Source organism: Oncorhynchus mykiss, chromosome 27, assembly GCF_013265735.2.
Source record: "Oncorhynchus mykiss isolate Arlee chromosome 27, USDA_OmykA_1.1, whole genome shotgun sequence".
NCBI lineage: Eukaryota > Metazoa > Chordata > Actinopteri > Salmoniformes > Salmonidae > Oncorhynchus > Oncorhynchus mykiss.
This window is the reverse complement of record NC_048591.1, coordinates 16,253,635-16,373,106: the sequence shown is the minus strand read 5'-3', so window position 1 is coordinate 16,373,106 and position 119,472 is coordinate 16,253,635. Positions and strand designations below refer to the sequence as shown.

General features: G+C 44.3%; 7 protein-coding genes and 1 non-coding gene across 14 annotated transcripts in view; 5 read left to right on the top strand and 3 right to left on the bottom strand.

The window, feature by feature from the left end:
• Positions 1-4,750: 4,750 nt before the first annotated feature.
• Positions 4,751-18,104, bottom strand: LOC110507634 (60S ribosomal export protein NMD3). Of its 4 annotated transcripts, none has more exons than XM_036965829.1 (17): positions 17,952-18,104; positions 16,928-17,069; positions 14,794-14,866; positions 14,514-14,648; positions 14,241-14,337; positions 14,048-14,128; positions 13,357-13,485; positions 13,166-13,256; positions 12,555-12,633; positions 12,087-12,183; positions 10,057-10,174; positions 7,907-8,052; positions 7,264-7,376; positions 7,039-7,111; positions 5,867-5,973; positions 5,595-5,665; positions 4,751-5,449 (listed from the first exon to the last, which is right to left on the bottom strand). In XM_036965829.1, exons 1-17 carry the CDS (start codon positions 17,952-17,954, stop codon positions 5,316-5,318), a joined length of 1,689 nt encoding a protein of 562 aa, XP_036821724.1. In that variant the 5' UTR covers positions 17,955-18,104; the 3' UTR covers positions 4,751-5,315. The 4 variants fall into 4 exon arrangements, with proteins under 4 accessions (XP_036821724.1, XP_021443422.1, XP_021443421.1 ...); XM_021587747.2 differs by lacking the exon at positions 17,952-18,104 and adding an exon at positions 17,347-17,489 and having other exon boundaries at positions 16,928-17,018; XM_021587746.2 differs by lacking the exon at positions 17,952-18,104 and adding an exon at positions 17,347-17,487.
• A 79-nt stretch (positions 18,105-18,183) lies between these two features.
• On the top strand, positions 18,184-58,816 carry LOC110507635 (protein phosphatase 1L). Its single transcript, XM_021587749.2, has 4 exons — positions 18,184-18,674; positions 42,523-42,718; positions 55,077-55,238; positions 58,223-58,816. The coding sequence occupies exons 1-4, from the start codon at positions 18,276-18,278 to the stop codon at positions 58,570-58,572; spliced, it is 1,107 nt and encodes a 368-aa protein (XP_021443424.1). The 5' UTR covers positions 18,184-18,275; the 3' UTR covers positions 58,573-58,816.
• trnaa-ugc lies at positions 48,714-48,789 on the bottom strand. Its single transcript has one exon. It is a non-coding gene; the product is annotated as a tRNA-Ala (tRNA).
• Positions 58,817-67,739: 8,923 nt separating the features above from the next.
• Positions 67,740-69,021, top strand: LOC110507633 (ADP-ribosylation factor-like protein 14). Its single transcript, XM_021587745.2, has 2 exons — positions 67,740-68,245; positions 68,410-69,021. The coding sequence occupies exons 1-2, from the start codon at positions 67,931-67,933 to the stop codon at positions 68,722-68,724; spliced, it is 630 nt and encodes a 209-aa protein (XP_021443420.1). The 5' UTR covers positions 67,740-67,930; the 3' UTR covers positions 68,725-69,021.
• A 1,024-nt stretch (positions 69,022-70,045) lies between these two features.
• On the top strand, positions 70,046-83,675 carry LOC110507632 (importin subunit alpha-3). Its single transcript, XM_021587744.2, has 17 exons — positions 70,046-70,314; positions 72,542-72,586; positions 72,929-73,018; positions 73,454-73,483; positions 73,568-73,620; positions 73,926-74,021; positions 74,336-74,421; positions 74,609-74,695; positions 74,828-74,997; positions 77,993-78,037; positions 78,214-78,345; positions 79,774-79,902; positions 80,622-80,726; positions 80,835-80,906; positions 81,031-81,193; positions 81,328-81,422; positions 81,530-83,675. Exons 1-17 carry the CDS (start codon positions 70,246-70,248, stop codon positions 81,626-81,628), a joined length of 1,566 nt encoding a protein of 521 aa, XP_021443419.1. The 5' UTR covers positions 70,046-70,245; the 3' UTR covers positions 81,629-83,675.
• Positions 83,676-84,071: 396 nt separating this feature from the next.
• trim59 (tripartite motif containing 59) lies at positions 84,072-89,408 on the top strand. The gene is made up of 5 exons (XM_021587743.2): positions 84,072-84,179; positions 87,724-88,052; positions 88,173-88,394; positions 88,479-88,688; positions 88,773-89,408. Exons 2-5 carry the CDS (start codon positions 87,741-87,743, stop codon positions 89,379-89,381), a joined length of 1,353 nt encoding a protein of 450 aa, XP_021443418.1. The 5' UTR covers positions 84,072-84,179; positions 87,724-87,740; the 3' UTR covers positions 89,382-89,408.
• A 2,306-nt stretch (positions 89,409-91,714) lies between these two features.
• On the bottom strand, positions 91,715-112,938 carry smc4 (structural maintenance of chromosomes 4). 2 transcript variants are annotated; one of them, XM_021587740.2, is made up of 23 exons: positions 112,749-112,938; positions 111,065-111,224; positions 109,917-110,107; positions 109,151-109,342; positions 108,010-108,186; positions 105,945-106,109; positions 103,193-103,320; positions 102,872-103,012; positions 102,485-102,635; positions 101,098-101,262; positions 100,710-100,943; positions 100,369-100,554; positions 99,453-99,614; positions 97,498-97,723; positions 97,317-97,396; positions 97,054-97,206; positions 95,835-95,961; positions 94,308-94,497; positions 93,863-94,181; positions 93,372-93,554; positions 92,761-92,993; positions 92,425-92,608; positions 91,715-92,051 (listed from the first exon to the last, which is right to left on the bottom strand). In XM_021587740.2, exons 2-23 carry the CDS (start codon positions 111,204-111,206, stop codon positions 91,893-91,895), a joined length of 3,888 nt encoding a protein of 1,295 aa, XP_021443415.2. In that variant the 5' UTR covers positions 111,207-111,224; positions 112,749-112,938; the 3' UTR covers positions 91,715-91,892. The 2 variants fall into 2 exon arrangements, with proteins under 2 accessions (XP_021443415.2, XP_021443416.2); XM_021587741.2 differs by lacking the exon at positions 112,749-112,938 and having other exon boundaries at positions 110,815-111,065.
• A 123-nt stretch (positions 112,939-113,061) lies between these two features.
• The window catches only part of ift80 (intraflagellar transport 80 homolog (Chlamydomonas)), a 66,801-nt gene continuing 60,390 nt past the window's right edge, over positions 113,062-119,472 (top strand). Inside the window, exons 1-3 of one of the 3 annotated variants that reach the window (XM_036965870.1) lie at positions 113,062-113,197; positions 114,766-114,849; positions 115,577-115,798. In XM_036965870.1, coding sequence (XP_036821765.1) covers positions 114,813-114,849; positions 115,577-115,798 — 259 coding nt within the window. In that variant the 5' untranslated portion in view covers positions 113,062-113,197; positions 114,766-114,812. The other 2 variants (XM_021587742.2, XM_036965871.1) reach the window with 2 other exon arrangements.

Genomic DNA, 119,472 nt, shown 5'->3' with positions numbered 1-119,472 from the left:
GTCCAGGGTCAATCATAGCCCATGGCCCCTGGGGGACACAGGGGTCTCTGGTGGAGAGGACCTGTAGAAATTAGCTCCTGAGAGCCCCAGACAAGGTAAATTAAATGCACAGTACACACACACACAGTGTCCCACTCAAACAGCACACTTGGCACCTTCCTTTTTATTGTCAATGATGTCAAAAGGGCCCACCACCATACAGATGGTGGAAAGGGACAGACATGTACTCTACTTCCACACAGGGTAGTTGACATTAAGTAGCTAGGGCCACAATAGGAAAGCCTCTGTCTCAGAGTCAGAAACTCACCTGACACCAGTGCACACTTCTTCACCAGAGTAATAGCCTACTCATTAATAAACAGCTATGGACCAAATAGATAAAAACACACACGGTGGCAGGTAAATAAATAAACCTAAAATATAATCCAAGCATGTGTGCTGGTTTTCCAGGTCCTTTCCTGTTACACCTCTCTGATAAATAATTGTGCCTATCTAATGCCCTAGAGAGACATTATGTAACAATTGAATAGGCCGTCTCACATGAATGTAGTCTACATGCCTATACGACACAATAATAATCTGTAACAATCTGTAGGCCAACAAAAAACAACAATAAGGATCATATAAAAGTGAGCTCACCTCTGTCTGATAACTGCTGCTTACCGCGCTCCTTCGGTTCTACTGGCTAAAGTTTATTACAGGACACCAGACAGAATGGCCTGTGTCCCACTACAGTTACGCTGCTTTGTGTAAAAAGCTGCACTACCTCTTCACCAATATAGCCTACATGTAGCAGGTCTTTACACCACACCCACTACTCTCTCTTTAACTGGACTTCGGTTTTTACAGAGCGTTGGGTGCACAGAGCGTTGGGTGCACAGAGCATTGGGTGGACAGAGCGTTGGGTGGACAGAGCGTTGGGTGGACAGAGCGTTGGGTGCACGTGTGTCTTTAAACAAACATCTAAATAAAGCAGGATTCTTCAGAAATAAGGCTAATCCATATTCATTTAGTCAGTGGAATAGTCATCAAAACTCTGTCTTGCATTATTGGATAGGAGAAACATGACGCGCTTGTCCACGCAACTTTTGTATGGCATTCTCATAGAGAAAGATAGCATGGGCAGCACCTTCGAGGATTTTTGATATTTTCAAGGTGTCAACTGAGTGGGACTTCCTATGGGTTAAGGAAGGATCGCATAATGAATTATACTTGTGAGCAAACATTCCATAACTGCAGGTGGCAGTAAATCAACAACCTTGGCTTTATACCTGTTCAAACAAACACATTCCAGGTGGCAATACGCACCCTTTTAGTTTGTTTACCAACTCTTAGAATTAGTAGAAGAAGAAAATGGACTACTTCAAAATGGAGATGGCCTCAATAGCGCTGCCTGTGCGCACACACACTATAATGGGACAGAATCCTCTATAATTCTCTACAGGCATCCATCCCCCTGTTCGCTTTGAACATGACAGTTCTGCTTGCCGGAAGCCAGACTCACAGCAGGAAGGAGCATGTCACTGTTGAACAGTCAGGTAGCCCAAGGTGTTTAGTATTAGTATTTTAGTAATAATAGTATTATTGGAAGGAGAGTGAAAAGTGGACAAACGGGGTCAGAAAAAGGAGGTGATAAAATGAGGTGAGTGGGTGATAAGAACAGGCTTTGATGGAGAGAGCGTATACTGTAGGTGTGTGGAGAGGAGGTGGGTGAGAAAAAGGGGGAGAAAAAGGGGTCAGGGGGAGGGATGGTAGAGAATCCCCTGCTTTACCTTATTGTCCCATCTCAGAGAGACCTAAAGTTACTTTCTCAAAGATCTGGTTACACCTAAAAACCTGTTTAAGTTGCTAAAAACAAGATCCCGCTGACTGAGAAGTGGCACATAACACACCTTTCTCTCTCTCCTAATATTTACTACCATTCAAAAGTTTGGGGTCACTTAAAAATGTCCTTGTGCTTTTCTTTCAAAAACATATTTTGTCCATTAAAATATCAAATTGATCAGAAATACAGTGTAGACATTGTTAATGTTGTAAGTGACTATTGTAGCTGAAAATGGCTGATTTTTAATGGAATATCTACAAAGGTGTACAGCGGCCCATTATCAGCAACCATCACTCCTCCAATGTTCCAATGGCACATTGTGTTAGTTAATCCAAGTTTATCATTTTAAAAAGGCTAATTGATCATTAGAAAACCCTGTTACAATTATGTTAGCACAGCTGAAAACTGATGTTCCTGATTAAAGAAGCAATAAAACTTTAGACTAGTTGAGTATCTGGAGCATCAGCATTTGTGGGTTCGATTACAGGCTCAAAATGGTCAGAAACAAATAACACTTCTGAAACTCGGTCAGTCTATTCTTGTTCTGAGGCTATTCCATGCGAGACATTGAAAAGAAACTGAAGATCTCTTACAATGCTGTATACTACTCCTTTCACAGAACAGCGCAAACTGGCTCTAACCAGAATAGAAAGAGGAGTGGGAGGCCCGGTGCACAACTGAACAAGAGGACAAGTACATTAGTGTGTCTAGTTTAAGAAACAGACGCCTCACAAGTCCTCAACTGGCAGCGTCATTAAAACCTCTCTGGGATATGTGGGACGGTAGTGTCCCAACAGCCAGTGAAATTGCAGGCGCCAAATTCAAAACAACAGAAATCCCATAATTAAAATTCCTCAAACATACAAGTATTTTACACCATTTTAAAGATTAACCTGTTGAAAATCCAGGCACAGTGTCCGATTTCAAAAAGGCTTTACGACAAAGCACACCAAAGGATTATGTTAGGTCAGCACCTAGTCACAGAAAAACACAGCCATTTTTCCAGCCAAAGAGAGGAGTCACAAAAAGCAGAAATAGAGATCAAATGAATCACTAACTTTTGATGATCTTCATCAGATGACACTCATAGGACTTTATGTTACACAATACATGTATGTTTTTTCGATAAAGTTCATATTTATATCCAAAAATCTCAGTTTACATTGGCGCGTTATGTTCAGTAGTTCCAAAACATCCAGTGATTTTGCAGAGAGCCACATCAATTTACAGAAATACTCATAATAAACCTTGCTAAAATATACAAGTGTTATGCATGGAATTTTAGATCCACTTCTCCTTAATGCAACCGCTGTGTCAGATTTCAACTTTATGGAAAAAGTACACCATGCAATAATCTGAGTACAGCGCTCAGACACAAAAACAAGCCATACAGATATCCGCCATGTTGTGGAGTCAACAGAAGTCAGAAATAGCATTATAAATATTCACTTGCCTTTGATGATCATCAGAATGCACTCCCAGGAATCCCAGTTCCACAATAAATGTTTGTTTTGTTCGATAAAGTCCATTTATGTCCAAATACCTCCTTTTTGTTCACGCGTTTAACCCAGTAATCCAAATTCATGAGGCGCGATCACTAGGTCCAGACGAAAAGTCAAAAAGGTCCGTTACAGTCCGTAGAAACATGTCAAACGATGTATAGAGTCAATCTTTAGGATGTTTTTAACATACATCTTCAATAATGTTCCAACCGGAGAATTCCTTCGTCTTCAGAAATGCAATGGAACGGAGGTTGCTCTCACGCGTGTGCTCAGCTCATGCAACTCTGGCAGACCTCTGGTTGAATCAGCTGTCATTCGCCCCCACTTCACAGTAGAAGCCTCAAACAAGGTTCAAAAGACTGAAATATAGTGGAAGCCTTGAAGTGCAATATGTCACCATTGACACTGTATATTTGATAGACAAAGAGTTGAAAAACTACAAACCTCAGATTTCCTGGTTGGATTTTTTTTCCCAGATTTTTGCCTGCCATATGAGTTCTGTTATACTCACAGACATCATTCAAACAGTTTTAGAAACTTCAGTGTTTTCTATCCAAATCTACTAATTATATGCATATTCCAGCTTTTAGGCCTGAGTAGCAGGCAGTTTACTCTGGGCACCTTTTTATCCAAGCTACTCAATACTGCCCCCCAGTCCCAAAGAAGTTAAAATAGTACCCGAAAAACACCAGCCTCAACGTCAAAAGTAAAGAGGTGACTCCGGGATGCTGGCCTTCTAGGCAGAGTTCCTCTGTCCAGTGTCTGTTATTTTGCCCATCTTATCCTCTTTTTAGTGGCCCGTCTGAGATATGGCTTTTTCTTTGCAACTCTGCCTAGAAGGCCAGCATCCCGGAATCGCCTCTTCACTGTTGACGACGTCGAGACTGGTGACCCCAAACTTTTGAACGGTAGTTTATATCTAACATTTCCTCAGAAGCACTCAAGCTCCCCCTGCACCCACCTCTCTCCCCTTCAGCCCCTACTACAATCAGAATTACTACCTGGCAACAATAGAGCTGCTTGTATTGGGGAACAGTCTAATAGTAGGGGACATGTGCCCACTAAGTCCTAGTTCCAAATTAAATCTGGATTGATTAATTTCTGAAGCTTGGCGAACTAATTTTAGCTTAATGATGGGGAACCAATTTCTTAAGCCAGTGGCTCTGCATGCGAGTGGGTTTGGTGTTGTTGGGTAGAGAATCTAGTTGCCAGTCTGCAGCCTATTACAATCATACAGGGCATTCAGAAAGTATTCAGACCCCTTGACTTTTCCACAATTTGTTACGTTACAGCCTTATTCTAAAGATAAATTGTTTTTTCCCCCTCTCATCAATCTACACACAATACTCCATAATGACAAAGCAAAAAGAGGTTTATAGATTTTCATTGCAAATGTTAAAAAAAACAGAAATATCACATTTGCTTAAGTATTCAGGCCTTTTATTAAGTACTTTGTTGAATCACCTTTGGCAGTGATTCTCAACCTTTGATTCTCAACTGGTGCATTCTGCCACGTTCACTATGTGGCCTGTCCCTCCTTTTAAGTCATTGGTACTATACTGAGATCCATGCTCATGGTTCTTCCCCACATCTCCACGTCTTTCTATTGGATGCAGTGTCTCAGAATGACAAAGTCATATTGTAACCAGATTAGACTTTATTTGATTTGGAAATGAAGTGGTTTTTCGAGTACATCACCACAACCCACTGCCTCTAACATGGAGACAGGGTAAAGAAAAGAGAAGGGCAGGTTACCATCAATACCTCAGCAACCTTAGAAGTGACCAGTCTGCAGGACTCTGAGTGGCTGCTGTTGGGTGGAGACTGTAAGCAATGGTAACTGACAACAGGTGGCATTGCCAACTTATTGAATCCCTCATGTTACTAGTAGGATTCCCATTTGTCTAGTCAATCATCATGTTGATGTTTGTAAAAACCTGATTGGTCTGAACAGCCATTATGTGGCTGTAAGCAGGCCGGTGATTGGTCTATTCGGTCAGCATGTCGGCTCCCTCTCCCCCGGTGGCGTCTGCTAGGCTGAGGTCCTCCAGCATCTCCATCAGAGAGATCCGAGGAGCACCCTCGTCATCCGTGTCACTCTCCACTGGGATCTTAGACGCATCTGCAATACGAAACAATACAACTCCATCACGAGGCTACGGCTGAAACTGGATAAATAAAAAGCTATGGGTGACAATTGGGGAAAACTGCCAGGTTCTCGCAAGAGGAACAATAAAGAGAAGTGGGAAAGCTGTGGTCCCACTCACCTCTGAAGATGTTGACGTTCTTTCTCAGGGCTTCGTCTTCCTCCAGGTCCTCTAGGAAGTCCTGGTATTGTCTGAAACAGGAAGAGAGGAGAACAATATATAAAATCGCCACCAATGTTGAAGACAGACACCGTTCACAACTTACAAAGTCATCACCTGGATAAAGAGCATATCCAACCTTCACTCTTTCAGTTCTCTCCTCCCTCACTTTCTCTCTCCTCATCCCTTCCTGCTTCTCCTCCTCTCTCACCAGTTCCTCCTCTCATCCTTACCTCTCGTCTTCAGGCGCCATGCCCTCTCGGTCTTTGTCCATCTCCTTCAGCTTCCAGTTCCTGCGCTTCACCCTCTTGCTGCGGTTGTAGCTCTTCTTAATCAGCACCTGCAAGTCCACAACAAGCATGTTCAAATGGCTTCAATACATGCATTGATTTTGTTTTGTTATTATGTATTCTGCCAAATGCAGTTGGGCTTTCATTTCAAAGTTAAGTGAATAGTATTTGGTCAGGCGGACAATTTTTCCATTAGAGGTTTGACATTTCAACTCAATGCAGCAAACATAAAATCGAACCAACCACCAGGGGGCAATGTGAACTAATACAGACAGTATAGTACATGGTAAAAATGTGTGTTGTTTTGGGACCAGGGTTCTCCAACCTCTTCTAGCATGAGAGTTACTTTTAGAAGAATTCATGTTACGAGCTGCAATTTATTTGATAGCTTTCTAACAGGAACAATGTTCTCCTTTACCTCGTCCCAGGGTTCTTGGTGTACAAGAGATGTGTTTTCTGTCAATATACCTGCTTGATAAACAGGATTTGTCATGACAGGCCCAATAAAATTATATTTTGTATTTTCCAGAATTCTGTTTTATTTTTCCTGGTTTGGATTTCTACAAAAACAATTATACTCTCAATATTACAAATATTCATAGAGAAACAATGAAAATTGATGTTCAGTTCATGGCAATGCTTAAATCACTTGAAAATAAAAGAGAGCCGCACACCCTAGGAGCACAGATGCAAAAAAAATTAATTACCAGCCAAGCTGTCTTCATCAGGGTAAAATCACATCAGAAGACCATATGAGGTCTGGAAAAAGTGTAATTCCCCTTTAATTGCACATCTAGCAAGTTTCTGCTGTTAGGCCTACTGCTGCAGCACGTGTCATGGCAGAGATCACAAAACAATGGGCCCAATAGAAACAAATAATCAGAATGTATCATTCTGTCAGGTAAGCCTACTTTGAGGTTAACATTTAATAGAGAAGGTTTTGGGGGAAAGTCTGTCTACTCAACTGTATTAAAATGTGCACAATGTTGGGTAGAACCTCAAAACACAAACCAATTGAAGAAAAAAAGAACTACTGGTAGCTCGCCATCTACCTGTTGGAGATCTTTGTTTTGGAGGATATAGGTGTGCACACAGTACTATGTACTGGTTCTTACCACGTCAGGAATATGACTAGGGTTCATCTTGTTCAGAAACTCGTCATTAACGTTGGAATTGGCAAAGTCAAAGCTAGAGGGAAACAAAAGTGAAATAAAACACATTTTCTCTAATTTCACAAGCAAAATAGTTAGGTATTGTTTTGATTCTCATATACAGCAAGAAGTTACATGAATAATTAAGAGTTAAGAGTAGCTGTATAGCAGCCCATGACAGTCACCTACCCCTGCACCAGGTCTCCTATGTTGAGCAGGTGGCCCAGATGGGTGCGACAGTGGTACTGCTGAGCCGTGTCCATCTCCGAGGTCTTCTGCACCCACACCTCAGCCAGAGTGTGCTGGAAACACAAATCAGAACACGCACAAGATTGACCCTAGCACCACCATTACTTCTATTCCTTTCCACCAAACGGGTGGAGGGCGTTTAGTGTTTCAACACCCTTAGATGGGTGAGGGGGATCATTATCGTTCCCATAGCGAGCCCATTCCCTGTTCCATTTCACACAAATACTTCCATGTATTGTGGAGGGTTTTTCTCTAATCGGATGTGCTGCTTCAGGGATAATGTAATGCTTCACTATTGATTTTCCTTCCGAGAAAAGAGAAATGTTCCCCATAATTCAATCTGCTCGACACCACTTTCATTAAAGCCACAAACACACCAAAGCCCCGCAGTATCAACCCAAACAATCTGTCTCGCCAACGCACACACACTAGAACATGTTTTTGCACGCATGAACACACATACACACAGCATCTAAAGAAAAAGACTAGCAGCATTTATTTATCTTAAAATTGATGTGTTCTTGCTAATGGGCCACACTTCTGCCCAATTCCAAACACCGCCCATTTCCCTCAGAACTCCTACCTTATTGGACCTTATGCCTGCTCCCGCCCTCAGCTTCTGGTTCCTGATGACGTCAGTATCCATGACGATGAACTCCTCCAGTTGCCGTGGGCTAACGAGGCTGTTGAAGGGGTTGCGCCAGTATGTGCCCCCATCCACCTCAGCGACTGTTGGGTCAGACAGGAGAAATAGAATTAGATGGTTCTCTCTATGGACAGTCCAGAGTTTCAATTTTGACTGCTCAAAACAGCACCAATCGTATCCTACACTCACGCACACAAGATCAAAGGATTAATTTGATCTTCAATCCCCCTGCAGTCTAGTGATTTGGCTAGCATGGATCACTGTTCTGCCCAGAGGCTAGGGTTGAGAAAGGCGGCTCTGGTGCAAAAGTAGCCTTTCTTTGAACACTAATTAAAAACGTGTGCCCTGCCTTTCAAAATATCAGAATGAAACAGAGGGATTTTTTTTTTTTTTTTTACACACACAGCAAGTAATGACAACAAATGAGTGTGTGTGTGTGTGTGTGTGTGCCATGTGTGGAATGCCCTGATTAGACACAGAGGGAAGCTGTTGAGAGGGAGAGGGAGGGTGATGAGCATGTGGTGAACAGACACACTGTAAACGATACTGGGTTCAGTTAGGTACAAAAGACTAAAGTCAAGTGGAATATAATGACATTCCATCAGTCTATCAAAAACTGATGCTAAAAATATGGAGCACATGGTCAACTTTTGATGCTTTATATCAAGACAAGTACAAACTCATCCAGTCACAAATCCAATCACCTTTAAACATTGAACTGGTCAAAACATCAACACTAATCAATCAATGAAGCAGAGCATATCTGTAAAAGCTATTTTTCAGTAGCCAGAATAGCATGTGGTGCATACTGTACTCACTCTGCAGGGTGTTGGGGTCAATGAGGTGGGTGGTGCTGGTGTGTACTGTACTCACTCTGCAGGGTGTTGGGGTTGATGAGGTGGGTGGTGCTGGTGTGTACAGTACTCACTCTGCAGGGTGTTGGGGTCAATGAGGTGGGTGGTGCTGGTGTGTACTGTACTCACTCTGCAGGGTGTTGGGGTCAATGAGGTGGGTGGTGCTGGTGTGTACTGTACTCACTCTGCAGGGTGTTGGGGTTGATGAGGTGGATGGTGCTGGTGTGTACTGTACTCACTCTGCAGGGTGTTGGGGTCAATGAGGTGGGTGGTGCTGGTGTGTACTGTACTCACTCTGCAGGGTGTTGGGGTTGATGAGGTGGGTGGTGCTGGTGTGTACAGTACTCACTCTGCAGGGTGTTGGGGTCAATGAGGTGGGTGGTGCTGGTGTGTACTGTACTCACTCTGCAGGGTGTTGGGGTCAATGAGGTGGGTGGTGCTGGTGTGTACTGTACTCACTCTGCAGGGTGTTGGGGTTGATGAGGTGGATGGTGCTGGTGTGTACTGTACTCACTCTGCAGGGTGTTGGGGTTGATGAGGTGGGTGGTGCTGGTGTGTACTGTACTCACTCTGCAGGGTGTTGGGGTTGATGAGGTGGGTGGTGCTGGTGTGTACTGTACTCACTCTGCAGGGTGTTGGGGGTCAATGAGGTGGGTGGTGCTGGTGTGTACTGTACTCACTCTGCAGGGTGTTGGGGTCAATGAGGTGGGTGGTGCTGGTGTGTACTGTACTCACTCTGCAGGGTGTTGGGGGTCAATGAGGTGGGTGGTGCTGGTGTGTACTGTACTCACTCTGCAGGGTGTTGGGGTTGATGAGGTGGATGGTGCTGGTGTGTACTGTACTCACTCTGCAGGGTGTTGGGGTCAATGAGGTGGGTGGTGCTGGTGTGTACTGTACTCACTCTGCAGGGTGTTGGGGTCAATGAGGTGGGTGGTGCTGGTGTGTACTGTACTCACTCTGCAGGGTGTTGGGGTTGATGAGGTGGGTGGTGCTGGTGTGTACTGTACTCACTCTGCAGGGTGTTGGGGGTCAATGAGGTGGGTGGTGCTGGTGTGTACTGTACTCACTCTGCAGGGTGTTGGGGTCAATGAGGTGGGTGGTGCTGGTGTGTACTGTACTCACTCTGCAGGGTGTTGGGGGTCAATGAGGTGGGTGGTGCTGGTGTGTACTGTACTCACTCTGCAGGGTGTTGGGGTTGATGAGGTGGGTGGTGCTGGTGTGTACTGTACTCACTCTGCAGGGTGTTTGGATCGATCAGGTGGATGGTGCTGGTGACTCGGGCGCATACACACACCTGGCCCATGTTCCCCAGGCTCTGAGCCAGACGCGGCGACAGACACACCACGTTGTCCTGGGCAATGAGACAAAACAAACCAGGGGTCAGACTGATGTCTGGTCAGAGAGAACATTGGAACCTCCCTCCCATGCCAACCTCCCCACCAGATTATTCCCCAGAAAACCCACATCAAGCTGTACTACAGAATAGATTAACATTCGACTCTGGATTAGGCCACACCTTCAAGAGCAATCTCCTCTGAATAACAACAACAGAGGCTGTGCTGTCACTGCTAGTTTGGTTATACAAGGGGTCGGCTAGGTTATCTTTGTTTTATCAGCGTGATTACAATTTGCCTCAGAAACAACCCAAAAGAAAATAAGATTCTGATTAGGAATGCATTTCATTGATCTCGAAAATGTTGAGCCATATCCGTTTACTAAATAAACCAGTGCTGTCATACTTAATTCAGTCATTGGATAGAAATGAACAAAAACACATGCAGATGGAATTGGATATGAACAAAATTCCCTCTTCACATGGATGGTCAGAAGCCAAGCATCGATGCTTGTGTACTCAATCTACATGTAGGAAAAGAATAGTAGATTCATCTATCACATGAATACAACAAAAGAGCATCGACGAGAAACATTCACTCAACAAAAAAGCTTGAGTAAAGAATCCTGACCTAGACACACCAAGATCGAGTCGAATTTAGTTTTTCATTTGACAGTTCAAAAGCATCTTTTAAAACAACACAGTTCTATCCAAGGAAAGCTGTGTCTGTTTTAATAAGAACAGGGAATCTGTAAAGGTCTGCCCTGGCCTGTTTGTACCTGAGCATTTGAGTATAGGTGCGCTCTGTTCACCTATTTAACCACTTCTGCAGGGCTGAGAACTGTTAAGATATACAGTGCCTTCAGAAAGTATTCAGACCCCTTCCCCTTTTCCACATTTTGTTTCGTTACAGCCTTATTCTAAAATGGATTCAATCATTTTTTCCCCCTCATCAAATCTACACACAATACCCCATAATGACACATTTATTCCAAAACAACAAAACAGAAATACCTTATTTACCTAAGTATTCAGACCCTTTGCGATAAGACTTGAAATTGAGCTCAGATGCATCCTGTTTCCATTAATAATCCTTGAGATGTTTCTACAAACTGAGCAATCGGAGGCAAAGGGCCTTGGTCAGGGAGGTGACCAAGAACCCGATGATCACTCTGACACAGCTCCAGAGTTCCTAGGTGGAGATGGGAGAACCTTCCAGAAAGACAACCATCTCTGCAGCACACCACCAATCAGCCCTCTATGGTAGAGTGCAAAAAGGCACCTAAATTACTATTTGGCCTGAATGCTAAGCGTCACGTCTAGAGGAAACCAAGCACCATCCCTACGGTGAAGCATGGTGGTGGCAGCATCATGCTGTGGGGATGTTATTCAGAGGCAGGGACTGGGAGACTAGTCAGGATCGAGGGAAAGATGAACGGAGCAAAGTACAGAGAGATCCTTGATAAAAACCTGCTCCAGAGCTCTCAGGACCTCAGACTAGGGCAAAGGTTCACTTTCCAACAGGAAAACAACCCTAAGCACATAGCCAAGTTACGCAGGAGAGGCTTCGGGATCAAGTTTCTGAATGTCCTTGAGTGGCCCAGCCAGAGCCCAGAGCTGATCAAACATCTCTGGAGAGACCTGAAAATAGCTGTGTAGCGACACTCCACATCCATCTGACAGAGCTTGAGGGGATCTGCAGAGAAGAATGGGAGAAACTCCCCAAATACAGGTGTGCCAAGCTTGTAGCGTCATACCCAAGAAGACCCGAGGCTATAAATCGCTATAAATATATATGACACTAATACATTTCAGAAGAAGGCTGTAACGTAACAAAATGTGGAAAAAGTCAAGGGGTCTGAATACTTTCCGAATGCACAGTGTGTGGAGCATTTCACCTTTAGTATTTTTTGAGGAAGATGCTCCATACCTTGCAAACAGGAACAATCTCAATGGAGTAGGTGCTCTTGTAGTTGAATGTGTTTGAGTGGATGTCATGGGAGATGAGGCGCTGGGAAGTCTTTGACCTAAACATGACAGAGTGACACAAAAAAACAAAGACAACAATATCTTGTCAGAGAAAAAAATAAACATTCTCAATCCTCTCCATGCTAAACTAGAAATAAATATATATATGTCTATAGACATTGAATAATTGTAGCACTAGCCACACAGACCACACTTACTGTGGTTAGTGCGGTCTAAGTCATCACTGTTCAATTCAATGTCAACATATTGTCCCAACATCAAATTAAAATTGCATGGGCATTATGCAATAACCATTAAGGAGCCATCAAGAGTAGGAGGACGTCACCTAGACACTGACCTCAGGTCAGAGAGTTGTCACTACAGGGCAACCTCTACCCATAGTGGAGGGTCTCTGGTGAACTGTTCCTACCTGCAGGGGACTGTGCACTGGAGAAAATCCACCATCTTCTGAGCATGCTGCTTGGTGGCATAGTAGAAATCAATACCCTCTGAGGAGAAAGATTCAAAACAAGTCAGCCCTCAGTCAATAAATCCATCACAGACACACACACACCACACGCGACCTGGGTCATCACCATTCCAACACACTTAATACGACAGCCTCAGTAACACAGACCAGATGGGGACCGGGGGGGATATGGCTGCCACATGTTGAAGCTTCAAGGCTTTTAACTCCGGCTAGAGGGGGGTAATTTATACTGAACTGTCAAAGGACAGCTTCTCCCTTACAATCTGGTCCAACCACACTGGGCGCTGCTTCTGAAATATCTCTCACTACGCAGTGTGTGTGTGACTGAAAATAGGACCTGAGTCAAACAGCATTGTTGGCATGGTAAATAGAATGCTCAGTACTATGATCCTACCACACTGATTATAAACACATGGCCATGCCCTTCTAAAGCCCGGGACAGGAAAGCTTTATTAAGAAAATCATCAATGTCAATGGTAAGCTTGCATGGTCTGGTGTCTCTTCCTGGATGAAACCCCACTTTAGAGCAGTATGTTGTATCCCAAACTCACCATGGATCTCCTTGATGTTGAGTGCGTTCTGATGGAGTTTGTGCTTGAGAATCAGCTGCTCCAGGTAGTAGAAGGTCTTCTTGTGAGAAGTCTAAAAAAGGACCAGCCCAATATTAGGTTAAAAACACATGTTAAAAGACTATTGTTGTGGTGAGAAACATGAATAATGTAATTCTAATCATCAGTGGTACCTTCTGTCTGACTTGCACCACAGAGTTCCAGAAGTCCTTGGCCTCGACACGGTGGCAGTCGTCACACATCTGGCCCTGGATGACAAACTCCACCACAAACACCTGCTGCAGGATGGCTCCGTTCATCACCTGGACAGGAAGAATCACACTACCATCAACCACTATTCTCTTATATGACTGACTCAGAACATAGCTTACGACTGTAATGTGACACACCAGGTAAATAAAACACTCTTTAAAATCCAGAACTGGGCTAGAAAGCTGCAACCCAAAGGGAATTGGCTGTGACCCACCAGTGGATCATTACCCACCCGCCATTTGGGAGACACTGATGTGTAAGACTTTATTCATCAGGGTTTGGTGCTGCTATTTCTGGTGACTAAAGGGCATCTAGATACAAGATCACACAAAACCCCCTACACTCCAGACAAAGCCCTGGGCCCTGAGGAACTGAGACTCCTCTGAAAGGTCATGAAGTTATAACTGCCACTGGCTAACCTTCACCCAATCACTGTGCTCTGAAACTACAGTCAGCCCTTCATCCCTTTAGTGTCACCTGGATTAAATAATGACAACATGGTGGGACACATAGCGGTGGGACATGTCCTCCAGATCAGGTTCCTAATCCACACTAATCCCTTCTATTAAAAATCACACTCTCCTGCCTCCACTCGTCTCCTCTCTCCCTCACCTCTTTCTGTATGGTCACCTTCAACTTGATCCGCTTGGAGTGGGGTTCCGTCCACAGGAATCCAGCATCGATCAGACGCACCTGGATTGAGAGGTCACATGAGTTTCTGAGGTGAATGGCTACAGCCCTGTTATATTTTTTAACAAGTGTATCTTTGAATATAAATAGAGCAGAGTAGGGAAGGGATACTCACTTTGGTCATGTTGCCCTTCAGTTTTTTAAGGCAGAGGGCGAGCAGTTCCCTGGACTCCAGAGCACACTGCACCCAGGAGGCTGGAGGCTGCAAGTACCTGCATGGAAGAGAAAGAGGAGCAATCAATCCTTCTGAACTAATGTAGGAGCCATGGTAAGATCCCAGTTAACTGACTAACGATCCTTTAGTCAAGTAAGAGCAATAGATAGGGATTTAAACATCTTAGCTGTGGCACTAAATTTGAGAGGCGTGTGATGGTGGTCTGGGCAGTACCGTTCACACTGCTTGCAGAAGTGCAGGTTGACTTGCTTGGGGATTCCCTCAGAGATGTCCACTGTGGTCCTGAGGCAAGACACACACATGTTGGCTGGGTTTGGAGGGATGGGGATGCCACAGGTACAGCACAGGCTGGGTAGAGGAGAGAAATAATTTCTTAATTAGTACTGTGTACCAACTGATACCTTTGAAAAAGCTATGAATCTACACCTTCACACTAATGGTAAAGGACAGATTATTTGTAGCATGTAGGAGGCTGATCATAAATTCTACTTACATGTTCCCCTGACTGCTCGTAGCAGGAGCTTGCATGTACTCCATTATAAATGGCTTGGATGTAGCAGTGAGAACTAGACAAGACAAATCAGATTGATGTTATGAACCAGACAAGTGTTTACTTTTAGATTATATACAAAAACGTCATGATATTATCGACAGCTAATGAGTATTGATTATAGTCAATACATGGTAGCCAGCTATCTAGTGTACCAACTTTCCTGTTAACGTTATATAGAGTGGGGCAAAAAATTATTTAGTCAGCCACCAATTGTGCAAGTTCTCCCACTTAAAAAGATGAGGCCTGTAATTGTCATCATAGGTACACTTCAACTATGACAGACAAAATGAGAAAAAAAAATCCAGAAAATCACATTGTAGGATTTTTAATGAATTTATTTGCAAATTATGGTGGAAAACAAGTATTTAGTCACCTACAAACAAGCAAGATTTCTGGCTCTCACAGACCTGTAACTTCTTCTTTAAGAGGCTCCTCTGTCCTCCACTCGTTACCTGTATTAATGGCACCTGTTTGAACTTGTTATCAGTATAAAAGACACCTGTCCACAACCTCAAACAGTCACACTACAAACTCCACTATGGCCAAGACCAAAGAGCTGTCAAAGGACAACAGAAACAAAATTGTAGACCTGCACCAGGCTGGGAAGACTGAATCTGCAATAGGTAAGCAGCTTGGTTTGAAGAAATCAACTGTGGGAGCAATTATTAGGAAATGGAAGACATACAAGACCACTGATAATCTCCCTCGATCTGGGGCTCCACGCAAGATCTCACCCCGTGGTTTCAAAATGATCACTAGAACAGTGAGCAAAAATCCCAGAACCACACGGGGGGACCTAGTGAATGACCTGCAGAGAGCTGGGACCAAAGTAACAAAGCCTACCATCAGTAACACACTACGCCGCCAGGGACTCAAGTCCTGCAGTGCCAGACGTGTCCCCCTGCTTAAGCCAGTACATGTCCAGGCCCGTCTGAAGTTTGCTAGAGAGCATTTGGATGATCCAGAAGAAGATTGGGAGAATGTCATATGGTCAGATGAAACCAAAATATAACTTTTTGGTAAAAACTCAACTCATCGTGTTTGGAGGACAAAGAATGCGGAGTTACATCCAAATAACACCATACCTACTGTGAAGCATGGGGTGGAAACATCATGCTTTGGGGCTGTTTTTTTGCAAAGGGACCAAGACGACTGATCCGTGTAAAGGAAATAATGAATGGGGCCATGTATTGTGAGATTGAGTGAAAACCTCCGTCCATCAGCAAGGGCATTGAAGATGAAACGTGGCTGGGTCTTTCAGCATGACAATGATCCCAAACACACCGCCCGGGTAACGAAGGAGTGGCTTCGTAAGGAGCATTTCAAGGTCCTGGAGTGGCCTAGCCAGTCTCCAGATCTCAACCCCATAGAAAATCTTTGGAGGGAGTTGAAAGTCCGTGTTGCCCAGCAACAGCCCCAAAACATCACTGCTCTAGAGGAGATCTGCATGGAGGAATGGGCCAAAATACCAGCAACAGTGTGTGAAAACCTTGTGAAGACTTACAGAAAACTTTTGACCTCTGTCATTGCCAACAAAGGGTATATAACAAAGTATTGAGATACTTATTTTCCACCATAATTTGCAAATAAATAAATAAATTCTACAATGTGATTTTCTGGATTTTTTTCCCCTCATTTTGTCTGTCATAGTTGAAGTGTACCTATGATAAATTACAGGCCTCATCTTTTTAAGTGGGAGAACTTGCACAATTGGTGGCTGACTAAATACCTTTTTGCCCCACTGTATATGTTTATTATTTTCTGTACACATGACAGACATAATTAGATACTATTCCATGACATCTCTGTCAGTTAACCATTATCACAATGTCACATCTCATCTGACAGACCACGCTCTGCTGGCAGTTCTCGTTAGCTAGGTATACAATTGGATTTACTTTACCAAACGGCAACCAGTAACTGTTAAATAGAATATGTTAAATGGCTGGTACTTGCTAGCCGACTAATTTGCGATGATCGCGACAGTTGTCATTACATAGGAGGCGCCGTGTTAAAATGTTTCGGGGCCCTTAATGCCGTTTCATAAAACAACTAATACACAACACATACTTACAGAATGTTAGTTCATCTACACGTTGCGAACCTCCACGTTTCTCCAACACAAACTGGAAAGGATGAGCAGGATGATGACGACATTGTACTTCCTGGTGGCAAAAGGACCCAGTCCGTTCCTCTCTTTTGCCTGAGTGCAGTTGCTTCATAAACCATTTAAATCCCATACACACAGAAGAAACTGCATTATGTATGGTAGTTATGAAATTACTGAAAAATTGTAATAATCCAATGAATCCTTTTTGTTGCATACATTGGATTGGACAAGAAGGCAATTGTTTAAATCTAAAACAAATGAATGTATCAAAAGAAGATACATTTTATCGTTATCTATATAGTATACCTTCCTCTTTTATCTTTCTCCATTATCATCGTCAACAACAAGAACACAACAAAGCAAAGTAGAATTTTACAATGTACCTTAGAGTTCCCAAACCTTTGCCTCATCTGTTTGATACCCGCTATGGGGTCTAGATGGGATACCGTTTTTTTTTACGTCAAAGGTTTTTTCGTTTTTTTTTTTTTGCATTTTAGCTCACCCTAATCCTTTTCCTAACCTACATTAATTCTCCTAACCTGCTTCGAAAAGTCAATTTTGACAAAAGCTGTATCCCTTCTAGACAAAACATTGGTCTGGACCTCTGGGCTTGCTGTAACGTATAGAAAGTGGGATCCTATTAAAACAATCCTCCGTGGGGAGGACCATGCATCGGTACAGAATTTACGTACGTTAAAAATAAGCGATTTTTCCAAACGCTACATTCAGCAGTATAAAGTTGCAAGTGACATTTAGTTTGTCCCTCAAGAAATATGATGCATGTTGTCCTAAAAAAGCTTGCATGGTGCACACCTCACGTGCTCCCAGTGGTGCGATCCTGCAAACTGAACGCTACAGTTTGAGGGCACTATTTACAGTTCAATCTCGCTGTCAAAGGTTGAGGGAGCATGCAGTTTGTTTTCAGGTTAGCTTTAAACGAGGTACTTCAAAGCGAGGTCTCCAACTGTCTGAGGTTATATATAGCTACCATTCTCCTCCTTGCACGGTTGTGTGAGTCACCGCATCATATGGAGAAGGGACAACCGCTGGTTCACGAGGTTTTATGCTAGAGTGAACAAGCCAAGGCAGAATCCTTCACCCCGAAGTGTCTACGGATTCTCCAAGACGTCAAGCAGCATTTCTACATGTGAGCTATCAGCGTTTCGTTGAATTAATTCAGCCTTTTACGCTGTGCTGTAGGCTACGCTTGCTTAATTTGGTTTAGCCTATTTATTTATTCCCGCATCGATAATAATGGACTGAAAGTCGCGGATAAACAATAACTACCTGCCGTGATTTCGTGTTTGTATAAATGATAGAGGATACGATGACACTGTTGTCTCTTTTGGGTCGGATCATGCGTTATTTTCTGCTCAGACCAGAGACCTTGTTCCTCCTATGCATAAGCCTGGCTCTGTGGAGTTACTTCTTCCACACTGACGAGGTGAAAACCATCGTCAAGTCCAGCCGGGATGCTGTCAAAATGGTCAAGGGGAAAGTGGCGGAGATTATGCAGAATGAAAAATTCGGGGGTCTAGATGTTCTGGACGCAGAGTTCTCCAAAACCTGGGAGTTCAAGAGTAACAATGTGGCGGTGTACTCCATCCAAGGCCGGAGAGATCACATGGAAGACCGTTTCGAGGTCCTGACTGACATCGTGAACAGGAGTCACCCGTCTATATTTGGGATTTTCGATGGCCATGGGGGAGAGGTAAGATAAAGATAAATGGTCTGTTATTTTTTGGGGATTGGTCAACACGTGCACATGCACTTGCTATGCATCAAATCACACGAATCCCTCTCCACAGGGACATGCGGGAAGGCACTTTAGCATTATACTTTGTGAAGTTGTGCCAAAAATAAGAGACAGTCATTCATGGTCTTACAAGTTTAAAAGACTTAGACATAACACGATTGTGTGGTATGCTGCAGATAAAGTCCCTAAACCGATTATAGCAGGCTTGGTGGATAATAGGATTAAACGCATTTAAATGTGTAGGTTGATTGAAGATGTGACAAGTGAGCTGAACATTTCCAACCCCAGTGAGAGATGCTTTCTGAAATTGGTCATATTCTGGTCTGAATTCGGTATGTCACCCGATGCCCATACACCTGTCACCTGTCACCCTCTCCATGTTCTGGTCATTCACTAGTCACAGACAAAGCCCTGGCAGCTGTAGGTCTTTCACTCCATGACAAGCATTCAGTTACACAGATCGAACAGCTCGTCTGACAGAAATACACTTCCTACTCTCATCAACCAGATGTTCCCGTCGAGGGGCAAAGCGTCCATCCATCAGGCACTGTGTGTGTGTGTGTGTGTGTGTGAGAGAGAGAGGTGGGTAGGCAGTCAGTCAATGTAATTATACTCCCTGCACGAGAGAGAAAGTGGGATCCTGGTCTTGTTCCTCCTCAACCTGACCAGAAGAGAATGTGTGTGTTTTGTTAATGTGATGTTGGGGGGTGGCCGGAGGTTATTTCCATAGTTGGCAGGGTAACAACACTGATTGGTCATGATGGCCAGGCCTGCCTGAACAGCGACCTTGTCTCCGTGGGCTGCAGCTGTGGCCACGCGGGCCTGACAGCCCAGTATTGACTGACGCTATGGAGCTACGTGAAGAAACTCAATGCTCCCCCCGCTCACACTGCCTCTCTCCCAGACCCAGTCTACAGGCTGCCAGTGTTTTTATAAGGAGCTCTACTGTTCAGGCCTGATCTAGTATGTCTAATACAGAAGTTGAATATCTGGCTTGATCCAGGCTGAAAGATAACATTCTAAAAATAGACAGCGATGGAGATGAAGGATAGCCATTCTTTTTCAGGGTAGAACTGTGGGTTCTAGTGCAGCAGCTCCCTGCCTCCCTTTGACCAAAACTGGTCATTTGTCTGGTTTTCCCTGCAGCATGTTTGAGTTTGCTCCTTAATTTCTCTTTCCCTGGATTCCTTATAGAGGATGGTAATCTAGGCATTAAAAGCCTTCCTCAGCTCTGTGTGGGAGAGGGTGTTCACTTCAGATTTGCTCATGTAGGCGAGGGGCTTTTTGTTGTTGGTGTGTTTTTATTCCTACACGCTTTATTGAAGTGTGAAACTGATTTCAGACACCAGCTATTCAAATGGCGCTTCTGTTACAGTATGGGATTGTTTTATGTATTCCTGTCCCAGGGGCGGTGGGTAAGCAGTGCGATGCAGTGTAGCCAAGGGCTGGAGGAGGAATCGATTTAGCCCGAGAATGATACATCGCCTCTCAGAGAGGAATAGCAAGCTGGAAACACACAAACTAAATGCTATACCTTGTAAGGTGTGAAGAATGAATGTAGTGATTCATGGCGTCTTCGTCTGTAATATATCCATTCCAGGCTGTTCTGATTCCATGTAAACAACCCGACTAACGTTCATCTCTTGTTGATATGCTGTAGGGAGAGATGCTCTCTCTACATGGGTGATAGTCTGTCTGATGGATAGACCTACTACTAGCTCCACACAATGATGTCTCCACAATAGAATACAAGTGACATTTACAACTCCCCTCTTAACTCCCCATAACATGTTATCTTTTCTCTGAATGGCTTAATGGAGAAAGGGAGTTCTGATAATGAAGTCATCTTTTTCCTTTTTGTGCTGATGTCCCCACCCCCCCTCCACTTGAAGGCTCTGCTGCCAAGTGCAGTTTAGAGGAGAGTGGTGTGTGTGGCTGCGTGTGCGTAGGCAGTTTCTCTACAGGAGAAGATGGAGAGAAGTATTGTGTTAAGAGGGATGAGAGGAACGAACACAAGGCTGACCTTTTTAGTGGGGCTCCTCTTTTTTTCCCCTCACTTGTTCCCTCTCTTGCTTACCTTAGCCCTCATCGGAGTTCACCTTACCTTCACACTAACAATAAAGGCCTCTGTTGGTGGAAAGGGCACCATTTGCATTTTAATCCTGGGGTGGGACAGAGTGTGTGTGCAAGAGAAAAAGGGACGTGGTGTGTGAGTCGAGTGCATGTGTGAGAGGTTATCGCGGAGGGAAGCCCATTGCTTGCAGTTTTCTGAACCTTTGAATATTATAGATGACCTGCTTTCGTCCTCCTCTCTCCCTCCTCTCCTCTCTTTCATCCACTCAGGTTGTCAGTGTGATTACAGCTCAGTGTAACTGCAGTCTGATTACTGGAGCACTCTGAGGTGCTTTCAATTGAACTCCTTTCATTCCCATCTGCATACTGCCATTTCTCCTCATTTCATCTATACTGTAGCTCTGGTGCAGAATGGCTCCAATGTGTGTCTCTCTGCATCAGGCTCACGGTTCCCTCCCCATGGGAATAAACCCTCTTCAGCTGTTATGGAGTGTTGGTGGGCTCAGTTGGCTGATCTGCGGGAGTGTGTTATTCTGCATCTTACTGTGTGGAAATGTATGGTTGTGGACAGCTTTATCTGCGGCGGTGTTTACATGTCTGTCAGGCTCCAGGTGTGTGTGTGTGGTTTGTAGTCTGGTTTAGATATTCAGCAGCCTGGGTCCCTCTTGAACCCACTCACACTGGAGATGAAAGAAGCGGCATGACTAATTGCAGTGTCGGCATTCTAGTGGATTGTTTAGTGTGTTTACCTGTGTGTGTGTGTGTGTGTTCCCTCATGTTTTTGTGTGTAAAATGCAACACTAAAGTAATGGATTTCCAGAGGACGTTAGAGGAAGTAAACAACCAGCAGCGATGGCATGTTAAGCAGTGGAATTTCATGATATCTGGGCACACACCTGTTCCAGACGATGTAATTTCCTGCCAAATGTTCCCCGCAAGCCTCAGGCCTCTGAAGTAAAAAAATAAATAAAATGTATTCCTCCAGGAGCCATAAAAGAATGGAATCGATGAGAATAATAATAATTTTAAAAAACCAAATACACCATTCACTCTGGCAGAGCAAAAAAAATAACGATGCTCCTCTCATGGTTGTTCCACTCTGCATCACTTCATTCTGGAGGCAGATTCCTGGACCCAGCAGATGCTCAATGTTTTTCAGCCCTGCCTTGATGTTGTGTGTTGTGGAAAGACCAGTGACCTAGGAAAGGTAACGTTGTGTAGGAAAAACCCCCGGGAAGAGATGGGCTTGGAGCTTTTCTACAGGTTTCTGACCTTTTTTTTTTGTCATTCTGCACCAGCTGTGTGTGAAAACGTTGGTCTTCAAGCCTAGATCGGGTTTAGAGTTAAGACCAGAATGGTGCAACTGGCCCCAGAAGACTCTCACACTATGTTTGAGGAGTGGAACCCGACAAGTGAAACACTTACACAGAATCCGAGTGTCACAATTCCCCCATTTGCCAAGTCTTTTCCTCCACAGGTAGTTGTATTTCTTGCAGTAGTAAACTCACATTGAGTATAATGTTTTTCCCACCAACATTCTTTTCCATTAAGCAAGTGCTTGTCCCCTAGCCCCTCTAGTCTTGAAATTCTCTAGCTTCGATTGGTTTGTGTGTGTGGTGCACGAGGAGCCCCCAAAAAGGCCCCAGCAGAGCTCCCAGCATGACGTCCCTCCGAGCCGTTCAATAATTCAACACTCCCTCTGCCAGCCAGGCGCTTCTTCCGCTAAAAGACCACTATCTAAAAATACGCCATTCCACTGCCCCCCCCCCCCCTTTCCTGGCCTAGAGGAGCTGGACTACTGGGTGTGGTTAGGGGTTCAAATAAGGTTCTACAGATTTCTAAAAGTTGAGACCACAACATCTCTTATGCTGGCTGTTGTCTCTCTGTGGTGCTGTGCATGAGGCTGGCTGGATGGGCTGAGGGAGATGTAGAATACCTCTCCACATCATACACACACACACACACTCCTGTAGTCCTCCCCATGGCCTCTGATGTTCTATAGAAGCCAGGGGGTATATTCTGTGTTGCCAGGTCTCTGCTCTTTACCTCTTTGGATGGTGGGCTGGAAGCCCCACATCTATTTGTCCTCCTCTCCCTGTTGGGTTTTGGAAGGAAAGGGGGAGGTGTTGTGCTCTGTTTACCCTGTTCTTTCTCTGTGTGTGAATAGGTTATGAATGAATGAACAGGGCTAAATGACCATGTTTCTAGGGGTTATGGTGACTCTAGTCTTGGCTCCTACTGAGTGGACTGACATCAGCTGCCTTTACTAACAGAAAAAAGGTGTGTGTGTTTTAGGCAGTGGAAATGGATGTCTCTGATTGGTGCTGTTTTGGCAGTGGGGAAAGCAGGCAGAGGAATGTTGACACCGGGGAAGGAGAGGGTCACTCACAACTGCTGTGTGTGTGAGTGAGATGCAATGCTCACTGGTCTACGTGTCTTTCCCAGCTGTCACATCTACTTGACTCCTCTTTGGGTGAGCTGCTGACCAGAGGGTTGGCACTGATGGGGCAGGTGTGTTCTTTTGGGGGGGGGGGGGGGCGCCTGTGTGTGTAGTTCACTCTGTACGCTATGGTTTGTGTGTGAGAATACGTGCATGGGTCTGTGTGTAAGCTATAACACAGGAGACTGTCTGCAGGGCCATGTGTGTTGGCTGATCAGACAGGGGGAACGCAGCACATGTGTGGCTGACGTGAGCAGATAGAAACCATCTACTACAGCATGGACCTGCACTCTCCTTAGCACAGATACTAGGCTTCTCAAAGGATATGAATACTCAATGTTCTCTTCTAATCTGTCATATGAGTGCCTAAACTCCTAGTGGGAGGAGTAGTTGTATTCATCTTAAGGTTAAGGAAGGGGTGTGTGGGTGTGGCCCATACTGGTAGACCTGTTGGCACTCTGCCATGCACTTCTGAATACGGCCCTCTGAGATTTATGACCCGTACTGAGGCTTTTTCATTCATCTTTTTTGTTGTTGTGTGTGTGTGTGTGTGAGAGATGGTTTGTGGTGTATGTGACCACTAGTGCACTGAGGCCTGAGCTGTAAAACTCCCTCTTAGTTAGACCAGACTAGGAGTTTAGAGAATAACCATGATACAGTTCTGGCTTGGCTGAGTCGGTTTGTATCCTCATACATACTTCTGAATCCATGCTCACTGAGTCTCCCATAGGCAAGCAAGCATCTCCGTTAAGCTTGACCGACTGACTGACTGGTTATTTTACTCACTGTAGGTCACCTCATATGAGCATCTGCCAGAGAGGAGCTCATTATAAGGTAATATACCTTTTTTTCTTGGAATTTCCCTGGATATTTCCTATGTGGAGACCGGAACGCTAGGTGGAGTGTGGAGCTGAGGGGGATGGATTATGAGTGATGGGCTGGGGTTCAGGGCCGAGCTGCTAAATTGATTAGTGAGGTAGGGGATGGCGTATAGTGACGGGCTAATGGTAACGGCTAAAGACCCAGGGAAATCTGCTTTCCTCCTGACTTGTGACTGTCTCTCTAAACCCATGGCTGAAGGGAGGAGAGAAGACTGAAGGGCAGATTAGAACTACACTAATCCCAGAGAGATGGGAAATATGTTTAGAACCTTACTCCTTCCACCACCACCCCTCCCCCTGGTCTATATCTGTCTCTCAGTGGAGGCTGGTGGGAGGAGCTATAGGAGAACGGGCTCATTGTAATGGCTGGAACGGAATCAGTGGAATGGTATCAAACACATGGAAACCACATGTTTGACTCTGTTCCATTCCAGCCATTACAATGAGCCCATCCTCCTATAGCTCCTCCCACCAGCCTCCACTGGTCTCTGTCGGTCCTTCTTTCTCTCCTCTTCATCTTTCTGACTATCTCTCCATCTCACTGTTGGCTCTGTTCCCTGGAGGAGAGATGTAGAGAAGGCCGCTGGTTATAGGCACATTGCCCTGTGGCTCAGCTGTATGAGCTTAGCCAGCGGCAGAGCTGTCGGCAAGGTTTTAGAGCTGCTCTTAGCAGGCGTTCACCATCCACAGGAGGAGAGGAGAAAGGGGATGAGTAGAAGAGAAATTAAGATGGAGTGGATAAGGGAGTGGAGAGAATCCAGCTTTAAACAGTTTTTAGTGGACTTAACTGCTGCTGGAGGGTAGAGATGGAAGAGCGGAAAGAAGTGAGCGAGGCAGGAAGATTATGTAAGATAAGAAAGGGATGAGAGGTAAGGGGGTAGAGAGGAAGGGACTGAGCTCTGTCTATATTCATATATCTGGATGAGAAGATGCATGGCTGCAGGTGTATCCTGTCTGCAGGGTGTATGTATATGCTGTGTGTAGCAGGCAGGAAGCTGCATTAGCAGCATCAAAGCAGATGTAAAGAGTGAGTGTCAGCGGAACATGCAGCCTGTCAGGTGCTAGTCTAGTCTTTGATCTCCTGCTTGAGTGTGAAGGAGAACATTCCTACCTCATAGAGGCTTAGCAGCCCTGGGACACGGACTAGGGGGGGGACTCACAACATCTAGTGAAGCGTGGCAGCGACAATTTTCTGTGTGTTTGTCTTGTAGTGAGAGATGTGTGTGTGTGTGTGAAGTGGTACTGACGCTTGAACGAGTGCTCATCTCTCTAGTCTGAAACAATATGAACATGGCATTCTCTCTCTCTCCTGCTCTTTACTTTCTTTGTCTTTATATTCTCTCCTTCCTGTTCCTATCTATTTTGACTTTTTGCTCTTACTCTCCTTCTCCGTACCCTACACTATCCTCTGTTCCACCTCTCCCTCCCTCCAAAAATCTAACTTTCGTTCACCTTGAATTTCTCTGAGACCAATGCCAGGGTAAGTGCAAGCTGAGCCTCCTGCCTGCCTGTGCTGTGTGACAGGAAGTAAACTGGGTGAAGGACACCGGTCTCCTCCTGTACTCTGACACCCAACATAGGCCTGTTATCTGCCTCGTTCTGCTTAGAAGTTGCAACTTCTGGGACAATAAATCTGACCTTTTTTATACCAGCATCGTCCCACTCCAATTCGTCTCTCCTCACTGATTGGCTGCCTGGCCCACAGATGTGTGTAATAGGCACTGCAGTTGTTCATCTCTGAGGCTTGGCATATTACATCTACATCCATGTTCTGTTCTGCTCTCCACGGGGGAGGAGAGTAAGTTAATGTTTGTTTGCTAATTAGTTTTCTTATAGCTTTTTGTGTCGTGGCACATCTGCATACTGGGGCTGACGTGTTTTGTTTTCTAACCCCTGTAGGGAAAGAAGAGAGGAGTTTCTCTGTCTCTCTATCTGCAGAGTCACCTTATCTCCCTGCAGCCTGTCTAATTTATTTATCACTGCTCTGCAATATTAAAGAGTCTGCTGCCTACAACCCTGAGGGGAGTCTGTCTGGACACACGTATGCTGCCTGTCTGCTGCCCTCATCTTCTCCTGAAAACACGCTTGCGTATGGGCATCACAGAAACGATGAGTGTGTATGTGTGGCGGCAATGCCAGGACTCTGCTGGTGGCTGTAATTGCTGTGCGTCCATGCCTCAGTGAAGCTAGCCTGGGAGTCCTGACTCATCTCTCCTGGCAACGCTGCCTGGGCCGCCGGCCCGCCGCTTGGATAGACACTCTGCTGTTGCCTGCTTACTGCTATACTTAGAAAGAGCAGGCTTTCCTCTGGTTCTGGGTTAAAACTGGAAACCGTGATCAGGCCAAACTGGTGTCTGACCGGATCAGGCACCTGCTGTGGAAACAGGGCTTCAGATGGCAGTCAGCCTGCCCTGTACTCCTGGGCCCTGGGTGATTACTTCACTAGAGCCTAACTGGGCCAACAGTAATGGGAGTGTTCCTCTTGGACAATCAGTAGAATTGCTTGCCTATCGTTTGAAAGCGAAGGGTGGGCGATGTTTCACTAATATTTAATAGTAAATCAGATGGCCATTTGATTGGACGTTGATGTGATTTGTAGGTTAGTGCTGCTCAGTAATATTTGGACTGTGCCTACCTCAGGCTTTGTTAAGGCTACCGCTTGGAGGCTTCTGAAAGACTTATGGTATGGATTTGAGCCAAAATGGAGTCTCTGTTGGATTGGATCTGTGGAGGACACTGGGCTGCACTGTTGGCGTTTGGCTGTGCTCTCTTTCCTGACTATATCCAATGTGGAGATATATATATATATATATATATATATATATAGACAGACAGACAGACAGACAGACAGACAGACAGACAGACAGACAGACAGACAGACAGACAGACAGACAGACAGACAGACAGACAGACAGACAGACAGACAGACAGACAGACAGACAGACAGACAGACAGACAGACAGACAGACAGACAGACAGACAGACAGACAGACAGACAGACAGACAGACAGACAGACAGACAGACAGACAGACAGACAGACAGACAGACAGACAGACAGACAGACAGACAGACAGACAGACAGACAGACAGACAGACAGACAGACAGACAGACAGACAGACAGACAGACAGACAGACAGACAGACAGACAGACAGACAGACAGACAGACAAGATTAAATCAAGAATAGTCTTATGGGTGGACATATATTAGCCTCTCACTTGTGAATGATGCCCAGCTTTAAGCAAGAAACAGCCTTTTTTTTTGGTGATAAAAAAAAAAAAATTCCTAGTCGCACACCTCATGTAGCCTAGCCCATAGTCCTATATGTTTTAATAAGGTTTGTGTCACACCTCATGTAGCCTAGCCCATAGTCCTATATGTTTTAATAAGGTTAGTATCACACCTCATGTAGCCTAGCCCATAGGCCTATATGTTTTAATAAGGTTTGTGTCACACCTCATGTAGCCTAGCCCATAGTCCTATATGTTTTAATAAGGTTAGTATCACACCTCATGTAGCCTAGCCCATAGGCCTATATGTTTTAATAAGGTTAGTATCACACCTCATGTAACCTAGCCCATAGGCCTATATGTTTTAATAAGGTTAGTATCACACCTCATGTAGCCTAGCCCATAGGCCTATATGTTTTAATAAGGTTAGTGTCACACCTCATGTAGCCTAGCCCATAGTCCTATATGTTTTAATAAGGTTAGTATCACACCTCATGTAGCCTAGCCCATAGTCCTATATGTTTTAATAAGGTTAGTGTCACACCTCATGTAGCCTAGCCCATAGTCCTATATGTTTTAATAAGGTTTGTGTCACACCTCATGTAACCTAGCCCATAGGCCTACATGTTTTAATAAGGTTAGTGTCACAACTAAAGTGGCCAAATAACTTAATAAAATGAAGCACATTAATCCGCTTTACAGCGGGTGTAGAGCCTAACTGGTATACAATACTGTATGCAGCGTGTGAGTTTGGATAGATTTTCACCATAAAAATGCACATTTTTATAATAAAAGCACCACACGCATAATCACATTTGTGGTTACTTTTGAGAATGGTGTTTTTCCATGAATGGGACATTTGCGCTTAAAGTCTACTGCCGTGTGCGCATTGCTGTGCTTATTATGTGAAGAAATTGCCTAATAGTTTATCAACATTTGAAGCAAAATGTTCTGACCAGCATTCAGGGAGAAGGTGCAAAAGGCATGGGATTTTAGGGTGCATTATCACCACAAAGGGGATGCCGCCGGGAAATCCGAAGCATTATCAAGTGTTTCTCAAATTGTGAATGAGAGACTGGCGAAGTGTGTACAGCCTGCTCAAAAACAAAGCCGAGCTCATGCCTTTCAAGCAACTTTTTTGAAATCGCACCATGCAGCCTTACAATGTATTAAACATCTGAACGTATAGCCCACCGTTTTGTAGAACAACCAAAGTTACATGAATAACTCTAAATGAAGCATATAGTGGTACAGTCCCCTAACAGCCGCAGTGGAGGCCTGTGGATGAATATTGATTTGCATGGGGCCTTGCATCTGAATGTTTATCAGCTAATGGTTGAGCTCTGTGTAGCGCGACGCTCACCTGGGCTGCTGCATTGATCGCTGTGTTTTTCCTGCTTATTGATGAATAGGGAATACGGTGCAGTGATCAATATCAGAAGGACCCCGTCTGATCGTAAGCGGGCCAGGTCAGGGGTTAACAGTCTTTGCCACAGTGGGCTGATGAGAGGAAACAGGTTAACATTGTGTCTTTTATAGGAGTAGCAGCAGCATTGTACGTCTCTGATGAGGAAGTACTTGTTGTCTTCTGTCAGTGAGAGGTGAGAGGTGAGAGGGGCCAGTTTCTAATTGATAAATGCTTCATCAATCTCCAGAGAGCGGGAGGAATGGGGGGGGGGTGGAGACGTGGAGAGGAAGAGGGACTAGTAATATTGGTACGAGGAGAGGCGGAAGAAAGGTTATTCTGAGGGAAGATGTGACTTTGTTTTTTAGGGTGGGTGGGGTAAGGTATTATTGAAATGAAAAGCCATCAATTTACTCATCATGTGCATCCCAGGAAAACAAATCACCACGGAAACCAGGCTTGCCTCAGTGGGAGACCCATCTGCACTATAGAATGATGCTTACTCTCTTTCTCCCTCACACTCTCTCTTTAACAGTACCCCTCTTTCTCTCGCTCTCATATGTGCCCTTATTTTGGGGGCGCCTGTTCAACATGCAGCATGTATATGGAAAAGTGTGTGTGTGTGTGTGTTCATTTGCTTTTGTGTGACTTGGGTTGCAAAATTCCGGGATCCTTTAAATTCCCAGGTTTTCCAGAATTCCTGGTTGGAAGATACCTGGAATCAGGAGTGAATAAGCAGGAAATCCAGGATTTCTGGAAAACCAGAGAATTTCCTGAAAGTTCCTAGAATTTTCCAACCTTTATGTGTGACAAGTCCTACCTGTTTTCTAATAACCCATCTTAGCTGTACCCAAATACAGTGTTGAATGTGATCTGAGATCCCATCGGGATGTGGTGCTGGTATCTGGAGCGGGCCAGCTGATTGGAGATGAGAGCCTATGAATTGATGGTTGGTGGAACAACACTGACTTTAGACCAGCGTCTAGGGGCCACTTCATCCTACTCAGATCTCTGGGAATGCTTCCACATCCGACAGGAAGCGAAGCGGAGGAGTAAAGACTCAGGAACAGTGAAGCAGTGTGTTTGACTCAGAAGGCAAACAACTCCTTCCTTTTCTCCTCTCTCCCTCCTGGTACAGGCCCTGCTTTCATTAGCCTGATGGCAGGTGTAAACTCTGCTTTCTTCTCTCAAACTACACAGCTGACAACACAGGCGGTTGGTGGCACCTTATTTGGGGAGGACAGGTATGTGGTAATGTGTGGTGCGAAATTAGTGGAAAGGTATCAACAACATCAAACACATGGTTTGCCATTCCATTTGTGCAGTTCCAGCCATTATGAGCCATCCTCCCCTCAGCAGCCTCCACAGGCTGACAACTGAGGGAATTATTTCATGGTTAAAGATTTCATCCTTTCCATAAACATTATTTTACAGTCCAAATCACTCTTCTAATATCGCTCTGTTGTGATTTTGGGGGCTCACTTTCTCTTTCAGGTGTCCTCCAGTTGGCTTCTCAAAGGAGAGCGATAGAGAAAAACAGGCCTGCATTATTAGTGATGCATATGATCCTTTTATCGGGGGCTGGAGAGGGAACGAAATGGAGGGAGACAAACCGACCGAGAGGAAGAGTGATGGTGGTGTGATGTCGCAGTGTGGCCATGCAGTGAAGTGGAGAAATGTGCAAATTGATATTTCTGATCAAAAGAGCTGTGGGATTGTCTGTGTGCATCTGGGTGATTGCGTTGGATTCTGTGTGTGTCTGAGAGTTGTGTCTTTATGAGCATGTGTGTGTGCGGTACGGGCGTTTTGCTGTGTGATGAGGCAAGAAAAGCATAGTGGGAGAAGGGAGAAGATGAGTTCAGAGCAGCGGGGGTCCTTAGCTCCTCCAGGAGAGGGCTTAACCCGTCCCCTGCCACCCCTACCGCAGGTAAGCCCTTCCCCAGCCTGGATGCAGTGACTCTCAGAGTAGAAACTAAGATGTGTGGTCCCCCATTAGACAGGAGCTCCAACCAGTCTACAAAGTGGAGCAACTGAGGTGAATGAGTCTTGGTCTTTGTTTTGTGACTCTCTCTCACACACACACACACACACACACACACACACACAACAAGATACAGTACCAGTCAAAAGTTTGAACACACCTACTCATTCCACCTACTCATTCCATATTTACTATTTTCTATATTGTAGAATATTAGTGAAGATGTCAAAACTATGAAAAAACAGACATGGAATCCTGTAGTAATAGATAGATATTTGAGATTCTTCAAAGTAGTCACTATTTGCCTTGAAAGCTTTGCACATTCTCTCAACCAGCTTAATGAGGTAGTCACCTGGAATGCATTTCAATTAACAGGTGTGCCTTATTATGTTCATTTGTGAAATTCCTTTCCTTCTTAATGTGTTTACGCCAATCAGTTGTGTTGTGTTAAGGTAGCCCTATTTGGTAAAAGCTCAAGTCCATATTATGTCAAGAACCGCTCAAATAAGCAAAGAGAAACGACAGTCCATCATTACTTTAACACATGAAGGTTAGTCAATACGGAAAATGTCAAGAACTTTGTATGTTTCTTCAAGTGCAGTCGCAAAAACCCTCAAGCAATATGATAAAACTGGCTCTTATGAGGACCACCACAGGAAATGAAGACCTCTCTGCTGCAGAGGATAAATTGCAGCCCAAATTAATGCTTCAGAGTTCAAGTAACAGACACCACTAAACATCAACTGTTCAGAGGAGACTGAGTCAATCAGGCCTTCATGGTCGAATTGCTACAAAGAAACCACTACTAAAGGACACCAATAAGAAGAGACTTGCTTGGGCCAAGAAACATGAGCAATGGACCGGTGAAAATCCTTTGGTCTTAGTCCAAATTTGAGATTTTTGGTTCCAACTGCCATGTCTTTGTGAGATGCATAGTAGTTGAACGGATGATCTCCGCATGTGTTGTTCCCACTGTGAAGCATGGAGGAGGTGTGGGGAGCTTTGCTGGTGACACTGTCAGTGATTTATTTAGAATTCAAGGCACACTAAACCAGCATGGCTACCACAGCATTCTGCACCGATATGCCATCCCATCTGGTTTGCGCTTAGTGGGACTATCGTTTGTTTTTCAACGAGACAATGACCCGACACACCTCCAGACTGTATAAGGGCTATTTGACCAAGAAGGAGTGTGATTGAGGGCTGCTTAAGATGACCTGGCCTCCACAATCACCCGACCTCAACCCAATTCAGTTGGTTTGGGATGAGTTGGATCGCAGAGCGAATGAAAAGCAGCCGACAAGTGCTCAGCATATGTGGGAACTCCTTCAAGACTGTTGGAAAAGTATTCCAGGTGAAGCTGGTTGAGAGAATGCCAAGTGTGCAGAGCTGTCAAGGCAAAGGGCGGCTACTTTGAAGAATCTGAAATATAAAATACATTTGGTTTCTGTTTTAACATCTTTCTTGTTTTTAACTACATGATGTATGTTATTTCATAGTTTCAAGGTTTTCACTGTTATTCTACAATGTAGAAAATAGTAAAAATAAAGAACCCCTTGATTGATTAGGTGTCTAAACTTTTGACTGGTACTATATGTCTAAATGTAGTTCATGATGTGTGTGAGTGTCTTTGCTCGTTTATGGCCAACAAATCCTGTTTTCTTGTCGCTGGTGTGTATTTGTCTGGCCATAGTTTTGTTTGTTCGTGTTTGTTCTTTCAGACAGAATTGAATCAGACATTCAATGCTGTTACTGATCAGCCTCTGCTGATTGGTTTATCCAGCATCTGAGACGGAGCATGTAAGGGTAGGATACTGATGAAGTGCACTGTGCAAGGTCAGTTTTTAGCCTCCTCAGTGAAGCATCTCAGGCTGTCAGACAGACCATATAGAAGCTTGATTAATCAAACAGGAGATCATTCCAGGCCAGATTAATCAAACATGAAATTATTTATCAGTGGCTTGAGAGAGCCATTTATAACTGACAGCCCTTTGGACAATAATTTGTCTGTATGTGTGTGAGAGAGAGAGAGAGACCGTGAATCAGTGGGTGAACAGGTAGATTATCAGCCAGTCATCTCCCAGTTGATGGGGTCAGGTCCAGAGGAAAGCCCAGTCTCCCCTGCTACTGTTGAATCATCTCACTGGGGCTCCTCTCAGGACTCATTCCGCTGTCTAGCAGGAAGTAGGAACATGTTTGTGTAAGCGTTTGTGTCGCGTGTGCAGCCAGCCAGCCAGCAATATGAATATTCAGGCATCTGGCATCAAATCACTGTGTGCCAGAGAACACAGGCCACTGATTGCAGGAATACCAATGAGATGATGAACCACTCTCAAATTCCACTGATGCGTGTGTGAGAGAGACTGTCACTGCTTGCTGACATTTTCCATCCTCTATTCTCCTTATGGCTCTGTGTGCTCCAGGAAAAGGAATCCCAATGACGTGTTGACATGTTTCACTCTCATCCACTACATCATCTGTGGGCTGTGTCTTCATCACACATTCACCAGTGTGAATAAGGTTAGTGGGCCTGAGGAATAGGACCGGAGTAGGACCAGGCTTTACTGTGGCCCAGGGTTGGGTTACCACTACCCAGTAACCCACAGAGCACATACAGGTCCCAACTGGCTTAGGGCATGGGAACAGATAAGGAGGTATGGGGTGTATGACTCACCCCTTTGCCATTCTGTGGAGGCATCCACCAAATGTGTTTTAGGGAACTTCAATGATTTTCCTTCTCCTACTTAAATATGGAGTGCAGGGAGCCAAAGGGAGAGTAGAGGAGAGTAAATGTCAGCTTTTTCACACACACACCTGCCACAGAAGTGTGTGTATAAAAATAGATTGGGGGTCGGGTAAGGGGCGAGAGGACAAGTGAATTTATAATGGAGGGCAGGCCTGTGGAGAGGAGACATCTACTGTATACTCTCATCCATCTATCCTCTCTTTCGCAAACCTCTCTTTCTCAGTCCTCTCCTCTTCTCAGTCCTCTGTCGCAAACCTCTCTTTCTCAGTCCTCTCTTCTTCTCAGTCCTCTGTCGCAAACCTCTTTCTCAGTCCTCTGTCGCAAACCTCTCTCTTTCTGAAGCCTTTCTCTTTCGCAAACCTCTGTTTAATAGGCCAGGTATTGTCTTTAGGGTGCAGGCAGTGACAGAAGCTGGGGGTTTATTGAGTAAGCAGGTTTTTCATGGAGCTGTGCTTACCTGCGTGCATGCAAGTGTGTTTGTTTGTTTGTGTGAGAAGGAGCAGTTTTTTTTATCCCAGGAGTACAACAATGGCTGTGAGGGGTAATGGCAGGATGGTATCAAGATGACTGGCATGGTAAGCTCAGTAGTGCACTGCGCTGTTGGGCGATATTGTACAGTGTTGTTCTTAGCCCAAGGGTGTTTTTGTTGGGTGATGAACCCATCTGTGTTCTAAAAGGAAGTAGTCATAACATTCTTTTACATCTGTTCTTTTAGAAAAATGGCTATTGTGCGTCTGCTTCCTACATAACCCAGTGTGTGTGTGTGTGTGTGTGTGTGTGTATATAAGCATCCAGCTCACATTCTCTCATTGTCTCAGGCTCTGATTCCCTCTACCCCCTTCCCTCTGCCCCCCCCCCCCCCCCCCCCTCTCTGTCTCGCTCGCTCTCTCTTCTGCGCCATCTCTCTTTCATGAGGTTGTTCCCTCCCTCTCTCCCAACCTCCTCTCCTCAGAGGAGTGCACAGCAAAAGTGTTTTTGTGGCCGGTGTTGATTAATGTCAGTAGGAGTATTCTAATTACTACCCCCAGAGCCATAGCATTGAGGTGGTGAGCGCCCATGTGAGAGTAATGGCTGGTTTTTACCTGATCCCTTAACGACAGTGTATCCTGTTATTATACACACACACACACACTGCAGTTCCCAACACCTTATAGATCTCAGAAATTACAGGCCTGCAATACCTAACGACAGGCATTCTATAAAACAGATGCCACGCTTGGCATTTTGGTGTGTGTGTGTGACTTTGAAAGATGGGGGTGTGAATCTTGTTTACATCCTTGCTGTAATGTCTGCATATCAGCACACCTCTGTACATTACAAGCTTTAACTCGCGCTCACACACACTGGAAAGCATGGTGGACATAGCGCAGTGTGCATGTATTTCAGCACTCTTGAGTGAGTCTTGTTTCAAGTCTTAATCCTAATATAATCAGTCTACAAAGATGATTTCCTTCTGTTGTCTGGTTTCTTTAATGTGCCTCACCTTCTGTAATGGCCTCCTCTGTCCTCCACAGGGACATACACGGATCATTCTGAAGGTGTGTGTGAGTGCGCACGCACGCATGCTCGTGCATGTGTTGCTGTCATAATTCCCATCTCTTTATGGGTAAGAGGTGTGTGTGAGTGAATGGGCTCATACTGACAGATGGCTGCTTCCTTTCACTGATTGTGAATCACTTCTCAATTAACATTTTCCTATCTTTATGAGTAAGAAGGGTGTGTGTGCGTTCCTGTCAGAATTCCCATCTCTTTTATGAATAATGGATGTGTGTTTGTTTTTAGAGAAGTTGACTCCCCTGAATGTCATGATTTTCAAGGTGGTGATGGTCACCTTGGCTGTTAAAGACTGTTTATTGGCATTTAAAAGAGCCAACCACCTGTGCCACTGGCCCCTGGGAGGCGGGCTTTTGCATGTCATAGAGCTTAATTGTGCCGAAGGGACATGGAATTACACAGCTGGCAAGGGGGGAAAGAACAGTCAATCGAAGGGGTTGCTTTGATGACGTTTGTGCGTGTGTGTCAACACCGTCCACACACCGTGCAAAATCTTCCGAAACAGTCAATACCGAGGCTTTAATTAACTTCAACACACACACACACACACACACTCCACTCATATGAGGAATAGCATTTCATCTGTGGGCTTCATTCAGTAAGCTTCTTCTGTTGATGATGTTCACCTCCACGATCTCAGGCAGCCAGCGTTTTTACATCTCAAACCTCCATTCACTTTGAACTTCACAGCATTTCACACCCCCAGTCCACTCTGTCACAGAGCACAGTGTAGCCTACCACACCCCCAGTCCACTCTGTCACAGAGCACAGTGTAGCCTACCACAGCCCCAGTCCACTCTGTCACAGAGCACAGTGTAGCCTACCACACCCCCAGTCCACTCTGTCACAGAGCACAGTGTAGCCTACCACACCCCCAGTCCTCCTTTTCTGAAATATGAACATTCCATTAGAATATGAATCTGATTTTCTATTAGAATGGCTGGGGTGGAATGGGCTCTGTCTTATCAGCCCCTGCCCCTGCCAGGAGTTAGGAATACCTTCCATCTCTGGCTCTTCTCACTCTGCCCCTCACCTTCCTTTCACCCCCTCACCCTCCTCAGCTTTCTACTCTCACTCTTCTCCTCCCTTGCCTCCTTTCCCACTTCACTCTCATATTAAAGGGGCATTCCAGCTCATTTCTACAACACAAACGGCAACTGAACGTAAACCTTAAAGGGGCGTGTTTCAGTTAGGACCGAGGCTTTGACAGGCAGAGACAATGATCTCCAACAACCCTAATTTTAAAAACTGAATGGAGATTCCCCTTTAGGGACACGCACGCACAATATACACACACACACACACACACACACGGTGGTGGTGTTAATCACAAAGGAGAGATCAGAGGTTAGTGGTAATCCCCAGGTCCTACTGACAGATGGGTCTAGTAGAAGCACTGGAGAATTCCAGGCCTGAGGCCTTGTTCCCTGGCTCCCTCAGAAGTTGGTCTGGATCAAAGATCCGGGATGAGGAGAATTATTCTCAGAAGGTCAGACATAGCCAGCTGTTGCAGCTGATCAACACCTATTGACTACCAGTAACAGACACTGAAGCTGGGATGGCCTATAGGACCGCAGCTGCTGTGGTTCACTGGCTAAGCACTGGACCATGACCGCCCTGACCGAAATGTTGTGGTTAGGGTTCAGTCTGTGGCTTATCTGTGGTCAGTCTCTCTACGGGGGTGCTTGGAGTGTGAGGGTGAACAGTACCTTTTCGAAGTCAACAGAGCAGTTCCACCCTGATTTAAAACCTCAAACAGCAGCACATTCTTTTATAGATAAGCTATCGTAGGTGGTCAGCAGTTTGCTGTGACGATGTGTTGAGAACTTTCAGACAATGCACTTTAATTTTATTCTTTGTAAACTGCAGCTGTGTGTGTGTGGACCAATAAACTCCTGCATGGTGTTCATGCTCATGCCCCTCTAAGGGTGCAGGGAAGAAAAGGGGGTAAGTGTAGGGCACTTATTACATTGCCACGGATATTGGTTTTGAATGGCTTCTAAATTCAGCAAAAAAAGAAACATCCTCTCACTGTCAACTGCATTTATTTTCAGCAAACTTAATGTGTGTAAATATTTGTATGAACGTAAGATTTAACAACTGAGACATAAGCTGAACAAGTTCCACAGACGTGACTAACAGAAATGGAATAATGTGTCCCTGAACCAAGGGGGGGTCAAAATCTAAAGTAACAGTCTGTATCTGGTGTGGCCACCAGCTGCATTAAGTACTGCACCGCATCTCCTCATGGACTGCACCAGATTTGCCAGTTCTTGCTGTGAGATGTTACCCCACTCTTCCACCAAGGCACCTGCAAGTTCCCAGACATTTCTGGGGGGGAATGGCCCTAGCCCTCACCCTCCGATCCAATAGGTCCCAGACGTGCTCAATGGGAATGAGATCCGGGCTCTTCGCTGGCCATGGCAGAACACTGACATTGCTGTCTTGCAGGAAATCACGCACAGAACGAGCAGTATGGCTGGTGGCACCTCCTAATTGATCCCGCACCAGAGTACAGGCCTCAGTGTAACGCTCATTCCTTCGACGATAAACGCAAATCCGACCATTCCCCCCCCCCCCCCCCCCCCCCCCCCCCCCCTCAGTGAAGAGCACTTTTTGCCAGTCCTCTCTGGTCCAGCGACGGTGGCTTTGTGCCCATAAGCGACGTTGTTGCCGGTGATGTCTGGTGAGGACCTGCTGTACAACAGGCCTACAAGCCCTCAGTCCAGCCTATTGCGTACAGTCTGAGCACTGACGGAGGGATTGTGCATTCCTGGTGTAACTCAAAGTTGTTGTTGCCATCCTGTACCTGTCCCGCAGGTGTGATGTTCAGATGTAAAGATCCTGTGCAGGTGTTACACATGGACTGCAACTGCGAGGATGATCAGCTGTCCGTCCTGTAGTGCTGTCTTAGGCGTCTCACAGTACGGACATTGCAATTTATTGCCCTGGCCACATCTACAGTCCTCATGTCTCCTGCAGCATGCCTAAGGCACATTCACACAGATGAGCAGGGACCCTGGGCATCTTTCTGTTGGTGTTTTTCAGAGTTAGTAGAAAGGCCTCTTTAGTTTCCTATGTTTTCATAACTGTGACCTTAATTGCCTACCGTCTGTAAGCTGTTAGTGTCTTAACGACCGTTCCACAGGTGCATGTTACTTAATTGTTAATGGTTCATTGAACAAGCATGGGAAACGGTGTTTAAACCCTTTACAATGAAGATCTGTAAAGTTATTTGGATTTTTACGAATGATCTTTGAAAGACAGGGTCCTGAAAAAGGGACATTTCTTTTTTTTTTGCTGAGTTTATATTTGGCACAATGACCCCCCCCCCCCCCCCCCCTCTCTCTCACTCCCTTTCTCATATATATATATATATATATATATATATATATATATATATACATACATACATACACACACTCTCTCACCCACTTAAGACCTGTACTTGACAGAGCTTTGACACATCGCAAACATGATGCTAGCCTAACGGAATTAGCTTTCACCGCTAGGCTAGCACTCTCCACTGCTAAGGACAGACCTCTGCAATGTCACTGTAAGGATATAGTTACAGTAGGCTACGCTACACCTCTGCAGCAAACCAACCTATAGAGTTGCAGTACATTCTGTCATAGCACCAGATAAATGTACGTGAGGAGTGGTTGCAGTATATTCTGTCATAGCACCAGATAAATGTACGTGAGGAGTGGTTGCAGTACATTCTGTCATAGCACCAGATAAATGTACGTGAGGAGTGGTTGCAGTACATTCTGTCATAGCACCAGATAAATGTACGTGAGGAGTGGTTGCAGACATGGGCCTTTTGAGGTTAAACATCATGGCTTTTCCAGCCAAGATGTTTCCATCCAAAATCGATGATTCAAGATGAGAAATGTAAAAAAAAATATATATATAACTTGTTTTGCCAAGTTTGACAGTAGTTTACAACAAAGTGCAGCTGCCTTTCTGTGTTCCACTCCTTCATGTTGGACGACAGTGGTACTGGGTAGCTTAGAGGTGAGCTGAGACGAGTAGCCCCACATCAGTCAAAGATGGACACTGGCTCTTCCTCTGTAGCGTTCTATCCTCTGTCAGCGCTCTCTCTCTCTGTCAGCGCTCTCTCTCTCTGTCTCTCTCTTTCTGTCTCTCTCTCTCTCGGTCACACTCTGCGTCTCTCTGTACAAATGGAGAATATATTTTAATGAAATACTTCAGTAAAGCTAGTCCACTGCCCTCATCTCGCTTTCTACTCCTCTCGCTCTCTGTTTGGAGAGGGGGGGTGTGTGTGTGTATTTTTAATGATGTACCCCCCCCCCCCCACACACACACACACACACACACTTTCTGTTGGAGAAACAGCAGTTAAAATCAGGCAGACCCTTCCCCATCCCTTAAACATCACTAAACCTGGCAGTAAGAGCAACTGTTCAGTCCCCTCTCCCTCACTGTCATTCTGTTCAGTCCCCTCTCCCTCACTGTCATTCTGTTCAGTCCCCTCTCCCTCACTGTCATTCTGTTCAGTCCCCTCTCCCTCCCTGTCATTCTGTTCAGTCCCCTCTCCCTCCGTCATTCTGTTCAGTCCCCTCTCCCTCACTGTCATTCTGTTCAGTCCCCTCTCCCTCACTGTCATTCTGTTCAGTCCCCTCTCCCTCACTGTCATTCTGTTCAGTCCCCTTTCCCTCACTGTCATTCTGTTCAGTCCCCTCTCCCTCACTGTCATTCTGTTCAGTCCCCTCTCCCTCACTGTCATTCTGTTCAGTCCCCTCTCCCTCACTGTCATTCTGTTCAGTCCCCTCTCCCTCACTGTCATTCTGTTCAGTCCCCTCTCCCTCACTGTCATTCTGTTCAGTCCCCTCTCCCTCCGTCATTCTGTTCAGTCCCCTCTCCCTCCTTGTCATTCTGTTCAGTCCCCTGTCCCTCCCTCAGTCAGCCTAATGAGACCTACAGTACATAACTCTCCCTGGATCTAATAACCTCACTGTCTGACGGACGTCTATGGTAAAGAGATATGGCTGTTGTCATTGGATGAGGGTGGAGGGGTTATTCGTTTGGGTTGGGCGAGGCATATGGTGTGGGAGGGGATTTGGAAAGTGTTCAGTTGAGGGGAGATGGTCTTCAGGGTGGGCGGTTATATAAGGGGTGTGTGTAAGGAGGGGGAATCTGCTGGTAGAGCAAAGCTGTGACATTCCTCACACTCGCTGCTGAAGAACACTGGGAAAACTCCAGTGTGTGGACAGTGTGCATCTCAATAGAGTAAATGCACAAAGTATCTCATCAGGAGAGCATATTTGCTGCCTTTCTGTCGCTCTGCTGACAGATGCCTCTCATGTGATGGGATCTGCTGCTTTGTTGTCTTGGTGAAGCACCGTCGCAAGGCCAACTCCCACGACATGGTAATTCTGCTCATTAGGGTAGGCTGTTATTAAGAGCCTTCTGCGACTGCTGTCCACATTTTTCTTTTTCCTTTTTTTTACGTTTGAAAAACACATTTATACATAAGAAGCTAACAAAAAGTTACAGACACACACAATGGCTACATCTCATCTGCCCCGACCCGCATGCTGCATTATGCTTTGCCACTTCAATTGTACCAATTTAGTTTTTCTCAGGTGCCCATGCTATTTCAATAATAAATCATGAGATTTTTTCCACTGTGTCAACGGTTTTTAGTGTACGTTTTCTAAAGATGAGTGGTAGGAAAAGGGTCTTTCTAACTGACGTTTATGTAGAATGTTAGGCACAAAATATTTTTAAGCATAATTGAGAATACATAAAGTCTGAAACCCAACTCCCAGTGGACGGTCTGGTAGAAGGATGTCGTTTGTGGCTATCAAACCCCCCCCAGTCAGCACACACTAGTTAGCCACTGTGATGATTAAGGCAGCAGCAGAACTGTCGGCCGTGCACACGCAGCAGATAAGAGTTCTCAGAGCAGTGTTATCTCTCTCTCTCACACACACACTCTCCGTCATTCTTCTCTCCATACTTCTGTCATCCTTTTGTTCTTCTCTCCCCAGTCCTCCGTTCCTCTCCCCTTCACGACACACAGCAAATAACACAGCCCAGATAAGTCACACACACTTCTACCATCCCCTCTCTGTGTCTGTCTCTCACTCTCGGTGTATAAACCATGACTGCTACTGTTTCGTCCTTTTTCTCAGGCGACTGATAATATCTGGGTAATAGTAGACATGTTGGTGTCCCGGTAGGTGTAAAGTAGTTGAGTAGGGTGGTGCTGATCACAGTTGATCAGTGGGACTAGGACGGGTCAGAGTAGAGCAGGGCTGAGCTCTTTACAGGTGTCCGATCATCCACCCTGTCCCTTAACAGGATAACTAAGACTTGTTATCCTGTTTTCTTTGCTTATCCAGGGTTAATGACTGTGTGTTCACTCACATATAAACACACACACACACACACACACACACACACACACACACACACATATCTGCTCTTTGGATGTCTGAAAGGATACATCGCCATTGTTAACCCAGACAGGCCTTGTACTTCACAATAAGCAGCAATTAATGTGGTCACTACTGTCCCATGTAGTTCCTCCAGACAAAAGACCTCTGACCTCCTTATGATCCCTGCGGTTACTATGGTAACCACAGGAGAGAAGGAATGTCTGAGATGCGTCCCCACGCAAGCTCAGAGAGAGAGGCCAGAGAAAGAGGCCTAGACGGATATTCCACCCGTAGGCCTCGCTCCCAAAGCGAGCACAGAGGGGTTGTGGGAACCGCAGGCAGAGGGGAAGGGGTCGGATACAGAGAGCAAGGGACAGTCACAGAGCGAGCGGAAGCGAGAGAGCCAGAGAAATATTGTGAGGGAGAGTCAGAAAGTGAAGCGAATTGAAATGTTAGGCAGAAACCGTTTCTGAGTGATAAGGCAGAAGATCATGCTCTGTCTGGGGCATATAAGCGCTAAGCCCCCTGTTAGTCAAAAGCGTCTAATTATTTTACACTAATATCTTTCTCTTTTGGCTCAGCTTGGCTAGGCTTGAATCTCTGGCCATGATTCAGTGAAGGAGGAGAACAACGAGCCGTTCTCTTTGTTGTGAAGCGTTGCATATCTGTCTGTCAAAGGGTGTGCCGTTATCGCATGCCTGAAATGAACAGCCAAGGATAGACTTTCTCTTGCTCAGCTGTATTCCACAGCACGGCGGGAGGGGAAGCGTGTTTAGCTAGTGGTGCAGTTTCTCCCCCTCCTTACCTATGGCTATTTATCTCCTGCTTTATCTGGGTTTCAGCAAGGAACTGAGGATGGCTAGGTCACCGCTACTGTAGCCTGTCTTCTCCCCCGTGTGTGTGTGTGTGTGTGTGTGTGTGAGACTACAGTGCGGGCGCACCCACATGGTTTTATTCTGTGTGGCAGGGCAGAGCTGTGAACATCACTTAGTTTACAATTTCTTACAGTTTACACCATGTATAACTCTTGACTTCAGTATAGCCAGCTCACTGTAGCTCTCTCTCCCTCCTCCTTCTTGTCCCAGGCGGCGGCTGACTTTGCCAAGGCCCATCTGTCGGAGGCGTTGCGTCAGCAGCTCCTGAGCTACGACCGGGAGAAGGAGAAGGAGAAGAATGAGAGCAGCAGTGGTGGTCTGTCCTATTCCTCCATTCTGGAGCAGCAGATCCTGGCTCTGGACAGGGACATGCTGGACAAGCTGTCAGCCGTCTACAACGAAGCAGGTCAGAGGGCAGGGCAGCCAGGGGTTAAAGGTCACAGCCACAACTCTGTGGGCAGACATGTTCCACTAATCTAACAACAGTTTATACCTTAATCCTGAATTTAACATTAGAGGGAAAATATGTACCATTGCCTACAAAAAAAACTGAATAGGCTATAATGTGTAGTGCTGACTTCACTGTTAGTTGGATGCCCCAATCTTGTGATCCGTGTTGTACCGTGACCACAATTCTTTGTTTTGGATTGATTGCACTAATTTCTGCATGCTCAAACACTGTTGTCTGAGAAATTCTCAAATGATGGCTATAGTTTGTTTGGGGACAGAGCGAAGAGTTTGTTGAAATAGCTGTGGTGTTTTTGATAGCGAGAGCTAGGGGAAATGAAGCTTGTAAAAATAGCTGTGGTTGAGGGGGGTGTATGAGCTTGTTTTGTGTACATGAGTGGGGTTGGCTAGGGGCAGACATGCACTTCTCCTGGACTCTTATAAGGAAGGAGCCCATTACTATTATGATGTTTGCTCACATTGGTTTGCGCATTCCTACACTTGTTTTTCTAGGAGCCCTAAATTGCTGCTCGCAAAGTATTTCTGACTTTGGGCTTAGGCTCCGGCCGTGCTGCGTATTCAGCTGTTGAAATATAGCTTTATCTTCATCAGACATAGACACAGACGTAGCAGTAACAAGGGAGAAGGAGGGAGAGAAAGTGCCAAAGCCCTCTCCTCAGCTGCCTCTCCTCAGGGTGGCTTGACAGATGGTGCTTTCAGAAAGTGTTCATACCCCTTGACTTATTCCACATTGTGTTGTTACAGCCTGAATTCAAAATTGATTACATAGATTTTTTATCTCACCCATCTATACACAATACGCCATAATGACAAAGTGAACACATGTTTTTAGACATTTTTGCATATTTATTGGAAATGAAATGCAGAAATATGTCATTTACACAAGTATTCACAATCTTGATTCATTACTTTGTAGGAGCACATTGACAGCAATTACAGCTGTGTGTCTTTTTGGGTACATCTCAAAGTTTTCCACACCTGGATTGTGCAACAATTGCCCATTTATTGTTTTCAAAATTCTTCAACTCTGTCAAATTGGTGGTTGATTGTTGCTACACAAACATTTTCAGGTCTTGCCATACATTTTCAAATTGATTTAAGTCAAAAGTATAACTCAGCCACTCAGCAACATTCACTGTCTTCTTGGTAAGCAACTCCAGTGTAGATTTGGACTTGTTTTATGTTATTGTCCTGCTGAAAGGTGAATTCATCACCCAGTGTCTGGTGGAAAGCAGACTGAAGCAGGTTTTCCTCTAGGATTTTGCCACTGCTTAGCTCCATTCTTTCTGTTTTATCCTGAAAAACTCCCCAGTCCTTAATGATTACAAATATACCCAAACTATTACAGACTACAAAGGGAAGTGCAGCTGCAAGCTGCCCGGTGACCCAAGCCTACCAGATGAGCTAAATTACTTCTATGCTCGCTTCGAGGCAAGCAACACTGAAGCATGCATGTGGGAACCAACAGTTCTGGTGAAATAACGCTCTCTGTAGCTGATATAAGAACTTTAAACAGGTCAACATTCACAAGGCCGCAGATGGATTACCAGGACATGTACTCTGAGCATGCGCTGACCAACTGGCCAAGTGTCTTCACTGACATTTTCAACCTGTCCCTGACTGAGTCGGTAATACCAACATGTTTCAAGCAGACCACAATGGTCCCTGTGACCAAGAACACCAAGGTAACCTGCCTAAATGACTACTGACCCGTAGCACTCACGTCTGTAGCCACGAAGTGCTTTGAAAGGCTGGTCATGGCTCACAACACCATTATCCCAGAAACCCTAGACCCACTCCAATTTGCATACCGCCGCAACAGGTCCACAGATGATGCAATCTCTATTGCACTCCACACTGCCCTTTCACACCTGGACAAAAGGAACACCTATGTGAGAATGCTATTCATTGACTACAGCTCAGCGTTCAACATCATAGTACCCTCAAAGCTCATCACTAAGCTAAGGACCCTGGGACTAAACACCTCTCTCTGCAACTGGATCCTGGACTTCCTGACGGGCCGACCCCAGGTGGTAAGGGTAGGTACCCACACATCCGCCACGCTGATCCTCAACACGGGGGCCCCTCAGGGGTGCGTGCTCAGTCCCCTCCTGTACTCATGACTGCATGGCCAAGCACGACTCCAACACCATCATTAAGTTTGCCAATGACACAACAGTGGTAGGCCTAATCACTGACAACGATGATACAGCCTATAGGGAGGAGGTCAGTGACCTGGCAGTGTGGTGCCAGGATAACAACCTGTCCCTCAATGTGATCAAGACGACAGGAGATGATCGTGGACTACAGGAAAAGGTGGGCCGAGCACTCCCCCATTCTCATTGACAGGGCTGTAAGTGGAGTAGGTTGAGAGCTTCAAGTTCCTTGGTGTCAACATCACCAACGAACTATCATGGTCCAAACACACAGTCGTCCAAACAGACAGTCGGGCACGACAAAACTATTCCCCCTCAGGAGACTGAAAATATTTGGCATGGGTCCTCAGATCCTCAAAGTTATACAGCTGCACCATTGAGAGCATCCTGACTGGTTGCATCACTGCCTGGTATGGCAACAGCTCGGCCTCCGACCGCAAGGTACTACATAGGGTAGTGCGTACGGCCTGGTACATCACTGGAGTCAAGCTTCCTGCAATCCAGGACCTCTATACCAGGCAGTGTCAGAGGAAGGCCCTAAAAATTGTCAAAGGCTCCAGCCACCCTAGTCATAGACTGTTCTCTCTGCTACCACATGGCAAGCGGTACCGAAGCGCCAACTCTAGGTCCGAAAGGCTTCTTCACACAGCTTCCTCCCCCAAGCCATAAGACTCCTGAACAGCTAATCAAATGGCTACCCGGGCTATTTGCATTTTACGCTGCTGCTACTTTCTGTTTTATTATCTATGCATAGCCACTTTACCTCTGTGCCCCCGCACATTGACTCTGTACCGGTACCCCTTGTATATAGCCTCGCTATTGTTATTTTATTGTTAATCTTTCATTTTGTTATTTTTCAAAAAAAGGTTCTTATGTATTTATTTTTTACTTCAGTTTATTTTAGTAAATACTTTCTTAACACTTATTTTTCTTAACTGAATTGTTGGTTAAGGGCTTGTAAGTAAGCATTTCACGAAGTTCTACACCTGTGACATGCGCCGAATACAACAAGTAAAATGTGATTTGATAACATGATGCAGCCACCACTATACTTGAAAATATGGAGTGGTACTCAGTAATATGTTGTATTCAGGACAAAAAGTGAATTGCTTTGCCACAGATTTTTTTTTTGCAGTTTTACTTTAGTGTGTTTTTGCAAACAAGATGCATGTTTTAGAATATTATTCTGTACAGACTTCCTTCTTTTCACTCTGTCAATTAGCTTAGTATTGTGGAGTAACTACAATGTTGTTGATCCATCACAGCCATTTAAATCTAACTGTATTAAAGTCACTGTTGGCCTCATGGTGAAATCCCCTGAGCGGTTTCCTTCCTCACAGGCGTCCTTCCTAACTCAGTTGCCGGAATCTTTGTAGTGACTGGGTGTATTGATGCACCATCCGAAGTGTAATTAATAACTTCACCATGCTTAAAGGGATACTCTGCTTTTTAAATATCTACCAATAGGTGCCCTTTTTTTGCGAGGCATTGGAAAACCTCCCTCATCTTTGTTGAATCTGTTTGAAATTCACTGCTCTACTGCGGGACCGTACAATTATCTGTATGTGTGGGGTACAGAGATGAGGTAGTCGATCAAAAATCATATTAAACACTATTGCTCACAGAGTGAGTCCATGCAACTTATTAAGCAAATTTGTATTCCTGGACTTATTTAGGCTTTTCATTTTAAAATCATTTGTAAAAATGTCTAAACACATATTTCCACTTTGATATTATGGGTATTGTGTGTAGGCCAGTGAGACACACTCTCAATTTCATCGATTTTATATTCATGCTGTAACACAACAAAATGCGGAAAAAGTCTAGGGGTGTCAATCATTTCTGAAGGCACTGTACAGAGCATTCGGAAAGTATTCTACTTTCTCCATATTTTGTTACAGCCTTATTCTAAAGTGGATTAAATAAATCCCTACCCCATCAATCTACACACAATATGCCATAATGACAAAGTTAAAACAGGTTTTTAGAAATGTTTGCACATTTATTACAACAAAAAAAAAAACATACCTTATAAAGTAGAACCTTTGCTATGAGACTCAATTCAGCTCAGTTTCATCCTGTTTCCGTTGATCATCCTTGATGTTTCAACAACTTGATTGGAGTCCACCTATGGTAAATTTAAACGGATTGGACATGATTTGGAAAGGCATACACCTGTTCTTATATAAGGTCCCACAGTTGACAGTGCATGTAAGAGCAAAAACCAAGCCATGAGGTTCAAGGAATTGTCCATAGAGCTCAGAGACAGGATTGTGTCGAGGCACAGATCTGGGGAAGGGTACCAAACTTTTTTTGCAGGGACTGGGAGACTAGTCAGGATTTAGGGAAGGATGAACAGAGCAAAGTACAGAGATCCTTGATGAAACTTCCTCCAGAGTGCTCTGAACATCTTGGAGAGACCTGAAAATAGCTGTGCAGTGACGTTCCCCAACCACCCTGACAGAGCTTGACAGGATCTGCAGAGAAGAATGGGAGAAACTCCCCAAATACAGGTGTGCCAAGCTTGTATAGTCAATACCCAAGAAGACTCAGTGCTGTAATCGCTTTCAACAAAGTACTGAGTAAAGGTTGTGGTTACTTATGTAAAAGTGATATTTCCGTCTTTTTAAAAGTTTTAATAAATTAGCAAAAAAACATCTTAACCTGTTTTTGCTTTTTCATTATGGGGTATTTTGTGTAGATTGATGAGGGACAAACTATTTAATCAGTTTTAGACGTGAAAAGGTCTGAATACTTTCTGAATGCCCTGTGTGGAGGGCCAGAGGGTATAGAGTTACATGGTAAGGGGAATAGAAAGAACGGGGAAGGAGGACAAAAGAGAGAGAAAAGGGTTGGACAGAGACAAAGGGCCAGTGTATGGAACAGAGGGAAAGAGAGTAAGCCAAGGGACAAAAATAGGGTTGGTGATATGATAAAGATGACAGAAGGTGATACTGAAAGGGGAAGAGTGTCGTCCTGAACTCATAGAGCGAGGGAGATGGAGCGCCATCCATCTTCACCGCCACCCGTACTCGTATAGCACCCACAGGACCAGAGGGGGGGGGGGGGGGGGGAGAGGGGGAGCGAAGTTGTCACAACAGATCCAATGATGGTATATTCAGAATGTAGGGAAGAGGGAGCTAAAATATTAATGATGAGCTGGTGGTAAAGACTCGCTTCACACACTGCGATTTTAGGAATGCAGCACACGCAATGTCTCTGCCTCTCTCCGGGGATTCGGGATCCTGACATAACTTAATGTTCGGAGTGGGAGGTGGAGAAAGAGGGAGAGCGTCCGAGAGGAAGAGAACGAACTAGTGAGAATTCCAGAGGGTGTTCTACGGAATATAATTCTTTGCATGTAACTTTATTATTCTGAGTGGGAGTTGGGGGAGAGAGAGTGATGGAGTGTATTATCCTATAGAGTGTACAGTTCACTATAGTAGTTTATTCACAGCACAGAACCTCGTGACTCGGATGAGTGTGTAATTGAATGCGTGGCTGGTATTAAAGGCCTTTCAAGCGGTCAGGCTGTGTCAGTCACATTCTACTGGAGGTCATGTGACACCATGATTGTAAAAGTAGAACCCGTGTTGTACCCGAGACCATAACAAGCTAACTCCCGGGCTGGGCGTGACAGTTGACTTTTGGGTTTCTCCTCCTGCGACGTGCCCACTTAGTGAAGGCACTACCTCTGTTTGTCATTTACATGTTAGTCATTTAGCAGACTCTCTTCTCCAGAGCCACTTACAGTAGTGACTACATACATTATCATATTGGTCCCCTGTGGGAATCAAACCCACAACCTTGGCATTGCAAGCGCCATGCTCTACCAACTGAGCCACACGGGACCACTCACCTCCCTTTTGACCTCCTCTCTGCAGAAATCCCAGATGCTGATAGAAATCGATTGTGTGATCTGCGTCACTCAGTCTAGTGGAAAAGGCTAAACTAGCCTACTCACAAGTCCCATCTTCCTTCTCTCCCACCCCTCCACCCCTTCCTCTCTCCCACCCCTCCACCCCTTCCTCTCTCCCACCCCTCTCCCATCCATTCCTCCCTCTCTCCCATCCCTTCCACCCCTCCATCCCTTCCTCTCTCCCATCCATTCCTCCCTCTCTCCCATCCCTTCCACCCCTCCATCCCTTCCTCTCTCCCACCCCTCTCTCATCCATTCCTCCCTCTCTCCCATCCCTTCCACCCCTCCACCCCTTCCTCTCTCCCTCCCTCCCATCCCTCCTTTCCCTCCAAAGAAAGATGCCCTGTTGATTCCCAGACTGAGGTTTCAACCGTCCCCCTCTTAGCCCCATTATGTTCATTATCCTCCTGTATTTCACTCATCCCTTTGTTTGGACGACAGGAAGAATGATTTAAGTTTGAGCCCAAAGATAATCTTACCATAAAGATACGCTACATTTAAAAAAAAGTCATGCTTTTGTGTTGCAAGGCATTAGTCAGCCATGTATTGAAATTGCTCTGAGTTTTCAGCCCAACTGCCTCCCTGAGCCTTTTTTTGGGGGGGGGTCAGTTGGACTGGTAATTGTTTTTGATTGTTGTCCTTATATCTGATTGAGCGGGTAGCTCATTTAGGGACTAAAGCGTTGAGCTTTTGTTGTTATCAGGGCGAACAGAGTCCCCAGGGCAACCTATCAGATGTATCCCTCGCTTCTTTCATCCAGCCATCCATTGTTTATCTGGGAACAATAGAAGGAAAAAGAGAAAAGTGAGTGAGAGGCCCCTGATGAAATGGCCAAGAGCTAAGTCTATTCAAACCGTCTTTTATTACAGTGCGTTATTTATTTAACATTTCTTTGGCCTGGTATGTCTAAGAGGACCACTACTCTCTTTATAGTCAGGACCTGGGGTTAATAGGGAAAAGCTGATATCTAGACCAGCACAGGATATATGAGGAAGCCATTTATTTTGGACTGGGTAGTAGATGTTCGTTCTATTTTTTAATTTTTAGAAAGTGGGTAGACAATGGCATGGACATAGTTATGTGCACACACTAAAGTAGGCTAATTGGAGAATTTGACATGCCCAGGCCATGTCTAATGCTCAGAAAAAAGAGAGCGGAACAGGGTAGAGCCTAGCTAATTGAAGAAGAGAGTTAGCCTAGGTACATTATGTTACGTTAATTAAAAATGTGAACTAACGTAGATATCCTAGGCTAATTGGAGAAATCAATCTGTAGGTATCCTTGGCTAATTGAAGGAGTGAACTAGCTCAGGTATGCTAGGGTAATTTGGAGAAGTCAGTCTATGTAGGTATGCTAGATTTAATTGGGTTTGTGGATGTGCACGGGGCAACGTTGAGCTAATCATGTTTGTGCTAGGATGATGGTTTAATTGGAAAAGGAGAGGTACAGTGCCTTGCGAAAGTATTCGGCCCCCTTGAACTTTGCGACCTTTTGCCACATTTCAGGCGTCAAACATAAAGATATAAAACTGTATTTTTTTGTGAAGAATCAACAACAAGTGGAACACAAACATGAAGTGGAACGACATTTATTGGATATTTCAAACTTTTTTAACAAATCAAAAACTGAAAAATTGGGCGTGTAAAATTATTCAGCCCCTTTACTTTCAGTGCAGCAAACTCTCTCCAGAAGTTCAGTGAGGATCTCTGAATGATCCAATGTTGACCTAAATGACTAATGATGATAAATACAATCCACCTGTGTGTAATCAAGTCTCCGTATAAATGCACCTGCACTGTGATAGTCTCAGAGGTCCGTCAAAAGCGCAGAGAGCATCATGAAGAACAAGGAACACACCAGGCAGGTCCGAGATACTGCTGTGAAGAAGTTTAAAGCCGGATTTGGATACAAAAAGATTTCCCAAGCTTTAAACATCCCAAGGAGCACTGTGAAAGCGATAATATTGAAATGGAAGGAGTATCAGACCACTGCAAATCTACCAAGACCTGGCCGTCCCTCTAAACTTTCAGCTCATACAAGGAGAAGACTGATCAGAGATGCAGCCAAAAGGCCCATGATCACTCTGGATGAACTGCAGAGATCTACAGCTGAGGTGGGAGACTCTGTCCATAGGACAACAATCAGTTGTATATTGCCCAAATCTGGCCTTTATGGAAGAGTGGCAAGAAGAAAGCCATTTCTTAAAGATATCCATAAAAAGTGTCGTTTAAAGTTTGCCACAAGCCACCTGGGAGACACACCAAACATGTGGAAGAAGGTGCTCTGGTCAGATGAAACCAAAATTGAACTTTTTGGCAACAATGCAAAACGTTATGTTTGGCGTAAAAGCAACACAGCTGAACACACCATCCCCACTGTCAAACATGGTGGTGGCAGCATCATGGTTTGGGCCTGCTTTTCTTCAGCAGGGACAGGGAAGATGGTTAAAATTGATGGGAAGATGGATGGAGCCAAATACAGGACCATTCTGGAAGAAAACCTGATGGAGTCTGCAAAAGACCTGAGACTGGGACGGAGATTTGTCTTCCAACAAGATCCAAAACATAAAGCAAAATCTACAATGGAATGGTTAAAAAATAAACATATCCAGGTGTTAGCTTGGCCAAGTCAAAGTCCAGACCTGAATCCAATCGAGAATCTGTGGAAAGAACTGAAAACTGCTGTTCACAAATGCTCTCCATCCAACCTCACTGAGCTCGAGCTGTTTTGCAAGGAGGAATGGGAAAAAATGTCAGTCTCTCGATGTGCAAAACTGATAGAGACATACCCCAAGCGACTTACAGCTGTAATCGCAGCAAAAGGTGGCGCTACAAATTATTAACTTAAGGGGGCTGAATAATTTTGCACGCCCAATTTTTCAGTTTTTGATTTGTTAAAAAAGTTTGAAATATCCAATAAATGTCGTTCCACTTCATGATTGTGTCCCACTTGTTGTTGATTCTTCACAAAAAAATACAGTTTTATATCTTTATGTTTGAAGCCTGAAATGTGGCAAAAGGTCGCAAAGTTCAAGGGGGCCGAATACTTTCGCAAGGCACTGTATGTGTGTGTGCGGCTCTGTGAAACTAATTGGGGAAGGGTGCGCTTGCAGGGCAGTACAGCCCATTTTCTCCATCACAACGGGAGCCCGATTAAGAAATAATTAGCTAAACGGCATGGTACAGAGGTGCCAGTTGTCGACCGGAGCAGGAGAGGATTAGACACACACAGAGAGATGAAAAGATAGAATGGCCAACTTTTGTGTTCACTCTCCTATCTCCCACCTTGTTTCCACTTTCTCTCTACCCCCACTTTCCTGCTGTCTGCCCAATCCTCTCTTTCTCTACCCCCACTTTCCTGCTGTCTGCCCCATTCTCTCTTTCTCTACCCCCACTTTCCTGCTGTCTGCCCCATCCTCTTTCTCTACCTCCACTTTCCTGCTGTCTGCCCCATCCTCTCTTTCTCTACCCCCACTTTCCTGCTGTCTGCCCCATCCTCTTTCTCTACCCCACTTTCCTGCTGTCTGCCCCATCCTCTCTTTCTCTACCCCCACTTTCCTGCTGTCTGCCCCATCCTCTCTTTCTCTACCCCCACTTTCCTGCTGTCTGCCCCATCCTTTCTTTCTCTACCCCCACTTTCCCGTTGTCTGCCCCATCCTCTCTTTCTCTCTACCCCCACTTTCCCGTTGTCTGCCCCATCCTCTCTTTCTCTACCCCCACTTTCCCGTTGTCTGCCCAATCCTCTCTCTCTCTACCCCCACTTTCCCGCTGGCTGCCTCATCCTCTCTTTCTCTCTACCCCCACTTTCCCGCTGGCTGCCTCATCCTCTCTTTCTCTCTACCCCCACTTACCCGCTGTCTGCCCCATCCTCTTTCTCTCTACCCCCACTTACCCGCTGTCTGCCCCATCCTCTCTTTCTCTTTACCCCCCACTTTCCTGCTGTCTGCCCCATCCTCTTTCTCTCTACACCCACTTTCCTGCTGTCTGCCCCATCATCTCTTTCTCTTTACCCCCCACTTTCCTGCTGTCTGCCCCATCCTCTCTTTCGCTCTACCCCCACTTTCCCGCTGTCTGCACATCCTCTCTTTCTCTCTACCCCCACTTTCCCGTTGTCTGCCCCATCCTCTTTCTCTTTACCCCCCACTTTCCCGCTGTCTGCGCCATCCTTTCTTTCTCTTTACCCCCCACTTTCCTGCTGTCTGCCCCATCCTCTTTCTCTTTACCCCCCACTTTCCCGCTGTCTGCCCCATCCTCTTTCTCTCTACCCCACTTACCCGCTGTCTGCCCCATCCTCTCTTTCTCTTTACCCCCCACTTTCCTGCTGTCTGCCCCATCCTCTCTTTCTCTCTACCCCCACTTTCCCGTTGTCTGCCCCATCCTCTCTTTCTCTCTACCCCCCACTTTCCTGCTGTCTGCGCCATCCTTTCTTTCTCTTTACCCCCCACTTTCCCGCTGTCTGCCCCATCCTCTCTTTCTCTTTACCCCCCACTTTCCTGCTGTCTGCCCCATCCTCTTTCTCTCTACCCCCACTTTCCTGCTGGCTGCCTCTTCCTCTCTTTCTCTCTACCCCCACTTTCCCGCTGTCTGCCCCATCCTCTTTCTCTCTACCCCCACTTACCCGCTGTCTGCCCCATCCTTTCTTTCTCTTTACCCCCCACTTTCCTGCTGTCTGCCCCATCCTCTTTCTCTCTACACCCACTTTCCTGCTGTCTGCCCCATCCTCTCTTTCTCTTTACCCCCCACTTTCCTGCTGTCTGCCCCATCCTCTCTTTCGCTCTACCCCCACTTTCCCGCTGTCTGCACAACCTCTCTTTCTCTCTACCCCCACTTTCCCGTTGTCTGCCCCATCCTCTTTCTCTTTTCCCCCCACTTTCCCGCTGTCTGCGCCATCCTTTCTTTCTCTTTACCCCCCACTTTCCCGCTGTCTGCCCCATCCTCTCTTTCTCTTTACCCCCCACTTTCCTGCTGTCTGCCCCATCTTCTTTCTCTCTACCCCCACTTTCCCGCTGTCTGCGCCATCCTTTCTTTCTCTTTACCCCCCACTTTCCTGCTGTCTGCCCCATCTTCTTTCTCTCTACCCCCACTTTCCCGCTGTCTGCCCCATCCTCTCTTTCTTTTTACCCCCCACTTTCCCGCTGTCTGCCCCATCCTCTCTTTCTCTTTACCCCCAACTTTCCCGCTGTCTGCCTCATCCTCCCTTTCTCTCTACCCCCACTTTCTTGCTGTCTGCCCCATCCTCTCCTTCTCCCCTCTTTCATTCTGGCTCCGTTTTCTGTTTGTTTTGTCATTTTTTCCCTCATCCAAAGCTATAAATGGGAATAATAAAATCACAGTCCTGCTGAGAAGTAATCTAATTTTCCCTTCACTCGCCTTCGACTTCTCTCCTCCTCTTTCCCCTTTTTATTCACAATCTCGTGTTCTGCATCTCACTCCCCCCATTTTTCTCTCTTCCTACATTATTTCTTGATCAGTTTCAGGCGGCTCGGAGGGTCTTTGCCTCTAAATGATTGAAGCGAATGGAAAAACACATCACCAGGGAGCTGGACCTGTTTAATTTCTCACTAAGCCCTGAAACGGCAGAGTATAACCCAATTCCTGCAATGGAAAATCACAATCACATCACAAGTGTAGACATGCAATGTAGGCGCAGGGTTGAAACTGAAGGCAGGTTCATTCAATGAAATGGACCTCCCCTCACTCCCTCTACCTGCCAGTCCCAAAGCATCTCTCCTCCTTGGGGTGGTCAGATGTTCCCATACCCCTATGCCCTGTTCTGGGTTGTGTGGTGTGCAAACAGACAGATGGTCAAACAGACTGGTATGTTCTCACTGCAGGGCTTTGGATCTCAAACAATGGGCTTCAGTCTCAGCCCAGAGACTGGGAAACCAAACAAAGAAGGGAAAGGGAGAAGAAAACAACCCAAAGAGGACAACTTTTTTAAGTGCTGTTTTCAAAGGGCTGTGGCTGTGTATTGTTGGAGAGGGTTTGTTTGTGCAATCTCACGCTATAGCGCATGTGTCAAAGTCATTCCACGGAGGGCTAAGTGTCTGCGAGTTTTCGCTCCTCCCTTGTATTTGATTGTGATTTCAGTGACCAAAGTCACTGATTAGAGCAGAACTACCTCCCCTACTATACAGTGACTTTGGCAATAGGATGTTCACGTTCTCTTCAAGACTAACATGATTCTATTCATCTTTGTCCTCCCCGTCCTCCCTCTCTCAGGTACCACATGTCTGGTGGCCCTGCTGTCTGATAAAGAGTTGACGGTGGCGAATGTTGGCGACTCGCGCGGAGTCCTCTGTGACAAAGATGGCAATGCCATCGCCCTGTCACATGATCACAAGCCCTACCAGCTCAAAGAACGCAAGAGGATCAAGAAGGCTGGTGAGCAAAAGGATATGCCTTAATAACTGGTTTAGGATCAGTTCTCTCCACCACTAGCTCTAATCTTAAACATTTATACAGTTGAAGTTGGAAGTTTACATACACCTTTAGCCAAATACATTTAAACTCAGTTTCTCACAATTCCTGACATTTAGTCTTAGTAAAAATTCCCTGTCTTAGGTCAGGTAGGATCACCACTTTATTTTAAGAATGTGAAATGTCAGAATAGAAGAGAGAATGATTTGATTTATTTCAGCTTTTATTTCTTTCATCACATTCCCACTGGGTCAGAAGTTTACATACACTCAATTAGTATTTGGGAACATTGCATTTAAATTGTTTAACTTGGATCAAATGTTTCGGGTAGCCTTCCAAAAGCTTCCCACAATAAGTTGGGTGAATTTTGGCCCATTCCTCCTGACAGCTGGTGTAACTGAGTCAGGGTTGTGGGCCTCCTTGCTCGCACATGCTTTTTCAGTTCTGCCCACACATTTTCTATAGGATGGAGGTCAGGGCTTTGTGATGGGATGGAGGTCAGGGCTTTGTGATGGCCACTCTAATACCTTGACTTTGTCCTTAAGCCATTTTGCAACAACTTTGGAAGTATGCTTGGGGTAATTGTCCATTTGGAAGGCCCATTTGCGACCAAGGTTTAACTTTAACTGATGTCTTGAGATGTTGCTTCAATATATCCACATAATTGTCTTCCCTCATGATGCCATCTATTTTCTGAAGTGCACCAGTCCCTCCTGCAGCAAAGCACCCAACATGATGCTGCCACTCCCGTGCTTCACGGTTGAGATGGTGTTCTTCGGCTTGCAAGCATCCCCCTTTTTCCTCCAAACATAACGATGGTCATTAGGGCCAAACAGTTCTATTTTTGTTTCATCAGACCAGAGGACATTTCTCCAAAAAGGACGATCTTTGTCCCCATGTGCAGTTGTAAACCGCAGTTTGGCTTTTTTTATGGCGGTTTTGGAGCAGTGGCTTCTTTCCTTGCTGAGTGGCCTTTCAGGTTATAGAGATATAGGACTCATTTTACTGTGGATATAGATACTTTTGTGCCTGTTTCCTCCAGCATCTTCACAAGGTCCTTTGCTGATGTTCTGGGATTGATTTGCACTTTTCGCACCAAAGTACGTTCATCTCTAGGAGACAGAACGCATCTCCTTCCTAAGCGGTATGACAGCTGTGTGGTCCCATGGTGTTTATACTTGCGTACTATTGTTTGTACAGATGAACGTGGTACCTTCATCCTTCATTGCTCCCAAGGATGAATCAGACTTGTGGAGGTCTACCATTTTTTTTCTGAGGTCTTGGCTGATTTCTTTTGATTTTCCCGTGATGTCAAGCAAAGAGGCACTGAGACTGAAGGTAGGCCTTGAAATACATCCACAGGTACACCAACAATTGACTCAAATTATGTCAATTAGCCAATCAGAAGTTTCTAAAGCCATGACATCATTGTCTGGAATTTTCCAAGCTGTTTAAAGGCACAGTCAACTTAGTGTATGTAAACTTCTGACCCACTGAAATTGTGATACAGTGAATTATATGTGAAATAATCTGTCTGTAAACAATTGTTGGAAAAATTACTTGTCATGCACAAAGTAGGTGTCCTAACCGACTTACCAAAACTATAGTTTGTTAACAAGAAATTTGAGTGTTTGAAAAACGAGTTTTAACTGTAGAGGAAACTACACAACTATCCCTGGTTCAGCTGTTATAGTGTAGCTATACTGAGGGGTAAACCATGCCTCTGCCAAATGAAATTACAAATATATATATCAGGAGCAGTATCCATGACTACTCCCACCACCTTGATCTCCGATTATTATCTTAACGTTTCCTTGATGACATCATAGCTTTATATAGATCAGGGGGGCCAGTAAGTGAGGAATGGAATGCACTCCTCAAGAGAACCCCAAAAAACATCTACAGAGCCCATTAGCCTGTGATGTAATTATAATTTTATACTGTTTCATGTTCTCCTTCATGTGAAAGTGATTTTAATGGAATTGAGCCTTTAGTCAAATGAGTAACAAATCAAGGACACACTATTGTTATTTGTGGCTGTCCATAGCTCACCATCGCCATCTACAGGTTGGTAGTGGAGCTGCAAAAAGTAATGACCGCAAATGACACACAAACTGGGTAAGCTAGTTGGCTAGCAGTTTCCAGTAACTGACCTAAGTAACTATGTGTAAGTACGTGTAAAATCAGTGGTCATAAGTTCACACCAGCTTCCATGACTGTTTACAACATCTGCTCTGTCATTATTATTACTTGGGTCTCCCATGTGGTGCAGCGGTCTAAGTCACTGCATCTCAGTGCTACAGGCGTCATTGTAGACCCTGGTTCGATTCCAGGCTGTATCACAACCAGCCGTGATTGGGAGTCCCATAGGGCAGCGCACAATTGACCCAGCGTCATTGTAAATACGAATTTGTTCTTAACTGACTTGCCTAGTTAAATAAAGATCAAATAAAATATTATGACGGTTTTTATATAGCTATTATGATGCAGGGTTCAAGTTAAGGGTGTTTCCCTCCCGTTGAGTATGGCTTCCAAGTAAAGCCTTTCATCCAGTGTGTTACTCTTCATGGGTAATTCTCTAGTAACCTGGCTCGGGGCTCTGGCAGTGGGAGAGAATGCAAACATACAGGGCAGAGCAGACCTCTCCTGAATACTGTTTATTTTTCTGCTTTACCTTTGAACTTCAGTACTGTATGTGAACTGTGTCCGATATAAACCATTGTGTCAGTGAAAAGATGTGAAACCAAAGAAAATACATTTTGTGCGCTGATCCGTTTATTCCCCCCTTCACTTGAATGGCTTCATACTGTAGTTGATAAAGATTGGATGGATCTGCTCATGGTCTTAGGAACACAAAAAATGTGTTTTATCTCTTCATCTGCTGTAACTAAAAGCCATTGTTTTCTCCTCTCTGTCCTCCCTTTCTCTCCCCATCCTCCCCCCTCCAGGTGGCTTCATCAGTTTCAATGGTTCATGGCGTGTTCAGGGCGTCCTGGCAATGTCTCGTTCGCTGGGCGACTACCCTCTGAAGAACCTGAATGTTGTCATCCCCAACCCCGACATCATGACCTTTGACCTAGATAAGCTGCAGCCAGAGTTTATGATCCTGGCGTCGGACGGGCTGTGGGACGCGTTCAGCAACGAGGAGGCCGTACGCTTCATCAAAGAGCGCCTCGACGAACCCCACTTTGGCGCCAAGAGCATCGTCCTGCAGTCTTTCTACCGCGGGTGCCCGGACAACATAACCGTCATGGTGGTCAAGTTCAAAGGTGCCGGTGGCAAGGCCGCAGAGCAGTAGACCTACTGATACATCCAAAGGAGAGATCTATATTATATATGAATATATATGTATGTGTGTGCATAGGTTTAAAAGAAAAGAGAAAACAAGCCGGCAGTTTTTGGAGTGAGAACTGTTTGTATTGAAGATATTTACAGAAATGAGCCATTCGCCACCATGATGCAAACACTAAAATGTACACATACAAATTCACTCACACTCTCGAACAGTCACTTGTTTCGTTTTTTTCTTCAATCCACATAACGTATCATTAATGTTTTTTAGTTGTTTTCTAAGCAGTCATCCTCCAGGCCCTACACTGTGTTACTATTTTGCAGAAGAGGTACACCAAGATATCAACATCATTTGAAGTCGAGACCAAGTTGCAGTGATTTGTACATCTCTGAGAGAACCTTTATCAGCAGATGTCACCTGATTTGGTGCTTACATCAGAGCACCTGTAACTCAACACCTGTTTGGTTAGCCGGAGGGGCTAAATAGTTTCTGTTTAAAGACAGCTCAGACTAGACAAACGTAACTGTTCTCTTCTGTTTTGTCTGGCATGGCCTATTTGTTTGGGGGGGGGGGCAATCAAACAGACAGTGACTGATTTGATTAAGATGGCATTAGGAGATGCATGCTCTGCGGTCCTCAACAACGGACTGTTGCCTGCATGAGTGTATCATGTCAAATCACATTCAGTTTGATTCTTCACTGTCACCCCTTGATTTCTAACGTTGATCTGTCGTTCTAAACATTGGCCATCTTGTCTGTCGGCTCCATAGACATTTAAACCTGTCAGCTCCCTAGCGCCATGTTGATTTTTGACCTGCAGTTGAGTACCCCCAAATGACTGCACTGAGAATTGCAACTGTATTTTGAAGTTCTGTAGTTTATTGGTACTAAATATAATAGATATCGTTCCTCATTCATGCAGACTACTAATGATGTCATCTATGCCTGTCTGTCGACAACGATCTGTGGTCATCCGTCTGCCCAGAATACATTTCTTTAACTCTAATCCCATGTTAACCCTGATCTAGGAATCACTTTGACACTAGTTACACAAATGTTTGCACCATGCTGTTATTATTGTTATGCCAGTCTTTTTTCATTAATTATACAAATTACACTTTCACATGCGTGGTGGCATTCTACTGTTTGAATACCCGCCACGTCTTTATTCTGATCCTTGGCAGCCGATTGTCTTTCTGAAGTTGGGTTTAGTTCTATGGACTCATGCTCCCTCGACATCAGGGACCGTCACGGTCTGTCATATAGTACAGCTTACTTTAAGTTTATTTCTGTAAACTGACAGACTCAAAACGTAATATGAAGCCTTTGAATGGAATATTTACCTGTTGCCTTATTTTTTTTATATACATTTCCTCATGAATTTGTTGCCAAAACTAACTCCTTGGTTTGTAATGTTCGTTAAACATGCACATCGCATGTAGATATATCTCACGTGTAGAATACCATCACAGATGTCTCCGTGAGACAAGGAAGTGTGACATGAATGTACATACAGTGCCTTTGGAAAGTTTTCAGACTCCTTGACTTTTTCTACAAATTGTTACGGTACAGCTTTATTCTAAAATTGATTAAACAAATACAATTCCTCACACAATACCCCATAATGACAAAGCAAAAACAGAAATACCTTATTTACATAAGTATTAGGACCCTTTGCTATGAGACTCGAAATTGAGCTCGGGTGCATCCTGTTAACATTGATCATCCTTGATGTTTCAACAACTTGATTGGAGTCCTCCTGTGGTAAATTCAATTGATTGGACATGATTTGGAATGGCACACACCTGTCAATATAAGGTCACACAGTTGTCAGAGCAAAAAACATGCAATGAGGTCGAAGGAACTGTCCGTAGAGCTCCGAGACAGGATTGTGTCAAGGCACAGATCTGGAGAAGGGTACAAAAACATGTCTGCAGCATTGAAGGTCCCCAAGAACACAGTGGCTTTCATCATTCTTAAATGGAAGAAGTTTGGAACCACCAAGACTCTTCCTAGAACTGACGGCCAGGCCAAACTGTGCGATCGGGGGAGAAGGGCCTTGGTCAGGGAGGTTGACAAGAACCCTCAGGTCACTGACACTTAGGTGACAACCCTAAGAACACAGCCAAGACAATGCAGGAGTGGCTTCGGGACAAGTCTCTGAATGTCCTTGAGTGGCCCAGCCAGAGCCCGGACTTGAACCCGATTGAACATCTCTGGAGGGACCTGAAAATAGCTGTGCAGCAACACTCCCCATCCAACCTGACAGAGCTTGAGAGGATCTGTAGAGAAGAATGGGAGAAAATGTCCAAATACAGGTGTGCCAAGCTTGTAGCGTCATACCCAAGAAGACTCTGTAATCGCTGCCAAAGGTGTTTCGACAAAGTACTGAGTATAGGGTCTGAATACTTAAGTAAATGTGATATTTCAGTTTATTTTTTAATAAATTAGCACTTTTTAAAATGTATTTTTTATAAACTTTTTTTGCTTTGTCATTATGGGGTATTATGAGTATATTTGAGGGGGGGACAATGTAATTTTAGAATGAGTCTGTAACCTAAAAAAAAGTGGAACTAGTCAAGGGGTCTGAATACTTTTTGAAGGCACTGTACTGTTCCCATGTTATCCTCTTCCTCCACATCTGCAATGAAGAAAGCAATGCACCAACTCTTTGGTTTATTAACAAAAGAGGTATTTTACTAGATTAGTATGTTTGTGCTTTTTCAGTTCTGAAATAATGTACAGTGGAGAGAACAAATATTTGATACACTGCCGATTTTGCAGGTCCTACTTTTCCCTACTTACAAAGCATGTAGAGGTCTGTAATTTTTATCATAGGTAGACTTCAACTGTGAGAGACTGAATCTAAAACAAAACTCCAGAAAATCACATTGTATGATTTTTAAGTAATTAATTTGCATTTTATTGCATAGCATAAGTATTTGATACATCAGAAAAGCAGTACTTAATATTTGGTACAGAAACCTTTTGTTTGCAGTTACAGAGATCATGCGTTTCCTGTAGTTCTTGACCAGGTTTGCACACACTGCAGCAGAGATTTTGGCCCACTCCTCCATACAGACCTTCTCCAGATCCTTCAGGTTTCGGGGCTCTTTCAGCTCCCTCCAAAGATTTTCTATTGGGTTCAGGTCTGGAGACTGGCTAGGCCACTCCAGGACCTTGAGATGCTTCTTACGGAGCCACTCCTTAGTTGCCCTGGCTGTGTGTTTCGGGTCGTTGTCATGCTGGAAGACCCAGCCACGACCCATCTTCAATGCTCTTACTGAGGGAAGGAGGTTGTTGGCCAAGATCTCGCGATACATGGCCCCATCCATCCTCCCCTCAATACGGTGCAGTCGTCCTGTCCCCTTTGCAGAAAAGCATCCCCAAAGAATGATGTTTCAACCTCCATGCTTCACGGTTGGGATGGTGTTCTTGGGGTTGTACTCATCCTTCTTCCTCCAAACACGGCGAGTGGAGTTTAGACCAAAAAGCTCTATTTTTGTCTCATCAGACCACATGACCTTCTCCCATTCCTCCTCTGGATCATCCAGATGGTCATTGGCAAACTTCAGACGGGCCTGGACATGCGCTGGCTTGAGCAAGGGGACCTTGCGTGCGCTGCAGGAATTTAATCCATGACGGCGTAGTGTGTTACTAATGGTTTTCTTTGAGACTGTGGTCCCAGCTCTCTTCAGGTCATTGACCAGGTACTGCCGTGTAGTTCTGGGCTGATCCCTCACCTTCCTCATGATCATTGATGCCCCACGAGGTGAGATCTTGCATGGAGCCCCAGACCGAGGGTGATTGACCGTCATCTTGAACTTCTTCCATTTTCTAATAATTGCGCCAAGCTCCTTGCATATTGTCATGTAGCCCATCCCAGCCTTGTGCAGGTCTACAATTGTATCCCTGATGTCCTTACACAGCTCTCTGGTCTTGTCCATTGTGGAGAGGTTGGAGTCTGTTTGATTGTGTGTGGACAAGTGTCTTTTATACAGGTAACGAGTTCAAACGGGTGCAGTTAATACAGGTAATGAGTGGAGAACAGGAGGGCTTCTTAAAGAAAAACTAACAGGTCTGTGAGAGCCAGAATTCTTACTGGTTGGTAGGTGATCAAATACTTATGTCATGCAATAAAATGCAAATTAATTACTTAATCATACACTGATTTTCTGGATTTTGTTTTAGATTTCGTCTCTCACAGTTGAAGTGTACCTATGATAAAGAATTACAGACCTCTACATGCTTTGTAAGTAGGAAACACTGCCGATTTTGCAGGTTATCAAATACTTGTTCACCCCACTGTATGTTACCAAATGTTTATGTGGAGTTTGTATTTGTTTTTGTTGAATTTAAGAAACTGTAAAAAATATATATATATCTGTGTATTTTAAGATAAAATCAAACCGATAACAATAAAAGGATTAATGATCTTTCTTGGTCTTCATTCATGGGAGAGAAAAAATGATGTTGATAAATTATATTTGATTAGTTTGAGAGATCTGCAGATACGGTATATTTCAACGACCGTGCTGGTGAGTGGCCTAAAGAAGACTGATTGGTTTGTCAATAGCACTTGTTTTGTACAGTGTTTTTGTTCTGAATTTGTACAGTAAATGGGATACATGGTGTTAGATGTTGACTGGGTAAATCCAGGTAACACTTTACGTTAAGGTATACTTAAATTGATTTATAATAGTAAGTAAGTAGTTTATGAACTTAATTATTTTATTAATCTAATAAACTGTTAGAATACCTTGATTTGTTGTTTTGATCTAACAATTCACGTGCCCTGTTTTCAGCACTTCTATATTTTAAAAAAATATAAACGCAACAATTTCAAAGATTTTGCTGAGTTACAGTTCATGTAAGGAAATCGGTCAATTGAAATAAATAAATTAGGCCCTAATCTATGGATTTCATATGACTGGGCAGGGGAGCAGCCATGGATGGGCCTGGGAGGGCAACGGCCCACCCACGTGGGAGCAAGGCCCAGCCAACCAGAATGAGTTTTCCCAACAAAAGGGCTTTATTACAGACAGAAATATTATTCTGCAAACCACCCCCCACCCCCACTTTGACATCCTGCAGGTGAAAAAGCCAGATGTTGAGGTCCTGGGCTGGAGTGGTTCCATGTGATCTGCGGTTGTGAGGCCGTGCCAAATGATCTAAAACGATATTGGAGTTGGCTTATGGTAGGGAAATTAACTCATATCAAACATCTCCAATCTAAAATCAAATCTAGAGTCGGCTTTCTATTCCGCAACAAAGCCTCCTTCACTCACACCGCCAAACTTACCCTAGTAAAACTGACTATCCTACCAATCCTCGACTTCGGCGATGTCATCTACAAAATAGCTTTCAATACTCTACTCAGCAAACTGGATGCAGTTTATCACAGTGCCATCCGTTTTGTTACTAAAGCACCTTATACCACCCACCACTGCGACCTGTATGCTCTAGTCGGCTGGCCCTTGCTACATATTCGTCGCCAGACCCACTGGCTCCAGGTCATCTACAAGTCCATGATAGGTAAAGCTCCGCCTTATCTCAGTTCACTGGTCACGATGGCAACACTGATCATCCCTAAAGCCAACACCTCATTTGGCCGCCTTTCGTTCCAGTTCTCTGCTGCCTGTGACTGGAACGAATTGCAAAAATCGCTGAAGTTGGAGACTTTTATCTCCCTCACCAACTTCAAACATCTGCTATCTGAGCAGCTAACCGATCGCTGCAGCTGTACATAGTCTATCGGTAAATAGCCCACCCAATTTACCTACCTCATCCCCATACTGTTTATATTTATTTACTTTTCTGCTCTTTTGCACACCAGTATCTCTACCTGTACATGACCATCTGATCATTTATCACTCCAGTGTTAATCTGCAAAATTGTAATTATTCGCCTACCTCCTCATGCACAATGTATATAGACTTCTTTTTTTTTTCTGCTGTGTTATTGACTTGTTAATTGTTTACTCCATGTGTAACTCTGTGTTGTCTGTTCACACTGCTATGCTTTATCTTGGCCAGGTCGCAGTTGTAAATGAGAACTTGTTCTCAACTAGCCTACCTGGTTAAATAAAGGTGAAATAAAAAAAAATATACACATTTTTAATTATCTGGCAACAGCTCTGGTGGACATTCCTGCAGTCAGCATGCCAATTGCAAACTCCTTTAACTTGAGACATCTGTGGCATTGCGTTGTGTGACAACTGCACATTTTAGAGTGTCCTTTAATTGTTTAAAATGACACTGTTTAATCAGCTTCTTGATATGACATGCCTATCAGGTGGATGAATTATCTTGACAAAGCTTAAAATCCTCACCAACAGGTATGTAAACAAATTTGTGCGCAAAATTTGAGGGAAATAAGCTTATGGAAAATTTTGGTGATCTTTTATTTCGGCTCATGAAACATGGGACCAGCACTTTACACATTGTGTTTATATTTTTGTTCAGTGTAGATAAATGGGTGTAGCCTAAACCGAAAATATATATGATTTATTATTCCCAAACCAGAAGCCGTGGATGGCAGCATTCCCGCGAAACTGAAAGCGCGAACCACTGCTTTTAACCAGGGCAAGGTGACCGGAAACATGACCGAATACAAACAGTGTAGCTATTCCCTACGCAAGGCAATCAAACAAGCTAAGCCGTCAGTATAGAGACAAAGTAGAGTCGCAATTCAACGGCTCAGACACAAGAGGTATGTGGCAGGGTCTACAGTCAATCACGGATTACAAAAAAAAAAACAGCCCCGTCGCGGACCAGGATGTCTTGCTCCCAGACAGATTAAACAACTTCTTTGCTCGCTTTGAGGACAATCCAGTGCCACTGACACGGCCTGCTACCAAAACCTGCGGGCTCTCCTTCACTGCAGCCGCTGTGAGTAAAACATTTAAACGTGTTAACCCTCTCAAGGCTGCAGGCCCAGACGGCATCCCCAGCCACGTCCTCAGAGCATGCGCAGACCAGCTGGCTGGTGTGTTTACGGACATATTCAATCACTCCTTATCCCAGTCTGCTGTTCCCACATGCTTCAAGAGGGCCACCATTGATCCTGTTCCCAAGAAAGCTAAGGTAACTGAGCTAAACAACTACTGCCCTGTAGCACTCACTTCCGACATCATGAAGTGCTTTGAGAGACTAGTCAAGGACCATATCACCTCCACCCTACCTGACACCCTAGACCCACTCCAATTTGCTTACCGCCCCAATAGGTCCACAGACGACGCAATTGCAACCACACTGCACACTGCCCTAACCCATCTGGACAAGAGGAATACCTATGTGAGAATGCTGTTCATCGACTACAGCTCACAATTTAACACCATAGTACACTCCAAACTCGTCATCAAGCTTGAGACCCTGGATCTCGACCCCGCCCTGGGTACTGGGCTTCCTGTCGGGCCGCCCCCAGGTGGTGAGGGTAGGTAACAACATCTCCACTCCGCTGATCCTCAACACTGGGGCCCCAAAAGGATGCGTTCTGAGCCCTCTCCTGTACTTCCTGTTCACCCACGACTGCGTGGCCATGCACGCCTCCAACTCAATCATCAAATTTGCGGACGACACTACAGCGGTAGGCTTGATTACCAACAACAAAGAAACGGCTAACAGGGAGGAGGTGAGGGCCCTCGGAGTGTGGTGTCAGGAAAATACCCTCACACTCAACATCAACAAAACAAAGGAGATGATCGTGGACTTCAGGAAACAGCAGAGGGAGCACCCCCCTATCCACATCGACGGGACAGTAGTGGAGAGGGTAGAAAGTTTTAAGTTCCTCGGCGTACACATCACAGATAAACTGAATTGGTCCACCCACACAGACAGCGTGGTGAAGAAGGCGCAGCAGCACCTCTTCAAGCTCAGGAGGCTGAAGAAATTTGGCTTGTCACCAAAAGCACTCACAAACCTCTACAGATGCACAATCGAGAGCATCCTGTCGGGCTGTATCACCGCCTGGTACGGCAGCTGCTCCGCCCACAACCGTAAGGCTCTCCAGAGGATAGTGAGGTCTGCACAACGCATTACCGGGGGCAAACTACCTGCCCTCCAGGACACCTACACCACCCGATGTCACAGGAAGGCCATAAAGATCATCAAGGACAACAACCACCCGAGCCACTGCCTGTTCACCCCGCTATCATCCAGAAGGTGAGGTCAGTACAGGTGCAGTACAGTCAAAGCAGGGACCAAGAGACTGATAAACAGCTTCTATCTCAAGGCCATCAGACTGTTAAACAGCCACCACTAACATTGAGTGGCTGCTGCCATACATGTAAAAAATGTATCACTAGCCACTTTAAACAATGCCACTTAATATAATGTTTACATACCCTACATTACTCATCTCATATGTATCTACTGTACTCGATACCATCTACTGCATCTTGCCAATGCCGTTCTGTACCATTACTCATTCATATATCTTTATGTACATATTCTTCATCCCTTTACACCTTTACACTTGTGTGTATAAGATAGCTGTTGTGAAATTGTTAGGTTAGATTACTCTTTGGTTATTACTGCATTGTCGGAACTAGAAGCACAAGCATTTCGCTACACTCGTATTAACATCTGCTAACCATGTGTATGTGACAAATAAAATTAGATTTGTAAATGGGTGTAGCCTAAGCCTAAAATATATATGATTTATTATATGATTTATACTGGTGATACTAATAATGACGTTTATGTTTGAACAATAGACCGGCCTATCTATATGGGGGACTATGAAAGTTATCTCATGCTATGGTGCCTGGAATCTACACCCTCAGCCAACTTTCCCAAATGGTTTTGTTGTGATGGAGTGCTGGTCTGGCATGTTGTGGCTTCAAAGATAACTGTATAATGTAATCCGCTAACCTTACAGGCCAGATAAGTACCCATGACCTACTGGTCTAAAACTGTCACTCTGATGCAATTTCCAGGAGACGGTCACTCAGGAAGGAACACAAATCCCCCCTACACCCTAAAAAGGACTTCCTGCTAAGTGTGATGGTCTGAAGCAGGTGACTATTTCAGCAGTGCAATAGTAATATAAGTCACAGAGGCTCTAACCTGAACCATCACCAGAGACATAAAAAGCTTTACCGAAAGCTGTGTAATGACTTGGGCATCTTACAACAACAGGGGGAGTGGTCTTGCTGCCTCCTCGGTGTACATAAGCCATTCTGATTTGCACCCTGCTTTAATAAGAGGGGATTCATCACAGCCTGAGCTCAGAAAAAGACAGAGCTTACAGAGCAGAGCACAAAGTAACTGTGGGCAGGGCATTGCTGCACAGAGCTGAGGCAGCAACAACAACACAAGCCAGCCTTCTTCTCCAGACAACAGGACCTGTGTTTGGGTTGAGCATGGGACTGCATGGGTCTAAACACCCTCATCAGGCTCAGATTGTGATGCTGGGCCTGGACGGCTCGGGGAAGTCCACCCTGCTCTACAAGCTCAAGTACAACGAGTCTGTCATCACCGTGCCCACCGTGGGCTTCAACGTGGAGATGCTGGAGACGGAGGCGAGGGGTCCGGGGTTGACCGTGTGGGACGTGGGAGGCCAGCAGAGGATGAGGCCCCACTGGAAGCACCACTACCCGGGCACGGAGGCCCTGGTGTTTGTGGTGGACAGCTGGGACCGCAGGCGTTTGGATGAGGCAAAGAAAGAGCTTCATCAGGTCATTATTTATTCATAAAAAAATGTTTTATACAATTCAGCCTTATCCTGATGCATGAATGTCAATAAATTACAGGTCATATCCAGATCTATTTCTTGTCATATTAGGCCATGTTGTCATGGGGTATAATAATGTGTATACTGATCTTTTACATCACACAACAGGTGCTGAGGAGCGGGAGTCTAAAAAGCCTTCCTCTGGTGGTGCTGGCCAATAAGCAGGACCTCCCCGGGGCAGCAAGCCCACAGGAGATCACCCACAGGTTGGACCTGAGAAGGGTATGTGGAAATAGGGATTGGTTTGTCCAGCCGTGCTCTGGGAGGACTGGTGTGGACCTGGAGGAAGGCTTCAGAAGGGTTGCCTATATGTTGAAGACTTCACTAAAGCAGACTAAGGCGGATATAAAGAACACAGTAAAACAACTGAAACCCAAAGCCATTACGATGATGACCAAGACACAAGGCCTGGGCTGCAGCTAAGACCAGTGATTATAAAACCCTATCGATGGGTGTAATAATCTCCCTTGGATTATTTTGTATTCTTCTTCTGGATTATTTTGAGCAGAGTACCTGATTTAGAATGCCCTGTGTTGGATCATTCTGACCTAATCATTCTTGAATATGGGAACAAGACTCTCCAGAACAAACTTGAGATCCCAACGTATCTAACGCTGAAAGCTATCATTTTGCACGTTTGTTGTATCAAAAACACTTTTGAACAATGTGAATTTCTGCATTTCCTTGTGAATTTTTTTATTATAAATTAAAAACCACTCATTGATATTGAAGGTGTTACTTTTTTAAGGCAGAAATATAAACTATTGAATATTTTACATAGTCATGACCAGAATCAGATGCAATGCATTTAGCCCGCACAGTTATTTTGTAGACTAATTTATCTGGAGCAAACGGGAATCATGCAAGTATTCAAATCACAAACCCCTAATGAGAGAGCAATATACAACATTTACAGACTTCTTTGGTTTAGAAATTACAAGTTTAGACACAGGTTTATACCAAATACACTGATTGAGAGATCTCAAAAGAGTGTGTGATATCTGTGGATTAGAATGATAAGCAGGTCCCAAAACAGTGCTTCCATAATGAAAGCATGTCCCAAATATTCAATTAAAAAAAGGTAGAATTCAATTGGAATTGGCTCTGTAACATCAAATTAGATTTTAGTTCCATGTTCCACATTATAGAATCTAAAGCAGTGAGTGTTATTTAAGGGACACAACAATTTGTAGATGAAACTTGAGAACTTTGCACTTTAGACAATTTAGTATTGTCCTGGAAATATTAACTGTTAACTAAATGGACCTCGAGGTATGTATGCCTATACACAATGAAGCTCACTATAATGCACAACATTGAAAATAACATATTTGATGGTGTCTATCTTACTTTCGCCAATTGTAACTGTTATAGCTAACGTTAACGACCAACGCTTTGACTTACTGTTGTAACGTTACTAGCTATGTGCTTACAGACTATTTTGGAGGGGGAAACTATTCTGGGCATCGTTAATGTATTATTTAAAGTTAAATAACAGTTTTGACACCTGACTTCGGCAGTTGGCACCTAGCTACATTTCTGATTGTTGCCATAGTGACTACTGTAGATAGTTTCAGGGTCCGATATAGATAAATATATCAGTATAGGACTAGTAACTGTTTAGGCCTACTAACACGTTACCAACATGCACTGATTGACAGATCATAACAGTGTGGTGGTCTGAACTAGCTGCGAACCACAGAGCGACCTCGTGAGGAATAATAACCTATTTCGCGAGACCAACGAGTGAGCAATAACGGGAATTCCCCGCCCTTCCACCCAGAGCGAGGCTGTCTCTCCACCACCGGCATTCCCAGTATGCACCGCGGACAGACCAACAAAAAATAGTCCGGTAACTGAAAGGCCTGAGAAAAAGAACTCGAAAGGAGTAGCGGCTAGCTGATTCATTTCAAACGGTGTTAAAACATAGCTAAGATTGCTAACATGTCTGACAACGAGAAACTAGACAACCAGCGACTGAAGAATTTCAAGAACAAGGGTCGCGACTTGGAGGTGAAGTATCTGATTCCGTCGAGGGGTCCCTTTTATATGCGCTATTTTGGGGCTGCGCTGTGTGACGTCGTTCGTAATTTTCATGGTCTGGAACTTTGCACCCAGACCAAACCAGGCCTTATCTGATCGTCAAATAGACCAAGGCCTTTCTATCAATCCATCCGACTTTCTGAACCAGAATAAAAGTAATCCACAGCACGTGAAACGTCCCCAGCTAACCGAGCTAGCAAACGACTCCCAGTTCCATCTAAGCTAAACTGGTAGCTAGCTAGTCTACAGGCCGTGATAGCAATGGTACACTAACAAACACGCTGTTCTAGCTAGCTATATTTGCTATTCGACAGTCATCTGAAATGTAGTTAGGTAGCTGTCTCGGACAACCCATCCAGTTTGGAGTTGACATACTTAACCACATGTTTGAGGGGACAATGTGGTTCTCTAAACGAGATTCGTATATCCCCTTCGAACGACTGCGCTAGTCAGCCACCTCCGTGGTTTGGATTAGCTAACGTTAGCTAGCTAAGTATGTAGTTAGCTAGCCAGCTATAATGTACCACTCCTCCCCGGCTACAGCTTGCTAGATATGTAATGTAGTTAGCTAGCCAACTAATATACACGCAATTATCAGATGGTATATATCCTTGTAGCCAGTACGATTTTAAAACTGGTACCTACCGTTGGCTAGCTAACTAATGACCTCAAATAAAAAATTACGCAGTAAAAACCTTAACTATACTAGCTAACGATAGCTAGCTAAGTTGATCTAGCTAACGTTAGCCGCCCATCTGAGTTTGTCAGTTTACCTTTAGCTTCGTAGTTAGTTGTTCCAAGTGTCAAATGTAATGGTAAATATTAGCCGCGTACTAGTTGGCAGCTTCTTTAACTACAAATATTGAATTATGTCTAGTTAGCCAGTACCCGCTGTTGGTAGCTAGCTAGGTTACTAGCTAACCTGCTAGCGTAGAATGTAGCTGGTCAGGGTCCCTTTGCAGGCCTTGGCAGACCCATAACGAAAGTTATAGCCATTGTGAGGTAGATGGATAGCAAGTGTAGGACAGTTAAACGTTAACATTACACTAATCAGTGTTTTCCCTAGCTTTGGAACACAACATCGGGGGGCTGTTTGGTTGGACTCCCAGAGTTGTGAATCCTTCTGATGGGTGGCGACAGAAAATAAACCTACCACAATATGTAGAGTTCCTACAGATTATACACATGCCTTTGACAGGAAACGTTGTTTTTTTGGTGAAGCCCGCTATATTGTGGTAGGGTTATTTTACATCAGAATGATGCACAACTCGGGGAGTCCAACCAATATACAGACTCCCGATGTTGTCCCAACGATATTTCCCCCTCAGACCGTTTCGGACTGGGTGCAAGGGCACCACACCAACACCCAAGGCTTCTTCAACTTAACTACATTTTCAGTTCAAACTAGTGGAAGCTAAATTATTATAGGCAACCGGAACAGATGATAGAGGAACACGTATACTAGCTAGTATTATGTTTAAGCTAGATGAGAAGAAGTGTCCGCCTCTTTTTAACGATGATGTAATATGGCTAGTCAATGGCAGGGGCATTGTTTGCAGTGTAAACAAGAATATTGCTTGCATAACAACTAACATACATAACTAGGCTATATCGCACCACCACATGATGATCGAAGTGCTGATCATATTTGAGTGATGCACTGTCTGCCACTTCACTGTGGAGTGGGAGTATAAGAAGGAAATGGGTATGGCCCTTCTAGACAGAAGGAAGAATTTAACTTCGTACTTTCACTATATCATCCAATCATGACAAATGGCCAAAGGCCAGTATTTTATGACAGCAAATTACTTCATTTGTCCTTATAAGAAATGTAATGTCTCTCAATCAGGTGCTTGAAAATGGTCCCTCGTATTACCACCCATTATTAACATGAGCCCTTACATACAAAACACCAGTAGTTGAGATCTGTGTTAAGTCAGTCTATGTAAATGAGGTCTGTGTTATGTGAGTGTGAGCTGGTGATTTCAGGCAGTGGTATGGCAGGCTTGTTCTATCACTGTGCCATCAAAGCTGTGGATCTGACTCTGAACAGCTCTCACAAATACACATGATGCCGTCATATCATATTGGGATCTCATTTATGTTTTGCGTGTGGATTGTGGAAGTATCAACAAATAATCAGGCATACATAGTGTGTATTTGTACTGGGCTAATGTATTGGTTTTCTCCGCTATAGACGATGAGAAGACAGAGGACAGAGGTGGTGGTGGAACTCCGCAAGGTAATTGTTCAACTTCTTTCCTTTAACCTATGTCGGACGAGATACAAATGCATTTCAATCAGGATATCAAAGATGAGTTTAAAGGGATACTTCGGGATTTTGGCAATAAGGCCCTTTATCTACTTACCCAGAGTCAGATGAACTTGTGGGGAACATTTTTATTTCTGTCCTGTCTGATGGTAGTTTGAAGCCAATGCTAAGTAGTGTTAGCGCAATGATTGGAAGTATATGGGCATCTGCTAACATCTCAAAGTATTCCTTTAAATGCTTGTTTAATATTTGAGCCTGTTGTCATGCTGATGCATATACGCTAAGACCGCTTTCTTGCCCTGCTCTCTGCAGAACAAAAGGGACGAACACCTGCTGAAGAGGCGAAACGTGCCCCACGAGGACACCTGCGAAGACTCTGATGCCGACGGAGACTTCAGATCGGTACGTTCTGATTGGCCCTCTGTCATTTTCCTCTGTGATCCTCCAGAGAGCATGGCTTTCTTTCCTTCCTTCCTTGAAGTAATCACTGGTGTGATAGGGATTAACAGGTGATTTAGATATATGGTGAAGACTGAGTTCCTAGAACTAAAAAGCTAAAAAGATATCCACATGCAATCCAAAACAAATGGGAGGGGACCTCTTGTTGCAATAAAATATGAACAAAATAGGATGACTATTAACTGTACTGTATTCTTTTATAGTATTTTTTTTTAGGATTTGTAATGTATAATGTTTGGCCCGTGTTGACATTCCTCTCGGACTGATTAGTGTCTCCAGGCACTGCCTGACTAATCACCCTGAGGTGTGGCCACAATGCAAACAAACCATTACGTTTCCACTGGCCGTGTTTGACAAGTACCTCCTTTTATCTTGCAGCAAAACACCTCTCTTGAAGCAATAGTACAAGTAAGTGCACTTCCAATTTTGAAACATTTCTTAGACATGGATTTGCTTCCGCGGTATGTGATTCCCTGTGTGCTGTTGTTGCAGAATGCCACAAGTGATAACCAGGGAGTTCAGCTGAGTGCCGTGCAGGCTGCAAGGTAGGAACTCTCTCCTCCTACACCCGGCTCTGCTGGTTGCCATGGTGATTCACACTCAAACATGGTTCCAAAACCAATCTCTAGAATGTTGTGGCGTGGCATGTTCTGGAGCATAGCCTTCAAATTATTTCCTGGTTTCCGGCGAACATGCTAGACTTAGTTCTGTGGCATTGTTGCTGGTCTTGTGTAATCATTGTGAGATTGCGTTGTCATGCCTGATGTTTACATTTCACATTCCTTTATTTTATGTTTTGCTGTGTCTTAAGTGCAAGTATGTGTGAATAATGGACATTTTCACCCTGCAGGAAGCTGTTGTCTAGTGACCGTAACCCTCCCATAGATGACCTGATCAAGTCAGGCATTCTCCCCATTCTGGTGCACTGTCTGGACAGAGATGACAAGTAAGCAGGGCTTTACTTTGTGTTATAATTACTCTGTGTGTTATATAATAGAAGTGGTTGTGACCTAAGCAGTGCTGCAGTGAATGTAAACTAAGCGTCACTCCACTGAGATTGGATCTCTTTGGGTGATGATGAAAGTATGTTGCAATGCAAATGTTTTCATAAACAGATGTGAGGATTGTCAGAACCACTGACGGATGGAATAAGAACCCTTTCCATCGCACTCATTTTCCCCCTCTCTCTATCCCTCCCCTCTCTCCACCCTTTCTCTTTCTACCTCCTCCATCTCATTTCACATCTGCCTCTGTCTCTAGTCCATCTCTACAGTTTGAAGCTGCCTGGGCTTTGACCAACATTGCATCAGGAACCTCAGAGCAGACCCAGGCAGTGGTCCAGTCCAGTGAGTACCAGCTTACAATATCAGCGCCACCTTTGCCAGTACATTCTGGGGGCTAAGTGGGATTTTCTATCATCATGCCAACCAGATGTTGGATTTGTAGTTTGTGCCCCTGAATGACAGATTATTTGTAGTCTTTGGTGATGGAGTTAGCTATGAAATATTAATTACAGCATTTCTTCTCCTGCAGATGCTGTGCCACTGTTCCTGAGGCTGCTGCACTCTCCTCACCAGAATGTGTGTGAGCAGGCGGTCTGGGCCCTGGGAAACATCATAGGTGAGTCTGGATCCTTCTCTGTGTGTCTGGGACCCTCTAACAATAGCTGCTGATTGTGGGAATGGCTCAGGGATTCTCTGTTTGTTTCAAGGCATCATCGGTGAGAGTTTCACAAACAATCTCTGTTCCTAGGCGACGGCCCCCAGTGCAGGGACTATGTGATCAGTCTCGGTGTGGTGAAGCCCCTGCTCTCCTTCATCAGCCCCTCTATCCCCATCACCTTCCTCCGTAACGTCACCTGGGTCATGGTCAACCTCTGCCGCCACAAGGACCCACCGCCACCCATGGAGACCATCCAGGAGGTAAGAGAACTTTCTCATCCTTCAGTCTCTTGACTGTTGATCAACTCATGATGATTATTTGTTTTTAGTTGTTGCCTTACATCCCTTTGCGATTTCTTTATATAATGAATTACGCTATATAAGTTGAATGAATAAAGTTGTGTAATTATTAAAGGTAGACTCAGCAACATGCTGAGAAATTTATGAAAGAACGAGATTATGCTCTAAAAATAACCCTAAGATCCAAATTAGAGCATGACAGACGTAGGTTTACCATGTTGAGAAATAAGGTGATGAAAGAAATCAGACAGGCCAAGGCAAACTTTTTTTTATTAACATAATTGGTGAAGCAAAGGGAAATTCTAAACTGATCTGGGAGAATCTAAAAAGGTTAACGGAAAAACCAGAGTAACACTGCAAAAAGACAAGAAATCATGGTGAATAACAATCTAACACAGGATGCAGTCGACATAGCAATATCCTTCAATTCCTACTTTATTGACTCTGTCAGGGTACTGACACAGAACCTCTCCACTGGTTTCTTGGGCTCAGTCCTAGTGAATGACGCTCAACCTGCCTTCATCATAAGGGAGGTTACTGAGTAAAAGGTGAACAAGGTGATTAGCTCACTAAAGAACTCTAAAGCCAAAGATGTGTTTGGGCTGGACTCTACCTTTCTTAAAAACTACAAAGAGTCACTCATTGGCCCCATTACTAAGGTCACCAACACATCTATTGGTCTCGGGGTGTTTCCAAGGGTATGGAAGTCGGCCATAATAACAGCCATCTTTAACTCGGGTGACCCTGCTGACGTGAGTAACTACAGGCCCATTAGTATACTACCTGTGCTGTCAAAGTGTGTAGCAGAACAACTGATTGCCCACCTCAACAACAGCCCCTTCACATTACACTCTTTGCAGTTTGGCTTCAGAGCGAAACACTCCACAAAAACGGCCAACTGCTTTCTTCTGGAAAATGTGAAGTCCAAGATGGACAAAGGGGCCGTTGTTGGGGCTGTGTTTCTGGACCTAAGGAAGGCTTTTGATACGGTTAACCATGAGATTCTCATCACAAAATTATCCAAGTTCAACTTTTCCCCCCGATGCCTTGAGATGGATGGAATCATACCTTGAAGGCAGAACTCAGTGTGTCAGAGTGAGCAATGAGCTGTCGCCCACTCTTAGCTATGATGTGGGCGTGCCACAAGGGTCAATACTGGGGCACCTCCTGTTCAGCCTGTACATTAATGATCTGCCTTCTGTCTGTACTGGGTCTGAAGTTAAAATGTATGCAGATGATACAGTGATATATGTGCATGCAAAGAGCAAAAAACAAGCTGCACAAGAACTCACTACTGTAATGGTCCAGGTTACAAAGTGGCTCTGACTCGTGTTTGCATCTCAATGTAAAAACTGTTTGCATGTTCTTCACAAAGAGGGCAACAGATGCTACTGAGCCAGATGTCTATGTGTCAGGGGAGAAGCTCCAGGTGGTATCTGATTTTAAGTACCATGGCATCATACTAGATTCCAACCTCTCCTTTAAAAAGTGTGTGAAAAAGGTCATTCAGATTAGCTAATTTCCGATTTATACAAAATTGCTTGACTACAGAGGTAGCAAAACTGTCCTTCAAATCTATGATACTCTCCCACTTAACATACTGCTTGACTAGTTGGGCCCAAGCTTGCTGTTCAACATTAAAACCTATTCAGTCTGTCTACAAACAGGCTCTCAAAGTGCTTAATAGGAAGCCCAATAGCCATCATCACTGTTACATCCTCAGAAAGCATGAGCTCCTGCGTTGGGAAAATCTTGTGAAATACACCGATGCATGTCTTGTATTCCAGATCCTAAATGGCCTGACTCCCCCTCCACTCAGTATTTTTGTTAAACAGAAAACCCAAACATATGGCAGCAGATCCACAAGGTCTGCCATGAGAGGTGACTGTATAGTTCCCTTAAGGAAAAGCACCTTTAGTAAATCCGCTTTCTCTGTGAGCGCTTCCCATGTCTGGAATACACTGCCATCAGACACACACAACTGCACCACATATCACACTTACACAAAATGCATGAAGACATGGCTAAAGGTCAATCAGATTTGTGATCATGATCCCTAGCTGTGTATTGCCGCTTTCCATGTTGTCTGTTGTCTGTAGCTTGTGAGGTGTGGAAACACTTTGTTGCTTTTATGAATTTTGTCTTGCTGCTTTTTTGTTCTATGTTGCTCTGTCTGTATGCTATGTCTTGCTTGTCCTATGTTGCTCTGCATGTGCTCACTGCTCAATGATAGTCTGTATTGTAATTGTTTTTAATAACCTGCCCAGGGACTGCGGTTGAAAATTAGCCAGCTGGCTAAAACCGGCACTTTTGCTGAAACGCTGATTAATGTGCACTGTCCCTGTAAAAATAAAATGACCTCAAACTCCGATGCAGAAAGTAAACAGCATAGTGGGTCAATTTCCGCAACAACTCAGCTCGACTTTTTCATGAATTTTTTATATTTTAACGGACACCCCCCACCAAATGGCTGTTTAAACATACATATTGTCGGGCCTCCCGGGTGGCGCAGTGGTTAAGGGCGCTGTACTGCCGCGCACCAGCGACTCCTGTGGCGGGCTGGGCGCAGTGTGCGCTAACCAAGGTGGCCAGGTGCACGGTGTGCGCTAACCAAGGTGGCCAGGTGCACAGTGTTTCCTCCGGCGCATTGGTGCGGCTGGCTTCCGGGTTGGATGCACGCTGTGTTAAGAAGCAGTGCGGCTTGGTTGGGTTGTGTATCGGAGGACGCATGACTTTCAACCTTCGTCTCTCACGAGCTTGTACGGGAGTTGTAGCGATGAGACAAGATAGTAGCTACTACAACAATTGGATACCACGAAATTGGGGAGAAAAAGGGGTAAAAAAAAACATACATATTGTCCATTTGACACATCTCCAGTGGGAATATCCTATTCCTGTCATTTTGTTGGCATCTCTCTCACTGACTCTCTTGCTCTCTCCCTCTTTTCTCTCTCAGATTCTTCCAGCTCTCTGTGTGCTGATCCACCACACTGATGTTAATGTGAGTTCCTCAATCACTGATTGTATTCAGAAAGACACAACCCGATTTAGTAAAAGTTTACATTGATTTCCCCCTTTTTAATAACCACAGGCAGATATTAATGCATGATCTGTATGTTGATGAATTAGTGAATGTTTTGTTTTTGGACCTGTGACCCTGTGTGTTGACCCCTGTAGATCCTGGTGGACACGGTGTGGGCTCTGTCCTACCTGACAGACGCGGGCAACGAGCAGATTCAGATGGTCATCGACTCAGGCATTGTGCCCAACCTGGTGCCCCTGCTTAGCCACCAGGAGGTCAAAGTCCAGGTACGGAGACACAGAGATGCCCGTGGAGAAACAGATCTAGGATCAGCTTAGCCCCCCCCCAAGTCTCATCTTCAACGAGAACTGTCCGTAGATCACCGTCTAGGATCAGCTCCATTCAACTCAGTGGGGCTCAGGAAGACAGACGCCAACCAAATGGAATGGTTGCTTTTGTAAGGAATGAGTTGTGCCAGACCATAGCTGTGTTTGCAGATGTGATTGCATCAGATAGGTGTGTAAGCAATATGGCGGTGACTTCTCTATGCTCATTAGAATGATAGGTAGAGCCATCACCACATCACTTACCCATATCAGTTACCTTCAGGTCTGCAAACACTGAAGGGGGCGGGGCAGGGGGTTGTTTTCAGTCAGGTACTTGGAGACCTGTGCACTGCGGTGGTTAGCTTAGGGTTTGGAGAAGAGCTCTTGTCCTGAGATGGGTTCCTGTCTGGCCGGGTGGGTTCGTTGGGCGTAAGTCAGTTACTAGGGTGCTTTATGAGTAGTGAGTGATCCTAGGGTGGCAACACATATATTCGAAGTGATTTCAATGGGTCTTTCTCCATTCTGATTGTTTTATACTGTTCAATTCAACATCATTTCAGCATTTTCTGTATTACCTGCACTCATAATTTCCACGCTGCCAAGTAGGGCTGCACAATATGGGCAAACAATCTAGGCCTTATTTTTAACCAACTGTTGCAATTGTGATTTGACTTTCGATTTAGAGAAACAAGTTGGAATCATGGAAATAGATTATTCTAATTAGAATATTAATAGTGGGCACTTTAAATACAGTATTTGACGTGACATCGAATTAAATTGCCAGGGAGGAGTTATTATGACAGGGTAGGAACCAAAGTGTTTTGTTTCCTAGGGGACCCTATAATCTTTGGCTATGTTGAATGTTTTCGCTTAGCGTCTTCATGCTTTGCGTATTCCTTCTTGATTTAGAAGATACTGTTGCACAAACATGATTTAGGTCTACTCGGTCACTGGTAAAATCAGGCTGTATAGCTAATTACGTTTGCTCTGACTCAGCTTTTTGGAAAGCGGCGCCAATTGGGATGACTCAAATAGCGAATTAAACTATAATAAATGGACGTTAAACACTCCGTATCACATTAAACAAACAAAAACATTATAATATTGTGAAAACCCAAACCAGTCCGTGCATCAATACCAGTATATCGTAAAATGCGGTATACCGCCCAGCCCTAGCTGACCCTAGAGATCATACTGTTTAGGACTTCAATGGGTCTTACTCCTGGCCCTGATGCCTTGTCTGGTGGTTACTGTGCTGATATTCATACTCAAACATTCTTTGGGTAGTGGTTGGTTTGCTTACTTTAGTTAGTTGCATGAATGTTTGTTGATGCTTGGAGTTGTTTGTATTGACTGCTATGTGGAACTTGATTGTGTGTTTCTCTCTAGACTGCTGCTCTGCGGGCGGTGGGCAACATAGTGACTGGAACAGATGAACAGACCCAGGTGGTGCTCAACTGTGACGCCCTGGGACACTTCCCCTCTCTCCTTACACACCCCAAGGAGAAGATCAATAAGGTAACAAACACACCATAATACATACTCTGCACCGCTTCACCTTGCCACAGCACAGCAGCTGTGTCAGTGGGACTGATCATGCTAGAAGTGATGAAATCAGAGACATGGTGCTAGTGTGAATGCTATATGAATGACAGTGAATGGGGATATAACTATTAGTTAGGTACTCGCATCATGGAAGAGCCGGATCAAGGAGACTTCAAGAAGCTGATGGAAATTGCAGTTTGAGTAGATTTTGGGGTGGTCTGGGACGGTGGGTAGAGTGTGAGTGCATTTGTGTGTGTGTATAGTATTTGTGGGTGAAGGGTAGTGGGCACAGAAGACCCATGGGTCTCTGCTGATATCGGAGTGCATCTGAGGCCTGTCACTCAAACAGAGGCCCCTCCCTCCGTGACTGAGCCAATGATTAGGGCCTCACGACCGCCCCTACCCTGTCCCCAGCACCCCATCTCGACCAGGGGCCACAGCTTTGAGCAGGCCCCTGGAGTCTGATCTAGCTCAGTCCACACACCTTTGAATTCCACGTGTGAACTCCTCACCATTTCTGCAGTCCTCCTGACACGCATGCACACACTCTAGCGCACACACTGACTGCTTATTCTGTCTCTATAAGCCCTGCCTCTCGCACACTACACTTGTGTGTGAGAGTAGTCACACTGGAGTAGTGAGTAGAAGGAGTAGTCACATTGAGTGCTGCTGTTTCTTCTCCCATCCTGCAGGAGGCAGTGTGGTTCCTGTCCAACATCACAGCAGGCAACCAGCAGCAGGTGCAGGCTGTCATTGATGCCAACCTGGTACCCATGATCATCCACCTTCTGGACAAGGTCTGTTTTATCACTCTCATTCATCTCTTCATCAGAGCTTTCTCTCACACAAAATGAAGCAGTGATGAGTGTCATATTGGGGAAATATTAATTCAAATGTTTTTGCAGGGAGACTTTGGAACACAGAAAGAAGCAGCCTGGGCCATCAGCAATCTGACAATTAGCGGGAGGAAGGACCAAGTGAGCTCAACTGACGCCTACCCACTTTACCACATACACCTCACCTGACATCCATACACTCGAATAATAATATATAATGTATTTTGTAAAGCCCCAAGCTGACCCTTCTCCTCCGGTTCTGTAGGTGGCGTACCTGATCCAGCAGCAGGTGATCCCTCCCTTCTGTAACCTGCTGACAGTGAAGGATGCTCAGGTGGTGCAGGTGGTCCTGGACGGCCTCAGCAACATCCTCAAGATGGCTGACGACGAGGCCGAGACCATCGCCAACCTCATCGAGGAGTGTGGAGGTCAGAGCCCAGCCCACTCAGTTACCCCTCAAGCGTCATTGTTCCTCCCAACTGTTTATGTTGAAGTATAGTGTTTGTATCTCAGTGGCTGTGTAGATTTGCCTGCTGAACCATCTCTCTTCCCTGCCCCTCAGGTCTGGAGAAGGTGGAGCAGCTCCAGAATCATGAAAATGAAGACATCTATAAACTGGCCTATGAAATTATTGATCAGTTCTTCTCATCTGATGATGTAAGTCAGAGCTCTAATATGGCCATGTCTTGGTTGGGGAAGGTACTGCATACTACATTGTGGGGAATGTCTTATTGGTATAGATTGAGTTATTGTCTCATATTCAGATTGATGAAGACTCCAGCCTGGTTCCGGAGGCGATCCAGGGGGGAACATACGGCTTCAATTCCTCCACCAACGTGCCAACAGAGGGGTTCCAGTTCTAGAAGGCATCTCGGGAGTCTGGAGTTTTGTTTGCGATGCAGCACTCTGTTCAACATAAAACAAATTAGGAGAGAAAGAGAGCGAAAGAGTGTGAGAGAAATTAGATCCATTGTGCTTGGCTCGTGGGATCCGTGGCTGCATCTTATCTGAGAGAAAATGTGTTGATTTCGTTTGGCATTCCAGGGGAACCAGCCCAAATGAAGTTTGAGATGGCGAGTGGGTGTGAGTGAGTGGCTACATGTTGCAAAAAACAAACATCTACATCGAATGCGTTGAGACACGCCGAGTAACTTCCATGTTATTGGAGCTGTCGACTAAAACGGAAAACTACTACAATGATGACAAAAACGCGATGTCAGCCCGGGGAGAATCAAATACTTCAAAATCAAGACATTGAGGCAACAAACACAAAAGGAAAACCAACAAAACAAGCGTAAGATGAACCATATGACAATTCTGCGGTCCTCCGACCGGAGGGGGCGCCACCTCCTGTGCGCCCATCCCCCAATCGGCCACGCCATCAGACGTGTGTGTGAATGGACCCATTGTGTATGAATGTCTGGACTCAGTGCTGAGGAGCCAGGTTCATCTCCTCCAACCAGAGGCCCTCGATGGGGGCGTCCCCCCCCTCCCCCCGCGGCGGTGGGCAGGGCTAGAGTCCAGCGGGTGTGTGCAAGAGAATGGACGAGTGCCGTGTGTGCGTGTCTGGAGTGTGCAAGAAGACTGGATGTGAACGCATGCAGAGAGAAACAAAATACATACAACATGAGAGTAACAAAACCGAGAAGAAATTCTGCCTTCTAATGAGGCAGATACAAATCCCTGAAAGGAAGAACTTTGGAAATGAAAAAACATGTAATCACAAGGGTTTTGTTTTGTTGTTTTTCATTTGTATTAATTGACACTGGACAAGGCTAGGTGGAGCAGCGGGTGCATTGTAGTAAGATGCATTTGGTGGCTTTTCTTTTTGCATCCAGTGTGTACAATTTTTATTTTCTGCTTTTACTTTCATTGCTTATGTGAGGTGATTAATAAGGATCATAATTCCACCTCCCCACATTAACCATACCTTTGCACCAGATCTGGGTTTGATGCTGTGAAATTCTGACAACATCATTGTCAACCAAATGACTCGTGTACTCCCCTAGCATGATTTAATGTTTTTTCTTTCTCTTGAAGCAAAAATCACTGCTTTTGCGGTATTGTTGCCATAGCTTTGACTTAACACAAGGGGAAATTAAAAATTGCCATTTTATGTAACTTTGATTCATAACCTTTGCATGTACTAAGCTATAGCACAGTTCATTTGAGGGGTTTTTAGTTTCTTTAGGCTGTACACAGTGTAATTTTTTTTTTTTTGTAAACTTTGCTGTTTAAATGTTACCTGTCTCCCCCTACTGACTTAAGTTTCTGATTTTGAAGATAAATCTGAACAGTTTTGCACATGTACTGCAGAGTGAGAGGCCTGAAGTCATTCAAAAGGTGTGGTTGGACTCATCAGACCTGCTAACACCTTCAATATGCATCATCCAACCACAAGCTTTGTTTTATATTTAGTAGTAGCCATAATCAACTCACGTTGAGACATTTTTAGGGAATTTGGAGGAATTTTTATTTACATTTTTTTATTAGGGGTAATAATTATTCTGCCTGAGGCACCCCTGAATTGGGGAAAGGTAAGTATCGGTGATTGGACCCCCTAGCCTCGACAGGGTGGCTCAATGATAAATGTTGAGCCTTATTCCTTGACCTAAGAGAACTCATGAACAAGTTTGCTGTACCTCCCAACCCCTTGCTCCTGCCCCGTTTTCCATTTAGGTGCCCAATCTTCCCCCATTTTTCTTTGTGTTAATTTTTAAAAAGACTGTAGAAATTGATTGCACTTTGTGGTCATCATAACCTTCTGTTGAACATTTAGTTGTTTTTTTTTTTCAGCATTCCTTGTTAGCAAATATGTGGTTTCAAAAAAATAAAAATGAAATGGTGGTTAACCTGTCGAGTTGGATCTACAGGCTAGATTGTCTTCAAGAAAATAAATAGTGAAACCCACAGGTATGGTCTGTTTTTCTTGTCTTTTAATGGTTCATGTATACTGTAGTAGGCGTAGAGGCCTGTTGCCTCTGCAGTTTCATTTAGGATGTTCTGTCATTTGTAGCATTTCATTCTTCTTTTGATGCTGTGCTATGGTGAAAGAAGTATTGCTTTGATATGGACTTTTATTTATATATATATATATATATATATATATAAAATACAAACACCAAACAATGACTACCTACATCTCATCTGCCCAGACCCGCATGCTCATGCCCCCATCCCTTTTTGTCTCCAAGCTGAGTGATGAGAAGAGAATCGTCCATCCATTGGGTATCTCGCAACGCCCCCATCGTCAGTTACTTTGTAACAGTGCACTTGATTTAAATTTGAGGCACATGATAGGAAAAGGGCTGCAAATCGCATGCGCATTGGGATACTATAGTCCGGGACCAGACCGAGGACAGGACGCGAGCAAGAGGAGGATCTTCGGCACGTATTTTCGAAGTCCGGGCATCGGTGAGCGTTTTGAAAATCAAACACATACTGTACTTTGTGAAATTAAAAAGCTAGGCTTTATCAATCGTGTCTATCATAAAGTTTGCAACAGTGAGTTTTTGATTTAGAAATAACAAGCGCAGTAGCCTTGCTGAAATGCAGCCCGACTAACCATCTGTCAGGCAAACTGGTATCACGGTTGTTTTCTTTCAAACGTAAACACTTCCGGCAGCATTTTTACAGGGTCTTCGGGCTTTTGTTTTGTTTAACATATTATTCATGGAAGAATTGAGTGTGCCCGAAGTCCATGTTATAGGCTATGTCTATTGTTGTACATTGTCAACAGTGCCGCACAAATAGGAAGGTTAAAAAAAACACGTGTAGCCTAAATTGCGATAAATCCAAATTAATCTCAAAACACCTTTAGGCGAAATATCATTCTGGACAGACAGCTGTCATTATCACATTATTTCAGCAAGAATAGTGTCACTCCGGTGTTTGGGAGGATCACGTGAGCATCTACCTGTCTGCAATCTAACCTGAGGTGCCGGGTCTTGTACACCAAAATGAGTGGGCTCTTGCAAGCCCCCACATTATCAATGTAATACATTACTAGTAGTCTTGACCTCTGGTAGGTGGAGCTGTTAGTGTTTCCAATACGTATGTTACATTTCAGGCAATTGCACTACACTAGCCAAACCGACTGCATTATACTGTAGTTGGGCAACCTGTCCCAGGAAAACCACTATCATTATGTAACCAGGGCTGGCTTGCAACATAAGCAGTTGCTTAGGGCCCTCAGCCGCTTTTTTTTTTAGGAACTGTCTGGTTCTTAATTTACTGTTGAGAGTTAGAATATTAGAATACACAAGGTGCATGTTCGAAATGTGGTTTTGAATCTGCAGTTTAATTGTTTTGTCAGTCATTCAATAAGCCAAACAGCTAACAATTTTTAGATTGGTAAATTAGCCTAGCCAGTAATCTAAACTTGTAATAATCATGGCCGAATATTGACCGGTCACACAGGGCACATGCCCAGGGCCCCCATTGATTTAGCTAGTCACTCTCACTCAGATATCATGGCATATGTCATGGGAAAATGTGTAGAATTGCAGGAAATTGCTTAAAACTGCAAAAATGTCTCTGCCCCATTGCAAACCGAATAGAATTGCATGACATTTGTTAGAAAATTGGTCAGTTTTCTCACAGCCCCAATGGCAAAATGTGTGGAATTGCAGGAAATTAACATAAAAATGTAAATGTTTCTCTGCTATAAATAGGGGAGGACACTTATTTTTGCCCACTTGGTCGGGGCCCCCCAACAAAATCTTGCTTAGGACCCCCAAAAGGCTAGAGCCGGCCCTGTATATAACACCATTACACTAACCATATTGCATCACCATTTGAATGAATTATTGTTCCGAAACAATTCTCATGTGGCTCTCAATGTTGTTCATCTCAGTCAACCAGCGTTATTCATTATGTGTGATGTATGCAGCAGAGCAATGTGCAAGTGGCAATAATTGTAGTGCCCTACAAACCTATACATGGGTTAGACTGAGACAGTAGAAACTGCTGATCATCCGGTCAGACTGAAATAGCTTCTAGCGGTGAGGTGGGAGTCATCCGGTGTGAAGTCGTAATCCGCTGCTGTCCAGGTTTGGAGGTACTGTTTTGTCACTCTTGTGTAAATATGCTAGAAGGCCACATAAGTATCGACCACTAAACTTTGCAGGTTGTCAGGAAGTGACTCCACCCGTGTGTAACTGTTGATGAATCATTATGATGAACTTAATACTCATCACCAGCAATTACAGTGCCTTGCGAAAGTATTCGGCCCCCTTGAACTTTGCGACCTTTGGCCACATTTCAGGCTTCAAACATAAAGATATGAAACTGTATTTTTTTTAATGAAGAATCAACAACAAGTGGGACACAGTCATGAAGTGGAACGACATTTATTGGATATTTCAAACTTTTTTTAACAAATCAAAAACTGAAAAATTGGGCGTGCAAAATGATTCAGCCCCCTTAAGTTAATACTTTGTAGCGCCACCTTTTGCTGCGATTACAGCTGTAAGTCGCTTGGGGTATGTCTCTATCAGTTTTGCACATCGAGAGACTGACATTTTTTCCCATTCCTCCTTGCAAAACAGCTCGAGCTCAGTGAAGTTGGATGGAGAGCATTTGTGAACAGCAGTTTTCAGTTCTTTCCACAGATTCTCGATTGGATTCAGGTCTGGACTTTGACTTGGCCATTCTAACACCTGGATATGTTTATTTTTGAACCATTCCATTGTAGATTTTGCTTTATGTTTTGGATCATTGTCTTGTTGGAAGACAAATCTCCGTCCCAGTCTCAGGTCTTTTGCAGACTCCATCAGGTTTTCTTCCAGAATGGTCCTGTATTTGGCTCCATCCATCTTCCCATCAATTTTAACCATCTTCCCTGTCCCTGCTGAAGAAAAGCAGGCCCAAACCATGATGCTGCCACCACCATGTTTGACAGTGGGGATGGTGTGTTCAGGGTGATGAGCTGTGTTGCTTTTACGCCAAACATAACATTTTGCATTGTTGCCAAAAAGTTCAATTTTGGTTTCATCTGACCAGAGCACCTTCTTCCACATGTTTGGTGTGTCTCCCAGGTGGCTTGTGGCAAACTTTAAACTACACTTTTTATGGATATCTTTAAGAAATGGATTTCTTCTTGCCACTCTTCCATAAAGGCCAGATTTGTGCAATATACGACTGATTGTTGTCCTATGGACAGAGTCTCCCACCTCAGCTGTAGATCTCTGCAGTTCATCCAGAGTGATCATGGGCCTCTTGGCTGCATCTCTGATCAGTCTTCTCCTTGTATGAGCTGAAAGTTTAGAGGGACGGCCAGGTCTTGGTAGATTTGCAGTGGTCTGATACTCCTTCCATTTCAATATTATCGCTTGCACAGTGCTCCTTGGGATGTTTAAAGCTTGGGAAATCTTTTTGTATCCAAATCCGGCTTTAAACTTCTTCACAACAGTATCTGGGACCTGCCTGGTGTGTTCCTTGTTCTTCATGATGCTCTCTGCGCTTTTAACGGACCTACCACTGAGACTATCACAGTGCAGGTGCATTTATACGGAGACTTGATTACACACAGGTGGATTTTATTTATCATCATTAGTCATTTAGGTCAACATTGGATCATTCAGAGATCCTCACTGAACTTCTGGAGAGAGTTTGCTGCACTGAAAGTAAAGGGGCTGAATAATTTTGCACGCCCAATTTTTCAGTTTTTGATTTGTTAAAAAAGTTTGAAATATCCAATAAATGTCGTTCCACTTCATGATTGTGTCCCACTTGTTGTTGATTCTTCACAAAAAAATACAGTTTTATATCTTTATGTTTGAAGCCTGAAATGTGGCAAAAGGTCGCAAAGTTCAAGGGGGCCGAATACTTTCGCAAGGCACTGTAGATTGCAAATATTAAGCCAAGTGGGTTTGGAGTCTTTGTCAGGACAAATCAAACCTTTGATCTTCACTCTTGATTCAGAACACTCAAGTGTTTTCCTCTCTTCCAATTACAGGCTAAACGATGCATTAAATGACAAGGGCAGCAACAAGCCAGGTACACAGAGCCTCATTGTCCCATCACCCCACCATGGATAACCTAGAAGAGGACCTGACATGTTCTGTGTGCTATTCCCTCTTTGCTGATCCTCGGGTCCTGCCCTGCTCTCACACCTTCTGTAAGTCCTGCCTGGACAACGTACTCCAAGTCTCTGCCGTCTATTCAATCTGGCGTCCGCTGCGGCTCCCACTCAAGTGCCCCAACTGCCGCAGTGTGGTAGAGCTCCCGCCAACAGGTGTTGATGCATTGCCCATAAATGTCTCCCTCCGCGCCATCATTGAGAAGGTAACCATTTGTTTAATACTTTTTGATCTTAGGGGACAGTCACAATCGGGGCATATCTTAATAGGGTACAGTATAATGAAGGGGTATATCATATATTTTAATCCCATCGTTACCTGTCAGTTCCAGAAGGACAGCCAACCACAGCCCCCCTCCTGCCCTGAGCACCACCGACAGCCCCTCAACATCTACTGTGTCCAGGACCGCCAGCTCATCTGTGGCTTCTGCCTAACAGTGGGCCAGCACCAGGGACACCCCATCGATGACCTGCAGGCAGCCTTCATCAGGGAAAGGCAGGCACCCGCTCACCTACTGGGGAGGCTCTCAGACCACCGCTGGGCAGAGGTGATTTGTCAGTAATAATGGATTTAATGCGTTTGAGCAAATGACAATTTCTGGGTAGGTAACCTAAAGTGTTATTTCCTGAAGGTGTGTGAACTGGGGGAGCAGCTGGAGCAGGAGAAGGCCAGCTGCGAGGGCCTAGTGAGGCAGGACCGGCAGGCCGTGGAACAGTACTTCCAGGGGCTGGAGCTGGTGCTTGCCAGGAAGAAAGAGGCATTCATGGGGGCCCTGGACACTGCAAGCATGGAGGTGTCGCTGGCCTACAATCCACTCATCCAGAGGCTGAAGGAGCTGCAGGTAAGTATAGCCTGGGGTTGGGTGTTGTCATGACATCACTTCCTCACCTTTGATTTTCTATTATGGTGCCACCCTTCCCCACAGGAGGAGCAGCTGGACTTGTTGTCTCTGGGCTCAGCTGTGGAGGATGAAGACTCCCCCCTGGTGTTCCTGGAGAAGGTGTATCTGTTCCGGGAGAGGGTGGAGGCACTGGTAAATGCCACCCTGCCCGAAGTCACATCCCTCGCTATCACCCCCCGTGCTGCTGAGTACCTGGAGCAACACTGGGTGGGGGTGACCATCGGGGGGCTGGAGGAAGGGCCGGTGCCTCGGGTCTGCTGCTGTGCCAAGCCCACCATTCTGGAGACGGTTCTTAGGACAGAGACAGGGAGTCAACCTGGAAGCTGGGTCCATGATTTGTGGCAGCAGCTCCATCCCACTCCCCCAGTGGTGCTCCTGGGGATGCTGCTGCTCCTGGCGGCAGTGTGGGTGAATCCTGTTGGCGGAGCATCTCTGGGATTCTCCTTGCTGTCCCAGCTCAGTCAGATGGTGCACGGCCTGAGTAGCGAACTGACCACCTCACTATGGGAGACAACAGGCTTCCTGTATGCACAGACAGGGGAGGTGGTGTGGGGGTACAGCTCTGCCCTCTCCACACTGGGGGAGAACACCTACCAGCAGCTGGCATCCCTCTACAAGACCCTCAGCTCCTGACTCTTCACTTCAGGAAGGACCCCAGCTCCTGACTCTTTACTTCAGGAAGGACCCCAGCTCCTTGTGACATAAGGTCTTAATGTCACCTGTTACACTCCTTTGGTTGGGAATTGACACCAACTGTGCCTAGCGATTGGAACTTTCCTGATGCAGCAGGATACAGTTGACAGAAAACACAGGTGTTACTTCTGGGAATAACCCTGACCCTAGCTAAAGCTTATCACAGGAAGATACTGCCTCATGTACCAGAAAATGAAAAACCATGATATGCATTCAGAAGATTGAAAAGTTATTTACATTTTCATTGGTACTGGTCCCCCATGGGAATTGAATCCACAACCCTGGCATTGCAAGTGCCATGTTTATATACACTGCTCAAAAAATAAAGGGAACACTTAAACAACACAATGTAACTCCAAGGCCATCACACTTCTGTGAAATCAAACTGTCCACTTAGGAAGCAACACTGATTGACAATAAATTTCACATGCTGTTGTGCAAATGGAATAGGCAATTAGCAAGACACCCCCAATAAAGGAGTGGTTCTGCAGGTGATAACCACAGACCACTTCTCAGTTCCTATGCTTCCTGGCTGATGTTTTGGTCACTTTTGAATGCTGGCGGTGCTTTCACTCTAGTGGTAACATGAGACGGAGTCTACAACCCACACAAGTGGCTCAGGTAGTGCAGCTCATCCAGGATGGCACATCAATGCGAGCTGTGGCAAGAAGGTTTGCTGTGTCTGTCAGCGTAGTGTCTAGAGCATGAAGGCGCTACCAGGAGACAGGCCAGTACATCAGGAGACGTGGAGGAGGCCGTAGGAGGGCAACAACCCAGCAGCAGGACTGCTACCTCCGCCTTTGTGCAAGGAGGAGCACTGTCAGAGCCCTGCAAAATGACCTCCAGCAGGCCACAAATGTGCATGTGTCTGCTCAAACGGTCAGAAACAGACTCCATGAGGGTGGTATGAGGGCCCGACGTCCACAGGTGGGGGTTGTGCTCACAGCCCAACACCGTGCAGGACGTTTGGCATTTGCCAGAGAACACCAAGATTGGCAAATTCGCCACTGGCGCCCTGTGCTCTTCACAGATGAAAGCAGGTTCACACTGAGCACGTGACAGTCTGGAGACGCCTTGGAGAATGTTCTGCTGCCTGCAACATCCTCCAGCATGACCGGTTTGGCGGTGGGTCAGTCATGGTGTGGGGTGGCATTTCTTTGGGGGGCCGCACAGCCCTCCATGTGCTCGCCAGAGGTAGCCTGACTGCCATTAGGTACCGAGATGAGATCCTCAGACCCCTCGTGAGACCATATGCTGGTGCGGTTGGCCCTGGGTTCCTCCTAATGCAAGACAATGCTAGACCTCATGTGGCTGGAGTGTGTCAGCAGTTCCTGCAAGAGGAAGGCATTGATGCTATGGACTGGCCCGCCCGTTCCCCAGACCTGAATCCAATTGAGCACATCTGGGACATCATGTCTCGCTCCATCCACCAACGCCACGTTGCACCAGACTGTCCAGGAGTTGGCGGATGCTTTAGTCCAGGTCTGGGAGATCCCTCAGGAGACCATCCGCCACCTCATCAGGAGCATGTCCAGGTGTTGTAGGGAGGCCACACACACACACTACTGAGCCTCATTTTGACTTGTTTTAAGGACATTACATCAGCCTGTAGTGTGGTTTTCCACTTTAATTTTGAGTGTGACTCCAAATCCTGATTTCCATTGATAATTTGTGTGATTGTCAGCACATTCAACTATGTAAAGAAAGAGTATTTAAGAATATTTCATTCATTCAGATCTAGGATGTGTTATTTTAGTGTTCCCTTTATTTTTTTTGAGCAGTGTATAACCACGAGCCTTAAAAATACTTAAGTCAATATGCCTTAACAAATATGACATTCTATAGCTCTACCTGAAGTTAACTGTAATAAATACTACAGGACTTGCATTTTACTCCAGCTATTTATCCTTTTAAATCAAGTACTGATTTTCTGTAAGTAAACTACAATAATCGTGATACCTGTCAGAATTAAATAAAAGTGGGAGGATGGGATGAGTGGATTGAGTGTTGCTCCAGAGATACCAATTGTAGTGAATTAGCGCTTGTGAGGAAGTGGTTCAGTAGGTTCGTTGCATAACCAGTGCTTGCAAGAATTGTCAATGAGGCGTGAAATTCATATTTCTCTCTCAGCTCCTCGCTGTTGACCTTATAGCCAGTCTTCATGTTTTCAAGATGGAAGACCGATAGTACTTCCCCTCAAGTCTTCCAGTGCAACATGTCTCATTTAGGGTTACAGAATATTTCATTAAAGAGTCATTAATATAGTATTCAAAGACTGGTTATAAAAGATTTATTAGCTTCACCAGTAAAAAAAAGACAGCAGTGTGATAGAATAGATTAAAGCCATGGTTTTATATACATGGTGTGAAAGAACAGTAAACCGGAAAGAGAAATGCATGTTTATACATCTTACTAGGAGTGGCTAAGGGAGAAACCAGAGTCACTGCTGTTCTAAACTGAGATTGGCTCTTTGAAGACAATGGTTTTAGGGTTGATTCCCACGCTTTTGGTGGTGTTGTGGGTTTTGTAGATGCCGATCAGACGGTCAGCAATCTCAAACATGTTGTTCCTCAGGGAGATGATGATGAACTGAGCGTTCTTGGTTTGCTCCTGGAGAGAGAGGGAGTAGGGGAATAAATTAACATTCAATCATCAAATGATAAATCAAAGGCTGTAAATCTCAAGTATCATGTTTTTCCTGTGGTTATGTGAGTCAAGCTCTTTTAAAAAAGTGGCCTGGGAGGAATTAACCACCAACCGCCTAGACAGGGAAAAAAACAATGGACAAACATGCTGCCAACAGAGGGCTTTGCAAAACAGGGGATTTGTCACAATAGGCTGTACACCTTAGCACAGCTCCTTCAATCTCCCATTACACAACACTAACGATTAACATAGATGGGCTGACCCCATGTCCCTCACTGAGTCAACTAGGAGTAGAATGGCAATTACTATTCAAAGCTGTTGCATGTGAAATACTCACATAAATGTAACAGGCCACGATGGAGACGTTCTTGAAGTCCAGGGCTGCATCAATCTCATCCATGAAGTAGAGAGGCGTGGGCTTGAAGTGGTGCAGAGCAAACACCAGGGCCAGAGAGCTCAGGGTCTTCTCTCCTCCAGACAGGTTGAAAATCTTCTTCCAGCTCTTCTTAGGGGGACGCACACTGTGGCCATGGACAGAGACAAGAGGATGAGCAAGGGGTATTCATACATTTAATGAATACAACAATAAAATTAGGGGAAACGAGGTTGGAAATAGGTCAATTTCAACATAAAAATATGTTATAAACAACGGGATGGGCCAGTGTCTGCTGACCTGAACATGATGCCCTCAGAGAAGGGGTCCAGGCTGTCGACTAGCTCCAGCTCAGCGTCACCCCCTAGCGTCAGCATCTGGTAGTTCTCCTTCAGCTTGTTGGTGATGATGTTGAAGCCAGCCATGAACTCGTTGAGTCTCTGCTTGCGCAGGTCCTCACAGCCACGCTTGAAGTTGTCTCTCTCTGTGGTGATCTCATCCAACTCAGCCACACGCTTCAGGTACAGTTCCTCCTACAGAAGATTGAAAACAGTTATTTTAATTTGTACTGGTCCCCCATCATTGTGTTTACTTGATAGCTACCTACACAAATAGCTAGCTAGAACAAAGTGTTAATAAGATAAATTCATTAAAAAGATTAAAAGCAATACAAATAAAAGTTCTCCAGTAGGCATCTACACGACTCACAACGATTACTTTTCTCTTAGAGGGAAAGAAACTAGACGAGTAAAAACATGGTGGCAAGGTGCTTGGTTAGACCTACATCTGCATTGCTTGCTGTTTGGGGTTTTAGGCTGGGTTTCTGTACAGCACTTTGTGACATCTGCTGATGTAAAAAGGGCTTTATAAATACATTTGATTGATTGACCAAGAGAGAGCTGGGTGTGTACCTTCTTCTTGTACTCTGCGATGGCTCCCAGGTTGGGCTTCATCTGGGCACAGCGGGCCTCCATTAGGGAGATCTGGTTGGTGATGACGTCAGGCCCCTTGATGGCCGCCAGGTCAGCAGGGGTCAGCGCGGGCAGCGCCTCTGCTGGTTTGTCCTCAATGGCATGAAGGGAAAGCTTAGAGGCCTAGGGAGGACAGGACACGGATGGTCAGTCCTAGCTCTGAATTTGCCGATAGCTACTTGATGAAAATGTACTTACTATGACTGATATGTGGCTGTCCCACCTAGCTATCTTAAGACGAATGGACCAACTAAGTCACCCTGGATAAGAACATCTAAATGACTAAAATATAAATAGCAGAAGAGAAAAATATATGGGTCTGTCAGATGATACCAGGTAATGCAACTAGCAGGATGGTTGGTAGACCTCTAGACACACCAAACCAAGCGTGAATCTCACATGCACACAAAATACAAGGCCCTGCCACCCACCTCTCTCTGCCAGTGTTTGATCTTGTTGGTGTGTTCAGTGATGGAGGTGTCTATCTGCTCCACTCGGAAGCGGACGCCGAGGGACTCCTCCTGCAGAGCGTGCTCTTGCTCCTGCAGGACCTTGATCTCCCTCACCACCCTTTGGTGCTGCTCCTGCACCTCCGGCAGTGCCGCCTCAGCCTCCTGGCAGGCTTTCATGATCTCCCCAGCCTCCTCCTCCAGCCTCTTCAGATGCTCTGTCAGGTCTCCCAGGCTCTTCTCATTTTCCACCAGCTCCCCCTCCAGGTGACTTACACCCTCTTCACACTTCTTCAGGTTACTGTGTGGAGGGAGGGGAGCAGCAGCCATTAGGGAAAGCTCAGATAAGCCCCAGTAACAGAGTCACAACCAGAAGCCTTTGCCCGATGGGAGCTGAATGTGTGTGCACACGTGTATAAACACTTACCGCCCTGCGGTCTTGATGGCCACCTGGGCCTTGGTGATGGCTGAGGAGCAATCGTCCAGCTCCTTGTTGACCATGTCCAGTTTGTCCTGCTGGGCCTTAAGCTTGTGGCTGTTGATGTCCACAATGAGGGTGTGGAGCCTCTTCACCTCAGCCTCCACCTTCCCTGCCTTACTTGAGGCTGCCTCAAAGTCTGAGAGAGAGGAGGGGCAGAGGGAAAGTGGGAGAGAGGCGGGAAATAATTTATTTATATGCAAGACAGGAGCGGGGTTAAGCCTCAAAGGTCTAGTGGGGGCAAGTGTAAATTAGGGGTGTGCTGAGTAATCAGACAAAATCAGTATTGTAACGCATATAGAGAACCTTCTGAATATGACATGACTATTTTTTGTAATTATACGTGATCGGCGAAAAGTCATTTTCAGCTGCCTGCACACATCTCACCATCACTCAGTGTGGAGAAGGGTGCAACTGCATTTGGGAATTCCTGCATCTACAGGAATCCTTCTTTATACTTCTATTGGTCCATTTTTAAACTGACTCCAGTACATAGGCGGGAGACAGTGGCGCTCCAGTACAGTTTGGTAGGCGTGTGCGAAGGACACTGCCAGCTAGTCCAAAAGGAGGACTCCAGTGCACAGCAAGCGGGAACGTCACTGTGCTAGATGGCTAACAAGCAAGCTAGCTAGCACAGCGTCACCCCCACCGGCTGTGTACCGGAGTAGACACAGGTAGGGCTGTGTACCGGAGTAGACACAGGTAGGGCTGTGTCCTTCACCCCCACCTGTCGGCACTGTTTTCCCACAGTTCTGTTATCGACAGTGAGGGCAGGTGTCCAGCAGGCGGGAGCGAAGGACCTTGTCTACTGGTACACAACAGGCAGGGACGGGGTGTACATGAAGGAACCAATGGGATGCTTGAGAGGGGCGTTCCTGCAGATGCATATTGGCGATTTCGGCTGTCTAAAGAAATCTGTGGGGTGTAGGTTGAGCAGTGTCAGGAGAGAAAGGTTTTGCTCTTTTTGAAGGTGAAACAATACATGGGGCAAGCAAATACCCTAAATCTGTCTGGAATAAATGCAGGCAGCAGTAGCCAGCCATGCATTATTTCATAGATCATTTAATAGGACTAAGTAAATCATGTGCATTTTCAGCAGTTGGGATAATTGATTTGAACAACGTGTGAAGGAGTATAGCGATAGCGCAGTAAAGAGTACTTGGGGTACAGGCTTTACCGGCATTTAAAGCGCAAGTCCGGGTTTTCCGATCACAAGTAAATACAATTACGAGTATCAAGTGTGATAAAACGGATACAAGTATGATGAGATGTGCACACCCCTAGTTGTATGTACCAGTTGTTTCCGCAGCAAACCCATGAGAGAGAATGCCTAGTGGAGTCAGACTGGGGTTCACTGTAGCAAAGCTCAAATTGAGCCAGATCATTGTCCTGAAGACTGGAACTGACACAGAGTGTAGCCTGCAATTTCTAAGTAACTTCAACTTCATAAAGTTAGTTGGGTTTCAAAGTTCTCACCTTTCTGGAAGTCCTTCAGGCTCTTCTCCAACTGTTTCTGTTGTTTCTTGTCAGGGGCAGCTGCCTGGACATTGGCCTCCAGCTCTTTAATCTGAGGCTTCAGGTGAGCCTCCTGCTCTGCCAAGCTCTGAGCAAAGAAACACACACGGTCAAACACAGCCTCACCTGCAATCACCAGCCTCCAGTGTTGTAGTACTCTCAACTCAAGTCCTGATTTTCATGACTGTTGATGTGGACTCGCCTTCCCGTGACATGTATTTGCACGTGGACTCGATAGGCTACTATGATAAGCAGAATATTAGCAGCATTGGGTGCACAGAGCAGTGAGGGTTTGGTTGTCTAGGCGAAGGGAGCAAGCGATGAGTGTGGGCGACAAGCAGGCTCCCCTGTAACCACTAGTCACCAGCCTACTATTTAGCTTTGCCTGGTTAAGAAATAAACTGCTTTACAAAAATGAAAACCAAAGCATTGAGTTTAAAAGTAAAACAGTCTTTCCCCTGCATCCCATGGCCAGGTTCTGACAAGTCCCTTCACTTTTCACTCTAAAAAAAGAAACTACACAAATATCAGTCAATTAAAAAAAGTACCTGAGCGCCTGTTACAATTATTGCAAATAATAATCTGGTCAATCTGACAGGAGCAATAGCCAATTCCATCTAGAGAACATTTACCCCATCAAAACATTACTGATTTGACATAACTATTGAACATTCGGCCTAAAATAAATAAAAAAATGTGTATGAAGGACTTCTGGGTTTCATAGGCTATTGCATATGGCAGGCAATTATGACCATTAGGCAACAGGAGAAATCTTTGCATTACTTCCATTCTCACATAAATCTTCCGCCAATAGTTGTTGCTGGGCACATTTCTTCTACCAAATCAAGAGGGGCTCATCTGGTAAGACGAGCATCGAGCCAGCACAAAGAACAAACTCCGTAATCAAAATACCAAATACGTCCAAATCACTAGTTTTGCTTTCCAAAGTTTTCCTGCAGATAGCGCAGTGAGTGGCACAATGTCAAATATGTAACAGAAAAATAAAGACGGGAACTAACTGCAAAGTAAATATTTATTAAAAATGACTTCAGCCATAGGGACTCGTGACTCGACTACAACACTGCCAGCCTTACATACATTCAGCTTTACCTAAACAAGTCTGATGAACAAGAATTACACCAACGTCGAATACATTTCATATCTGTATTGTGTATATAACCTGCATGCTGTTGGTGTATTTCTCCAGGGTGTTCTTCATGTCTCTGAGCTGCTGTCTGAGTCGCTGGACTTTCTCCTCCAGCTGCAGCTTCCTCTCCTGGCAGCCCTGCAGCTGCACCACCTTCTCATTCAGCTTGCTCTCCATACGGTCCAGCTGACACAAAAAGACAGTAGGTCATTTAACCACAACAAAGCTTAAAGTGAGCCGTAGCAGTGATTGGAGGCCAGAGAAAGCTCTAGAAGAGTGTCCAGAAGATCTCCCACCTCCTGCTGGGTGACCTCAGTGCCGATGGAGGAGCCCATCCTGCCCCGCATCACTCTCCCTCCACCTCCAGTCATGGTGCCTGAGACGGGACAGAGCATAGTGTCAGACATGTCATCCATATAGACCATCTATAGAGAAACACTGAGAAGAGATGAGCTCCAGCTCACTCGGTCTACCCACCAGCCATCTCTATGATCTGTCCCTGCATGGTGACCACCCTCCAGCGCTTGTCCTTCTGGAAGGCAAGCCGTGTTGCCTGCTCCAAGTCCTTGGCCACCAGGGTGTCCCTCAGGGCAAAGTAGAAGGCTGGCTTCATACTCTCATCCTGCACCCGCACCATGTCAAACAGACGAGGGATGTTCTCTGGGGTGGAGATGGGCCCCATCTTGTTCTCCCACACCTTCATCTGAGACGGGAAGAGATTGGATGGTCCAAGTGTTAGCTACAATGTGGGACATACAAAACTCTTGGGGGGGAAAAAAAACAAACTATTGTAGGGTTTTACAGTTGAGTGTAAAGGCTTTGTACCAGTTGTCTCCGCAGCAAACCCATGACAGAGAATGCCTGGTGGAGTCAAACTGGGGTTCACTGGAGCAAAGCTCAAATTGAGCCAGATCATTGTCCTGAAGAATTGAACTGACAGAGTGAAAAACCTCCTTTATCAACCATGCATTAGCACAAATCTATGAGTAAACCATGCGTGGGATCATTTCCACACAATATGAATGTTTGCTTGACAGTGTGTGTGTTAATTGATGCACAGCCATGACCATCTGTACGCCAAGTGATGGAAAAAGGGTCAAGCGTTGAACAGGGAAAATATGTTGAAAATGTGAGTAATAATTCAATCCTTTTTCATTGTATTTCTATTGTGAATTCATGCAACATATCTTGACAGGCTAGCTATAATCATAATATGACCACAGTGTATTTGTTAGGATAATAAATCCATATAAAGTGAAGTTACAGGCATGTGTGAAAGTGACACCATTGTTGAAATACTATAGAAGACTGAGATAACAGGAAATTGAGTGAGAGAAGGCTGATATTGCTCGGTTAGAAAATGTCAGATGCTGCACTCCGCAGAGCGCATTTTTAGAGATAGGTGGGATGTAAAAATAAAAACAAATTGACAGTCCAGATTAGCTTATCAGATCTCATTTCACAAAACCACATTTTTTTGCGAGGATTTGAGACATGCTTTAAAAAGGAAAACGCATGCCATTCTGGTGCAGATCTAAGCACTATCCACCCTCAGGGTTTTGGCAACGGGCACTTTTCAACAGGAGCTTGCCAATCGGCATCACAGCCCTGGATGAGCCCATGTTTTGGATGCAATCGTCAGAAAAACACACCATCGCATCAGAGGTTGAAGTCAAGAGGGGTTTCTTTGACATGATGCCATCAATGGGTTCCCAAATACGAACGGAGCAGTAGATGGCCCACATGGGCATAAAAGAAACCATCCCAAAATGATTTCAACTATGTGAACAGAAGGTTTCGACACTTAAAGGGCAGGTAATAGGTTACGTGATGCGCAGAAGCTGCTGTGGCCAGGTGGAACGCACGTCTCGTTCATTCTGCAGAACAGAAATGTTGGTCTAAACACTTCCAGGAGGGAGCTGTTGAGGATGGATGGCATATTGGTGAGTGTTATCTATATTTGCCATTGCCAAAACAACTTCATTGTCGTAACGGTCCTTTCTTTATAGCCATGTCTTCATTTTTACTGGTTAAACTGAATGAGCCAAAAACTTTTTTGTTGTACTCTGACACTAGCACCTCCATTTCAGTCTCTGAAATAAAAATCTAAACAGTTTTTTTTTTGGTTGCGCTGTTGTATTTTAAGGTACGACATTGTATATTCCCCACAGGCATTAAAGGGATGATTTTGACCATATATGGTTAATTACAGGCTTTTCTAAATGGAAATAGCCAAGGTTGTGCACAATTACTGAGAACAATTGGTATTTATCAGTGGTTCTCTCCTATCGGTGTGCATATGATGCTTGTAGGATTGTTTGATAAATCACACTTTCTATGCGTACGAACATTCTAAATTCCGTTCGTAAGTAGTATTTTAGTTTCTATGCAATATTGACAAAAGACGCCCCAGGTGTTTGAGTTGTCCTCACCTTGTCCAGGCCGATAAAGGTGGCCACACCGATATTCTGGGCCTTGAGGAAGTTGACACATTTCTGGGCCGTGTCGATGCTGTCCACCAGGATGTTGTCCAGAGAGCCACAGCTGGATGAGATGGCGATGTCATACTTCTCATCGATGGCCCCAAGGTCACCCTGAAGGGACAAGAACAGTCTCACTGAGTGTGTAGAGGGGTATGTGTATCTCTCAGCTGCCACATGTGTAGCCCATGTGTCAAACTCATTCCACAGAGTGCTTAGTGTCTGCCGGTTTTTGCCCCTCCCTTGTACTTGATTGATGAATTAAGGTTACAGATTAGTAAGGAACTCCCCTCACCTGGTTGTCTATGTCAGAGGTTCCCAAACTTTTTTACTCAGGCCCCCCTTCCAGCATTAGGGAAAATCCACCCCGGCACACCACGTCTATTTCTATGAGCACTTCTCATGCCACAAACTGTTCACACCCCTCTTGTTGGCGGAGTGAACTTTTTGCAGGTTTAAAGCTTATTTCATGCAATTCCACACATTGTCATGCGGTGCAGAGAAAATGTGTCCATTTTAAAGCACATTTTCTTGCAATTCTATAAAATGTTGCCATGTCTAATGTTAAGTCATGTGATATTTGAGTGACAAACATTACAACAAAATCTATGGGCTAAAACATCTAGCCAAAAAGCTTTAGCTGACATGAGCTAGTTGACCTGGACATTTCGGACAAGTTACAGTATAAATAGTGCTAAGGTCTGCAATAACAAGAGGAAAACTGCTGATGCACTACCCAATTTCAAAATTGCACGGTTTGAGAACCACTGGTCTAGGTCTTAATTGAATGTAAAAAAACAAAACCAGCAAACATTATGGAATGAGGTTGACAGCGCTGGTGTAGTCTATACATGCACATGGTCCTCACTAGTCGTCCCAGGATGCCGGAGATCTTGCCGCTCCTCTTCTGCTGCATGAGGGCGTCCAGCACCTTCCCCCGGCTGCGGTTAGAGGACAGGGAGCTCTTGGCCTCCTCCACCTTCTGTCTCAAGTCCCTCACCAGCTCCCTGGCCTGTCCGTCTGCTTGCAGCAGCTGCTCCAGCTCCACCTCATCCTGGAACAGACAGAAATATATGGTCAACACTGGTAGCACACGGTTATCCAGAAACCTGAACTGCATGCATCTTACTGCGACAAATCCCATAGTCCACCCCTAACCTTATGAACCCACTCAACGTTCGAGACCCTCCCACACACACACCAACGTACCTTCTTGAGCTCCTGCTCACACTGGGGTATATTGACCTGCAGCTCTTTGATGGCGGTGCGGCGGTCTCGCAGTGTGTCGGTGGTGGTCTGCAGGGACTGCTTGGCTGTGTTTAGCTGGGTCACAGCGGTGTTGTGGCGACTCAGGTAGATGTCCAGCTCAGACTGGGCCACGTCCTGACAGGAGCGTGTCTCGTTCACAGCCTTACTCAGCTCCATCAGCTCCTTTTCCTTAGTCTGGGGACAGAGTCAGAGGAATAATAGCCACTCTTATGTGATCAGAAATCATAGAATACCAGGGGGAAAGGGATATCAGTCAAATTAAATTAATCAGGAATAGTGTTTCCTACTTCAAATGAATAAGCAATTCCTGATCATGAAAGACACCCACCTCCTTCTCCTGCTGCAGGCCGCTGGTCTCCTCCTTCAGACTCGCCATCACTTCCTTCAGTTTCTCCTCCTCCTTCCCCTTCTGTTTCTCCAACTCCTCCCTGCGTGCAGACGCCTCAGAGATGGTCTTCTCACTGCTGGCCGGCACGTTACGCACCTCCTCCAGCTGACCGAGAGGAAAGATGAGACTCTAGGTGAGATACAACCTTAAGCCAGGAAAGACCAAAATATACAACTAGCAAACAGTTAGGAGCACCTCCATCAGACTGGAAGGCAGTCTGACCCGCACCCCTCTCCAGTGGGCAGGGTGGTGAGCGGGAGTAGAGGAGGCCAAGCTAGCAGGGTTAACTGTTGGTGAAGAGTGAATGTGGCTGCTGGTAGTGTTACAGAAGGCCATACTTCACTACCACACTGCAGAACACGGCTCCCCAGAGACCTGCTCTGTTCTACCCGGACTCCACAACCCAACACCACACTGCCAAATCACAGCCACTGGTGCTGTATCATACAGGCTGCAGAACAGGGGGAGAGAAAATACAGACTTGGAGCATATTGAGTGTGTGAGTGGGGAGAGAGCAAAAAGGGAGCCCATGGAGAGAAAAGAGCATGGGAGAAAGCAAGAGAGGCAGCAGAGCGCCAAGCAGTCATGCCTTGGAGGGTTTCGTGTTTTGAGTTCACAACCCCCTAGTGGCCAACTGAAGGAGTTTATCTTATTAAATAAATCAGGTATACCAGAAACTTCATCAATCCATTTTAATCTCAGCAATGTAACAATATTTTTTTCCTAGGGGGACCTCATGACAGAAAATCTATTTTAAAAAAAATCTATTCAATAGTGTGATGCACACCCTCGCCCACCCAGAGCCAATCCCAAGCAAGTTACTGGAATAGAAATGAACACGCTTGTTTTTGTGACATTGATGCAAGTAAAAATAAAATGTGTAATTACACAATATGGCAATTACTAATAAGGTCATCTGTAAATCCCTGCGCAATGCCTTACCCCGGGTCTCAGCACAACAGGCCTTGTGTTTGTATAGGGAGGGAAATTGTATTACGAGTGGCCGTGTTTCGCTTTGGCCAGGTGACAAAATAAACAGAATAAAAGTGAAGTGTCAGGTCATTGGTGCTGGCCTGTCTTGAGAGGACAGAGCACCATTGTGTTTGTTTAAGAGTATGACCTGTAAGTTATGTAGAACATTCGCCACAACCACAGCCTCCTAACGTATCGATTTGGAGAGCCGCCATAAGCTACACCTACACACAGAGATGGCCCAATATGATAAATGGTAAACGTTACAATACCACCCCCCCCCCCAAATGGAATCACCGAAGCCTCAATTACAGAGACCTGAATTATGTTCACAGCAAAAGGGACACATGCACACCTTCTCCTTGTCCTTCTCCAGTTGTTTCTGTAGTTTCTTGGTCTTACTCTTGGTGTGCTTCAGTTTCTCTCGGACCTCCACATCCTGCAGGTCCAGCTGGGTAAACTTCTCCTTCTGGCCCTCAATGTACTTGGTCAGCTTGCCTTGTTTCCTGAGAGAAATCACACAACATGGACATTATGGCAATCAAACAAATTACTGCTAATTTTGCTTTTCTGTATTGCTGGTCACCAGCAGGTCTATGAACATTCTCCATTTCATAACATTATTGCACTGAAGACTGACAGTCACTTTACGACTATACTTTGTTCATCAATGTATTTTTGGTATCAATTTCCATGTAAGCAACAAAAGCCATGAATAACAAATGAAAAATACAAAGCCTACTTCTCCACGTTTTTCAGGTCTCGGTTCTTCTTCTCCATTTCCTCAGCGATGTTGTTGTTTTTCTCTGTGAGTTCCTTGGTGTCATATTGGATCCTCTGCTTCTCCTCCTCTTTGTTTGCCACTCTCTTCTGGAGGTCATGGCTGACAACAAAGAAACAATCACACTCTGGTCAACCAGGACATATGAACTCTAAAAAGTTACCATCTGTGTTAACGGCATCCAACTATAGCAAACCTTCCTCCCAGATTCTTTCAAACCTGATTTCTTGTTAGTAAAAAAACACTAAATATAGCAAGCCTCTGTGTGGTTGTAATACTCACACATAGTATTGGCAGAGCTGGCTCTTTTGTTTGAAAATATCATTCTCCAGAGTGAGGAACTCCACAGCTGTGTTCTTCTCTCCCTCCAAAGCAGTCTTCTCCTTCTCCACCATTTTGACCCTGTTTAGCTGGAAAACAAACAGTCTGTAAAATGATACAACAGGAAGACAGAGGCTATAGCACTTTGACTTAAACATTCATGCTGAATTATCACAAGATCAATCCCTGAATACATAGGAGTTAACTTTTGTTCCTTCTCAGGCGTGCTTAGAATTTTGTTTTGTACTGATTGACCATGCCCGACATTCATTGATAAATTAAAGTTAGACCCTGAGCTTTCCCAACAAGTACAATTTTACTCCAGTCTAAGGTTAATTTGGCTTCAGTACCAAAATTATGCCCTTTTTATTCAGTCAAATGGCATACGTGATTTGGTCAAATGTGGACAAATACAGAGTAAAAGGAAAAGATATAACTCGGATAAAGGCAGTAGTGTGATAGAATCCTAAACAGCACAATGCCATCCTGAGTCTAATAAGATGGACAGTCAAAACTGGTCATGCCTCAACACAGCATTTGACCCTGTGTATGTGTTTTTTTTTACTGTGATATCTACTGCAGGTGTTGCGTTAACAAAGGATACTACGTTTTTCACAGAGAAAGCTGCAACGCATATTTTATTTATCTTGCTGCGTTTGGAAACGCAGATCTAAAATGCTTCTTATTGTAAATTCTGCTCTGCTTCAGTCAGGTTTTGTTCCAAATCATGAATGTAAAAGGACTGAGCATTAAAGGAAGAAATTTGGGCTCCAGTTTCACTTCACCACTTGGATGAAATATCTTTGCTCTCATCTTGCTCAATCAAATTCCACCATTCACAAACCGACATTGGATCACCAGACAGCACTCTGAGTGATGTGTACTTTTCTCTGGTAGTTTTAGCAAGTTAAAATGCTAGACTAACTAGGAAATGTAGATGGCTATATCCTTTCTATGATAAACATCTGAAATGATGGCTATGCATTGTTTTTGCAAAAAACACCTTGCTTTTTCCATTGTAAAGTAATTTACTTGTCTGTTAGCGTTGCACTTGTTCTCATCTGATGAAAAAAAATAAAAAGCTATTTTCTGCTGAATGTGTTGCACTAATGTATTTTGTGTAAAGAAAATGATTAGTTGCACCCCCCCCCCCCCCCCAAAAAAAACACCTGGCTTTCAATATAAAATTTCAGGTGATATGATTTTTTTTAAAATGCAGATTTTTTTTTTGGTCTCCATTATGAAAATGCAGATTTCTGAATACTAAAGAGACCCGACTCAGTGGTGGACAAAGTACCCAATTGCCATACTTGAGTAAAAGTAAAGACACCTTAATAGAAAATGACTCAAGTAAAAGACACCCAGTAAAATACCATTTGAGTTAAAGTATTTGTTTTTAAATATACTTAAGTATCAAAAGTAAATGTAATTACTAAAATGTGCTTAAGTATCAAAAGTATGAATCATTTCTAAATTACTTATATTAAGCAAACCATTAGGCACAATTTGTTTTATTTACAGATAGCCAGGGGTACACTCCCAACACTCAGACATAATTTACAAACGAAGCATTTGTGTTTAGTGAGTCCGCAAGATCAGAGGCAGTTGGGATGACCTCTTCATAATTATGGGAATTGGACCATTTTCTGTCCTGTAAAGCATTCAAAAAGTAACAAGTACTTTTGGCTGTCAGGGAAAGTGTACAGAGTAAAAAGCACAATTTTCTTTAGGAATATAACTGTCAAAAATATGAATAGTAAAGATAGCCCCCAAAAACAACTTAAGTACACGAAAGTATTTTTACACCACTGCTCTGACAACTGTAAAGCTTCATGAACCAAAAAGTCTAAATCATGTTACCCATGGAAAATAATAAAATATGTTCAAGTAATAAAAACAATCACAAGACTGATCAATTAGTTAATACATTACAGCACAAGGATAATTATTTTATTTTTTTTGCAAACAGGCCTAATTAGTGATGTGAGAATAGTGTAGCCTGCAAGAGATTTACTGAACCGGCTGGCTTCAACTGTCATCCAGTATTTCACTTCAAATGAATTGCTACCCTGTTAACCTGGCTGGCACACTGTAGCTCCAACACCATACCCAAATAACAATATGTCACTAGTACTGCAATACAAATAAATATACTAACAAAATCTGGTAATTATCAGCCAAACTTCACCCCCTGCTCACATAATTACTAACACATTTCTAATAAAATCTAATTCGGGGCTGTTCATCAAATGCCTTTGATAAAAATAAAAAAAACTATCACTCTTGCATCCTGTTCTTATTTCTTGGCTCACCCCCCTATTAAAAATAATAATTAAATGACTGATTGCATTGCAATCGTTTTTGGCACAACAATCAAAAATGTAACAAATAAGCATGAGGGATTAGCCTAGACACAGCGATCTCTGAGTAGAGGGTTGTGTGTGTGTGTGTGTGTGTGTGTGTGAGAGGGGTGGAGGGATAATTTGCTGCCTTGTAAGGAGAGGCAGGTGTCAGGCCAGGGGCATTCAGCTTGGCCAAGACACAGCATACCTCACAGTGAAACAGCCCCCTAACACACCCTATACACCCCCACAGCAGAAACCATCAATTTCAAAAAGTAAAAACATGTATAAATGTATGCAATTATTATTTATTTAATTTTTTTCAAATACAACAAATGGACCAATGTCTTGTTACTGGGGTTGTTTCTCACCTTCTCTCCCCTCTGCTCGTTGAGGAGCTCCACACGGCGGCTCAGGGTGTGGATGGGCTGCTTCAGACGGCAGGAGCCAATGATGTCCTCAAGGTATTCCAGCATGCCCTCGTCATGCGCCGTCTGCCCCTTGGGCTTCATCATGGCTATCTGCTCCACCTCACCCTGACCAATGCACAGGGAGGGAGGGACGCAAGCAAGGACACACGGTATGTTATAATACTGTATAATTTATGGTGGGAAGAAGCTATAACAACCACACACCTTGGATCAATTTCGTGTTCGAGACCACCTGATTCCCATCCTAGAATTGACATGGGTAGATGGGTGGTTTGTCCTTGAAAAGCAATGAGGGGAAAAATACACCCTCCCGCAAGCGAGTTAAAATGCAATTCAAACTAACCTGGGCTAAAACCAGAAAGAGAGCAACTTCTGTGTGAATGTCAAACAGCAATTTTGTTCTTGATGATTTGAAATAAAATGCTTGCTCTGCTCACTAAAGCATTGAGGAAACTTTGCTGGTGTTATGATAACCCCTCATAAAAACACTGTTTTTCAACCTCTCCGTTATGATAATATATCCCTACAGTTTATGGGCAGCCAGTCATATGGGCTTTTTGCAGTACATTTTGGAGTTGTGTGTACTGTACTTCTCACACACCTTCCCAACCCACACACACCAGAGCCTCAAATATTAACTTTCACTGCACATAACTGTACCCACAACACAGACAAACCACTAGCCCACATAAAATGTTTGTCCATATCCATGACAAAATAATGCAAGGCAAAAAGGGAATAACAATCACTAAAACATCATCAATTGGAACCACTACAATAAAAGTTTTACATTTGATGAGGTCAAGAAAGAAATACATCTGGCAAATGTAACTGGTGCCTGTGTTTTAATAACATTATTAATTTCCTTTCCATGTCATAGACAAGGTGTAGTCCTTGACTTAACAGTCCTTGAAACATTTCTGAAAAACACAAGCCTAAATACTGGCCTACATATTAAGATGGACCAATCTTGTTTTAATCCTGTGTTGAGATCCCCCCCACACACAATTAAACACAAAAAAACTATACATGGGGGGAAAAAGCTGACAAGTGCACTAAATAGGCAGATTCCCCTGAGTGACTTTAGAGAACAAACTAAAGCTTCTTGCCTAAGTCAGAACAACCCTGTCATATTCAATGAGCTCCAAATCACTTAACATTTCAGCAGAGATGAAGAAAACAGCCCAAATCAAGACAGGACAGAACCTACATCTTCTCACAAAATAGATATCAGATATAGCACAACAACTAGTGTTTACCCAATACTCACTAGTCAATAAAAACTAGTAATCTAATTGAGCCAAGAGTTGATAGGTACTAGAAAACCAAAAGTGAATTGTGCAACAAGTAGACTGGCTTGTTCTTCAAACAACCCCTGAACACCACAGGATGTTCCAAAAATGTATTAATAAATAAAAATATAAATTCGAAAATGTATTAGTTTGGACCATGACAGACAAAAGCAGCAAATATGACCCAACACAAACAATAAAATGTAATGTCTTTGAAACACACATTGGCATTACATTCCATGAAAGGTAATTCCAACGAAACCCAAACTGAAGACCTAATCATGCACTCAAATTATAGAAATGAAGAGTGGATGCTTGATCCTGCCACACTGAAGCAGCACAGCTAATATTGGGGTTGGGGTCTATTCTCACACCAATATTTACGTGCTGCTATAGCGTGGCAGGTAAAGGGGGCCCAAACTGACCCGAGTCTCTACTAGACAAATCCAGGAATGTTTGATTTTTCTTAAAATACTAAAGCAGCAAATGATGGTTTGCACCTTTTCAACATTGTTTCAAACCATGATGCGCTGCTATAGCAGTCCAAGTCTTTTTCACGTTTTAACAGGTCACTCAGGCATACTACCTGCTTTCCCCTGAGTGAAAGGCTGAGCAGCAAAGCTTTTACAGGATGGGATGTGTGACACAGGAGGGATCAAAGACAAGCTGAAAGGAAAACTAAAAATGAAATATAAAATAAACTACTTAATTACCTGTAAAATCAGAAATCTGTTGTGGTCCAGGTCAATGCCATGGCTACGCAGCAGTGTTCCCACATCTTTAAAAGTGGCCTTCTTGCCATTGATGTGGTAGGACGAGGAATTGTCTTTGCTGGCAGTTCTGGAAACATAGAACTTGCTGTTGGGGATGACTTCGTAGTCATCTCCTTCCTGACTCGGGGGGGGGGGGGGGGGGGGGGGGGAGAACAAGAAACATCAGCTTAGACCCAGTCTTCAGAAAACACTCAAGACAAAAAAAATGCTTAGCAATACAGCCCCCCCCAAAGACAGGTAAGTATCCATCTAAAACACACACATATATGAAAGTGAAGCCTCAACCACAGAAATGTTGCTGTTAACAAATAATGGGGTGATAACAAGTAATAATTTAAGATGTATTTAACTTGCACATTTATCAAAACGTAAGATTCATGTGGTTTATTAACTTCAACTAATTTTGAGACAATAGAAAATAAAATTGTTGTCAAGATATGAAGGAAGGCAAAAACAGAATAGCTATAACCCGTTCCCCCCCAAGTTTTTAATAGAGAAATAAATACTATGCGTATAGGCTTAAAGCTGCAGTGTTAGGAGATTGTTATATTGAATTGGCTCAAAAGACTGCTGGGCTGCAAAGAGATTATTTTACATTAAATGTCAATTATGTAGTTAATTACCTTACTACACCCCCTGTGGTAGTACAATATGTTTTTAAAATCTGGAAAAGTATTTTCCTACCGCTGCATATACAGGATTCTAGGTTTGTACAGAAACGTAGAAACTATTGTCCACCAACATTAATTTAACCACCATTAAACGAAAAAAAAACAAGAAAAAAAAACATCCTTCCCTTTGAAGTTCTTATCAACATAAAATCACAAATAAAGAAACAATGATGGCAAAGTTTGTAATTTACTTGACTTTCAGCTTTAACTTCAAATGGCTATTCCGAGTGTTTGTTGCAGTCATTAGTGTGAAAACACTAAGCCAAATGCATACAAGTCATTTATAGTGAAACCCTAAAAAAACGGATTATTTTATAAACGACAAAACAATTCTGCCCCTTTACCCAAATCGCTTTATAAAATGTAATCGTTTTGGTACAGCTGACCAAGCACAAGTGTGTGTGTGTTACCTTGTCGATAATTTTCTGAAAATGCACTTCCACAGTGCAGCTCTGCACATCCTTGTGTAGGTCAGAGCTGTGAATCAGCACAGAGAGTTTTTTGGATCTGATTTTTTGAGCCCTATAGCCGAACACAAAGAGCATTGAATCTATCACGTTGGACTTCCCACTGCCATTTGGACCAATGATACAGGAAAAGCGCTAGGGAAAGGAGAGAAAGAGAGAAATTAAGAGGGTGGGGGTAAAAATGTATTCACAATCTGTTCAAATCAAACTAAAACCATATTCACAATCCAATTTTAGACCGCTTTGATCATGTAGAAAATGCTGCTGGATTAAAATGGTGGCCCTCTAACCTCAGTGGGTGTATTTAAGAATATATGTTATTTTGCTGCACCTGTGTCCATGATGCAATAAAGAGAGCAACCTTCAGATACAATTTGTTAGGGGGGAAGTTAGCAGAAAATCTATTTGTAGCAGACAAGACACAGCTAGATCACCACTAGTGTGAAAGACACAAGCACAAAGCAAAATGGAGGAGTGTGAGATGCTGCAAACTAGGGAAACAACTTTATCTGGTAAATCTGATCAAATAAAAATAATCAATTAAATTATAACTATCCAAGTACTACTATCACTGAAGATAAAACAAATACAAATAAAAGTTGAGGAAATGGACAACAACCCATACTGATACAATGATTTAAACACAATAAAAACAATTCCTAGTGTCGTAAAAGAGCCAAAACGGGGAGTTGGTATGTTTTTTTCGTACCTTATGGAAAGGGCCCAGAATCTGCTCGCCAGCGTAGGATTTGAAATTCTGATTAACTATATGTGTTATCATCAAGCGAGGAGAGCCTGGTTCATTGGTCATTGCTGGGGGCGGGGGTGGAGGGATGCTACCAAGAATCTCCTCCAAACTTCGATTATCAACAGCATCGGCACCCTCCCTGGGAGCCGGATCTAGGGCAAAGAGTTGAACTTTTATTCCACAGTGCGATTCATTTCAGGTGGGGACACTGGTGTATGGGGGAGGGGTAGTGAAGCAAAAAAAAACTAACAAACAAACATATAAGCATTATAGAGCTAGTCACAGTGGAGGCATAAAGTCTCCAGAAGAAGATCGGATTCTAACTCGCACATTTAACATCTCTGTTCACAAAACTAAATTCTAACAAGAATAACTGAATCATAAACGAAGCCTTTCACAAACGCTCACATTGAAACGTAAATACACAATATGCACTCACCAACGACAAATAATTCTCATAATATTTCGAACATCTGATTCCAAGTCGTTTCCCCCACACCATAACCTACTTTCCATTCCAAACAAATGAATAAAAATCTAGCTTTGCTACAAATGCACACCGATTACGGTACCATATCACAATGACAAAACGCTTGGTCTCAAGTCCATTGTTGTGCTCAGTAAAAAATACAAATAAGCAGTAAAATATGACCATGACAATAGTTTTCGGCCAACAAACGCTCCAACCATAATACTTGCTAAATCAAGAGTAGGCATGTCAAATATGGTTATTGTTTTCGGACGAAGGTCTCTTGACAAACCATTCACCAACGTTAAATAAACCGAAATATATAGAATCGTGGTTATGATTTTCTAACATAGAATCGTTCAAAAGCATTAATATCCAAAAATAAATTACCTTGCAAGTTGCGCAGGCTGGAGACAAAAGCACACACGCTACCATTATAATAATCTCAAAAATCACAAGAGACGTTTATTAATGCCTTGCTTACGTTTGAAAAACTAACCAGCAAGCTTCGTGTTATGAATAACACGACTGTGCCAGTTGGACTCAACCATCACGCACTAACATTCAACAAAACACGTTGCCATTGAGTAGACGCGCAACTTATTTAGATGCAGACACCAAAACACCCTTTGTTACTTACCATTTGTCGGCGGTGCCTCTTGGCCATTGGAGTTCGCTTCTTTAAGGGGTAAGTCCAACTCGTCTTCGGAGTCATCCCGAGGCTGCGACCCTTTCCCTCTAGACTTGGAAGCAGTTGAACTTTTCGACGTTTTGGCTGGCATGATTTAGAATCTAAGGATCTAATTCAAATCACAGGAGTAAAAGTTAAATCCAGTAGGTTCTCTTGTCAATCACCTCTCCACAATTGATAGTCAACGTGAAGCACCCCGTTACCCCCCCTCCGTCATTTCCCCATCACAATCCGCCATTTGATCCAACCTATATTCTTTGCTATACTGAGTTACACCGTCAATTATAAAGTTGCAAATAAATGGCTAGTCTGCTTGTCTGATAAGACCCCAGATCTCACATTGTTTGTTTTAGTTTCTTTGCTAAATATGTATCGTTTTAAACCAATGTTATTAGTGGATATACACGAGGGTCAGAGATGCAACCATATTCTCTAATCGGAAATAGAGAATATTTGACAGCTGCAATTTAACCCCCCCGACGAATAAAAATGAATGAGCTGTCTAACTCAAATCTCTTCTAGTCAAATAACGTGATTATATTGGTCTAAACTGACAACATTCACCAAATTTCACTTCATTATAGAGAAATGAACTGATAAGTGACCGGACAAGTTAAGTGCGTGTAACTAAAATACAAAAATGATGACGTTACAGGCTGTCAGTAACGCCAACCGAGCTCAAAAGCAAAGCAAGCGGTACGGCGAACTAGTTAGCAAAAGATGGAGTTAAATGTGCAAAATAAAGTCATAGCACTGAAGTAGCCAATCAGAGTCAGAGTTACTTTATCATTAGCGCCATGTAGGCTGCACTCAGTAGTCCAAGATGACCAGCTTCAGTTGAAAGTGTAATGTTTAGTTTATTTGACAGATCGATAGTTGTCACTACTAATCTACGATAAGGTTAGCTACAATATGGCTCGCTAAATAGCAATATCACTAACGTCACTGTGTGAATAAATGTCACCTGCTGTGTATAAAAACATTTAACTGACTTAACAGTAGTCTTGTGGGGGGTTTTCGGTAACGTTAGTATCATGCTTCAGTTGTCCACTTGCAATCTAGTTAGCTAACGTTACCGTTATACATGGCAAATATTCATCTAGCGAACGTTTACTTAAACTGGGAAGACGTGGAAATAGCCATCTACTGTATCGTTAGCTAGCTAACACACTATAGCTCGTTATAGACTAATGTCTGGTAATTAGCTAGCTAGCGTTAGTCGGGTTAGAACACTTCGTGATTGGTTAACTAGTTAATTGTAACTAGCCAGTTGGGCTTTGTTAGCCATGATTTTCACGTCAACTGTTAGCCACGAACAAATTAACTACTAGATAGCCAACACACAACTAGAGCACAGATGAATAGGGGAAACCGGTACTTTGCTTACAAGTTAGATAGCTAGTTAGCTAACGTTACTTTGCAATGGCTCGCAAAGTTAACTAATGTTTGCTGTCGTCTGATCACTTCAAGTTAACCAATTAGCTAACTAACTCAACAACCACATGCATAACCGGCTAAAAGTGCCCCCAAACCTGCTGGCAAGTTACTGTAGCTAGTTAACATTAGTTATGGTTTGATAAACTAGCTGTCTTTTAGCTAACTCTTTCGTGTTCAGATACAATGTCAGTTTTACCTTGCGGACGAAGTTCTTGTTGTAACAATTCCCTCTGTATCACCCTATATTTTCAAAAGGTTATTGGAAAACGGTTCTCGATATCGCGAAGCTAAAAAATAAAGTGATTAAAAGTCAACCCTGTGTCAAATCGTTAGCTCGCTGCAAACTCTCTCTCGTAAATGGCGCCTAAACTCTGTTGTCGAACCAAAATTCGTTACAAACTGATGCAAGGAACCATGGATCCTCATTGGTCGAAAAACAAGAATTCAAAAAGAGGGCCGATGACAAGTCTAGTTTTGAGCATCCATGAACTTAAAACAGGTTTTTGCATTCAAGTTAACATTGTGAAGAATAAGTTATATTTTGGTAATGATTTGGGATATTTTCATAAAATAATTTTTGAAAATAGAACGCGCAGTGACGTTTGGGCACTGTTGCCTAGTAACGACGGAAGGGTGTTGTTTACGGTACTGGTAAATGTTTTGTATTTTGATTGTATTAGTTGAAGAGTCGAAAATATGTAAGGGGTAATAAACAAGAGGTTAAGCGTCCTATGGAAAATAATGCACTAGGTGGAAGGTGTGTGCCACGAAGCATTAGCGGAGTTGCATTATTTTCCAGAGAACCCATACGAAAGTTAAAGCCCCGAGTTTATCATACCACGGCTATACTTTAACACAGACTTGCTAGTTCAGCTAACCAAACCATCAGTACTAGCTTGCAATTTTGAAAATCGAATTAAACAAAAGCAATAATATTTTCAATTCGACTTTTGCTTTTAAAAGCAGCTCAAACATTCGTAAATGTATTTTGGCTATCTACTCGGATTTCAGATCAATCTCGTGTGTGTGCCAGAGCGCAGAATAACTGGATAATTTACGAACGTGCAACACCCGTTGAATGACAGGTGTCAGTAAATGTTGGCCAAAAAATGAATTAAATTGTTGCTAGCAGCACAGTTACAGTCACTAACGCTCTAGATAACATGAAAACAGCCTAACTAGCCCTGGTCGGGTGAGTAATGTGGCCAAATTGAGGTGTTCTCTCATTTGTGTCTGGAAGTAGCTAGCCAACGTTAGCCAGTTGGCTTGGGCGCTGACTGCCGTTGTGAGATCAGAACTCTCGGCTCATTCCTCCTCCTCCGCCAACGCTTTGAATTTACGAACAGACAATCTGACAACGCACTCAGACACACTAGAGGCAATTTACGAACGCACCCGTAGAATATGTAATAATTAATTTCATAGCCATTGAATTATACCGTCCATTACAGGGAAACAATATACGCTCTAGAATGCCCTTCAAGTTAATCAGAAACAAGTATTAAACAATACTTGAACAAATTATTCCTTTGTAACATGACATCAAGTCCTAGCAACGTAAGCCTTCGAATCTCTAGAGTTTGTTGCCAAGGAACTCTCGCGATAGTAATTTACACAGCCCTGGTACGTCAGCGAAATTAGAAAATGAGTATCTCTGCCTACGTTTCAGACCATTGCTTGCTAGCTGCATAGCTATCAGTCTATTTTTCTGGTTTTGTCGATTAGTATAATTGTTGAGGAATATATAACCTTATATGTATTAACTATTAGCGGTGGAGCTACTATGGCAACTGGACATGATTAGTTGTCTGCTATCAATTGTAATAACGGTGAAGACTCAGCACGTTAGCTACAGTGAAGGTACCGTAGCAACGACAGACGCTTGTTTGACTAGAGAGGTAGCTAATTTAGCTAGCGTAGCAGCTATTCAAGTAACTATCAACTACTTAGTAGTTGCTATACACGGTCAGTGCCAGCGATATGGCTTCTGCACTCCAAATAAAACATATGCAGGCACAACTTAGCTAACTAGACAACTGTGTTTTTTAAAAATTGATCAGCCAGTGTTACTAGCAAACTGAGTACTATTAGCTATGAATAGCTAGCTACTTAGCTACTCACTTTGCTAATTGTATAGCAAGCTAATACATTCTGTTTGGTAACTAACTGTTATGTCCAATTTTAATGATCGATGACAACCCTTCTGTTTACAGTGAGTGCCTAGTACCTATTTTCTGAAGACTTCACATTAGCCACCACAATGAGATTAAAGACATCATTACTCAAGGAACCAAAACATATCCTTTTCAGTTTTGTGAAAGAACGATACTACAACAGTGCTTTGACCTGATTGTTCGTTTGTTCTATTGAAAAAAAAAGGAGAGTCAGCAATCATTAATAAAAAATATGTTATGAAGTTGTGCCTCTAATAACATACTAGGCCTCCTTTGCTCTGGTCTAGGAGGTATGTGTCCGTTCCTCCACACACGCTCTAACGTCATGGACCAAAGCTAAGGCTGCCTGAGACAAATATGATATTCAGTGCACCACCAGACCTGGGTTCAAATACTATTTGAAAACGTTTAAATATTTTGAGTGTTTGCTCTAGCCTGTCCGGAGTGGCAGATGGGCTGGGGTTTGCAGTTTTGGGACTATTTGAATGGTTAATCAAGCATAGATAACCCAGGTCTGCCTGGCACCTTTGTAAAGGCATGCTTATTGCAACCTGTATGTAGGTGAAAATGTTTTTATATGCTAATTGCTCAGACTTGTGTGTGGATCTGCCCTACCTAAATACAAAGAAAGGTTAATACAGGATCTGTGTTGATTAATTCACCTGAAAAGCAACCACTGTGGTTGAGTCTGTTGCAGTCATCAACCCTGGACCCAGAGAGTTAGGCTACAGGGTGTGAGAACGTTTGTTCCAGTTTAACGCTAACACACCTGGTTCAAGTAATTTAGATATTTTGCAGCAAGCTCTGATCTATTTCCACCTAACCATTGTCCTCCTTAACATCTGGACACATAAAGAGCTTGTGAGCTGTGTGGGCTGGACCACTGCAGATGAACTGTACTCATGCAGTGAGGACCACCAGATCCTGAGATGGAACCTGCTGACCAGTGAGACCAGCCTGGTGGTGAAGCTGCAGGAGGACCTCTTCCCCATCGACCTGCACTGGTTCCCCAAGACGGTGGGAGGCAAGAAGCAGGCCCAGGCTGAGATCTTTGTGCTCACCAGCACTGATGGCAAGTCACCAAAGGGCCCAATAATGATGAGGAATAATACGAGATTTTCTCGTAACAGACTTTGATAATTTGTTTCGATAACTTTATTTATGAAGCACCTTTCATACCTAAAAGCGCTATCTGAAACATGTTTTTGGCACCGCTAACATAGAAGATTAATGTTGCATTTTAAAGCAATGGTAGTTTCTCACATTATTCAACAAGACAGATTGATATTGAATTAGGTAGGTGATAGAGGATATGAGTCCCAAGGTACATAACCGCATGGTCTGTGTGAAATGTCTCTCATTGACCAGAGTGCAATACTACGAAGCAAGCTTCCGTTAGCTGCACATTCTAGGTCAGGCTTCATTCGTACCACAACCGTGGATATTGCCCATCTGCCTGCTTAGCAGGCGTGTAACTTGTTGCACGTGGCTCGTTGAACGCCGAGCTCTTCGTTGAGGCAATGCTGAAACATCAATCTATGGCCAAGTCGGTGCCACATTTTCAGTTGTGCCGAAATCAAAATTAAAGAAAATGTATCTTGCAAATCCAGCAGGCTTTGGTGTGAAATGGGCTTTTCGAAGTGCCATCTTTATTTTATTACTTATCGTTAATGCCGTCTTTGATGTGCTTATCAATGAACAAGCACCTTTTTCCGACTCCTGTCGCTCCTTCTGTCTGTGGAACAGCTTGTTGTGTTGTGGCTATATACACTGCTCAAAAATTAAAGGGAACACTTAAACAACACAATGTAACTTCAAGTCAATCACACTTCTGTGAAATCAAACTGTCCACTTAGGAAGCAACACTGATTGACAATAAATTTCACATGCTGTTGAGCAAATGGAATAGACAACAGGTGGAAATTATAGGCAATTAGCAAGACACCCCCAATAAAGGAGTGGTTCTGCAGGTGATAACCACAGACCACTTCTCAGTTCCTATGCTTCCTGGCTGATGTTTTGGTCACTTTTGAATGCTGGCGGTGCTTTCACTCTAGGGGTAGCATGAGACGGAGTCTACAACCCACACAAGTGGCTCAGGTAGTGCAGCTCATCCAGGATGGCACATCAATGCGAGCTGTGGCAAGAAGGTATACTGTGTCTGTCAGCAAAGCATGGAGGCGCTACCAGGAGACAGGCCAGTACATCAGGAGATGTGGAGGAGGCCGTAGGAGGGCAACAACCCAGCAGCAGGACCGCTACCTCCGCCTTTGTGCAAGGAGGAGCAGGAGGAGCACTGCCAGAGCCCTCCAAAATGACCTCCAGCAGGCCACAAATGTGCATGTGTCTGCTCAAACGGTCAGAAACAGACTCCATGAGGGTGGTATGAGGGCCCGACGTCCACAGGTGGGGGTTGTGCTTACAGCCCAAAACCGTGCAGGAACACCAAGATTGGCAAATTTGCCACTGGCGCCCTGTGCTCTTCACAGATGAAAGCAGGTTCGTTCACACTGAGCACTTGTGACAGACGTGACAGAGTCTGGAGACGCCGTGGAGAACGTTCTGCTGCCTGCAACATCCTCCAGCATGACCGGTTTGGCGGTGGGTCAGTCATGGTGTGGGGTGGCATTTCTTTGGGGGGGCCGCACAGCCCTCCATGTGCTCGCCAGAGGTAGCCTGACTGCCATTAGGTCCCGAGATGAGATCCTCAGACCCCTTGTGAGACCATATGCTGGTGCGGTTGGCCCTGGGTTCCTCCTAATGCAAGACAATGCTAGACCTCATGTGGCTGGAGTGTGTCAGCAGTTCCTGCAAGAGGAAGGCATTGATGCTATGGACTGGCCTGCCCGTTCCCCAGACCTGAATCCAATTGAGCACATCTGGGACTTCATGTCTCGCTCCATCCACCAACGCCACGTTGCACCACAGACTGTCCAGGAGTTGGCGGATGCTTTAGTCCAGGTCTTGGAGGAGATCCCTCAGGAGACCATCCGCCACCTCATCAGGAGCATGCCCAGGCGTTGTAGGGAGGTCATACAGGCACGTGGAGGCCACACACACTACTGAGCCTCATTTTGACTTGTTTTAAGGACATTACATTAAAGTTGGATCAGCCTGTAGTGTGGTTTTCCACTTTAATTTTGAGTGTGACTCCAAATCCAGACCTCCATGGGTTGATACATTTGATTTCCATTGATAATTTTTGCGTGATTTTTGTTGTCAGCACATTCAACTATGTAAAGAAAAAAGTATTTAATAAGAATATTTCATTCATTCAGATCTAGGATGTGTTATTTTAGTGTTCCCTTTATTTTTTTGAGCAGTGTTCTTATAATCCATAGAAAGGTTTTGGAACCTCTATCCCTGGCAATTTGACTGTTAAACTCATTGGTACACTAGCAATGGCTGTTAGTTTGCGTTTCAAATGTCAAAATACTATCACGTGAAAAAAAAGTATTTTGGAAGGCAAATGCGGTCTACTAAATGTGTAATGTGATAGGTACTTTAGTTTCAGTTAATATACATTTTTTTTTAGGGGGGATGAATAACATTTAATCAGTCGTCTTCCTCAAATGAAGAGGACGCCGTCACAATCTTTGTGAGTGGGATGGTATCTGATTTAATTGGTCTTCAATTAAATGCTCAGAAACATTATTCAGGGTAAATGGAGTTAGCCCGGAGTTAGCCTGCCTGGAGCAAGATAGTTCTGAAGGATTCGTTGCCATAGAAATTTACCAGTCTAAAAGGTGAGCCACTTTTGTGGTACCGGTTATCCCGAGTTGAACTCAAGTTGACAGAAGTTACCTCGCTAACTCCTCAAAGCTGATTCAGAGCACAGGATTCTTGTTGTTCTCCTGTGTCTATATCAGCTCTAAACACACAGAGTGGAGATGTACGGCGATGGCAGGCGACGTGTGGTCACAATGTTAATGGCAGTGTAGGGTTGCATAAACACACCCACAAACTGAAGCAGCAATTTTCCCTGGCAGATCATGTAGTCATGAAAACGTTTGCATCTGTCTTTCTGGTACATAATGATTATAGTCATCATATAGGTAATATTATCACAATTGACTGCTTTTTAGAACAAGTCATTGGTTTCCTTTATGGAGAGGCAGTGTTTATGTTTTGAATGTACTAGTCCTATATCTTAACGCACAGCAACTTCAACATTTTTTGGGGAGGGGAGGGGGGATTCCACAATAGTCCGTTGCAGCTTGTAACGGCACATTTTTCTGGTTTCTGTTTTTAATGTCAGTGAAATTTCACATGGCTATGAAATGGTTAAATAGAAACCACAGATGTATAGCTTTGGTGTGTGTGGGGAAAATCTATAGTAACTTTTGTGGCTTTCTCCAACCTCATTTGCTGCGTGGGCCTCTGAGGCGATATGTCAAAAATGGGTTTGGTTCGTAGTACTGACAGACAGAGCAAATTCTGTGAGCAGTTTCAATGTGGTGTTTAACAGTCAGGTCGTTAATATAAATGACATTTTTAAAAGCCTATTTTAATTCTGACCGTCCTTTAATACAGCAGCCATGGTCGTATACACACTACCTGTTTTTCTGGGTCTGCGACATTCACATTTGTTAGGACATCCAAATATAGAAACTGGAGAGAGAAGCATCATGCTGATTTGCAGTTTTAGGCAACCAGAAATTACATAGAACACTCTGTATTTTTTAATACGCACCGCCACAAAGTATATGGTAGGCTAGTGTCTTTGATAACTGTCTCCATGCCTGA

Excerpts from the sequence above, each read along its gene's own strand:
- LOC110507634 (XM_021587746.2), bottom strand. The coding sequence starts at position 17,373 with ATGAGGCAAAGGTTTGGGAACTCTAAG. Across the intron at positions 17,070-17,346 it reads AAAGGTTTGGGAACTCTAAG|CAACTGCACTCAGGCAAAAG; the intron begins GTACATTGTAAA and ends TGGTTTATGAAG. Across the intron at positions 5,974-7,038 it reads CTAGTCATATTCCTGACGTG|GTGCTGATTAAGAAGAGCTA; the intron begins GTAAGAACCAGT and ends GTGGACTTGCAG.
- LOC110507635 (XM_021587749.2), top strand. The coding sequence starts at position 18,276 with ATGATAGAGGATACGATGACACTGTTGTCTCTTTTGGGTCGGATCATG. Across the intron at positions 18,675-42,522 it reads TCGATGGCCATGGGGGAGAG|GCGGCGGCTGACTTTGCCAA; the intron begins GTAAGATAAAGA and ends TTCTTGTCCCAG. Across the intron at positions 55,239-58,222 it reads CAAGAGGATCAAGAAGGCTG|GTGGCTTCATCAGTTTCAAT; the intron begins GTGAGCAAAAGG and ends TCCCCCCTCCAG.
- LOC110507633 (XM_021587745.2), top strand. The coding sequence starts at position 67,931 with ATGGGACTGCATGGGTCTAAACACCCTCATCAGGCTCAGATTGTGATG. Across the intron at positions 68,246-68,409 it reads CAAAGAAAGAGCTTCATCAG|GTGCTGAGGAGCGGGAGTCT; the intron begins GTCATTATTTAT and ends ATCACACAACAG.
- LOC110507632 (XM_021587744.2), top strand. The coding sequence starts at position 70,246 with ATGTCTGACAACGAGAAACTAGACAACCAGCGACTGAAGAATTTCAAG. Across the intron at positions 72,587-72,928 it reads TGGTGGTGGAACTCCGCAAG|AACAAAAGGGACGAACACCT; the intron begins GTAATTGTTCAA and ends TGCTCTCTGCAG. Across the intron at positions 78,346-79,773 it reads ACCAGGAGGTCAAAGTCCAG|ACTGCTGCTCTGCGGGCGGT; the intron begins GTACGGAGACAC and ends GTTTCTCTCTAG.
- trim59 (XM_021587743.2), top strand. The coding sequence starts at position 87,741 with ATGACAAGGGCAGCAACAAGCCAGGTACACAGAGCCTCATTGTCCCAT. Across the intron at positions 88,053-88,172 it reads TCCGCGCCATCATTGAGAAG|TTCCAGAAGGACAGCCAACC; the intron begins GTAACCATTTGT and ends GTTACCTGTCAG. Across the intron at positions 88,395-88,478 it reads CAGACCACCGCTGGGCAGAG|GTGTGTGAACTGGGGGAGCA; the intron begins GTGATTTGTCAG and ends TATTTCCTGAAG.
- smc4 (XM_021587740.2), bottom strand. The coding sequence starts at position 111,206 with ATGCCAGCCAAAACGTCGAAAAGTTCAACTGCTTCCAAGTCTAGAGGG. Across the intron at positions 97,724-99,452 it reads CCTTTATCGGCCTGGACAAG|ATGAAGGTGTGGGAGAACAA; the intron begins GTGAGGACAACT and ends TTCCCGTCTCAG. Across the intron at positions 94,498-95,834 it reads CCTGAAGGACTTCCAGAAAG|ACTTTGAGGCAGCCTCAAGT; the intron begins GTGAGAACTTTG and ends CCTCTCTCTCAG.